At 44.5% G+C, this 121,896-nt stretch overlaps 1 protein-coding gene, 1 long non-coding RNA gene and 1 pseudogene across 2 annotated transcripts; all 3 read right to left on the reverse strand.

The window, feature by feature from the left end:
• Positions 1 to 10,690: 10,690 nt before the first annotated feature.
• LOC113190582 (eukaryotic translation initiation factor 1 pseudogene) lies at positions 10,691 to 11,028 on the reverse strand (annotated as a pseudogene).
• Positions 11,029 to 29,755: 18,727 nt separating this feature from the next.
• Positions 29,756 to 32,973, reverse strand: LOC113190583 (uncharacterized). Its single transcript, XR_003301794.2, has 3 exons — positions 32,889 to 32,973; positions 31,244 to 31,357; positions 29,756 to 30,000 (listed from the first exon to the last, which is right to left on the reverse strand). It is a non-coding gene; the product is annotated as an uncharacterized LOC113190583 (long non-coding RNA).
• Positions 32,974 to 37,786: 4,813 nt separating this feature from the next.
• Ppp1r14c (protein phosphatase 1 regulatory inhibitor subunit 14C) lies at positions 37,787 to 120,490 on the reverse strand. The gene is made up of 4 exons (XM_026399941.2): positions 120,019 to 120,490; positions 59,853 to 59,936; positions 58,188 to 58,220; positions 37,787 to 39,364 (listed from the first exon to the last, which is right to left on the reverse strand). Exons 1-4 carry the CDS (start codon positions 120,322 to 120,324, stop codon positions 39,290 to 39,292), a joined length of 498 nt encoding a protein of 165 aa, XP_026255726.1. The 5' UTR covers positions 120,325 to 120,490; the 3' UTR covers positions 37,787 to 39,289.
• Positions 120,491 to 121,896: the final 1,406 nt, after the last annotated feature.

The raw sequence follows: 121,896 nt of genomic DNA on the forward strand, positions 1-121,896 counted from the left end.
ACTGCTATTTTTATGTATTTCATTTCTTGGCTTTGCTGTCATAGATGCCAAGAGAGTTTTAAAGTATTCATAATAAGTATATTTTAAAATGTGGCAATAACAAGATTACAATATTGCTACTTATATTCCAACAGGCTGAGGCCCATATGTGCCTCTGTTCCCCCACCTGCATGGACCATGACCCTGATGAATCCCCTACACACTTAAAAATGCTAGTCTAATAGGTTATCAGGATTAAACTTTTGTCTTTTATGTAGTTATCTTTTGCTCATTTTCCCTAGAAAATAATCTTTAATATTGTGAGATAATTTTAAAAGACCAACTTTTAGTTTTTATAAGAAAATGAGTTAGTTCTTTATAAGCATCAGTTTTCATAAATATGGAGTTGGTGCTGTCAGTGTTTTTGAGAACATGCCAAAAGAGCATGTGTCACACAAGTCATCTGCACATGTTTTTGTGAAGTTCCTGACAGAATGACCAGAGAGCACTTCAGAAAAGCTATTCCCAAACTCGCAAAATTGACATCCAACACTGCCACCGTCCCCAAAGAAAAGAAAACAGCAAACTGGAGGAATCCTTGATTCTCATCAGAATGAACAAAGACAAGGATCTGGCTCACTGACTCTCATCAGAACGAACAAAGACAAGGATGTGGCTCAGTGGCCAGAGGCTGCAGTCTGCCCTGCTGAGCCCAGCATTCCTGCACAAGGCTGGCCTGCCCCAGGGTAAGGGAGGCATCTCTGCCTCTACTCTAGCTTCATTTGGAACAGACCTTATACAGGCTCAGAACCCAGAGTTGCAATTAAAAGATAAATGCTCCTTTTTTCTTTGAATGGTGCAGACTGGGAAAGAAGAAAAAATGGTAACTTAAAATCAGAGGGAACAAAAGACAAAAAATTTTAAAGTTCTGGATCAACTGGTAGGAACACAGACAAGCAGACTTGACGCAAGAGTCCCCAGCACCATCAGGTCTTCCCTGCAAGCTCACAGACTCGGCTCCAAGCCAGGCACTTCCTGCAGGGCCGCCTTCCATTGCTTCCATTTGGGCAGGAAACGCTCCATAGTCAGCAGTAATGCTTCCTTTTCCAGAAAGTTCTGCGCTTCTCCCCAGTCCAAAAACTCAAGGCCTTGGGGAATTGAAGAACATCTCCTCTCCATAAAATGATCCTGCAACTATCTGACCTGACACACGAGACACATGGCTCTTTCCATGTCACTGGAGGTCGCCAGGAATATTGAATCCCCTTTGGCACCTTCAGTTTTCCTCATGGCAGAAATGCTCTGGGACAAGTGTAGCTATGTCCCTCAGAGTACAAAAGCACACACATGCAGTGATCTCAGCTCCTCCAATTTCATCATAACACTTTATAGCATAACCCAGGCAGTTTCTATGAAGATGTGACTTTCAATCCTTTCTTCTGGGCATCGCCCTTTCTTTTAATATCCAAGCAAAATGGTGAGATGGGATGGGAAAGGCCAGGTATAAAGCAGCCCAGTAGAAACAAAAGTGTTTCACTTGCCTCGACAATATGAACATTTTTGGAGCATCTAACATATTTTAAAAATGTATTGCTGAGGTACCTGCCAAGTACAGAGAGACGTGAAGTGGTGATCCCATCCTCAAGAGCCTCTAATCCGGTGGGTTTTCTTTCACCCTCTTGCCACATCTCTGAACAGCACCAAAGGTGGCTGGGAGTTGATTTCCTATAGAAGTTGGGAGTGCCAAGATCCAAAGAAACAAAGTGACGGCAGACAGCCAGGCGTGACTATTGGAAGGGAAGCCAGTGGCTGATTCTCTAACGCATCAGGATGGCCTGCAGTGGGAATGGTAATGCAAATCTATCAATTAATTCTCTGCTGTTTCTGCAGGCATTCAGGGCATGCGACTGTCCTTCTCCTAGCTGTGAACCTTTGTCATCACATTTGCCCACAGCAGAAGTTGGCAAGCCTGGAGGTATGACCAGATGCTTCAGAGGAATGGGATCTAGCTCACTGGGGCCCGTTTTCTTGTGAGAAAAGATCTCTCTTTAACCAGCATTCTTATGTGGCTGCAAAAAAAAAACAAAAACAAAAACAATTCACACTGGGTTCCAACAAATTCTAGGTGAAATCAAACAAAAATTTAAGTTTCAGGTAAGAAAAAAAAAGAAGGGGAAGTATATTATATTCTTGATGAGGGCAAAGGAAAGAGACTGACTGCTGTTGCCTGGCAACACCCCACAGCTTCCGGTTGGGGCCCTGACTATGGAAATGACTTCCTTTGTCCTCACATGTGCCTGCCTGGCTGCTAAGCATCCTCTGGCTGCTGAGATCACCCCCCGTGCGTGAGACCAGAATATCTACCCACATTTACGTTACCCTAGAAATGGCCTACTTCTGAGCTTCTTTCATTCCCAGGAATCCAAAGCCCTTCTGTGCATAATGTGGATATTATATAATCTATATGCAAACAGTATATAGGTACACATAGGCTGCTGGAGCCAGTTCTTTGGAACGACTCTATTCCTTCCCTGTCAGCTGCCAAATCTGGCAGGCCAGCCAACACCCAGCTAGGCCATGTTATTCATCACCGTACAAAACCAGGGTTTGGCCCCTCTCTTTCTAAGAATCACAGAACACAAAAGCTGGGAAGGGCTGGGGGATCCCTCACTTCTCCCTTGACAACCCGGACCCCTTCCTGGGGTTTAGATTAAGCATTTGGCCCCAGCTATTGTGAGCCTGTCTTCCTGGTGATGGAGCACTTGTGGCTTTATTCTTTGGAGAGCGCAGAAACCCAGTCTAAGGAACAGCTGGATGTTCGAGAGGGAGGGCAGTCGCAGCCTCTGGGGAGAATCCCATCGACCGACCGAGGCTCCAAGTAGCAGGAATGTCTGTGGCATGAACTCTTTCATTTCATAGCGACTGTATGATGTAATCCAAGTGTCTGCCATCGGGATGACAATTCTCACGTCTTTCTCCTGGAGCTCACCCTCGCCTTCACAGCTAAGAACAGGAGCTTGAATCGCTTCCATGTTCATTCTGAAGCTCAGTGCCCCACGTCTCCTGGGAGTCTCAGAAGAATTAGATTCCTCTCGGTGTTCTCTCTCTCTCTCTCTTCTCCTTTTCCCTAGAATTCTCCATCCTGGGGCCTCATCGTGTTACCCTGTGCTGTTCCTCTTCCTTCATTCCTGAAGCACCACCAACACAAGACTAGTGTGCATAGAAGGCGTTTTAGTGAAAGTTCAAGAATGGAGAAGGTGATAACACACCGCGGAGCATGTACAAGCCAGAACAGCCCAAAACGCCTGTTTCCCTACTGCTCTCTCAACACTCCACACAGAGCAATTCGTGACCAGGTGTGTGGTTTTTCTCCAAGCCGAACAACTCTCCAACACCAACTGGGCATCCTGTAATTCCATTAAATTCTGACACTGGAGTTAGAGGCGGATCCTACAGTTAAGGGCTCGGTTCCATGAGATGGCTTCTTGACTTTGGATGCCAGTGGGTACTACTGATAAACTGGTATAAATGGGGAGTCCCCACACTTCCTCCTTGAGCAGATACAACTCAAGAATAGCCACATGAAAGAGAAGCATAGAGTGATGTAGATCAGCCATCTGAAGCTCTCTGAACCCTGTCTTGTGGGTTTTTCTGGAAGCTTCTTTACATAGGCATGATGGATTGGATCACTGGCCATGAATCAATTCAACTTTCAGCCTCTCTCTCCTTCTAGAAGACAAGGTGGGAAAAGAAGGTGGAAATCAAAGTTCTAACCGTCTAGTCATAAATTTGGTTTCCCTGACATTCAGCCCTCATACTGGGCCAGGAACCTGGCCCATCGTTCACTTCATGAGCCAACAAAGACATTCACCTCTTTCAAAATTCCCATGGTTTTAGGAACTGCCTACCAGGAAGTGGGGGCCAAATAGATATTTCTTATTAGAAATCAGTTTCACAGCATGAGACACCAGTCGGGCATTTCCTGGCTGCCTCACCAGAGACTTTCTCGTGGGCATTCCTTCCTCCCAGGGCTCCGCCTGGTGATATCTACAGGGATTCTGGGTCTTTTACTACCAATCATCTCCTCTCTTTCAGATTATGAGCCCCTAACCCCAAATTCCTGCTATGTATAGCGCAGAGTTAGTCCTTGCACCCAGGCAAGTAAACTATTTGCTTCTGAATTAAAAATAATCTAACCATTCTTTACCCAATCAAACAATGAGATGTATTTTTCATGTCTACCTATAAGCATTGTTAGAAAAGCCTCTTTAAAATACTATCAAGATATATTTCAAAATAACTGGAGGAGTCCAAAGGGTCCCAGCAACATAGAAATAATAAATGTTTAAGGAGATAGAAATGCCAGTGACTCCATTTGGTCATTACACATTGTATGTGTGTATCAAATTACCCTAATTAATTAGTATCCCATAAATGTGTGCAAATGTTATGAGCCATAATAGTAAAAATTAACTAATTCATGAAATGAAAACTATGAAATCACTTGCACATTTAGAAGGCCTCACTTTTCTTGTTTGAAAAGCTTCACTGGCCAAAAGATAAATGACACAGTTCCCTTAGAATGGAGATTTGCAGCAATCAATGTTTCGTAGCTGTTTTTACTAACATGTAATTTCCAGCTACGTTGTTCTCAGACTCCTGGAATAACCCACCCTCCATGAAAGAATATCATTCATGGCTCATGGAGTAGGGATCCTCTCATCTGAAAAATGAGGGCACCTGGACCAGATCACCTCTGGTTTCTTCTCGAAGCCCGTGCTCCCTGGATCTATAAGTGCACCCGTGTCTCTCTCCCTGCACTTGGAGATGGAGGTGAAGGGGAGGTGAATGGGTGTGGAGTAAGACCAGTGGTTTCTGATGTCCTTGCTAGTATCAATGGGCTGGGATGATTCTAAAAGCATTCACTGAACAGTTTGTTCATTTAAGAAATTACAGATCCCCAAGTTCTACCTCTGGGAGGTTCTAATTTGAGATATCAGGCAAGAGATCTAGTATCTATATTCTTAAAAAGTAAAATAAATAACTCTACAGGAAATTTTGGTTTTATACACAAAAATGTTTATAAACCATTGGATTTTTACGACAATCACCTATGATAACCCAAACTGCAGGTTAAAACAATCAATCTGAATGATCAAGAAGGAAAAAATATATTAATCTCCTTAAATAGATTCAGGGGGTATCTCAAGTATGAGACTATACAAGCTGATTTGGTTTTGACATAATAAAATTGAGAGCCTAAGTGAAGTAAGCCAATCCCCAAAACCAAAGGCAAAATGGTTTCTCTGATACAAGGATGTTAATTCATAATGGGGATGGGGAGGTCAGTGTGGAAGGAATAGACGAACTTTAGATAGGGCAAAGGGGAGGGAGGGGAAGAGAGGGGGAATGGGGGTAGGAAAGATGGTGGAATGAGATGGACATCATTACCCTAAGTACATGTATGAAGACATGAATGGTGTGACTCTGCTTTGTGTACAGAGACATGAAAAATTGTGCTCTATACGTGTAATATGAATTGAATCACATTCTGCTGTCATGTATAACAGATTAGAATAAATAAATTTTTTTTAAAAAATCAAGAGCCTTTCCAAAGGAATGTTTTCATCAAATAGTCATAAAAAGGTAGAGTAGCAACCAGGGCTTGGAAGGGTCTCTTTAATATTTAAAAGTAGTGTAACAAAGCTCTTTAGTTAGTACTTCCCAATCTAAGCCATTCAGGAGTGATTCAGAATATCTTTGCAAGTAAGGTATTCCTTCTAAATTAAAAATAATCTGACCAAGACTTTCTCGTTCTAAAAACTAAATCACAACAAAATGTTGTTTTAGTTGACTTTTCATTACTGTGACAAAATACCTGAAATAATCAACTTATAAGAAGAAAGGGTTTATTTTGGCTCACGATTCAGAGGTTTCAATTCATAATTGCTTGGCATGTTGTTTTGGGCCTGTGGCAGCACACTATGACAGGAACCTGTGATAGAAGAAGTCTGCTCACCTCATGGCAGCCAGCTAACAAAATAAAGAGAGAGAGAGAGAGAGAGAGAGAGAGAGAGAGAGAGAGAGAGAGAGAGAGAGGGGAAGGGGCTGGCATTCCAATATCTCCTTCAAGGGTCCACCTCCAGTGACGTACTTTCCTTCCACTAGACCTCTCCTCCTAAAGGTTCCACCACCTCCCAATACCACCACAGGCTGCAGACCAAGCATTCAATACCTGGACCTTTTTTTGTGTGTGTGGGGGGGGGCAGCGGTGAGGACATACTCCAGATCCAAACTATAGCAAAAGTGACACAGTCTGTTCCTACTTATTTAGACAGAAAAATGTCCTCAATGAAAAAGTAAAGTTCAAAGCATATATTAAGCATAATGCATAAGGCATGAAATTCCTTGCAAATGTAGACAGAGAAAATCTTTATAGTTTCTTTAACTCTTAGTTGAAAACAATAAATATTTCCCCATTAAATGTGGAGAAGAGATCATTCTAAAGGAACTAAAAACTCCTTTACAAAACATAAGTAAAACTTTTTGTTTCAAAATATGTTTTTCCTTGCTTTTATATTAGTTGTCACTGCTGTATAACAAATGACACCAAACTTCCTTGACTTAAAAAACAATAAACCTTGTCAAATTCATAGTTTCTGAAATCTGAAGTCTGGGAGTGCCTTAGCTGGGTGGTCTGGCTCAGGATCTCTCATGAGGTGGCGTCCAGATGTTGGCCTGGGCTGCCTCCTCTGCGTGATGGCATGGGGTGAGGGAGCTGCCTTCACGTTGACTCATTCCCGCGCCGGGGCAAGTTGGTGCTGGCTGTTGGCAGACGGTCTTCACGCCTTTCAACATGGACTCTCCATTGGACGCTGATGTTTCCTGATGACACAGCAACTGGTTTCTTCCAAAGTGAGAGATCCAAAAAAGAACAAGAGAGCAGCAACCAGGTCTTCGATGACACAGCACTGGAAACCCCGTGGTGACTTTGCACAATACCCTATTCATTCACAGGTCAACCTCACTCAGTAATGGAGGGGACTCACAAGGGCATGGATATGGGGAGGGAGCAATCACTGGGGCCATCTTGGACACTGGCTAGCACACTGCTTGAAACTAAAATCAGACCTCATTATTAGGCCTAAAATACCATTAACTACAAAACACCTTCATTTCATTTTACAATAAGGAAGGAAAAAATTGGCCAGTGTTGGGAGACTCTCCAAATAGTCCTGGACTACCAAAGGGTATCCCTTCAGTGTAGGGGTAAATGAGAAATCCATTCTTCAAAAGTAAGCAGAATTCTTACAAATCTCACTGGCAGTGATGAAGGTGGAGAAAAGGTTCCCTGGAAAAAGGTTCCCTGAAGACGAAGAGGTAGGGCCACCCACTGAAGAGACATTTTAATAGAACTATCTGAAAATGCTCTTCTAAGAAACTTGATTTGAAGCCAGTCTGCATACAATTGTAAGACAAATTCCAATTTTAGAGAATGATAAAACGTGGGAAAATCTGCCTCTTAAAAAATCACAAAAATACAGTCAGTCATATCAGCGAAGGCTTAGGGGAAAATGTCCAGAAATAGATTCGAGTCAGCATTCCTCAGGGCAAGATTATGAAAATGGAGTCTTGTGAAAAAAGAACAGAGCCTCGGCCCATCTGCTGTGTTCTACTGGCCAATACCGTGTCCTTTCTCATGTCATTTTCTTAGACTCAGCTAATTGCAGAAGCAGAAAGAGAGGAAAAGTAGAAAACTGATCAAGGGAATCGTGTAGAATCATAGAAGTGGAATAAAATTTAAAGTAGACCCACTTATGTCCAAGTCTTTAATTGCTGTGTTATCTTAAGCAAATTGCTTGAGCTCTTAGGCCTCTAGTCAGTAATATGACCTCAGGTAAGGTCAAGGCAATGGCTTACCTGCAGAGTAAGAGCTGAGTATCACGTATATGGAAAAACCCAGCATAGCGCCTACAATTCCAGCAAGACTCCATCCTGAGGAGGGAAGCAACCTTCCCCTTTGGAATAAGTGGCTCTTTGTTCTACAAATCTTTAGCAAGTATCTGCTAAGTTCCAGACTCAGGACCAGGTTGCAGCGGCACAGAGAGTAACAGAGCATGGTCAGTGAGTGCCCTTGAGAAGCTGGCCATCTGGTGGAAGAAAGAGTGGAGAGAATGAAATCATGAGAGCCAAGCGCAAAGTCCCACAAGAGAGGTAGAAAGAGGTGTGTGTGGGGGGGACCTGGGGACACGTGCGGACTCCACCTGGAGAGATCAGGGAAGGCTACGCCATGAAGGATACCCAGGGTTTTCCAAGGTAGATGACATCATCTGAGATTCAATATGTGACATTCGTTTGTTTCTCCCCATCACAAGCCTGGAATCAGTTCAGATGTAAGACACAAGAGACCAATGGAGGTCAGAACGTCAGCTTGATTGCTGAGAAAGTCCATTGGAGAACCTGATTTTTATGGCCAAAAGAACATGCCAAGAGGAGGAACCCAACGATCACTACCTGTTAGGTGATCAGGGCCAAGGTCGACAGTCGTAAACGATGCTGACAGCAGGTGCCCTGGATGAGATACGATGGGAATGGCACTTTACTTCTGTGTCCTCCTCCCCAAAACCTATCCCCCACCTCCCCACTCATGGGACTTTCTACCAAGCTCCTGGCCAGCACTCCTCGAAACTGTCAAGGTCATCAAAAAGAAGGCAGGCCTGGGAAACTGCCCCTGTCGAGGGGAGTCGGAGGAGTGAGGAGGAAGGAAGGTGCAGCCGTATCCTGGGGGGACCCTGAAACAGAAGGAAGGTGGGAGGTGAGATCTGAGGACTCTGAACCAGCTGTGGACTTCAGTTAGTCATAACGCCTCAGTACCGACTCCATTGATTGCAACGAGCTCATCACACTAACGTAAGATGTCATTAATAGGGAAAGCCCAGAGTAGGTCATGCTCCTGTAATTTTGAAAGTGTTCTAAAAATAAATAACTCAAGATGATGCTATGGTTCGGATGTGATTCATCCCTGCCAAAATTCATGTTGGTATGCAGTTGCCGCTGGGGTGAGAGGCAGTGGGACTTTTAAGACATGTTCAGGTCATGAGGACTCTGCCTTCATGAGTGGATTAATGGAGTTATCGTGGGACTGAGTTAATTTTCACAGGAGTGGGTTGTTATAAAGCAAGGTTGCCCCAGGTGTTTCACCCTACTTGCCCGTCCAATTTCCAGAAGAAGCATGAAGCCCTCACCAGAAATTAGGAAGACGATCACATCCTGCTCTCAGACTTCTGAGCTTCCAGGACCAATAGCCATGTAAACCTCTTTTCCTTATAAGTCACCAAGACTCGGGTATTCTGTTATAGCCACCAAAAATGGACTAAGCATTAGAAAGAAAAAAACTAGGGGAATGCCACATGCCCCAGTGCCCCACCTCCAGCCCATGCACACATAGACCTTACTGCAACTATGTGGGAACAGGAGCGCAGTTTCTCTGACCCAGGATTTCTGCCCAGAACAGCAGGGAGAAACTGGATTCCAGGATTTGAAGGCACTGACTGGCCCAACCATGGGCCACTGACTGTGACCTGCCATCAGGTTACTAAGGCAGCCTCCACAGAGGGTCAGAGAAAAGGTGCAGAGGCCATGTGTATTTCCAGAGAGTCCCCACAGCAAAGCAGACATGGTGTGGCTGCTGGAGCTCAGCCTCATGAACCCAAAGCTTGGGTTAGCTGCTTTTTACCTATGCGACCTTGGCAGGCTGTTTGACCTGAATGCATCTCAGTTTTGTGATCTGTAAGAGTAATATCAACCTCAACAGGCTGGGAGAAGATCAGAGACTACAAGTGGCTGGAAATAGTCACTTTACATGCAAGCTGTTACTGTGGTTCACATGAGAACATAAACTCAGGGGAATGATCAGGATGGCAGAGGATCCTGGGGGCGGGTTGGAAGCAGCCCCTGCCAAGGAGGAGCCTCCTGGGAACCTGTGGACCCTGCTGTGGCTACAGCCCAGGGCACATTCCAGGACAGGGGGTAGATCTGACTGGAGCAGAAGAGACAGGTTCCATCATGACAGACAATGAGCAGGGCTCTCAATCTTTCCAGGGGCAGAGGGGAACATGTTAGGCTAGAACAGCAGACTTTTTCTGGAAAAAAAGACCAGACAGTAAATGTTGTAAGTTTTGTGGGAAAAATCAAATGTCTCATGTAGGTACTTACCGAGGAAAATTTTCCCCAAGTGAAAGTGCATTTCCTAAAAACTATCTGGGATAGGTACGCCTGCACACCAGCTAGAGACTTGAGGACAACGGTTGAGTGAGTCCAACCCTGTTGTGTAGCTCCATGGTCACCTCTCTGGATCCCCAACACATACACTTTATTCAAAGCATGGCTTAAAAACTGAGAGCAAAGCAGCCAAGGTCATTTGAGGAACTCTGGGGTCTCTATTTGTTAGCAAAATGCTCAGCACTCACCCAGGTGGGGGACAGTGCCTCAGACTTGCTCCCTTCTACCCTGTCTTGGGAGTGTGACTTTTTTTTTTTTTTGGCATGGCTCTTTTCAGTTAATTGCATGAAGGACTTACACTAGTCCGAGTTAAAAGCGGACCCCAACGTTATACAAGCTGTGAGGTTTTCAAACTTGTGACAAGGGACAGAAGGGAGATTCTACTCATTGCAAGGAAATCCTCACTGAAGCTTCAGTGAGCCACAAGCACTTAAAACCCATGAACCTCCAGCTGATCGTCCTTACCAGTCCAGTCTCTACCAGGAACTGGCATAGGTTCTTGCGCTGGTCACCCTGTAGCTGAATTGCTTCTCCATATTCTGGATGCTCAATTACAGAACCATTGCAAGTGTCTTCTTAAACACCTTCACTAGGTTCTTGTTATTGTAATCATCAGCGATCCCTTGGACAGTAGTAAGGGTCTTCCTGCCGTTTCTCTGTTGAATTCTTATATGGATATAATCCTCAGTGTCAGCAGGAAGCTAGGTCAGCACCCTTACTTGCATCAGCAAAGGGGTCGAAAGAGTGGAGGTTCTCGATAGCGGACATACGATAGGATTCCTTTTCCTCCGTAGAAACGGCCTGTGGAAGGTGGCTGCAGGAGAAGGCGGGAGACGGGGTCGGAGCATTGGGAAGCGAAGGGGCTAGAGGGGGAGACTGCTGAGTCCTCAGTGGCGGCTCAGTGACTGGGGCCGGGAATGTGACATTTTTAATGAAAATAAGATGAAATGTCCCAGTCCTGATCCTCTGGTAGCAGATGTGCACTTCAGACACTGGGGAGCTATCGCTGCATCGCCCTGATTTATACGGCTCCAAGCAGCATGCCCCCTTTCTGTTCCAAAAAACCTCGACAAGTTAAGGAACAATGAGAACCTGCCTGGGCTGAAAGGTCTAGGTAAATATTACCCGGAAGGACACTGGCTTTCTCTTACGCACACTGGGAACAGGGACAAGTCAGTGTTACCTGTTGAAAGCCACTTTCTTGCATGTACACTGGAGCAGTTGCTGGTCAGAAAAACAAAATGCTGACGATGTCACTGCACCTGCAGTCTAACATAAAACCCCTCCCTGAGTGGGGACAGGCACAGAACTGAGGACACTGTGGAAGGAGCATGTCACTCATTCAGCTGGTTGCCTCTGGACAAAACACCATGAGGGAGAGGAGGCACTGCTTGGAAGGCCCTGTACTAGATGGGGGTGCTGTTGTTGGCCCCTGGCCCCTGAGCTCTTCCTGAGCGGTCACTGATCTCTTGCAAGCTTTCCCCAGTAAACCATGCCTGCGGTGCTGTCTCTGGGCCTCCCAGCAGCCTCTCCCACTGCCCTGGAACAATTGGCTCATGGACATGACAGAAGCCCACTTCTGAGATAACACACTCCCTCCCTTGATGAGGCCATTCATCTCCCATTCATGCACCGGGGAACCTCATACACCATTCACCTCTTAAGCATCCCGCCTCTTGATCCTGTTAACAATGCAACCAAATATCAACATGATGTTTCCAGGGACACTCAAACCTTAGCAAGGGTCAGCTCATGTCACAGAGACAAGACCAGAGAAGCCAGTTGTTGTCCAAGATCCACACTAAGTGTTGGTAGATGAGGCTGGACCCTCAGGGTCCCCAGACTGTGAAGGACATGGTGGAGGCACCTGTCTCTTATCAGGCTGGCTGAATCCACAGGATGAATCTCCTTTATACCAGCAGTCTCAGGTCCTGCTCCTCAGGAAGTGAACATTACGTTGGGTGCCCAGGACAGTGTGGTGTATATATTCCACCTCCAGCATCCTTTCCCTCACCACAGTGACTGTTTTGAACCATCCATGGTCACCCTGGTATCTGGCCTGTTGGAAGGGGTGAAGAAATTAAGGTGGCAGACATGACCATGACCATCTGTCAGGCCTCTCCAAGACTCCAGGTTCCGGCTGGAAGGTTTAAAAACCTCTTAATGACATACTTGTTTTCTTCTTGCAGCTGTTACCATCAGCACCAGCCTGGTTCAAAAGGCCTTTCAACCCTGCGGTGATTTTCTCCATGCACAGAGGGCCCAGCGCTGCTTTTCACCCCGTCAGCCCAGGAGCAGCTGCAGGGCAAGCGCAGATCCACCTTCAGCACGACTGTACCTGCCCCTCGGAACAGCCCAGGGACCTGGTCACAATCCAGAGCCGCAACACCAACGATTTGGAAAATCCTCCCTCCTCAAGAAGACGACTTTGTAGCCAGCTGCCCTTTGGGACGCAGAAGGATTCGAAGTGTTTACTTGGTATTGAAAAACAAGGACCCAAGTCTGGAAGGAGGACTTGCCCAGCAGGCTCTGAGTGTGGCCCTGAGCATCCTGACCGTCAGTGAATGCATGAATACAGGTGGCGCAGGGAGTCTGTCTTGAGAGCTTTTTCCTGGGTGGGCTTGGACCCCTTGCAGACAGGGGGGTGCAGTCAGATTCCTGATGGGCACCTGAGGTGAGTCCCCTGCCAGGGTCCCAGGCCGTCCCCGCACACACCACCCATTGAAGAGCCCGATTCAGAGACACTCTGGCCGCTTTTCCCTTTGTGTCTTTTCCTCGGCCTTGTGCTTGCTTAATGGGCTTCTTCCTAGAGCTAAAGGTGAGATCCCCGGAGAGAGATTTAGATTAATGAAAGAATGAATCAGCCAATCAATCAATCAGAGCAGGGCAGAGGGGACCAAGGAAGGCAGGAGCCAATTACAGGGGCTTCGATCCCGTGAGGGGTTTTGAGCTGCGTGGCGCCAACACCTCCTCTTCGCTCCCCAGGGAAATACAGAGTATCCGGGCTCCCAGGATTCAGAATGTCGCCCTGCGCTGTCCTGGCGGCTTCCAGGCCTGGTCTTTCCGTGGCCTCGCCTGCAGCTTGCAGCTCTGCCCATTTACTCCAGGGCACCTTCCTTCTCTTTTTCTATGCACACCATGATAGAAAAAAAAAATCCAAAGAAACAACCGGACTGAGAAACCCTGGAATTATTCCACCGCACCCCTATCTTCCAGCTTGTCTTTATCTGGTTGATTTGGGGAGAAAGTGCTTTCAATCCACTTTGCCATTGAGGGGGACAAGGCTCTCATATTCATGTGTTTTTTATCAAAACCAAGAAGTCACTATGGACTGATGGATGCCAGCTCGGGAACAGGGAGGAAGGTGGCTGAGTGGCTCCCTGGTCACTTCTCTTTGTGTCCCCAGCAGCTAAAACGTGCCATGCTAATCTGTTCCCAGACCTTCAGTCTCCGCCCCTCCCATGTCCCCTGGTTTCTTTCCTTTGGTGGACGCTTCTCCCGGGCTGGCTGTCTCCCCATCAACCTCCTCCTCCTGCTCACTGCAGGATTCATTGTCCCCGGCTGACTGGACAGCTTGAGGACAGAGAATGGAAGTGGTTCCCCCCTGATAGATTCATTGTAAGACTCCTCTGCGCTTCGAAGTGTCCCAGTGTGACCCCGGGAGCTGCTTGGGGCTATGTTGAACCTCAGGCCTAAGCCCACAGGCAGCGACTGCAGTTGCTGAGCCGAGAGAGGCCAGTCAGCCTGCTGCTCTGACCGGTGAGGGTCAAGCCAGGCCAGCTGGGAGCCCCCCATAACAATATCTACGGGCAGCGATGCCTCCAGCACTCCTTTTCCCAGAGCAGCAGCCACAGCGGTTAACCAGGCCTGCTGGGCCAGCGGCTTTCCTCTGGGAGAGAGAGGGGCGGCCATATGCTCAGCTTTTGTGTGCCTAACTAGCGGAGTCAGAGCCTATGTGGAGGCAGCCCTGGGGACGCTGTCCACTTAGACAGCTTTGTCCGCACAGTTAATTGGGAGCAGGAAGCCCTCATTCCATTCAGTGCACTCCCGCACCCCCCTGTGCCAGCCAGCCCCTTGACTTGGCCAGCAGCATCTTTGTTGTCTAAAGGAGGTTCTGGGCCTTCCCCCAAAGCTTCCGGACGGGGAAGGCCAAACGTAACCGACTAAGAAGATGGGCTCACACCACCGCGCCAGTTTTGTCATGGAAAAAAAGTATCCCCCGACAGAGTGATGAATACTCAGTAGAAACTGGTGTGACGCCCGAGGATTCGTCTTTAGGAGACCCGGCTACCTGCAAGGGAGGCCCTGACTCCCTGGAGCCTAGTGGATGCTTAGATGGACCAACTCGCTCTTGGGTTGCTTTTAGAATCCTACGATTTTAAGGGGAAACAGCAACAACAACAAAAAGAAGGCAAAGTGCCAAAATGTAACAGTTATAATAGAATTTTAGGTGCGTTTTTTCTTTCCACCTACTGGATACATTCTCCAGTGTTCTAGGGCCAGCACTTACTACCATTATAATCAGACAGAAGACACCGTGTCCTAACACTGGGTGTGCCTGAGTCGACACCACGCAAATGAACGAACTCAGTGGCAGGATCTTGTCAGGTGGGATCGGGCGGAGGGGGACAGGCATCCTGGTAAAGATCTTTCTTTTAAAAAGAACTCAGTGGAAATGTTTATAAAAAGAAAAAGAAAGACTTCACACACCTGGCTGTGGTGGTGCTCGCCTGTAATCCCAGCAGCTCAGAAGGCTGAGGCAGGAGGATCACAAGTTCAAAGTGAGCCTTCACAATTTAGGGAGACCCTGTATCAAATTAAAATATTAAAAGGGCTGGGGATGTGGTTTAGCGGTTAAGTGCCCCTGGGTTTAATCCCTGGCACATACACGTGCGAGCGCCTGAGCACTTGTACACACACACAAGCACACACACACAAGCACACACACACAAGCACACACACACACGCGCGCACACACACACACACAGTGGGGAGGGGGAGAAAGAGAGAAAGTCTGTACATGCAGGAGCTGTGCACCTCAGAACACACCTCCACCCACCGCAGCAGGCTCTTAGAAGCAGAGACTGGTGAGGAGCCACCAGCACATCATAAATCCAGTTCAGAAACCTCCTTAGAAACTTGGGTACTTAATTCCATGGAGATCTGTCCTCACCACCACCCAAGCAGGGAGCACAACTGGAAGAGAAGAAAAGTGGAAGGGGCTTCCTCTGGCCCACTTGATTCAGGGTCTCTGGCCTGGAAAAGTGGTCAGTGTCAGCAATGTTTTGGGGACTTGCCCCAGTCTGGGTTAGCTAATCAGTTTGTTAAACTGAGGCTGCTCTGAGTACAGATTGGGAGTAGGGGAGAGGGGAACTTTGTAGGTAAATATATGACCGGGCATGCTTAAAATAGGAACACACAGGTGCTGGGGCCCTAGTGCTGAGGAAGCTAATGAGAAGTCACCCTCTTGCCAGTTTCCAGCATTGACCTCTCAGGGTATATACTAGACAAAAGAATATCCAGGTACTTATTCCACTCAGCATATATTATACACAAATTTATCTCTTTATTCCAACCTTCTCCTAGGGGCTTTCTTATATTGCAAATTAAATATCCCAGATTCTCTTGTGACTAGTGTTTCCTATACAGTCAAGAATTCCACCTACAGGCCCTTATGAAGCCTTGATAGGAACTGGGTTAAGTGGGGGTGAGGCAGGGCTCACAGGTGGGTTTGTAACCAGCAGGCTGGGTGGTGGCTTTTGATCCCTGGATTGTAGCTGGAACACTATGTCCCTGCAATCACCATTTGCAATGGCTACTTCCTGCTCTTTGGAGTACAGTGGAGGGGGGATCCTGGAGCCCTGTAGCTGGCAGAGCTGGTTCCCCATCTGTAGGGGAAGCTCCTGTCCATCACAGTGCTGAGAAAACAAATCTTCCCTTCTTCCTTTAGTGAGCTCAAAAAATAAAGCACTTCTCCTGGGAGCATGCTGGGCTTTGGAAGACTTTATTTAATCTATGATATCTACTTTGTAATATTTATCTAGTCTATTAAATCCATATCATTTATTCATCTGGATGCTCCCAAGAGAACTTTGCTCTTAGATTAAATGAAAATTGCAGATCTTCACGTTTCTCCATATAGAGTAGTGTTTTGACCAGTGAAGACATCTTGTCAGCAGTAAGCCAGGTATGGATAAATATCAAATCAGCTCAGGGGACACGTGGCTCTTAAGTGAATCGAGGCTTTTAAACCTGGGGCTCAACTGGCCTTGCTTTTAAAATACACCCTCCACTCAGTGTACCTCTGGGTCCCTCCGGGGACTCTTCCTAGATACCACTTATTCATCTGGATGATCCCAAGACAGAAATCGCTCCCTTGATGCCTGGCTCTTGAAAGCATCATAACTCTGAGGCCACTCGACCTGCATCATATTCTGCCAACTGAATATGATGTGTAGCTGTCCCTGTGCCAGAGGGCAACCTCCGAGGGCTCACGGGGCCCCAAGACCTGTCCCTTTAGATTCCCTTCCCGTGGAATTCTCAAGCTGCCAGAGGCAGATATTTCCATTCATCTCCTGATGATGCAAAGAAACAAACACAACCACCACAACAAAATTCAAATCCAGGCAGAGTTAAATAACCTCAGCCCAGGTCCAGAATCTTTAAATTCCTCAGTGGCTCCCACTTCCCTCAGGATAAAGTCTCTGTGGCTTAATACGAAGGAAAAGACCTCCATCCAGCCTCACCCCACCACCACCTCTCCTGCAGGCTCCAACCCTGCAGAGCCCTGCACTTTGCTGTACCTGGTGTTGAGGATACAGCAATGGATGAGCAGACCCAGTCCTGCCTGCCCAGAGCTTACGGCTCAGCGAGGCAGCGAAGAAACACGTTTAAACAGGCCGGAATCGATGCTATGACAGGTGAGGTGACAGAATAAGAACAGAGGGTGTCAGGACCTGATAACATCAGAGTTCTCCTGAGAAACAGAACCATTAGGATGTTTGTGTGTCTATCTATAAATAGATTTATTATAAGAAATTGGCTCACATAGTTATGGAGGTGGGCAGGTCCCAGGGTCTACAGGGTGAGTCCACCAGCTAGGAGAGGGAGAGGAGATATTCTGCTTCCAGTCTGAGGTGGGAAAACCTGGTATCCCAGTCTGAAGGTTGTCAGCTGGAGGACTTCTCTTAGCTCAGGAGGGTCCGTATTGTGTTCCATTCTATCTTTCAACCACGGGACTGAGGCCCACCCACATTAAAGAGAGCAATCTGCTTTATTCTGTCTACTCAGTAAGTGTAACTCTCATTCAAAACACCCTCCCAGGAACACTCAGAATGATGTTTGACCAAATATCTGGGTACCCTGTGGCCAAGTCAAGTTGACATATAAAATTAGCCGTCTCAGGGTCCAAGAGGACACTTAGATAGAACCCCAACTCTAGAAAGGCTCCATGACCCCCTGCCTCCATGAGACTGCATGCAGCGTCCTGCTCTCTGTTCCTACAGCCTCCATCACGGTCCATGTCAGAAGTTGTTGTCATGTCACGTGATGTCATGCCAGAATCCCTGATGACTTCTTGTCCTATCTGCTGGACTGTAACCTCCTTGTCGTCTTTACAGAGCTCTTAAGCCCTGGCTCTGGAGTCAGACCAACTAGGCCAACATCCTGGCTCTCCTACTTCTAGCTGGACACATGAACACCTTTCTTCATGACCCCTAGCCTCAGCTTACTTATGTGTCAAAGGAGACAGCAGCACTACCTCGGCCTCACAGGAATGCTGTGAGAATTAAATAAGTCACCTCAGGGGTCCTCAGAAAATAGAAGCCACTATTCTCATTCCTGGTGGAACTCTATCCCCAGCACACTCTCCTGCACATGACAGGCTCCTGGTTGGCTCACAGGGCACAACGCTGACTCCCAATTCCTGTTCTACCAGTAACTGAATGTGTCTGTGCCCCATGTCCCATGGCAGCCCAAGATCCATTCTTATAGAACCTGCTAGCACTGCCCAGCTCCCTACAGACAGGATCAGTGGGAAGGAAGTGCCTGATCATGTCTCCAGAAACAGCACGAGAGTGTGGCAGCTGAGCAGAGCGTGTGGGGGCTTCAAGGAGCTGGTCCAGCAGCCGTTCCCAGTCCGCACTGAACACTCCGTCTTTAGTGACCTGCACTGTCTGCCTTGCTCTTTGGTTAAGAGCAGGACTTAATTCCATCAGGCAATTGATTTCTGGCCAATCACTTTAAAAAGGAGGCCACAGGACAGGTCATTATCTAGCATTTGTTTTCCACTTCAAAGAGAAACAGCACTCAGTGGAATGAATCAGGTGGGCAATTTCATCTTTTCCCATCATTAAGGAGTTTTCTGAGAACTTTGGAGCCCTTCCTTTCCTTGTCTAATCTGAACTCAGAGGTGTACATACGTGAAGGGTTTCTTGTTCTCCAACTACACAGGGGCATGGAGCAAACCCCAGAATGGGAGTTATGTTCCGTGCTTGCGTCTCTCACTAGTCTCTGTCTCACTTGTCATGCCCACTGTAGGTAGGCACCATCACCACCCTACATAACATACAAAACGATATGTACACCGACTAGGTGATCCTCGTGACAATGTGTGGGGCAGGGTACAACACAGCACAGTACTGCTGGTAGCTAACATGGGAAGGATTCAGCCCAAGACCTTGCAGAAGCCAAGCTCATTTCTACACGGACATAAACGTGAAGTGGGGAAACAACTTCTCAGAGCCTGTGAATCAACGACCACATAATGCTGCTCTTTAAGAGATGATTTTGGCATCATCTCTGATATTCCCTGGAGCTGCTTCTGCTCTGAAGTTAATAACATGGTGATCACAGGATTTGGCCTCCATTGTATTTTTTAATTTCTGATTTTCATTCCAATCCATTTTTTTTTTTAGCATGAGCACCACCAACTAAATGAAAGCTCATTGCCGCACATTTAAAAAGATGTTGAAAGACAGCAGCAGTGAATGTTAAATTAACAGCCCCTAGCTGCCACCGGTACTCTGGCCGGGGGTTTCTCTGCATGCAATCACAGTGCACTTTGAACTGGGTATTTGCTCCTCAGATAAAAGGACCAGAGCAAAGGCCCAGTTTATGATTCATTGAGCCACTGTGCAAGTTGGGTGTTATGGGTTGAACAGTGTCCCCCTCCCCCAAAATGTTGAAGTTCTAACTCCCAGCAACTGTGAATACGACCTTATCTGAGTCTTTGCAGATGATGAAGTTTTGAGGCCAGAAGGGTGAGCCTTAATCTGATTTGATTGACGTCTTCATAAGAGGTGGAGATTTGAATACAGGAACAGACACCTGCAGAGGGAGGGTGTCGTGGGGACACAAGAAGAACACCATCTTCAAACCATGGGACCCTGAAGCTTCTGGAAGCTCAGGAAGAACCATGAACATCTTCCTCAGGAGGAACCAGCCCTGCCAACACCCTGAGCTTGGCCTTCTGGTTCCCCCAAACTCTAAGACAATGCATTTCTATTGTTTCAGCCACCAATCTATTATACTTCATCATGGCAGCTGCAAACGGATATCCTAGGCTACTCCTGATTATTTTAATTTGGAGGGATTAATCCCCTTAAGGTAATATCATTTATTTAAATATCCTGCTTCCAAGGCACACAATTAGCCACGGTAACTTGGATATCTAGGAAATGTTTGGGGAAGAAGAATCTGTAGCAATCTGGAGTTCCTACAAGTGAAGGCGGCAAAACAATTTAGGAATATGTATAAATAACTGACATGGTAGCTAGCATCCATTGACTATCTTGTTAAGCCATTCTCATGCATTGATTCATTTAACTCGCTCAACTCTACATCACAGATAAAATCATCACCCAAATGGAGCCCAGAGAAGTTTGGTTACTTGCTTGAAGTGGCACAGCAAGAAAGTGGGGATGTCATAGTTTTATCATAGGCAATCTGACCGCATGGCATATCTCTTATGGCTAGAAAGGCCTGCCAGTTAACAATTCTATAAGTTACGGTTAATTCATGATCAGCATCTATGAGATGATAAGGCAGGTTTGTTAACTACTTCTTCAGCATATACTTACCATGGTGTACCATGGCAGGCATTGTGCTGGGCGCTGGGGATTCAAAGCTGAAAACCCTGCAGACCTACTGTTATGGTATGGATGTGAGGTGGCCCCCAAAGCTCATGTGTGAGATAATGCAAGTAGGTTCAGAGGAGAAATGATCAGATGATGAGAGCCTTGATCCAATCTGTGAATTGATCCCCTGATGGGATTCACTGATGGTAACTGAAGGTGGGTAGGGTGTGGCTGGAAGAGGTGGGTCATTGGGGTGTGCCCTTGGGGTACATATTGGTGAGCTGAGCTTCGTCTTTCTTCTGTGCTTGGTCATCATGTGAGCTACTCCCTCTGCCACAGTCTCTGCCATGATGTTCTGCCCCACCTCAAACACCAAGGAATGGAGCCTGCCGTCAACAGACTGAGGTCTTTGAAACCATGAGCCCCCAAAGAAACTTTTCCTCCTCGATAATTGTTCTGATCAGGTGTTTTAGTCATAGCAGCAAAAAAGCTAAAACAAAATACCTTCAAAGAACACACGTCCATGGAGTACAGACCGTGGCATGAATCTTTGGTTTCACTTTTATGTGATTATTCTTAGTACTTCCTACCACAAAATTGAGACTCATACTAGGAGAAAGATTTCTATAATATTCTAGCGGTGGGTAGGCTGTGGTTACTCAATCCAGCACTTCTCAGTATTGCTGAGAAGTATGTGGTTAACATCTACAGTTATTGGACTCTAAGGAAAAGAGATTATACCTCAGGACACGGGCTGGTCTCATTCAGCCCATGAAAGATTTTGCTGTGGTTTGGATCTAGAAAGTCCCCTGAAGTCCCCATGTGCTCAGAGTTGTGGCTTTGGGAAGTGATTGGATAGGGAGGGCCTGGCCTCATCAGTGGATTAATCCATTTATGACTGAATGAACTACTTGGAAAGTGAGTCCTGGTTGGAGGAAGTAGGTCACTGGTGTACCATGGCAGGGTTGATCTTCTCTCTGTCCCTTCCTCTCTCTCTGCTTCCTAACAACCATGAGATAAGCAGCTTTCCTCCACTATATCCTTCTACCATGATGTGCCTGCCATGTGTCTGCCATGGAGCCCACCATAGACTGAGAACATGAGCCAAAATAAATCTTTCCTAAGTTGTTCTTGTCAGGTGTTTTGGTTACAGCAATAAAAAACTGACTAATACAAGGCCTAAGAGAAAAATTGAACCTTTCCAGAGAAGAGAAATTTCTTTTTTCTCAAAATTGCTGCTTTAACTTCTGCCTGAGTTTCCAGATTTTAAACTAGCCAACCTTCACAAGCACATGAGCCAATTCCTTAAAATAATTAATTACATGTGTATAAACGTACAGGCACATAAATACACATATTTGTGTATATACACACACATAAATACACATATATGCAAATGTGTGTTTGTATGTGTCCTATTTCTGTCTTCAAAAAACCCTGACTGAAACAATCAATAGTCTAATTTTGAAAAATTATAGAACCATATACCAGCTCTGGGACCTTCAGAAAATTCTAGAAGCCCTTAGAATTCTTTTCAGAAATTCTTTTTAAGTTTTAAATTCTTCATCTTCAAAATGACAATAAAAATGTTTCTGAATAACAATACTTGTGTTCACAGAGATGAAAGTCCTTTTATACAATAAAATGTCACACTAATAGTTATTAAATGCCAAGAGTATATTTCTTACAGATGATAACCAATTATTTCTTCTTAATTCAGAGTTTGCAAAACAGGCCTCTGAGTAAGACATTAAAAAGGGGATGCTCCATCTCAGATGGAAATAATACACACAAAAGCAGACTGGGGGTCCCCAGGAGCCAGTCAAGGAGGTATTCAATAGGTTGTCCTGCATGGGCTAGCCCCGCCCCAGGCAAGAACTGGGGAAGACAGACTCAGAGACCAGTTCCAGTCAGCTCCTCTTGGGCATGGAGACAGAGGAAAGAAGGCAGTTCCCATCTGTTCTGCAGTCTCCCTAAGAGATTTGTGGTCAGGAAATTGGACAGGCACAGTGGCTACCCCTCAGCTTTGTGGGTGAAACTGCTGTCGCCGTAACATGGCTTTGCAGAGCTTGTGTTGAGGCTATCCCTAAGTATAGCCTGAGCAGAGTACTTGACGGTATGATTTGGGAGCCAGGGAGGAAACCTATGACAGACCCCCAAACAGTCACAAAATTAAAGCTTTGGTTTTAAGACCGTCTGGGGAACACAGAATGCTGGTGAAGTCACAGCACCATGGAGGAATGTGAGCATGGCACCTCGTGCATGCAACACCTGTGCCTGCTGCACCCTGTGCCTGGGGCCCCAGTGTGTGGGTATAGAAGGGCAGGAAGGAAGGGGTAAGTGTGGGTAGACCAACTGCAAAACTATCAGGCAGCTGTGGTTGGGACTTGCTCTTATTGTCTCTGTGTGAAAAACCCAGACAGACCTGCGGACGAGACTATCCACATGGGAGAGTGCTGCTGAGTTCCTCTGGCAATCTGGTGGTGACTTCCGCACTTGCTCCCTTCCCCAGGCAGTACAGGGAGCTTTGAAGTACCATTTCTCAGGTCTGTGGACAGCAGCCTTCAGTCCCTTCCTTCTCTTTACGCATCCTTAACAAAGACAATGACATCCGTAGGGTCACAGGGCCACACAGCATTTCCCTGGTCTTCCAGAATGCCATGCTTTATTCAAGCCAACAAATTAATTTTGAGAACAAGATGTTTTTTCTTTAATTCAAACAACCAACCCTTTGCTCTCATATTATTATCCTTCTAACTAAAAAATGGCTACGGTGGCGGGCCTGAGACTGATGGAGGCCTGGCTGTGTCTGGCCTGGGATTCCTCCTTACTATACATTTTCCATAACAAATATCGATGTTATACTCATCCCCTGGAGACTCGGCACACTTTATTTTGGTTATTTTCAAAATCCTTTATGATTTTCTTAATTTTCCAGAATCCTTTATTACCCCTTCCCCAAGATGACCATGACAATCAGTTTTAATGAATATATTTCACAATTATGGCAATAAATCATACTTGAATTTTATGTATAGCTATGTATTCAATGAAAACTGCCTGTCATACTTGTTCCATACGGTGTCTGTTTGGGAGCTGAAAGTCCCATCGACAGCACAGAGCTTTTTGTATATGGCATGTTGCTCCTCAAACAAAATCAGTAAATATCTGAGGTCAAGTAAGAAGTCCCTGTGGTCCCAAGAAAGGATCAAGTGCTTGTGCTATGAAGAAATAATGCATTTTGCAAGTTTCATGGCAGAGAGAGACACAGAGCGGGTGGGGGGAGAGGTGGTCATGGACTACCAGGGAGAATGGGGAGGTGATAGGGTTTGTGGCTTTCTACTATCACCTCAGAGTATTTGGTACCTCAAATAAATTCAGAGATGTAGAGAGTCCCAGCCCAGGGACACCCAGGGCAGGGCCAGTGCTCCAAGCTGGTGGCCAAATCCCCCAGCAGGCTGTTCCTATATGGCCCATCAGTCAGGGCCATGAAGAAGGGAACTGGGAGGAGCAACCAAGCCTGCACGTGGCCTGCAAAACTTAAAATGTGCATGTGGCCCTTTATAGAGAAGAAGTGCCCTAGAGCGTCCCAGACTTGCCTGATCACCTGAAGGCTCGCCTGTGGTGTCACACACACAGATACAGCTGGTGGGGCTTCTGGCGCAGAGTGGGCTCAGAGGTCTGTATTTTCAACAATGCCCCCAGGGGTCCCAGGATCAGAGAGTTTGGGAAGGATTGCCTGAAGCCAATTCTGACTTCTGTGGACAAGGAGGGACCTGGAAGGACCACCACAGAGCTACTCCTAATCACTGCAAATCGGGATCACCTGCACATCCATCCAGGGGACACAGGACATGGCCCTTAGCATAAATGAGATGGCCATAATTATTAATGGAAGAAATCCTCACCTGTGAAAATTAAATTGCAGAGAGATCCTCCAAATAGGATACCATTAAATGAAGTTTTTACTGCATACGAATGGATTCTACACACGGCAAATGCTCAAAGCCAAGCATCGGAAGGACAAACACCAACCTCAGGGTGGTAGTTACTCTGTGGAGGGAGAGGAAAGGGGCAGAGAGGAGTACAATCAGGCTTCCATTTTATCTATAATGTTTCATTTCTTAATGTCATGTCACTAAACATGATGCAGGAGATGATATATGGAGATCAATAATATTCCCTGGATTTTTCTAGATACCAGAGATATTTTATTCTAATAATTTTTAAAATAACTGCGGAGTAATTTTTAGCTCTTAATTCCAGGAAACCAAAGTCTTTTAGGGTCATATGTGGATCACATGAAAGAAGCTTCACATTTTCTTGTGCCTTTTTTTTAAAAAAATAATATTTTTAGTTGTAGATGGACACAATACCTTTATTTTATTTACTTTATGTGGTGCTGAAGATTGAAAGCAGTGCCTCACATGTGCTAGGCCAGTGCTCTACCACTGAGCTACAGCCCCAGCCCTTCTGTGCCTTTTCTAGTGATCAATTTATTGAGTGATAAAGATTTTTTTTTTAAATCAACTGGCTTTTATCAATCAGTTTAGGGAGAAGGAATAGTAGGGAGATGCTAGACCAAGAACTTGCCTCAACCTTTTTTCCTAGAAGGCCCTTTATATTTCAGTTCTTTTAGCTGAAAGAAGGAACATCGCTTCCAGAAGCTTCTCTCAGCAGCATGCTATGATTTGGATCTTAAATGTCCTCAAAAGGCCCGTGAGCTAACGCCTTGGTCATCAACTTATGGTGCCAATTGAGAGGTGGTGGACCGTTTAGGAGGTGGGGCCTAGTGGAGGTAAGAGAAGTCACTGGGGGTGTGGCCTTGAAGGGGACATGGGGACCCTGCTCCTCCCACCCCCGGCTGTCACACAGTGAACAGATCTCCTCCACTATGTGCCCCCACTGTCATGCTGTATACTGAGTCACTACCGCAGGCCCAAAGCTTCCAGGCCAGGTGACCATGGAATGCTGAAACCCAGAGCCAGGATAGACCATTCCTCCTTTGAGTTGATTTTCCCAGATATTTTGTGGCAGCAATGGAAAACGGACTAACCTATAGCAGGGAATGCTGGCCAACATCTTTATTAAAACACTATAGGCAGATGTAGACATGGGGCAAGGTGGGATAGCTGACGGGGTGGTGACCAGCAGGCCTGGTGGTTTAAGAGAGAGTGGGCCTGCCCTCAGCAGCGTTTTCAACAAAGACACTCGGGGAGAGAAAAGGATGCAACCTGAGACCGCAGGGGAGAAGCTGCACAGCAGATGCTTCCAGAGAGGCTCAAACGGATCACAGCTACCAGACAATGGTGAGAGCTGCACATAGAGCCTGCAGGCCAGGAGGAGAGATTCTGCTAATTGGAGTACATAATTCAAGAGGTGAACACAGCACAAACTCCCCGCAGGGACTGACTGCAGGTTTAATTAAAGATGATCTTCCATAACCTTGTCCTGATTTAAAAAACACTGGCCCTGAGAAACGCTCAGGAAACGTGCACGCCTCATTTGTAAGTTTCTTGTTCTTCGAATCTTAGATATTGAGGGCTATTTTCCCATCTGTAATTCGGCCTCTGGGATGGCTGTTGGATTTAGGATTCTTTCTCAAAGGCTATCTCCACCCCCCGGCCAAATACAATATCACGAGGGAGAAGTGAAACAAACACATTTCAGTATTAAAAAGGACAAAGCGTAACACAGAGATAATAGAGACTTTTTAAAATCCACCTTCCTTCCTTCCTTGTCCCTCCTGTCGTCCCTCCCCCCCCTTCCCCCCTCCCCCTCTCCCTCTCCCTCTCTCTCTCTCTCTCTTCCCGCTTCTCCAAGAGAGCTAGAGCATTCTGAGGTAGAGACCTGAAGGTCAGGTGCTCCAGCTCTGCTTCTAGAAACATCAAATCATAGCCTGGCAGACCAGGGGAGCAGCCAGCTTCACTGAAAACCCCTGTTCCCCACCGTGGCTGAGCAGAATCAGATGAATGATGGGCACAGTCCCAGGAGGAAGTCAGAGGAGAAGAAGCAAGGGCTTTGGGTGGTCATTGCTTTTAATAATCAAGTATCCGTGTAAGGGTCCAGGCAGGGTCTTCCTGCTCACAGGAGACTGGCAACAGAGGTGTGGCAAGGTGCTCTCTGTGTATAAATGCTGTACGTGTGGTCCCCAACCTGTGATGGTTCTACCTGGAATTTTTCAATTTTTCAACCTCACAATGGTGTGAAAGTGATAGGTATTTAGTAGAAATCAGACTTTGAATTTTGGATTTGGATCTTTCCCTGGGCAGCAGCAGCTGCAGCCATAGCCCCATCACGAGGGGAAACAAGCAAGACTCCACGGAAGACTGTGCTGTCGGCAATTTGGGGGATATTTATGTTTGGTTTTCACATCCCGTCACATCTTTAAAAGTTACAGGAGGTATTCGACACTTTTATCAGAAGATGGGCTTTGTGTTCGATGATTTTGTCCACCAAAAGCTAATGGACGAGTTCTGAACATTTTTAAGGTGAATTGGCCAATAATGGTGTTGGGTAGCGTGTATTGAATTTTTGACTTATGACACTTCAGTTTACTATGGTCTTACAGGGACGTACCCCATCCCAAGCCAAGGACCCTCTGGTACATGCACGATCGTCCTGTTGGCGTTCCATTTTATAGATGAAGGAAGCAAGGTGCACACGCCAGGCTGCACTGGGAACCACGCAGTGGTAGGGTGGTGGGTTGATGGGTTGGCTGGCACCAGGTCTTTGCAACTGCTGGAGCATCCAAGCTAATGAACACGCGTCTTATGCCTGCAGATGTTTACACTGTGCCAAAGCTTTTCTTGTTAATTGCTCCTGTGAGACTTTCTACCCCGTGGGAGCATTGCGGCACATTTGTTTCTGAGTTTACAGATAAGAAGATCTGAGTCCAGACAGGTGAAATCACTTGCCTAGACACCAGGCTGGGTGCTGACAGACCCAAGTATTCTTTCCTCTCCATCAGCCTCCCATGGTCCACAGAAAAATCACAACAGAGACCATATACACAAACCCCTGTTCCCTTGCGAGGCCTTGTTGTGAGCAAGACCTTTCCCTACAATATTTACATTGCATGAAGCACTCTGTGGGTGAAGGAAATACCCAGATCAATGTACCGGACTCACAGGTCTGCAGCACGTGACCTTGGACCTGCCTCAATGCATCCACATAACACAAGACGGAGCCATACAACGTAATCGCCCGTGCTTCTCTATTGCAGGTAACTGCTCTACACGGTTCGACAGAGTTAGCTTTGCAGACAGACTGCCTGCCTTGAAGCCGAAGCTTTCTCATCCCCTGACCTCAGAACAGAACTGGTCTTCCAGTTCTGGGAGCTCCACACCCATGGACTCAACTAGCTAGGGAGCAGTAGAATTCATTTTGATACAATTATACATGCATGGAATATATCTTATTCTAATTGGGACCCGTCTTTGTGTGTGGTCACGAAGGTGGGATTCACCTGGATGTTTTCATATGTATACACACAAAAATTATGTTAGATTTATTCTTCTGTCAATATTTTTTAAATTGTGTCTGTACTGAATTGCTGAGGGCCATAGCCAAGTAGGAATGACGCATGGCATTTTTGGTTGAAAGGTGACCCTGCTCAGGGATTAGGGTGGCTCCAGGTTTAGGGTGGATCCTGCTGGGAACAGGGCGTATCCTGCTGCCTCAGGCGCCTGCTCCTTGACTTCCCGTGGAGTTCTCGCGGGGTTCTGAGAGAATTGGTACGCAGAGCCCAGGTGGAGGGAGTGTATTTTTCCCAGAACGTGCGTGTAGAGGGCCCGTGAGAGTTCGGGAATAAAGAGTTGCTGTTTGAATCTACAAGGCTTTTGTGGTGGCTCGGTTATTTTGTGCCCAGCCAGACTGCGGCACTGAATATGTATACATTTTTTCCTTGTCATATTCCCTAAACAATACTGAATAGCAAGCATTTTCAAAGCATTTAAATTGTATCAAGTATTGTAAGTACCTAGAAATGATTAAAATACAATATATGGTACACACTGGAATATTACTTAGCCTTAAACAAGACTGAAATTATGGTATTTGCCAGAAAAGGGAGCTGAAAAATATAATGCTAAGTGAAATGAGCCAATCCCAAAGAACCAAAGGCAGAATGTTCTCTCTGATATGCAGATGCTAATTCACAATAAGGGTGGGGGGCTAAGGAAGAACAGAGATACTTTGAATTAGACAGAGGGAAGTGGAAGGATGGAAGGGGGTATAGGGGTAGGAAGAATAGTAGAATGAATTGAACATTATTACCCTATGTTCACATATGATTGCATGACTGGTGGAATTGTACACCATGCACAGCCAGAAGAATGAGAAGTTGTACTCTATTTATGTATGATGTGTCAAAATGCATTCTACTGTCATGTATAACTAATTAGAACAAATAAAACAAATACAATATATGGGAGGATGTATGTAGGTTATATGCAAATATTATGCCATTTTATACAAGAAACTTGAGCATATCTTCAGTTTGTTCTCCTTGGAGGCAGGTCCCAGAATGAATGCCCTGTGGATGCAGACGGATGAGTATATTTAATCTCTCCAAGCATCAGTGTCCTTATCTATATTAAGGGGAATATCTTTGGCCTCCTGGGGCAGGTGTAACTTGAGGGTCTCTGGACAATGCAGCCAACTACACAGCAGCTGGCACAGGGCACACTCAATAGGAGGGAGCCAGTCGTCTCTGCTTGTGTTTGCTGATTGACAGCTGTTTTAAGTGGTTGGGCTTGGAAAGCAATTCCTCACGAATTCTGTGGGTAGTCATGGTCGCTGGACAGGCAGAAAAGGCAGAGGCTGGAGGACAGTGCCAGGGGTTTTCCAAAACTAAAAGAAAAAAGGCTCATTCTGGGCTATTCTGGACACAGCTGCTTTGTATCATTATGAAGAGAAAAGAACCTGTCCCCCTTGTCAGTGGGTCACCTAAGGAGGCCGAGCCCACCCAGCCCCAGCTTCTTCAACTACCTGTATGGATCTACGTACCTGCTGCCCTTCTGAGGCCTGCCCAGCCCTTCCTGCTGGAGTTGGCTCGTGCTTTGTTCTGCCCTTTCACCGTCTGCACAGCTGCTCTGTGAATCAGCAGGGCTGAGGGTGGGCCAGACCTCTGGCTGCCCCTTCCCTCAGGTCCCACTAGAAACATGTCCAATGCACTACAGTCACAGCGGCCCAGACACACAGCCAGCTCTTGATGACCACCCTCAGCCTGGACGTACATGTAGTTCAGAGGCCCCAGCACAGAGCACATGGGTGGGGCATCGCTCCATAGCTTGGCAATCTTTGGCAAAGCTGCCCTATTTTTCAAATTTTGTTAACATTCAATCTGCTCCTGTAAGTTCTTTTTTTCTCTTCATCATTCCCCATGTTGATACCACATAATGTTCTATTGCTGGGCATGGGTTGTTCCCATTTTTCTCTAATATAATAACAACCCTTTTACATGTATATGTGCACAAGGATTAGGTACATTTCTAGAGGTAGAACTACTGGATCAAGGGGTATTTGCTTGTTATATTTTAATATTTATTTCCAAATTGCCTTCCAAAAATATGGTTCCAGTTTGCATACCTACTGCCCTGTCACTGGGCAGCTTGGCTGCTATTTGTACATTCAGGCCGGCTGCTGCTCACACTGTCAGGCTCTAGAAGAGGAAGCAGAATGCATTTGGTCAGCAGCCTCACAACATCCAAACAACAGCCACAGTGGTTCTCTGCCCCCACCTTTAACTAGCCCTTCACAGCCCGCATGCCCAGACTCTTCCCCTCAATAAAGAATTTGATAAAGAATCATTGACTTACAACCCCCCAGGAGTATGTGCAGGTTTGGTTGAAGGAGAACAAACATTGACTATGGGACCTCTCACTCTAACATGGAAGGCCAGTGACATGCAAGGGACTCTCTGTGGCTGCTCCAACCTCCTCTGAGCAGGTGCTTGCCAACTCCACAAATCCAACGCGGATTTGCTGCTTTTGTGTCCTTTTCTTTCCAAACCCATGGTGCTGTAGCTTGGCCTCAGGACCATAATTTAAAATGGGGTGGGGAGGATGGCGTGGTTTTAAAAACCTGAAGTGTGATACAGAGGCCAAGCTCATCCACTTCCTTGAGGAAGGCTTTTCTAAAGCCTTGAGTGGAAAAACAAGGAGACTTCCAAACTCAGGCAATGCGACATGCAGCTGAGCAATTAGTCATAAAACATTCTTTCCAAACCAAAACAGACATTAGTGCTTACTTTCCCAGTGACCAATGAATAACCTCCAAGAACTTCCCTAAACTGACAACCCAGAAAGAATTACATTCTTAGTATAAAGTGAGATTCAGAGGAAGGTGATGGGTTTGGGGGAGTTATGATCTTAAAGCCCCTTCATTTATGCTTGGTTTTCCCTGGATAATCATTGAGAGAACAGTATTTGAAATTTGTTGCTGGCAACAAAATGGGAATTTCAGCTATTACAGAGTTTCTGCCTTCAGGGTCTGAGGTTCATCAATAGTATGGCTCTGTAAGGTTCATTATGCGATTGAGTCATTCTTAATCTCAGGTGGTGGACGGCTGAGCAAATACTTCACCAGGGCAGTTTATTTCTAACATTGAACGTGTGACCTACTTTCTCTGTACAATGGCACTCAGAAGTACCTTTAGGGTTTCCTCCACATAAAAATCATGAATTAAGGAGCGGTGCTTTGGATTAAATGAGACTCATGATAAAATATAAGCAAAAAGAGCAATGAAGGGCTCGCCTCCTCCTAGCAGGTATAAAATATTTTGCAGAATTTTAATTCCCAGCTCAAATATAATGCAATAGCTTTGTTTCTTTGCACAGTTATAAAACAACAAAAGAATGAACACAAGAGAAGTGTTTTGTCAAGGGACACAGCATCGTTCTTACCCTTTCAGTTCTCATTTTTTTCCAGGGACAAGATGACAAAGTGCAACTTCCTTGCATCCCTTGTTGTGTAATGTCCACCAATGCTCACTCATTTGTCTTAATTGGTCTGATAACCTAAACACAATGAGGATAATGGAAGGATCTGGGAGTAGGTTAGGGTGCTGGCTGTGGAGGCAGGCTGGAGGTGAATCTACACCGGGGGCCTGTGAGCACGAGAACCCCAAGGCAGAAGGCATCATGGGAAGCAGAAAGGCAGGAGATACCTGGAACCCTCCTGAGCGGCCAGTGTGTGCTCCTGAGCCGGGGAGGGACCCAGGTGTTTTAGTCAGCTTTTTTTTTTTTTGCTGCTGTGATTAAAAGACTGAATAAGAACAATTTTAGGGGAGGAAAAGTTAAATTGAGGGCACACGGATTCAGAGATCTCAGTTCATAGACAGCCAGCTCCATTCCTTGGGATTCAGGGTGAGGCAGAACATCATGGCGGAAGAGTGTGGAGAAAGAAGCAGTTCCCATGATGATTGGCAAGCAGAGAGAGAGAGAGAGACTCCTCTGGCCAGATACAAATACACACCCCAAGGGCACGCTGCCAATGACCCACCTCCTCCAGCCACACCCTACCCACCATTGGTTACCACTCAGTTAATCTCATCAGGGGTTAATTCACAAATGGGGGAAGGCTTCCATAACCAATCATTTCTCCTCTAAACCTTGTTGCAACACCAGGCAAAGCTTCCCTGTAAAACAGGTGGTACTTCTTCCTCAGCCAGCATTAGGGGGAGATGTTGCCATCCTGGGAAGGAACTCAGCAGAGTGACCATCTGGGGAGGAGACCTGCAGGAGAGTCCAGGAAATCCAACCAGGGTGGGGGCTGAGGTCGGGACAGGAGGTGTAGCTTGACACCAGCTATGCCCGGCACACCCAAGTGGGTGTGGCTGTGGTTCTTCACCTGTTCTAGGTATGGACATCCTGAGGATCCATTGTCAGCGTGGGCCCTCTCCTCCTACTACATCCATGTCTCTCTGTCACTCTGTCAATCTTTCTGGCTCTCTGTCTTTGGCTCATGGTCTCAGTTGCTCTGTGTGGCTCTGCCTCCATCTGTCTCCCCCTCACCCTCTGTAAATTCCATCTGACTGCAGTGTTACCCACATGGTGGTAGAGGTTGTGAGGACCCCACAGGCCCACATGAACTGTGGCTTTAGGAACTCCTAACATGAAGACACAGGGGGAGGGTGGCCCAGCTCTAAGAGGAACACAAATGTTTAAACAGAAATTAAGATTAAGGAAAAAGAAATTGTGCTAGGTTTTTTTTTTTTTTTTTGGATCCATTTGAGAGGTTTTCTTTGAATTCTTGCCCATTACCAATTAAGTGAAGAACCGATTTGCTAAGGTTCTGGTGCTGTATGTGGAGCAACAGTACAGGCTGACTGTACGTATTATTACCATTTTGAGATTGCAGGCCAAAGGGCAAGGTACTGCCCTAAGTGCTATAAAAAAACACTTTAAAAAGGACAAATAATCTGTCATTTCTCCATAAGTTACCAACAGAGAGGTTTAAGTCAGTGATATTCCTTCAAAATATCAAATCAGCACCAAAGGAAAAATTTCCTGCTACTAACAATGGAAAACAAAATAGCAAATCACTTACCTTCAAGCAACTTGTGATCCAGAGGGTGGGTTGGGTTACACTTTATAGACCACTTAGTGACCTCACAGAACCAATCTGGTAGAACCAGATCTTCCCTGAGCTCAGTTTCTATTTTTGGTTTCAGTAATCACTGGGTGGACCATGACACTGCAAAACTGCTCCTAGAGTTGAGTTTGGGAACTTCAAAAGAGCAAGTGATGACATACTCTTCATATAGTTCAGACACATACATATTTATTAACCTTTACTAACTGTACATATCAATGGGATTCAGTATGGTATTTGCATCCATGTAAAAGAATGCCTCATCAAATCTAACCACCATCCATGCCCTTCCCAATTCCTAGTAGAATCCGATTCTGCTTTTAGGTCAATATGTTTTAACATATGAGAGAGAACATGTGGTGTGTGTTTTTCTGTGTCTAGCCTACTTTATTAACATAATGCCTTCCAGTTCCATATAATTTGCTACAAATTACAAGATTTCATTTTTCTTTATGGCTAAATAATATAATACTCCATTGTGTATGCATATCACATTTTCTTTAACTCTTCATCTGTTTGATGAGCATCTAGGCTGATACCATGTCTTAGCTATGGTGAACAGTGATGCAATAAACATGGGTTTGTATGTGTTTCTTCATGTGGATTGTACTTCCTTTAGGTAGATTCCAAGAAATGGGATAATTGGATCATATGATAGATCTATTTTTTTGTTCTTTACATTAAAGAGGAAGATTTGAGGCAAGAACTCCTCTTGGCTTGTCTTCTCTACCTCACTGTAAAAGGTCCTTTTACTAAATTCCTCAGACATTGTCTCTTGTCTATCGGTGTCTCTTTCCCTGATAGTGTTTACTTTGTGTTGCTAACAAGGAGGGAGAAAGAAGGTGCCTTTGTGAAAGTAAATTTTGACCCCAGGCCAACTAGTTCTAGGCATGAAATCACTTTAAAGGAAAACATATGATGCTGTGTAGTTGAAAATGACTAATCAAGCTAAGCAAGGTATCTACTAATTACAGGAATAATACACGTCATATTGAAAGAGACCTAGAAGACGGACCATTGTTAAGACTTGTTTAGGGTCTGAGATTTTACTGTACTATTAGCTTACAAATTGGTGTGCCACAGTTCATAGATGCTGGCAAAAGACCCAAAACCCCTGGATCCAAAGGAAGGACAGTTTATTACTCTCAGAAACAGCAGTAGCCAGAGTAACAGCACTTTTGAGTATCAATTTGTATGTTTTTTTTTTTTTTTTTTTTTTTTTTTTGTGTGTGTGTGTGTGTGTGGTACCAGGTATTAAACCCAGGGGTGTTTTATACGCCCAACCATTTTTATTTTGAGACAGGGTCATTAAGTTGCCAAGGCTGTCCTTGAACTTGCAATCCTCTTGATTCAGTCTCCCAAGTAGCTGGAATTACAGAATGAACGGCCATTCTGAGATTGGAGTCCATTTTTAATGTTAATTTCTTTGAAGTCCCAATTTCCATAAAGTGTTGCAAAGAAGTACAGATGACAACTGCACATGTAGTGGGTTGTTTTCCCGCAGATGGTACTCTGAATTTAGGGAACCCAAATCTTTTATAATGGGCAATAAGATACCTACCCATTACTTTGATCTGGAAGGAAGCATTATTGCTAACTTCCAAGGCTATCTGCTGCACATTCAAATATTCTTGAAAAGATGGTCTGATATAAAGCAGTCTGTGCTCAAAAAAAACATGCACAAGTATGGGGGGGGCCATATAAAATTGTCTTCTAATAACTGCAATATGAAATTAAGAACTTTCATTTGAAGAAGATCAAGCAATTCCCTTCAAATACAACTCCCCTCACCCCACATTCTTGCTAGGACCACCTACTTCTAGAGTCCACCAGAACAAGATGAGCCCAAAGAAGGCCACCCAGTCAGTTTCTTTTAACACCCACCAAGGAGCTCAAACATGGAAGGGAACACATACCAAAGACAAATATGGCCTTCATGGTTGACCCGGTAGAATTAACAGAAAAGCAAGTGTCTAGGACCTAATTTGCAGATGTTTTAATATCAGTGCCCTTTTGAGAGGTCTGTCTGGTGTGGTGTAGTAGGGAATACAATACACACATATAGTAGGGAATACAATACGTTCTTGAAGAAACTTTGTCAGTCATCCCCAGGCAACTTACACCAGTCAACAAGTGAGGACTATTCAGTGTTCATGAAAGACAGTAACAGAATGCTTTAAAAAAAAAAAAAAAGAAAGAAAGAAAAACAAAAAAACCTCTTGCAGCATTATTTCTGAGTGGGGGCTGGAGGGAATTCCATGGAGCCTGGACAGCTCTTTCTCACTTGTAGGAGGCTGGGAGAAGGCATTCAGTTTTTTTCAAAGACAAGATACACACCATAAATTATTCTCCAAATCCCAAAGGAAACGAAGCTAGTTCTTAGTAATACCTCTCTAGGATCATGTGGGTTAAAATGAATTCAAGAGAAAACGGTGGGGGAAAATACAGGTATATCTGTCTGTGTCCAATTTTAAAACGGCTTCCAGAGAGTTCCAGATGTGAGGTTTATTTTTTAGATGGACCACAGACAAAGACAGCACTTCCCACTGTGTCCTGTTAGGACATGCAGTACAATTGAAGGCTCCCGAGTCCAGTACTCTAGGACAGGAATCAAAGGAGGAAGGTGACAGGGAGGTAGGGCAGCCCTCCCAATGTGGCTGGATCCCAGGAAGGTTTCCAAGAAGCAGAGGGAATCCCCAGGTTCTTGAGGACTCAGATGTGAAAAGGGGGCTGTGTGGCCGGTCCTTCTCTTGTTAAACAGTAGACGTGTTGAAAAGGGCTCCTGTTCCCAACTGCTGTGCCTTGTTAGAAAGACCCAGATATAGCCACAAGCTCATCTATTGTTGCTAAGCTGATTCTGCACAGCATGCAATACTTTATGGGGACTTTAGGTGACAAATAATAACCCAATATCAGTATGTTCCAGGAATTAAAAAGTACCCAGAGCTTCTCTTGCCCCAGAGTTGCCTTCTCAGGAAATAGATGGATGGATACTTCATTCTCAGCTACTGAGCCCAAGTCCAGGGCCTTCACATCAGGGAAAAGACCAAACCTGGACACAGGCCAGCAGCCCAGGGAAGGGGAGGGGCAGGGAGCCCCCTGTTCTCAGGAGTGAGGAAGAGCTGCAGGTGGTCGAAGTCCTCCTTTATCCACAAAGCCTTCACCCGCATCCACCAGCTCAGGGCCTGGCTCAATTTAGAGGCAATTCCTGGGTTTCACTCCTGTCTGTCAGAGAGTAGCTAGAGATATAAAAGTCCAGTGGTTATGGGGCTTTGGAGTCAAATAGGCTTGGGTTTGAATCTCAGCTCTGGAACTGTGTGACCTCAGGTAAGCCAATCAACCTCTCTGAGTTTATTTTCTCATATGTAAACAAGAAGACAATCTACCTCAGAAGACTAAGATCAGGATTAAATGAGATAAGTCATGTAAGCACTTAGTGTTGTGCTTTTATTATGATTGTTATAAATGGAAGCCACTCCATAAAGCTTAAACAGATTTCCCAATGTTCAAGTGAGCACTGATATAGAATTGGATACTTTTAGCCCATTTCCCCCAGTATGAGGAAGAACGTGTCTGACGTCATCACTGCCACCTTCTGTAGCAGTACAAATACGGAAGGCTGAGCTCAAACCAACACATCACATGACATCAGCATGCCTCTATGGTCCTAGAGATTCTGATTTCATTGGTCAGAACTGACTGAAGCCTAGGCATCATTTTTTTTCCCTAAAGCTTTCCAGGTGATTCAGAGGGAAATTCAGATCTAAGAACCATCACCCTAGCTAGGAAGGAAACTTCTTGAAGAACCTTTGTCACATTCATTCAATCAGCAAACATGCATTGGTCTCTTTGATGGTCCAAGCACAGGACCAGATACTGGGTTAAGTACCAGTCCCAACCTCCAGGATGTCGGAGGCTGACAGAAGAGGCCTCAGGCGGGCAGGCAGAGTGATACTGTGGTGCATGTTACGGGGGTGATGCTGGAGCTGCGAGGAAGGGAATCCAGCTCTGTGAACACTGCTGCTGGGGAGGGTATTCTGGGCCAAGGCAACAGATCTTACAGAGCCTCAGAGGAGGAAAGACATGGAATATTCCAGAAACCTCCAGGAATTCAGCGGGACTGGATATGGGCTAAGAAGTGGGAGAGGCAGGAGCCAGCACCTCTGAAGGCAGACCCAGGAGGTGAGGTTTGAGCAGGGAGCAGGATGATCATTCTTGCCACTGGTGGAGAACAGCAGAGAGAGAGAGAGAGGGAAGGAAGGACGTGGAGAAGCCAGTGTAGAGGGCCGCCTGAGAGGTATTGGCAGAGGACAAGACAGGTGAGTGGGGTGTGTGGGGAGGGTGGGGAGTTAGGGCAGGGGGTAGCTTCTAGCAGGGGCACTCTGGGGAGCAGTAATGCTGGTGGCCTGAGCAAGTGAAGGGAGTAAGGTGGTGGTGCATGGGGGCACCAGAGTCCATTCTTGCTTCACTGGAAGACCATAATCTGGGCTGTCAAGCTTAACAGAAACCCTGCAATTTTTTTATACCACCCATGGCATTATGACAATATTTGGAATATGTTTTTTCAATTTGAAATCTTCTTGAGGATTTTTCTGAGATGACAAAGGGAAGTTTTCATAAAATGAACAGGGTCTGGCCTAGGTGAGTGCTGGAGCAGAAGGCTGCCAGGCTAAGAGTGTGTCTGGGTCCTTTGTTTCCACCCCTGATCTGAAGAGGCCCCAGGAATAAGCTAGGATTACCTGCCCGCAAATACGGCTCAAAACTTAAAGCTAGATATATAGACAGTAGGTGCCCTCATCTGCAGAGAACCGGACAAAGTGAAATCACCATGTTAATAAATTCTGCAAGGCATATGAGGTTTGTAAGCAGCTCCATTTATTTGAGTAAATAGCTTGTAAATAAATCATTGGTAAACATTACAAAATTAAATACATTTTCAAAAGCTTGCCAGTATACGTAGAATTCACAAACATTGTTCTTTTTAAAAAATAAAATATGTTCAGAGCACCCTTGATATAAAATGCCTGGTCCCTGTCCTCAGACAGGGCTACCTGGAGACATTTTACAGCAGGTGGGGTTTCATGGGGAGGCCGCAGGGGCCTCCTGGAGGGAAGGGTTTCTACTGTCACCTTTTACCCCACCCACATCCCCTATGAATTATAATTCTACTCCAATGAGCTGGTAAGTAACTGAAGGGGCAGGGCAGGTGCTCAGGTCTAGCTCCAGGCTTGAGATCCAGGTCATTCTTAGGGCCAGGAGACTCCAGAGTTCTCGTCATGAGCCACTGAGTAAAGCCAAAAATGCAACTTTCTTGAGAGACGGTGAGGCCCTGCTGTCTCCACACTCCCTCAGCACTTTCTTAACCCACCTCTGGTCTGATGTTACAAGGCACAGAGGGACCCAGAGTTCATTTCTAGGGAGTTGGACAGCTCAATCTGCTAACTTCCTTTTGACCTGCTTTCCAGAAGAGGGAATCACACACAGTATTTGGTGGAAAGCAGAGAACTCATTGCTACACAGTGCTTCCTTTTTCCATTACAAAACACCACTCAGACAGCATGGGCATTTCTCTAGAAATCAGGTTAGCTCTTCAAATGAGGGGTTCATAAAACTTTAAACAACCACAAATGAGGCAATAAGCATATGACCTGGCAAAGCGTCCTGACCAATGAAATCATATAAAATCCACAAATTAAGCCCTTGACCAACTCCACGTTTTCATAGTGTAGCACATTAGAATAATGGATACACTAGATTCTTCCACTTTGGTGCAGAAAGTGAAGGTCGAAGGTCAACAGCACTCACATGAAGAATGCCCAATGGCCTCTTGGAAATACATGTGCTGTGACCTCCCATGAAAGGATGACCACAAGTTTGTTCCATCCATGTGAAATAAAACTCACATCTACATTTTAACTTAGTCGTGTGTAGATATATATACAAGTACAGGAAATTTGACATCTGAGTCACATGTACAACTTAAGAAAAAAACATTACCAAACTGGTTATAAGAAAGCCACCTTCCCTGCCTAGTAAAGTACTAAACATCTGAGTCCTTGAAGAAAACACTGCCTGTCCTGGCCCACCCTTGGAAGTCCCCCTGCTTTGAGGATCCTCAGTAGGGCTGCAGTCAAGAGTCATGATATCTTTGCTATTAAAATATTACACTAAAGAAAACCTTTAAAACAACAAGAACAAAAATGAACACTCTTGAATAAATGTCTAATAGATTCCCTCCCCACACACCAAAAAAAAAAAAAGTTGTTCATAAGGACAAATATTGTTTAATAAAAGTCTTCATGAAGTCCAAATCCCAGGACACTTTGTCTCTGAGACAGTTCTACCCTGTTCCAGAATCATATGCTCTTCTTCTGTGGAGGGCTGAGTTTCCTCATGCCTCTTATCCGGGAGAGCAGCTCTGCGATAAATTCCTAAAAGAGATCAAAGAAGTTCGCATGAGAGGTCGCACTATTAAAAAGTGTGTTTAAAAAGCTGCTGAATGTAGTTGGTGTTAACCGCAGTTCATTTAGTTGATCAATTTGGGGTGAACTCTAACTGTGTAGAACACAGTTATATTTTTAAACAAAGGAAGAGCACTTGAACTTCATGGAAGCCTTCTTTCTCCCTCTCTGCTCTCTTCCAGGAGGAAGGCAGGCTGTGTCCACTCACTGATGCTACCTGGGGCCTCGGGGAGCATGCGTGGTTTTGGTGTTCCTCGACTTCACTGGGTACATATGCTTCACCTGGGCGCCTTGTAGCTTTTGATTGAATAGGTGCAGGTTGGTGCCTCTGCATTTCTGACAAGCTCTCGAGTGATGCTGGCACTGCTGGGCCTAGGAACACCCTGAGAGCCACTGGTCTAGAACATAGGAAGAGTCCACTTTTTTGAATGCAAATCATAGGCAAACAAAAAAAAAAAAATCACATTTTAGGGCTGTGGGGTTGTGGCTTAGCAGTAAAGCGTTTGTGTAGTGTGTGAGAGGCCCTGGATTCGATCCTCAGCACCACCTAGACATAAATAAATAAAATATAGGTATTGTGTCCAAATACAACTAAAAAATATTAGGAGGAGGAGGAGGAGGAGGAGGAGGAAACAACAACCATTCAGTAACTACACATACCTGAGATTAAAATTTACGGAACTCGATATATGCAAGGCCTATTTTCTATTCTCTGATTTTTTTTTCTATTTTATTCTAATTTTATTTACAAAGGAATGCTGGATGAGCCACTAAGATGATTCCATAACCTACAAAGGGATCAGAGCCCAAAGAATGAAAAACCATCTAGAATGGTCCCACTTTATGACATCAGGAGTCTGTTACTGTTGCCTCGTGTTTTAAATAAGCTATTAAATAAGTCACATGTATTAGTTAATGATTCCCTCCTCTTCCTATTTTATATTTGTCAAAGACAGAGCTGACAGCCGGTGTCTGACTTTCTGATCAGCAAGTAACAGGTAGTGAACTGAGCTCACAGGGGCCCCCATTGAGAAACCCTGTGGTCCCTCCAGGCGCTCCAGACCCAGCTCCCAGCAATCTCCCTGCTCCAGTGCAGCCCGGCCATGAGCCCCGAGACCAAATGAGCCCTGCACTGCTCTCCAGCTCCAAGCCCCCATAAACTTAAGTAGTTAACATTTGTCTGACACAATTTGTTTTTAATAGTCTTTTTGCCATTATGAAAGTAATATGTGCTTTTTCTAAAAAACTTGGAAAATACAAATCAGCAATGATGTACTCCTTAGAATTAACCACTAGGAACAAGTTTTCCTCATGGATATTGTTTTTACTTCATTAAGATCATACTGTGTAACCACATCCTTTCTTCCCCCTTAGTGTTATGTCAGAAGCTTTTCCCCACAACATTAAACAGGCTCTCTCAAGGTTAGTGTTAGTGGTTATACAGTCTTTGTTGTAGGGACGTGGTTCAGTCTGCTTAATTCCCACCCTTGGAGCTCTGGATGGTTCCTGGCTTTTCATGAACAATGGTACAACTCACTTATGTGTGAGTCTTTGTCTGCAGGTGGACTTTCCCTTTGGAGAACTATCCTTTAATCCCCACCATCTCCAACCTTGAACAGACCAAAAAAAAAAAAAAAATATATATATATATATATATATATATATATATATATATATATATATAGTTATTTCAATTTTCTGAACCCTGCCTATCTAATTTAAAGGATTTTCATGGGTGAAATAATGTTATATTTTCCCATTTTTATTTTTTATGATATGGAGTTACACTGGTGATATATTCATATATGAACATAGGAATGTTATGTCAGATTCATTCTACTGTCTTTCCTATTCCCATTCCTCTTCTTTCCCTTCATTCCAATTTGTCTAATCCAATGAACTTCTGTTCTTCCTCTCCCTACCCTTCCTTGCTATGGGTTTGCATCCACATATCGGAGAGAACATTTGGCCTTTGGTTTTGGGGGACTGTCTTACTTCACTTAGCATAATAGTCTCCAGTTCTATCCATTTACCAGCAAGTGCCACAATTTCATTTTTCCTTATGGCTGAGTAATATTCCATTGTGTGAATACACCACATTTTCTTTATCCATTCATCTCTTAAAGGGCATCTATGTTGATCCCATAGCTTGACTATTGTGATATTTTCCCATTTTTTAAATATTTATTTTTTAGTTTTTTTTAGGTGGATACAATATCTTTATTTTTTATTTTTGTTTTTATGTGGTGTTGAGGATTGAACCCAGTGCCCCACACATACCAGGCAAGAGCGCTACCACTTGAGCCACATCCCCAGCCCTACTTTTAATTTTCATTTTGAAAAGTTAAAGTCTTCCTTATTATTTCCTTTACTATGTGATTTAACCAACTGATATACAATATCCTGAGTATATAATTTCAATTTTTTTTTGCTTTTAAAATGTGTTCTGCAAATGACTACTGCAAAGAGTTTCAGTAGTTAACTATAATTTCCTTTCTTTGTTTTTTGTTTGAGTTTTTTTTAAAAAACCAAGGTCAGAATCACAAGCCCTGTTATTTGTTTTATTAGCAACTCTGATAATTTTTTGCACTATTTTAATAACATGCTTTTCATAAAGTAGACACTAAAATCACATAAGGAATAATGTATTCAAACTATAGACATTCTCTTCAAGACGAAAGTGATTTGGTAATTTAAATCAAATTCAAATTTTCTTAAAAATTTGTCATGATATGCATAAATCTCAGAGGTTAAAAAGTTTAAATAAATGATAAGATCTGTCTTATGTTTATGATGTACTAATATTAATGGAAAACTCTCATTTAAATTTTATATCAATTAACTATATGTCTATATCTTAATATACTGCACTGCGCATGATGTGCATATTTATACTGTTCATTAAATTTGCACTTCTTGGTATTCAGCTGAATGAGTTAAAAAATACAAGACCAATACTTAGTCTCCATATAGAAACGTGACAACACCCCTAGCAGACAAGGTTACAGATGGTTACAGATGATGGTGTTGGTTACAGATGATGCTCAAGGAAGACTCAAGGATCTGTAATCAAAAATGGTTCATATTACTTGGTTCCTATCACTCAAAAGCACTCTCCATCACTGAAAAGCTGCAGGTGGCTTAGAGCACACTGATGGAAATCATGGGCAGGCTTGGTCCATGTTGGAGGTGGAACCAATGTGCCTTGCTGCTGGATGGAATGTTGGGGTACAGTGCAGTGGGGAAAGAGGACAGGAAAGACAGAAATGAAGGTGATTGTTCTTCAGCATTGGGATGGGAGGAGGGTGCAGTTTGCTGAAACTGGAGAGACAAAAGCAACAGGTTTACAGATTTGTGCTGAGATGACAAGAAGACAGGTAAATAGGATTTAGAGTCTCAGCCCGTGGCCAAAACATAAATATGGACATCACCAGCATCCAAGTCAGTGGCTTTCAAGTTAAAAACAAACAAACAAACAAACAAACAAACATACTACTTGTGATGCTTAGAGATTTCAAGACTGAAACAAGGGTTTCATGAAAAATTATAACTTTTCTTATTTTATTTTGGAAAAAAATACAGGTCAAGACCAGATAATGAGTTGCCACCTAGAGATTGTAAACACACATTAATCTAGACCTGGACTGTTTGCTACACTAACCTCATGTAGCTTTGAAACTGAAATTTTCAAATTCAGTAAAAATTAAAGTTCATTTTATTAGTCACACTAGCCACATACCAAGCATGTCATAGCCACAATAGCCACATTGGAAAAGGCAGATATAGAATACTTCCATTATCACAGAAAATTCTATTGGCCAGCCCAGATGATGATGATGGTTTAAATAGCAGGGCTAGGAGCAGCCTTGGAGATAAGTGTGAATGGAAAGGAAAAGAAGGCTGAAGATCAAGGCTCCAACTCCACCACCAGTTGTCACTCGTCACAGGGCCACCAGAAACAGCAGGCAAAAACAAAAAGAGTACTGTTAAGGCACAGGGAGAAGAAAATGTTTCTGGAAGGAAGAGGTGATCAACAGAGTCAAGTGCTGATGAGAGGTCAGGTAAACCAAGGGCAGAGACAAAGTCACGGGCTTGGGCCAGAAAGGGGCCACTGTGTCCTGGAAACAGAGGTTTTACTAGAAAGGATGGAAAGGAGCTCCCACCACTAAAGTGTCTTAGTGATTTTTTCTTATAAACAGCTTTATTAAGGTATAAATGACATGCCATTAAGTTGAACACATTAAAGTATAAAACAAGCCTGCTATAAATATAAATTATATATATATATATACTTGTGATATAAAGTATATCACAAGCATGCTACATGCATGATCAACATAATGGAATATCCCACTCTCTAGAAATTTCTTCATGCCCCTCTGCAGTCTTCCCTCTTTCCATCTCCAGGGCAACTCCGACTTGCTTTCTGTTACCATGCATTGGTTTTGGCAGCACAAAATGGTTTAAGACACCAAGCTACAAAAATTCAAATCGGGAACACACTATCGTGACTACATTAAGAAAACACAGCCCACCTCACCCCAGCCCTCGGGGGGAGTTTGACAAGGAAGGCAGATGAGAAGTGTGGTGCGCGACCCTCAGCGAGACCCTGGTGCTCAGGTCGGGGTGTGAACGTCCAGTTGTGAGTAGTATTTTTATTTCTTCCCTGGAAGCCATGAGCGGTTCCAGCCAAGCAAGTGTTTCTCCCTGTGTGTCTGCCAGTTTCCCGGGCTGCAGGCATGGAGGCCACCATTGCTAGGAAGCCACACCACCTCCTCATCCTGCCTGGTGGAGGGCCACAGTCCCTCCCGCATCTTCCCCATTGGGTTCCTGCCTTGGTCCTGCCCTTCTACAGCCTGAACAAGAGCCGACTACCAAATCAGCCACTTCAGAGCCACTTCAAGTGACAGTGTCACTTCCTCTCTCCAGGGGTTACAAATGAGTGTATTTGCTCTTCATATCATGAAGTGTTAGAAATGGACTTGAAAACATTCCTTTAGAAGCATTTCCCCAGCACCTACCCCCCATACACACACACACACACACACACACCGCACAAGCTCAATCTTACTAGAAGTTAGGAAAAGGTATATTAGAGAAATAGAGCAATAAGATGGCATCAAATTGTCAAAATCTTTAATGTTTGAGAATACCAAGTTAAAAGGATGTTCTAAAATTCTGTGGGTGAGCCAGTGTAAATATTAAGAGCAACACCATTTCCTGGTATATTCCTTGGAGAAACTTGTACATGAGGCAACAATAATTATTTTATTGCACCATCCTTTATAATAATATGAAACTGAGCATAGCCCAAGGGAGCATCAACAGAAGAATGGGAAACTATATGATAGTATATTAAAACAAAGAAATGCTATGCAGTAATGAAAAGTAAATGAACTCTACGACAGCCCCCTGTGTTAACACAGATAAGCTTCCAACATCTAAAGCTGGGCAAAAATAAGCAAGCTGAAAAAGGACACTTATAAAATGTTATCTTCACTGTGACAAAAGCACACAAGATAATCCACATGCATATTTTTTTCTCCACTTGGTTGCAAGAGTCTTACTCACTTTGTTTCCTAGCACACCACTTAATATGTAAGAGGTACTCAGCAAAGGTTTGCCAAGTGAAGAATTATATAAATGGACAAATTAATTCACACCGCTGTGGCATGGACGGAAAGAAAGGGGGAGGGGGAGCACTAGAATCTTTAATGTCCACTCAGTGATGGCGGAGACATACAAATTAGGCCTCCACAAATATGAAGGCTGTAAAGTGATTCTGCGTGTGTGTGTGTGTGTGTGTGTGTGTGTGTGTGTGTGTGTGTACATGGTACTGGGGACCAATTGAGGGCCTGCACACTGAGTTAGATTCTCAGTCTTTTTATTTTGAGATGTGTTCTCACAAAGTTGCCCAGACTGGCCTCAAACTTGAGATCCTCCTGCCTCAACCCTCAGAGTCTCTGGGATTACAGGTGTGCAGGTGTGCGATGATGCCACACTGACTAAAGGTACTTCTTTTTTGGGGGGAGTAATAGGGATTGAACTTAGGGCCACTGGACCACCTAGCTGCATTCCCAGACCTATTTTGTATTTTATTTAGAGACAGGGTCTTGCTGAGTTGCTTAGCGCCTTGCTTTTGCTGAGGCTGGCTTTGAACTCACTATCCTCCTGCCTCGGCCTCACCAGTTGCTGGGATTACAGGCATGACCACTGTGCCCAGCTAAAAGGTACTTCTCTTTAAGTACTGGTAAACTAAAAAGCCAGGGGAGTTAGGGAAGAGCTGAAAGAAGAGTGGAGCCTAGGATGTTCTTCACAATCTCTCTCTCTCTCTCTCTCTCTCTCTCTCTCTCTCTCTCTCTCTCTCTCTCTCTCTCTCTCACACACACACACACACACACACACACACACACACGTATCAAAGAAGCAATAGAAAGAAGAATAACATTTCCACGGAGTTTGAAAACGGGCTCTTTGCAGCCTGATCTGTGAGTCTTCTAAGAAAGAAGTCTAGACAGGTTCTGAGGGACCTGGCAGCAGCTGGAGAACAGAAGGTCCTTTCTCCCTCTGAAGCCTCTGCTGTGAGGCTCTGTCACAGGGGCACGGCAGTGGCACACTCTACTCTGAACTCTCTTCCTCCAGATCCCTCCTGGTCTCTGTGGCTTTCAACATCCACGGCCCCCTCCCTGTCACAAGCCTGCTCCAGCCCGTGCCAGAGGAGGCAGATGGACCCAGGATTTGTAATTATCACCAGAGCCAGGCATCTGGGAGCCCTCGTGGTCATTTAAAGTAATCTGTTACACTCCCTGGTAAGAATCGGCTGCTCTAAAGAAGACAGACCATTGGAAAAGAGGAAATGAAGGAACCACCATGTCACAAACCGCATTTGTGTCATTCTTTCAAACATTTTGAGCCATTTTAAAAGAAACAAGATAAACAGATATTATGCAATGTCCCTTTAATTACAAGTATTTGCCAACAATATAACTTTTAAAAGAAATGCTCAGAATCTCTGACCAGGGAATGGTGTCACCAACCACAATAACTGTGCCAGGCAATAAGGGGAGTCGAGAAGAACTCCAGATGCTCAACCCACTTTTCCAGAAAATACCACTTACTCTTTACTTAGGACTTGGTTACTCCTTAGAGAAACGTGTATATGAGGCAACAGGTCAATGGTAATTATTTTCTTGCACCATCCTTCATAATTATATAGTGAGCATAGCCCAAGGGAGTATCAACGGGAGAGGGAGAGAGAGGGAGAGAGAGAGAGAGAGAGAGAGAGAGAGAGAGAGAGAGAGAGAGAGAGAGAGAGAGAGAGAGAACGAACGAGCAGGGGAGGATTCCAAAGGTGGGGACCACATGGGTCTCAGGACCCACCTGTGTACCATCCCCTCTTTCTCCCCAAAGCCTCTGCCCTGCCCCCATTCTCACTCCAGCTTAGTGCAAGTCTAGTCAACTTGAGTACAAATTCTAAGTAGCTGCCTTACACTTCTTCCAAAAAGCCTGACGTTCAATAGCCAAGGTGGGAGTGTGCTGTTCTGCTTTGGATATGAAATGCTCCCCAAAGGTTCATGTGTTGAAGGTGTGGTCCCCAGAGCAGCAACACTTCAGAGGTGGGGCCTTTGGAAAGTGAATGGATCATAAGGGTTCTGATCTCAGCAGTGGATTGACCCACTGATGGTTCATAATCGAACAGGGAGGAGGTGGAAACTGTAGGACTTGGGGCCTAGTTAGAGGAAGCAGGTCACTCTAGTATACCCTGGAAGGGGAGGTCTGGTCCCCAGCCCCTTCAACACTCTCTCCCTCCTATCCACCAAGAGGTGAGCAGCTTTGCTCCATCACATTCTCTCCGTGTGATATTCTGCCTCATCTTGTGCCCAGAAGCAACAGAGCCGGGTGATCCTGGATTCTTTTGAAACTATGAGCTAAAAATCAGTCATTAATTCCTCTAATTTGATTTTATCAGGCATTTTGTCTAAAATTCTGACATACTTGGAAAGGTACGAATGGGATGGAAGCCGAGAAGAATTTCCAATCCACCAAAGTTTAGATGAGTGAAGAAAATTCCAGAAGGGTAGGATGTACCTCTTCAAAAAGATGAAGGTAACACCTGAAAACCATTCCAAATGGCAAAAGCTGTCACCCAAAGAACCAGAGAGGCACTGAAAAACCATGCTGTAAATTTTAGTCACCTTGACCCCTCAGGTCGCCCACGGGCCACAAAGTGAATCAGAACAGAGGAACCCTGCTTTGGGCGTGTAAGGACTGTGCCATAGCAAGCTCCACCCGTGTCACTCACCCCTGAGACATTCAGTTTCCCCTCTTCTTGGGGGGAGGAGAGGACGCCTCGTCTTTAGAGAGGCTCATTTGCTGACAGGGCACACCAGAACTGATTCTATTTTTTATTATCTGAAAAGAGGCTTATGATCCTGTTAGGATCCTAATGTAATGGCCTTTGCCAACACCACTTCCTGAAGGCCTTGGCTACATGCTGGCTTTTCCTTCCCTCCTTTAACTTAACGCCACTGATACTATATTATCCATTTATTTTCCTGACTATCTGCCTGTAAAGATGAATTTGTTCTGTTGTGAGAGCAGTCCCATTACTCTATCTTAGACATGCAGTCCACCACTCTTAATTTATTTTTTACCTAAATTCCAACCTTTAGTGGTGTGCCAGGGGTCGGGGGGGTGGGGAAGTCACCTGCAATCACCATTTTCAACCTTATGCTCTTAATTCTTTCCTTCCTTACTAACAGGTTTCTCAGAGTCTTTACATTTGCAATTCAGGCAACACAAAATAAAATTCCCCTAAGTAATCTTACCATAGAGAATAATTCATGCAGTAAGTTCAGCAAAATTATAATCTCTCACTGAGTTATTACTAAGGAAACTAAGTCATTTCACCTGGATTCCCATTATCCATGAAAGAGAATATTATTTCCCATCACATCCAAGGAGGTTATTATCTGTGAAGCAACAAAGCATTTATTTGTGGTCCTACAATTCCAACTTTGGAAGCACAGATTCCTGCAGAAACCAGAATGCACCCCATTAAGGAGGGATTCAGAGGGTGCTCTGAAAGAAAGAGAAGAAGTTAAGTGGATCACTCAGATGTTTATCACAGGATTGGGGGATCAACTGACTTCCAGCTCACTGGCTGCATTTTTTCTAGGAAAGAGATTGTTTTATACAATCCTCAGGATGTTCCTTCTCAGCAAATAACTTTTCCTGTGGCATGTCAGTAAGTCCACAGAGGTCACCACAGCACAGGATAGGGTCTGGGTCACAGAATGGTGTCCCTGTTGTAAACGTTTTCTCACAACTTCAAATACCTGAATCTTGTCTAAAGAAAGGAAATGCATTTTCAAAGACTTTTGGATTTGGTTTGATCCTATCTTTGTCAAAAATATAGAAAACCGAATATTATGTGTTAAATAATCTTTAATTCATGTTGTTATTTTTTCTGTCCAGATAAGTCTAAATATAGGGAGGGAGGGTAGATCTGTTTTTAATATAGGTATGACCTCTCTGAATTCAGTGTCAAAGAAAAGATCCTAAAATCATAATTGATCATTAGAAAATGTCATCCAGGTCCAGCTCCATATAAAATCTGTGCTTTGTCCACCACGTCTTTTAAAAATCGACATCATTAATTATTGGGGGCAGGGCCACCAAAAGCAAGACACACGTGGCTTTTCCCATAACAGTATGTTATCTTTCCTTATGTCACTGTTATTATCACCATCACCATAAGCAGGGTCATCCTGTGTCTAAAAAGCACGTGGTAAAGATCTTAGCCTTGTCAAAAAAGATAATCTGGTCTCTGCCCTCAGCTCCTGAGAAGTGAGCTTCAAACCCTTAGAACTTCTGCACTCTCCCCACCTCCAAAAAAGTTTTTGTTTCCCTGGGGGGATTGAGTCACACCAGATTGTCTAACAAGGTGATGGAGACTGGGTGCTTTGGGTTCTGTTGTATCAGCTACAGCTGCGAAAAGCCATGTGGGCAGTCAACCACGTTAATGTGACCAAACTCCAGACACCAGGGCTCAGAGCTTCCTGGTGGTTACTCTGCATGTACATAACTGCTGAGAAAATTAACTCTGTCATTCCATGGGGAGGAGACACCTGGGAGCTCCATTTGGGGGAATTTCCCTGACTTAAGCCTATGAGTCTCTTCCCTTGGCTGATTCTAATCTGTAACTTTTTACTGTAATCAACTAGGAATGTGATATTAACCAATCTCAGTGAGTTCTGTGCGCTCCTCTAGTGAATTATCAAATCTGAGGTTGATCTTGGGAACCCTTAAATTTGCAATTGGTGTCAGAAGTGAGGATAGTCTTGTGAACTATTCCCTAACTTTGCAAAAAGTGTTGAATAAAGATCAGGAAATAAGTGAAGAGTGTTTCTCATGACTGCACGCCTAGGGTGAGCTTACTTAATTCCAGGTTGGCTTCCCTGATGAAGACAATCCTATTACGTTTTATAAATATTCCCGAGTGAAGCTTGCGTTCCTCTCATGTGAACTCAGTGAAAGGCAATGGGAAGTAGACAGAGTAGAGGATTCAGGCTGAAATGTGGATCCAAATCCCAGCTCCAGCATGCACTAGGCTTTTGATCTGAGCAGAAGAGACATGGGAAATGAAGAGTCCAAAAGAAAGTGTGTGAGCAACTGGCAGACGAGGCCCAAGATGCTTTTGGCTACCAGGAAAAAACAGTATGTTTCTGGCTAGTAAGTCCCACTACTTTAACACCTAGCTGCCCAATTACACTAAAACATTGCAGGGCCTTCTCAGCCAAGGGCCACACCGCTAGAGAACAGTTTTCATCTGACTGTGGTCTTTTGCTGGAAGCACTCAATTCTCTCTCTGTTCAGAAACATTGTTCTGAAGGTCACAACTGCCCCTTTAAAAATATTCATATATTCATATGTTTACTGTGACACTTTTCACCAGTTTTTTTTTAACCAGGGATATGCAAAAAGTTATCTGAGGATTTTGGGAAGGGTGCCACCTTTTAAAAGGTGACATCTTTTTCACTCATTAATCTCTCACTCAAGCTCTTGTTCATCACCCCAGCCCCAAAGTGTAGTCTTTTTGGCAGGAGGCCAAGAAGGGGCCAGCTGGAAAGGGTCTGCCTTGAGGGAGGGGTACCCCTGCCTATGGACACTCAGACCCATTAAACTGAGTAACGTGGCTGCTCCTCCAGCAACAGCAGGTCCCGACAACCACATTCTGGCAAGCAATTTGGTTCCTGACTTAGAGGACCATTGAATGAGCTGAAAACCTGGCATTTGGGTCCTTTTATGCCTATCTTAATCGTCTTTGAGTGTTTAAATTCTCATTGAAGGTACCTGTGGCTTTCTAAGCCATGGTTTTAAATATGGATGCAGATAGTCACTTCCACGTCCTGGTCCTTAGATCAGAGACCCACAGATATTCCATGAACATTTGCTGAGCAAATGAATGAAGGGAATGTAGTGAACTTGTTGGTTTATGTGCGGTAAATAACACATTTAGATATTCTCACTCTCGTTAGCTCAGTGAAGGACTACTTCCATATATACAAAAAACAAACAATAATTTTAAGAGACAGATTAGGATGCTAAATGACTAGCCAACTGATGTGAACCAGATGAGTTGACCATGGCCCCTGGCAAAGTCCATCAGGGTAAAAGGCGGGTTTGCCTTCCTGCTACCAACACAGGCAGAACAGAGCAGGCCTGTCTTTCAGAAAACACTGGTCAATTTCTATTTATAAACCAGGATCACCCATACCATAGCACGGCCATGACATTTCCATGACCTACCAGATCACTGGAACTTGAAATGCCTCTTGCCACCTACTCCCAGACTGAGTCATCCTAGTGAACTCTGGGTGCATAGTTCAAAAAAGGAAATAAATGCACAGAAATAAAAACCTTCAACTACAAACAGAGACTTTTTTTTTTAAAAGTCCATTAATTGGCCTGACAACTCCACCAACAGATGATAAGACAGATGCCCTCCAGCCAAAAGCAAGGGTTCTTTCTGTTTGTCATCTTAGTACAAAGGAAGTACTCCTGTATGATCCCAAGAGTAGGAAACTATGCAAGTAAAGAGTAAGAAACAGGCAAAGAAGTTTCTCCCTGGCTTGGCAGTAGGTGCCCACCCCCGACCCCTAATATAAAACTTCTTTTCTTCCGCATCATATAGAAATATCCAAAATTGTATTTACTTAAGGGGAAAGTAATAAAACAAGTGTCCTTATTAATCAATCACTAACACCTTACTATGGTGACAACAATTATATTGCTGGGTTTTAATGTATCCAACTCAGAAAAAAATTATATGTTAAGAGTCCACAGTTTGAACATGAATCAAATGGAAAAATAGATGATCTTCCTCTATTAGCCTGTGACCTACACAGAAGAAAACCACAGACCCAAACTATATGACAGAAGGTGATGAACCAAACCAATATCACATCTAAGAAATTAGCAGATTCCTTAAAGTACAATCACCAAATTTAATAATTCAAGGATACCTTTTGGTGAATTGGGGCATTTTGTATCTTGAACATGTGGTAGAGAAGCATTACTTTAAACAGAATCAGGTTCAACTAACATGTTAAGGGCATACATGTTAGTTATGTTAGATAATTTCATATGTACCCTTACCAACTGTGTGACCTTGTGCAATTCTTCCATGCCCAACATTATTTAACTGATAGCAATTCTGTCCTTCTCATAGCTTTGACTTGAAGATTAAGTAAGACTTCCTCTTTCCATTCAGGCACACAAGAAGCTTAGATACCACCACTCCATCCTACCAAGCTGAACAAACTCAAAAATCAACAATATTTTTTAGATTCATAAGAGCAGTGAAGTCAGAGGGCACATAATGCTGTAGAGAGGCTGACAGGTGGACACAGAGAATCCCAGCTCACTGGAGCAGAAACCACAGGCAGCAACTTCTGTGGGAACCAGAGCCTGAGAAATTGCTAGAATCAGAGTGGACAAATCTGAGGGATTAAAACTCCAAGGAGACTCAGTTATGAGGGCTCCCCATATTTTGTGAGTTTACCTCTAAGATCTTTACATTGAACATCAGAGAAAAATTCCCTTGTGCTTCTGGCAGGAGAAGAAAAAAAAGAACAATATGAAATACACCAGAACATTTTATTCTTAACAAATACTGTACTTGGGAAAAACCAACCTGAGCCTACCCTGCAGGATTTTATCAGAGCCTGACTTAGAGAAAGGGAAATACCAACTCCTGCTGATTCTAGCCATCTGTCCCAACTAAAGGGAGTAGGGTGTATGGTATAGGGAGAGATGAGAAGCACTTGTGAAGTTCACAGTCCAGGGACGCAGGTTCAATGAAGATTAGGTCCTAAGCACAGGACTACAGAATGTTTCCTTCCCCAAACCTTAACTCCACATTACTAAAGGACTATTTTCAGCAGTTCATTTTACCCGATTCATCCTGTCCAGATAGCAAGAAAAATTACAAAAGTAAAAGGCAAAAATCAAAGAGAAAGAGCGATCATTACAACCAGACTCAGATATAGTGGGGATGTTGGAATTATCAACTTGGGAATCTAAAACAACTATGATTAGTGCTAAGGAATCCAATGAATAAAGGAGGCAGCTTGCAAAAACAGACAGCAATGCAAGCAGAGAAATGGGTGTTCTAAAACCAAAATGCAATTGCAAAGATCAAAAACAATGTAATAGAAATGAAAAATGCCCTTGATAGACTCAATAGTGGATTGGATGAAGCTAGAGAACAAATTTGATGAAGCTAGAGAACAAAAACAAAAAAAAAAAAAAAAAAAAAGTTTGAGGCTATCTCAATAGAAATGGGTGGAGAGATATTCCATGTTTGTGGACAGGAAGACTCAATATTATCAAGATGTGAGCACTTCTCAGCTTGACCTATAGATTAATGCACTCTCAGTCAAAATAAACTAATTCCAAAGTGTATATGGAGAGGTAAAAGATTCAGAAAAACCAATACAATATTGGAAGAGAAGAATAAATTCAGAGAACTGACACTAGTTAACTTCAAGACTTGCTATAAAGCTACAGTAATCAAAACAGTGTGGAACTGATGAAAGAAAAAACAAATTGATCTATGGAACATAATAGGCCCGCATGAATAAAATCAATTGATTTTTTTATGAAGGATCAAGAATATATACAAGAAAGCCACCCTCAACAAATGTTTCTGAGACAAGCAAATATCCACATGCATCATACATAGATCTAATTGTAAAAAGTAAGTCTATAAAACTCTTCAAAGATGTCATTGGAAAAAATACAGATGGTCTACTCTTTGGCAATTGGTTTTAGATACATCAAAGACAAGATTGACAAAAATGATAAGCTGGATTTAATCAAAATAAAATTTTTCTGCTCTATTAAATACATTGTCAAGAGAATAAAAAGAGAAGCTATAGACTGGGAGAAAATATTTGCACGAGATAAATGAGATAAAGAGCTGTTAGCCAAATATACAAAGGAAGTTTTTGGTGTGTGGTGCTGAAGATTGAATTCAGGGCCTTATACATGTTAGACTAGAGCCACACCCCCAGATTTTAATAATTCAATAATAAAAAGTAACCTGGTTAAAAAATGAACCAGAGACATTGACACCCCACCTAAAAAGACATACAGTTGAAAAACATGTAAATAGATGCTCCAAATTATACATCAGGGAAATGCAATTTAAAGCAATGATATTTCATTCAATGATATTTTATTCTTATTTCAAGTTACATTCCTAACTTGAAAATGATAGGAAAATGGTACAACAATATCATAAGAGTCTGATGGTTTCTTACAAAACTAAACATACTCGTCCCATACAACACGGCAACCGAAATTCCTTGAGATTTACACAAAGGACATTAAAACACTGCTACAAAAAACCTACATAAGAATGCTCATAGCAACTTTATTTATAATTCCCAATACTTGGAAGCAACCAAGATGTGCTTCAGTAGATGAATAAATAAACTATGATACATTCAGACAATGAAAAATTTTTTACATTCAGCACTAAAAAAGAAAAATGTGCTAACAAGCAATGAAAAGACACGGAGCAAATTTAAATGCATATTATAAGGAAAATACACCAGTTTGGAAAGGCTATATGCTATATGATTCGAATATGGCACTTTGAAAAATGTAAAACTATGGAGAGAGTAAAAAGATCTGTGGTTATCCGAGGTGAGAGGAAAGGAAGGATGAACAGGCAGAGCACAGAATTTTTAGGGTAATGAGAATTGCTCTGATGGATACTGCAATGGTGGACATGTGTGTCATTATATGTTTGTTAAAACCCATTAAAAAAGCAAAAGCCAAGAGTGAGCCCTGATGTGAACTATGCATTTTGGGTGATCATGATATGTCAGTGTGGGTTCATCAATAGTAACAAATGCACCACTCTGGTGGGAGATCTTGACAGTGGGGGAATGGCAGGGGTTGTACGGGTTGTGTATACGAAATCTCTACCTTCTGGTCAAGTTCACCATGTACCTACAACTGCTCTAAAATGAAATCTACTAAAACATCTTTAAAGTTATGGATGATTGAGTAAATGTTTGAAACTTTCATGAAAAAAAAAGATTAAATGAGTTAACATAAGATTAGATCAGTGCCTGGCATATTAAATGCTTAATAATTATAGTTCTTACTAAATAGTTCTTACTAAATAGCATATAGTTCTTACTAAATCCAACTGGTTTTAGATACATCAAAGACAAGATTGATGAAATCTCTGTTATGACTACCTCCATTTTACACATGAGGAAACTAGCTCAGAGAAGCTAAAAAAAAAAAATTGCTTATAGTCACACAGCTAGTACTGGCACTGCTGTGAATCTCTTGACTCAAAGTTTGGTGTTTTTTCTACCACCTACCCTACTTCCACAATGAAACTATAAATAAATATATCTGAGTCAGCAAAGACATCTTGCTTACATTCCTAACTTGAAAATGGTATACTAATTATATGTAAAATAATTTTGATCAAATATCACACCTCCAGAGACAGCGATTTTTAAGGATATCATCAATTGTTAAGCATTTAGTTCAGATAGGACAAGGTCCTTTAAAGTCCTAAATCTCTCATCGAGTTAAGTAGTTTAGGAAGACTGCAGACAGACAAAGCACAAGATCAGGTGTCAGAAACTCGGGGTGGAGTCCTGGTTTGCTTGCTCACTGCTCTGGCATCCTGGATAAGTTACTCAAACCCTCTTCACTTTAAGTGATCCTTGTGAGTCCAAAATAAGATAAAGGAAGTTAGTGCAAAGTGAACTACAGAACTCTGGAAAAATAGAAGGTATTACTCTTATCTCACAGTCCAGATGTCAGAAAGACCTATTTCTTATGAACATTGCCTCAAAGCAAAACTGCCCCCTGTCTTTCTGAAATGATCCTTTCATAAATAAACAAAATCAAATGAAATTTCTCAGCATTTCACAGCATTTCCATTCCTAGAAACCATGAGCTAAAAAAAGAACACAGAGATATTCACTTGGAAGCTCCAGCTTATTTTCCTCCTTTCTTCTTTCAAAACTCTGAAGAATATTCAAATGTTATATCCTTTCATCCTTAAGCCTCCACATCAAAACTAGCTGAGAAGATTTTTGTTCCAGGGGCAAACCCACCATCTTCCTTTAATTGCATGACTGTTAACCACTGTAAATATGTTGTTCCCTAGACACTGCAAAAACTGGGAGGTGGGGTGGGGAGGGAGAACAGGGCTCATTGAGAAACAGTGAGAAAATGGGGTGTCCACTGATGGCCGCCTGTGGAGCCAATCAGAAGAGAAATCTGCAAGTCCAAACCTTCTCACCTAAATAAACAAAAGGAACTTCTCCAGCTGGGTGAGTACTGAAGTAAAAAGGATAAGCAAATGAGTAAACACCATTTCTGCATCCAGTCCAGGTGCCCTGAGCAGCAACCTTTCCACCTCCACATCACCTGGTTACTCTGCATAATCCATCACTGTCTTGTCTACAGTCCTACCTGTCTCGTCTAACTCACCACAAAAGTTTAAAACCACTCTCCAAATAACCAATTGTTTTAGCTCATATTAACTCCCCAAATAACTGTAAATAAAGTTCTATTCCAGATTGTACAGATGCTCCAGAAAAAAAGTCTGGAGGTAGGAAGATGGCAATGAAGTGTTTAAGCACAGAGAAAATATATTACATGTTTGACAAAAACACTGGAGCAATAAAATAGCAATAGGTACTAGACAAAATAAAAGACAAGGCAGTTATCAACTCCAGGAAAAACAGAGCTATATAAGAGAGGAGTCATGGTCATATGTTATTGTGGGCTCAGTAACGAAAAAATACTTTTAAAATCGTAATATTATTATTCTCAACTACTAATTTAACAACATACTGTTATATAATTTTATTGTGGGATGGATGGAAAGAAATTGTGTGAAGAGTAAAAGTGCTATCATCTTTCCCCTTAAGTCAATAAACAAAGAAGAAATAGTAAATGCATGTTTAGGGTAAAAGAGCAAATAACAGGGAAGCAAAGGTGTTATTATATTTATACGTGATTTATATATATATATATATATATATATATATATATATATATATGTATATATGTGTATATATATATATAAAACACACATTTATACACATAAATGTGTGTATAAATATATATATATATATTTGTAAACATATATGTGTGTATGTGTGTGTGTGTGTGTATACACACACACATATCCATTTTTTCAGAGTTCTGTAGTTCACTTTGCACTAATATTCTTTATGGGGATATAACATCCATTACAGGGATGGATGGAGATATATATATATATATATATATATATATCTATATCCTATAAAGATGGAGCCAAGAAATGGAGAAACGCACTATTTTTTTTCTTTATGAGCCTTATAATATTTTTTGGTTTTCAAAAGTATGAATATGTATTACATTGACTAAAAGTATATATCTTAATAACTAAAATTTAAAATCTCTGTGACTACAAGATGTAATCAAAAGTGAAGGTTGTAGGAATACAACTCAAATAAGTAATTAGCCTCAAACCAAATAATCATAAACATCTTTATTGTTAAAATCTTACACACTCATAAAAATGTTTTCTTCTCTCTTTATAATATACCAATTCAAAAATCACAAGACTTACCACCAATTGCTTTGATGTTACGACAAATTCTAAAACATCTGATGAATCTTCCGATGCCTCTGATTTATCACAGGAATTAACCTAAAGTACTTCTTTTGCTAATATTTTCAGATTAATCTCTACCATGTTCTTGCTTTTAGTCATCAGAGTCTACATTAAATACCTTAATTTATTCCAACTAATGACAATTGTTTTTTATACTAATATTTACATATACTATAAATACCTAAACAAAGCATAACATTTTTCTCTCAGTAAAGGTAATTCTTTTGAAAAAACAGAATCAGCTTTAAGCTTTTTAAAAATATATGCCTACAAACTGAAAGGATATATTCTCCAGTAATAAATCTAAAATTTTGCAATGATTATATACCATTTCACAATTTTCTTTGAAGTTTGGTTTTTATCTAAAGCAAGCAACACACCCCATTCCATTAGCTTTAAGTCTTCCTGAACTAGACATTTTAAGCTTAGAAATAATGAAGTTGTACTGTGAAACATACGCATTCATAGATAATAACAGTCGATTAGCATTCATCTACTGTGATTTAGCATTAAAAACAGACAAATTGTTTTAATAAAAACCAATTCAAACATCGAATTTAGGAAAAGTGATTTGTTTACCTCTGTTGGATTGTAGCAGTCTACAAGAGCTTCCTAGAATTAAACACATGGAAAATCAGTTTTATTATTTTAAAATTCAATGCCACTTTTAAAATGCAATTAAAATCATTTTGTCTCTATACTATTATTTTTACAATGATAAATCAAGACTTCATATTGGTTATCCACAATCAAACTTTATGTCAACACTAGCTGGTCATTTGAACATATTAAAATATGCAAGGATGCACATACATGCATGCACACCTTTACTTTAGAAAGTTTTGAAATAGAAAAAGACAGTGTTTTAATGCTCTTATAGCATTGAAAAAAAAACCCAACCACTGACTAGACTACGAGCACCACTGAGGAGAAGGACTTACTTTAAAAAGTCAGGGGGAAATGAAAGTGACCATCAGGTTCTAGTCTGCAGAGAGATGCATACTGACTCTGAAGCTCAACCCAGGATGGCCCTTAACAGGAAGTGAATGTCCCACTGCATTGTTCTTGCATTAACTGAACCAGAGGGATCCTCTAACCCACCTACCTTGGTGCATGTCCACCTTTCCTTTGGGCTGTATACTTTGTTAATATTAAACTGTATAAACTTGAAGTTGAGATCACCTGTGCAAGAGGATGGTGATCACAGTGGACCTGGAGAGGAAGCTTGGTCATAATTCAGCCACAAGACAGCTTAGGACCCAATCTCTTCAGGTTCCATGTCTCAGCTGGGAATCAAGGTGGGGAAATGACAGCTGAGAAAGCCCCTTTCAAGTTCTTGATTTTAAAACAACCTTTTAATGTCACTCTACTTCCTATAGAACTGGGATCTACCTTATCTTTTTTTTTTTTTAACTTTTATAACTAGGATGCTGTTGTCTTCCAACTAAATCTACCCACAAGAAATAATCATTACAACTGAAGCTGTCCACCACTTGAGGGACACTAGTAATTACTAATACATTAAACATATCAATGCATTAAAATGTGCCCTTTGATTTGCTTTATGACCATTCATCCTTGGTGATAACCATTAACAGTAATTATCAGTGGACATTAAGAACAATGGCAGGTTAAAGGTTAATTAGTTTTAGAAACTTCCAAATGCAATTTTTAAATGATAGATTTAGCCTCCCGTGGGAAAGACTACACCTATTTTATTGCTTTCCACTAGGGAAACAGACGTTGGCACCTTGATTAATTTGCTAGAATGCTGTCAGGTGAGATCTGTTAAAAGATATCTTACTAAATAGAATTACGCCATAAGCAAACTAATCCAGAAATTAATGTCAAGCATGATACAATCCACCTCTGGGCTTGGACAGTCCCAGTTCCACTCAGTTCATCTCCCTCTTATATGCTCGTGGGCACCACTATCCTCCCTGGAAAAATTATCTCTGGAGGTGAAACCAGCCCTCTTCCAATAAAATGAAGCTGGAGAAAGTCACACCCAAAAGGTGTTAGAGAGCAGACTACAGTCAAGAGCTGATTTATCATCAGAGATGCAGCTTATGAGAGTGAAGACCCAACAGTGAAGACCCTGCACTTTCCTCTCTGCAAAATGCCCCCCACCCAAGCCCTGGTACCAATGCCCCCACAGGGCAGATTCAGCTCTGGCAAAGCCTTGGAGACCAATTGGATTCAAACCTCCGTGGCTAGAAGGTCTATATCTCGAGAGCTGCCCACCTGTAGTTTTAATGCTCTCTCTTCCTCACTGTCTGCATCAAGAAGGTCGTCGATGTCGATTTCCACGTCTGGCATTTCTTCTTCCTGTGGGCAAAAATGAAGGCGTTTTATTTATGGGGCAATGTATATTGTGCCAAATCAATTTAATTGAGTTAAATAAATGACTAGATTATCTACGGAAAGGGGATGAGGGCTAAGAAGGGGAAGGAGATACTTCAGGGAGGAGGAGGGGAATGGGAGAGGATAAGAAAGGGGAAGAGGGGATGGGGGAGGAGGGGAAAGAGAAAAGGGGAAAAGGAGGGAAGGGAGAAAACACAGAGGGACGGAGGAAGGGAGGGAGTCAAGAGCTTTAAAAGTCACAAAACAAAAAAGTGCTATTCAGAAATGACAATTTTCTACTTGCTAACAGATCACACCTGTGTGTACAATGGCGGGCAGGCAGACCACAGACCGGGTGGGAAGAGTCGCAGTTCCCCACCCAGCATCGACCCCTCTCTGCCTACTCAGTCTTCATGCAGTGACCCACATGTCCCTTCCGAGCTCGGGGTCTGGGAAAACCCCAAGACCCCGCGAGGCCACCACAGGTTCTGGGGCATTAGCAATGCCCCAGCCATTTCTGATCTGAAGAGGATGTGTGATCCAACTCAGACCCAGGGAGACTCTGGGAAAGAAGCTCTTCCTCCAAGGGCACCCCCCCCAACACACACACACACACACACACACACACACACACACACACACTCCCTGTGAACTGAGCATGGGTTGAGGAAGCACATAGCCCTGGAAGCCACGAAGAGAGGCTGGTTCAGGATGAGGCGGAATCCATGCTGCAAAAAGAAGGGAGAAACAACCCAAAAAAGCAGGTTCTGGATAAAATTACTAAGACATCAGGTCAAACCATGTCTGAGTAGGTGAACAAACCCTGCATGTGGCTTTAGCCAGTATGGGTTGAGCAACCTAAGATATCCAGTCCAGAAAAGAGGGCTTTAGAGAGGTGAAAGACTTGGCTAACTTGGAATCTGAACTTATTTTTTCTCTTTTTAATTTGTTCTAATTAGTTATACATGATGTAAAATTCATTTTGACACATCATACATAAATGGAGTATAACTTCTCATTCTCTGTTGTACACGATGTAGGATCACACTGGTTGTGTAGTCAGACATGCACATAGTGTAATAATGATCGATTCATTCTACTGTCCTTCTGTTAATGGTTTGGATGTGAGGTGTCCCCTCAAAAGTTTACATGTGGAACAATTCAAGAAAGTTTGGAGGAGAATGATTGGATCATGGCCTTCACCTAATCAGTGAATTGATCCCTAATGAGATTAACTGAGTGGTAACCTGGAGGCAGGTGGGGCGTGGCTGGAGGAAGTGGTTCATTGGGGGTGTGGCTATGGGGTATATATTTTGTATTTGGAGAATAGTCAGTCAGTCTCAGTCCCCCCACCCTCTCCCCCCTAATCTCTATATTAGCTGCTTCCATTTGCCACACTCTTCCACCATGTTGTTCAGCCTCTCTTCCAGCCCTGAGGAATCGATCCAGCCTTCTCTGAAACCTTGAGCCCTCAAACTTTTGCTCCTCTACAGTTATGCTGGTGGGGTCATTTAGTCACAGTGGTGAAAAAGCTAACTAAAACAATTTCCTACCTCCATACTTCCTCCCCTCCCTTCACTCCCCTCCGCTATTCCAAAATACCTCTATTAGAATCTGAACTTCTAACACAAGTAGACCTGGGCTCCTTCTCATCTCTTCTGTTACCTAAACCACCTCTATACCTCCCAGATCTTAAAATGTCAAAATAAAGTAGCATGTAAGAGAGACCTGTAATTTTGCATTTCATTTTCTCTGTGCAGTCACCTGCAGCCCAACTCCTCCCAGCCACCCGGATGGCGGAGCACTATCCTCAGGAGCTGGAGAGAAAGCTGCACACTAGGACACCTGGGAGGCCCCCCACCTGGCTTAGCTACTCTGTGTAAGCTATCTCCTCTTGACTTCTGGGGCAAGGCTGACTTTCTGAATACTTCTTTTCTAGGAAAATGAACTTAGCACTCGACCTGTTATGTGTTTGGTTCCAATATAAAACAAGGACCCAAGTACATTGGAGAAACAGGAATATGACCCCCTACCTCTAGTAACACTAGATTCCAAGGGCAGACCCTTAATGGGCAGGAAAATTCCAGAAACAATCCTTCATTTGAGCCACTAGTGACTTATCCCTGGTCCCATGGAGAATTTCTGTTTAGAGATTTTGTTCAGATATTAAGAATTAACCCACTTGGACACAGTATTGATTATGGATGTGAACACTTTAGATCTCACCTGCAAGGCTTTACCTTTGTATTTTCATATCTGCACTTAATGATAATTTACCTATTAGCGGAAACTGGTGATCTAGCAGTAGGAAGCTTCAATGTTTTGACAAAAGTCAGCCTGCAAGGTGACCTTTCTCTTGTTAGGACATGGATTCTGGGAGTCTGGCAGCTGGGTCAAACCAGTTGTGACTCTGGGGCACATTATTCTGTATATAAATGATAATTAATGAATATAAATGATGTATGAAATGCCAACTATCTTTGATGCATGGATTAAATTAGTTAATTGACATGAAGCCATCAGAATAGTACCTGACACACAGATAAGACAACCAGAGCACTGGTGATTATTTCTAAGGTATTATAAAATAAATTTAAAACACAATCACCTGGTTTCCCAGGATATCAAGGTGAGGGGTATGAATATGACTTTGAGAATTGCTGAGGGTACCTTCCTTGTCCTGGGAACTTCATCTGTATGAGCCAATGAATACAGGCATCCCTGGCCTCTGAATGGACGCTGCTGGGCTGCTGTGACTTTTCCATCCTTCCCTGGATCCAGCCATCTCACACTCGCATCCAGCCAGTCAACCTCTCAGACTAATACAAAGCAGCTGTTTCCAATGAGATGTCATGTTTAACCTCTCCTCAGGGAGAGGAAAGTGGGTACTAGTGTGCCTCCATCAGGGAAGAGGATGCTGGAAGGATCTCAGAACACCGGAAACCCACCCAGGACACCGGTATTGCTTTGCTCTGCAGGTGCCAGCCTCCTTGGCACCACCACTGGCCCTCCACCATGTTGTTGTTCTCTTGTCCAGGTGTTCTTGGGTCCAGCCATCTAATTTTGTGTATATTTGGAATCATGTTTGAAAGGAACACTGGTAGGAGAAGAAGAGGAACTTTTAGGAGGACCTCAAATAGAGAGCAGCCATACAACTTGAAAGTACAGCTTGATAAAAGCAGCAGAGCTTTCAAAGGTTGGCCAGAATTTCCAGGGAAAGGACCACTGGGGACACAAACACCAACAAAGAAACTCACTAGATTACAGAAGAACTGACAACCCAGGAACACAGATTGCTGGTGGCAGGCCCCAGCACAGATGAATCACCCTCAGAACGGCCCAGTCCAGTGGAGGGCAAAGGCCATCATGAATCAGACCCTGAAGAAGAGCTGAGTAAATGCTGCATTTGTGTTTTGGAAAGTGCAGCTCAAGATGAATTCAGTTACGTCCACGATGCCAGGTAGCTTTAGTAACTACCATACAAGGCCAGAACGGCCCAGCCGGTCTCAGCCAACTCCATTCAAGAAAAGCCAAACAAAACAGATGAATCGGCAAGTCCCAATCTGTGTGACAGTCTACAGAACCTCCTCCTACCTTTTCCTGCTCTTCCCCTCAACCAGTCCCTTGGTTCCGTATTTATATTCTGTAGACACAAAGCACACATTATGTCATGGCTTAATGAAATCAGGCAAAGGAAGCTGGATATAAAACCTGTTGAAGGGACTGCAGCCAAGAGGAGCTTGGTGTCTACCATTCTTAAAGGGAGTGAAGGAATAGTACGTTCCCAGTGCTCTCCTCAGAACAGCACAGCCACACGGTTCCTGCAAACTTTACTGACACACTTTTGATGACACTTGGTCAAATGGCTTTCACTGTGAGTCAGCCAGATGTCCCTTCATTAGGACTGCACAGGGCTCTCTGTTAGGTACTGTGTTTGACCTATCTCCCCCACCCTGGAGATCTGGGCTGTCCCTATGGCAACCACATGTGGTACTTAAATTCATAACAATGATGACTTCCATTCTCACTCACACCAGCCACATGCACCAAACAGCTACTGCACTAAAAAGCACAGACTCACAACACTTTTTGTCATCATAGAAGGTTCCATTGGACAGCGCTGACCTGCAGTCCACTAGCTCTCTGGCCTAGAATTAAGAAGCAAAGCCCCTTTCCCCTCTCTAAAGGCAAGGAACCTGGTATCTCAAGGTCACTCCTACCACCCAAGGGCGTGTGGCTGGGAAACCCTGGGCAAGCTGAAGCAAGCAGAGTGCTCATGGAGTAATCATGGCCCTCATTAGGCATCAACACTTTCCACCCATCTGTGAGTCTCTCCTTTCCCAATCAGATTCTTCAGGCCTGGGAGGAGAAAGAGCTCAGCGTGCTTGCCAGGAGCACAGAGCAGAGTGTTCCCGCTGCTGGAGAGTCTGCATTCAGGGAGAGTCTGCATTCAGGGAGAGTCTCCTCAGCCCTGTGTTCCAAGTATTAATGCTGGAGCAGTAGGACGGAAAGACCTCAGTGACAGGCCAAACCCTTACAAGGGGGTGAAGACACCCACAGCCACAGTGTACCAGGGTTTGGTTGCATGTGGATATTTGCCTCACATTAAAGATGTCTCCCCAAACAGTGGCTGCGGTGACAAGAAGCGAAAGTCAGGGGCCCTCCTGGTGACACTGATGAATCCCCATTGGGAAGCAGCGGCAGAGGGGCGGCCTGCGCAAACTGGAGTGTGGGCTGTGGGCACCAGCGGCTGGCGGCTGGCGTGGGCCGGAAGCCTGGTAAGCCAGAGCTGAGGTGAACCAGCGGGGGGGGCCCCACCCCCACCCTGACTGGTGAGTGTGAGGAGACGGAAGTGGGGGCAGATCCTGACAGAGATTGAAGGGAAGTTCAGACTGGGCTAACCAAAACCACTGGCACTTTCTGAGTCCTAGTGAGCATAAATTTGAACCCACAGCATGCTGGTACTTTTCCAGAACCTGATTAGCAAAATATGAACAATAGCATTGACCCAAGAGCAATATAAACCCCTAAACTTACACATTCAAGTGGCAACCCCTATAAGGTCCCTTATGTGAGAACTCTCTCTCTCTTCTTCCCACTTGAATAAATTCTACTCTTTTACACTCACTCTTCCTGGTCTGAGAATTTCATTCTCCAAATTCAGGAGATAAGAACCTGGAAAGAAGAAATGGGCAGTCTGAGCTGCTGGGGTCTGCGGTGACCCTGGAGGACACAGCCTGCCATTGCCAGCTGTAAGGACGCTCAGAGCTGAGGCTGGCAGGCTGTGATCAGCTGCTAGCACTAGAACGGGTTTTCCCTGCGGCAAAAGCCTGTAACTTACGCAGACCCCATTTGGCAGCAGAAGTGGAGAGCCCAGTTTCATCTCAGCTCCAGCCTCACTGCAACACGAGGCCTGTGATCATCTCCGTCATCTACCTGGTCCTGCCTCCCTTGAGAACCCGCTCTGCCTCAGGCATCGGGTGTGAGACACTGTGAGGCCCTGGGCCTGGGGTACAGGCAGTAGAAGCAGAAACTCCAAAAAACAAAATCACAAACAATGGCACCAAAAGCCACTGAGCTTTCGTGATTCAGGGAGAGAGAAGACTTCCACCTGGGGCAGGCAGGGAGGATTCATGGGGGAAGTGGGGAGGTGGGTCAGCTTGTGGAATGACAGACTTAGAGGGGGAAGGAGCATATACACAAGAGGCAAATGGTGCACAGGCAGCCAAAATACAAGGTTTATTCTGAGTATTGAGTATAGAAAGGTCCACAAGCTAATATTAATGTATGGAGTCCAGACAGATGACACGAATGGGCCACCTGGGGGTGATATAAGGAGTGATGGAGAGTGTGGCACGATGGAGAGTGTGGCACGCTGGAGAAACATGGCCCAAGGAAAGGCGGTGGGGAACACTTCACTCCCACCTTCTGTTGCCTTTTGGGGATGTGTGCTCAGTACTGCCAGATTTTCCAAGCTCTCAGGGAAGGCCCGAAATAGATATTTTTAGTATAAAAAAAAAATCTCCATTTTTAAAAACTGGCTAACAATTCCTTAAAAGATTGTGTAGGACAAACAAAATGCATCAGCTTACAGGCTGCCAGTTTCCCCCATCCTGTAGGGATTGTAGTCACTGAGCTCCGGAAGGAAAGGACAGAGCAAAGAGCTGGCCTTGACACAGGCCCAAGGTGAGAGGCAGAGGGGGCCGAGATGCAGCCACCAGGCCACAGCACGAGCCATGGCAAGAATGAGCAGAAGATTTTAAAACAGCGATAAACAGGGAGGGAAAAACAGGTGCAAAGTGGGGATAACCTGGATGTTGGATGAAGAGAAGGAAAAAGTAAAGAGAAGATGCAGGTTCTGAGCCTGAGAGGTGTTGGAGAAAATGGCAATGACAAGGACACGGGACCTGGTGGACATTCACAAGCCAACCAACAGTTCAGAAGTCAGCCACTCCCAGCCCCACCCCAAATCCTAGGCAGAAGCAGGGTTCCCACGCTGCCCTGCACAGGGACACACTGCAGCGCTGAGTGCCAGGTGCACAGCCTGGGCAGGCAGAGCAGATCAGGCCCCGGAACTGAGGCAGAGTCCCCAACACAGCTGGCCTGCAGTGGAGACGCACATCTGCACACCCACCACCATACATGACTCCCGCTACACCATGCACACACTCACACACACTTCCATCTAACCAGAAGATCAACACTGAGCCCTGGCAGGTGTCATGTGAACTTTTACAAAATGAAACACTCAGCCCGGTCTCGAGGTGAGCGGTGGGCAGGACTACTCAGGCTGAAACTCAGCTTGAAAATGGATCATGTCTTTCAAGCCCCATCAACACAGCTTAACAGCAGTTCTCAACAGTGGTCTCAAACTAGGGATGGTAGAGCACCGTGGGATTCCACTGCTGTGCAGGTGGCAGCTGGCAAAGGGGCAGCAGGAGGAGGCAATGATGGGGAGTGGCATGCACTGGCTCCTATGGTCTGTCCAAACATTCTCCAAGAATAGCCAAAGCCTCTGCTGGCTCACCTTTCTCTAAGCCTGCCAGGAGAAAGCAGGCAGAGGAAGCCTGAAATAAGAACTGAACCCTTATATGAGCTCACTGTGATAATATTGACACTTGGTGTTTCATTTTAATGACAATTCCTAAAAATTCCTGTACACAAACATATTCTCAGAATGCTCTGTGTGGGCATCCTACGACCAACTCTGGCTGGGCCCACTCTGTGTCTACACATTCACATGAAGCAGAATTATGTCAGTTGTCATGAGCTAATGAGAAAAAGGCCACAGGGCAGATTTAATATATAAATGTAATATATATAAGTGACTCATTCATACCATCGAAGCCAGAAGTTGTCCTTCAAAAGACACTGAGCTGCAAGCAATCTGTACTTAATCCCTGTTACAAAAGGAATAAAGTCAGCTATCACAGTAAATTAATGGTGTGCATTTCAGTCTCATGGATTGTATTTTGCATTTAATTTGCAATCCTGATGTGATTTTATAGTTGGAAGAACCATAAACATAAGGTTTATACCTGGCTTTAAGTGATACATATTCAAATAATATTATAATATTAAACATAGAAATCAGCCCTGGAATCTGCAATAAATTATCTCCACTTAAAAAGAGGCCGAACCTACTTATGGCACATCATGGCAGAATATCAGAACATCAGGGGTGGAGGCAAGATCATGGAAGCTCTCAGGAGAAAAGCAGGTCACACACAGAAGGATAGAATTCAGGACAGAATTGAGCCCCAAGGCTTCCCAACAGCAACATCAAGTGCTCAAAGCCAGGAACAATGTCTTAGTCTGTTTTCTGTTGCTATGACAAATTGTATGAGGCTGAATGGTTTGCAAAGAAAAGAGGTGTATTTAGCTCACAGTTCTGAAGGCATAAGAGCATGGCACCAGCAGGCCCTGGTAAGGATCCTATTGAGGCCTCATTGTGATGGCATCCCATGGTGAGATGTGTGTGAGAGGTCTCATTGCAAGATAGAAAGCAAGAGGCCAGGGAGGGACCAGGCTCCCTCTTTTGTAGCAAGTTGTTCTCTCAGGAACTGATCACTCCTGTGAGACCCAACCCACTTTGCAAGCCTGATATTAATCTGTTCATGAGGGTGGAACCCCAGTGACATAATTATATTCCACCCCTTAAAGGGTCTACCACCTCAACAGTGACACGCTGGGGACCCAGCTGCCAGCTCATAAACCTTGAGGGATAAGCCACATCCAATCCATAGCAAGCAATGATTCCAGAATCCTAAAGAGAAATGGTTTCCAGCCCTGATGTCTACTTCCTCCTGAACTGTAAGAATGAAAATGGCCAAATTTTGTGTTGTGTATGTGTGCATAAATCATAATGAATCCCACTATTATGTAGAACTAAATGCAACAATTTATAAAAGTAAGAAGAAAAACCATAGACATTTTGGCACACTGGGTCTTCTGTCTTCATAATTTATCTCCAATTTTGGGAAGAAGCACTCCAGCAAAACAAAGAAACCAAGGCACTCACCTGGACTGTGGCTCATGTGGAACAGAGGGTGCTTAATGAAATCAAGACTGAGGCTTGGAGAGCCAGCAGCTAAACAGGAAGGGTGTGGAGGAGCCTGATGTGGGCACAGAGGCCAGCGCCTGGCGGGCACACATCTGCACAGGCAGCCCAGCCACCTAGGGCCCAGGGCAGGAAGGCCTAACAGAACTAACCTGGGTGAACAAGTGTACATTGTCTCAGTTTGAAGCCACGTGACCAGTACTCCCCTAATACATGCTTGTTTTAAAATTAAATAACCCACAATGGCTGAAACTTACTCTGAGCCAAAGAGCAAAATTCCCCAACTCCTCCTTTGAAAATATCAGAACAGCCCAACTGAACTTCACTCTGTAGTAAAGCAAAAGGATGTTTTCAATAATATTCCAGGAATTGCAGTTCTTGCTACTCAGGAGACAGGTCTTGGCCCACCTTCATCCCCTGCACCCCACAGCTCGGGGTCACTGCCAGAGCATTCGAGGCATACACAAGTGACCACTGCAGCAGAAAGGAGAAGCAGCATGGGCACATGCCATCCAGCACCTGGTGCAGAACGCCTCCCTTCCCTCCTGCCCGAGACACAGTAGGACACAGTGAGCAAGAGCAGGCTTATTGTTCAAACACACTGGAATGTGTTCTAAGTTTCTGAGGGTTCACAGGCTTTATTTAGCACTTCCAGTATTATTAACCAATGACTTGTGACACACCTGCATGTCACCCGTGGTCTCAAATGGCTCATGAGGCCACTTCGTTGTGGGGTAGAAGGACCCCAGAGAGTCCACCTGAACAAAGCACAGCATGAGTGCCAACTGACCAAACCTCAGTCTTCCCTTCCAGCAGAGGTGAGGCCCCTCCAGTCAGGGTCAGGTAGGGTGTGCCCCGAGCATGGGGTATGGAGAGAGCCAGGCCCAGGTGTCTGCCACCTCCAACCTGTGTGAGCTGGGGTGAGCTCTCCTGTTCATCTAATGCTCGGGGCTGGATGAGGAGCTGGCATGATCCTGCCCAGTCACACAGTGCAAATGTAACACATGCCAATACGACCCTAGCAGGTACCAAGTTGAATGGGCTCCTCTGATTAGCTGATTCTTCTTATAAAACAATAAATAAAGGGGATTTGGGTTGTGGCTCAGTGGCAGAGCATTTGTCTCACACATGAAGACAATGGTTTCCATCCTCACTGCCACATTAAAATAAATAAAGATTTTGTGTCCATGTATAATTAATTTTTTTAAAATTTTTTAAATAAAATAAAGGAAGATAATGAATGTCAACACAAGTGTCTCTTCCAGAGAATCTTTCACTGCTGATGTCTGAAAATTGCAAGTAAAGACCTAAGACATTTCCAACTTATTCAAAACCACAGGATTAAAAGGAAAAAATGAGCGAGAGAAGAAAATGTAAGCAAAAATCCCCAGGTGCAGAGCTTTTCTGGAAACAATAACACTTGTCTTTGCCTAGGAACACTAAATGTGCACAGCTGGTCGTCATTAACAATGCCAAAGTGACAAGGACATCAGGAAGTTGTTCCATATAAGGTCTTTGAGAATAAGTTTTAGCTAAGACAGTTCGGCAAGGACAATGAGAGCATCCAATGGCTCTGGATACAGGGGACAGAAGGCCACCATCCTCATGCCCACTGTGCCTGCCCTCAGGACCCCAGCTCTCCACGGCAGCACTTATATGGGAATACCCGAGGGACACAGGCAGCTCAGGGACACAGATATCAAGACACACATCCTGAAAAGACAGCACCCTCCCCCCCACTCAGGAGGCGCTGGACAAAGACAAGCCACCAGTAGCTTAAACTGGTGTCAGGCCACAGTCAATGGAAAAGGACATGGGGGAAATAAAGACATGTTCCAAACCAAAGGCTGGTGTCAGCCAAGGAGAGAATGAGGCAGCGACAGCCTTTCCTGTCCCTGGGAAGGCACATCTCCTGCACTGGAAGCTCTGTCCTGCTTCCCAGTGATTTAGGGACAGGGCTTGAACTGAAAGAAGATGACCCCTAGCCACTTCTTAGTGAAAGTACATAAGGGCAGGCCAGGATTCTCTTAGGCTAGGAACCCTCAAATGACCCCACTGTGACTCAGAGGCAATGGGAAGAAGCCTGTTACAGCCCACTCCTTAGAGAGAGAAGATGGCTTCTTATTCTACCAAACCTATGGCCACAAGGGTGCCAGGGCCAATATATACTCTGATCCTGGTGGTCCTGGCACCAAGCATGATCCCCTCTTTCTCCTCCCTCCCATGTGGTATGAGGCAGTTAAAGAAAGGAACTTTCCAGCAATTCCTCATGCTCATGTAGAACAGCCCAAGGCTGTGGAACAGAGAGAACTAAGCCATCCAACGGCGCTTCTGCCGTGTTGGGTTTCCTAACACCAAACACTAAATCCAGTGATTGGCAGGTGCACAGAGGAGTTAAGGCTGAGAAGATTATGGGGAAAAGCCATTTGGAGGAGACTGAAAGGAACTGAACCCCATCCAGAGGTTCCAGGTGGCAAGGAGACACCCTGCACTTTCCAGTTTTAAATGACTATTGTCAAAATGAACTTTCAAGCTGCAAAAAGCCTCAGAGGAACCTTAATTGCAAATCTGGAACGGCTCCTCTGTCTGGTGGCAACTACAAGACCTTCTGGAAAGGGCAAGGCTGAGGAAGTCATCAAAAGACCATCACAGTGGTTGCCAGGGGCTGGTGGGGCAGGAGAGCATGGGATGTATGCTGGGTGATCTTGTAGGGAGACGCTAGTCATCGTACACCTGTCAAACCAACCAGAGGGTCACACACACACTCAGAGAATGTATAAGACCAATGGTGAACTCAAGGGAAACCTTACACCTCAGCTGATAATGTGGGTCAAGATTGGTTCCTCCATGCAACAAGTGCCCCTAATGCAAGGTGTTCAGAAAAGGGGACCCTGGAGGGGCGTGGAGTGGGAACGAGTAGATGAGAATTCTCTGTACTTCCTGCTCGATGTTTCTGTAAACTTAAAACATCTAAAAAATCAAGTTTGTTAATTGGGAAAAAAAAAAAACATGACTCCAGGGATGGTGACAACACATGGGAACAGGGGTTGCCAATTCCGCTGGGCAGCTTGTTATAATACCTGGATGTGTAAAAGGTCTCAGGTGATTCGGACAATGACATTCAGTCAAGAAGCCGACCTAGCCCTCCTCACCATGTTCAGCTGTCCCTCCAAACCACAGCAAGTTGTGGGAGGTGCCATGGGGCACTGCATTAGTGAGGAAGGAGTCACTGAGCCACCCAGAGTCTGCTCTGCCAAAAGGGGGACCCCACTCGATGCTGAGAGAAGTCAGGGTCACAGCCAGCAAGACAAGAGCCTGGCCAAACCTCAGAACAGAGGGGGTTTTGAAGGAGGCAGACAAGGCCAAGTCAGGAGAGCATGGAGCAGGGAGGTGGGCTCCATCTAGAAGAGCTGCCAGGGTCAGGCTCTGCTCTTCTGTGCCTGTGTGGCAGTCGGGCCTAGGGGAGGGACAGAGGGAGGAACGCAGACTTCATGCTGGCAAGCCTTAGGCCGTTCTGCATGAGCATGAGGAACTGATGGAAAGTTCCTCTCTTTACCGCCCTCACACCACATGGCAGGGAGGGAAAAGGGACTCATGCTTGGTGCCAGGACCACCAGAATCAGAGTATGGGGCCCTGGCCCTTTAGCCCACTGCCTTGGGTCAAATTCCATTGTTAAAGTGAGAGGGTGACACCTGGATGTGAAATGAGCAGATGGAGGGGCACGCTCATTGTAAATAACTGGCATGGCCATTTCAAGGTCACAAGCGTGCCCTACACAGGCAGTGGTATGTGGAGGCCTAGGTGGAGGCTGTGTCATGGGATAGTAAGGAGTGGCACTGAATGAAGAGGAGCCTTCTGCCTTCTGCCATGTGAGCATGCATCACATCAGAAGTGTGACTCTCCATAGCACCCCGACCCCTTCCACCATCTGATCAACACCATCAGTTCTAAATCTCAGTGTCCCCAAGTCTGTGCTTTTTACCACCTCCCCTGTCCCCAGGCTGAAGACAAACCACCCCCTGCCTAAGCTACTGCAGGGACCTCCTGACTAGCTCCTGTGCATCCACTCCCATTCCTCCTCCAACCCCATTTTCACTCTGTAACCAAAGTAGCACCTTCAAGAACACAAATCTGTCATTCTGCTGAGAACATTTGGATGGCCTCCCAGTGCTCCTAAGACCAAAATTCTAACCATCCTGTGCAAGGCCTAGGGTGTTGGGTTTCCGGGCTCCTTTCCATTCAGTGCCACTCCTTCCTATCCCATGACACAGCCCCCACCTAGGCCTCCACATACCACGTGGCAGGCAGGGGAAAGAGGGGCTCATGCTTGGCACCAGGGTGGAATGCTGTTCTCATTATCTACCTCAGCTATCAGCAAAACGTCCCTGGTCATCCTGGTGACAAGGTCAGCCTCCCACCCCTTGAAGCTTGCTCCACAGCACTGTGTCCCTCATTGCACTTACTGCGCGGTTACAATTTGACATTGTCTTGTCCCCTCTCTGTACTGTTAGCCCACAGAGCAGTGCTCTGCACGGTGCCAGGCACACAGCCAGCCCTTGGCAGCCATTGTTTGAATGAAAGGACAAGCAGCTCCCTGAGGTGGACATTGCCATCATCTCTACTCATAGACAGGAGGTCTGAAAGTGTTGTCCCCTGGGGCTGACAGCTTGGTTTCACACCTAGACAACCTGACCCCAAAATGGATAGCCCTGGCGGCTCGTGCCATGACCATTCAGGGTGCGGCGCATCGCAGCTGAGGAAAAGCGTCCTCCTCTCTGACTTCAGGGACCTTCGAAGCAGCAAGAGGAAACAGCAGAGCCTTTCCAGCAGGGCAGCCTGCAGCCCAAGAGGCCTCCGGGCCACGCTGCGGCTCCAGCCCCCGTGTGTGGGAAGTGGGGAGACACCCTCAGACACCTAGAACCTGGGGCCTCCATGGAGACCTGGAGGATGACAACCCTTTTGAGACATTCAAGGTTCCACAGCCCCTTGGAAGACATGAACAGACGCGGGGTCAGCGGAGACCTGGGAGAAGTGCAAGTGAGGAAGGGCTGATCATCTCTGCAACATGAGAACCCGCGGCTGAAGGCCCAGGCTTAGCCTGTTACGAATACAGCAGAGGAGGTGGCTCTGGATGTTGTTGTGCTCTGGGCCTGTCACCGGGGAGGCCACATCTGCACCTCAGAGGAGTGCCTAAAGGGAAGGGCAGCCAGAGGCTGGGCTGAGAGACGAGTCAGAGGGTGACCTCACTACCTCGGCTCAGAGAGGAAAGGGAGCACTCCCGGAGTGCCACCCGGGCCTGGGGAGGCTGACTTAGTGAGAAGAGTGACCCTCAATCTGCAGACTTGGTGACAGCGTTCAGTGAAGATTATCGGGAAGGAAGAGGCAATGGCCCCATAGAGGCAAGTAACGAAGGCCCTGTCCCCACAGGGGTAGCCATGACAACTGCCAGCCTCTGGGGGACAAGAGAGTTAATTTAAGATCACAGGATCTTAAATTAGATACTTAATGTTAAATACTTAAATACTTTAGAAACTTAATTGGCTTTTAATTGTTTATCTGTAGTAATATTTATTTATATGTTTGTTTGTTTTGGTTCTCCTGTAAAAGTACTCCACTGGTATTTACCATGTTGCTGAAAGTTTGAAATTGACCTCAAGATAATTGTACAGTGTAACTGGTGGACTAAATAAAGCAGCCCAAAAGAAATCAAAGTGTGGAAAATCTCAACTCAAAGATAAAAGAGGTGAAAATGAGCCACTTGAAAAATATCTTCCCGGAGCACATCTGTCTTTGTCCATTTGTGCGGTTATAATGCAATACCACAGACTAATTGGTAAAGAATTTGTTCTCACGGTTCTGGAGGCTGAGAGGTCCAAGGCACTAAGGTGCTAGCAGGTTCAGCATCTGGTGAGGGCACCATCACACTGCCAAGGCGGCCCCCTGTGACGGTGCCCACCCCAGGGGAGGAGTGATGCATGCTCACATGGCAGAAGGGAAAGCAGGCCTAACACTGCACACTGCACGAAGCCCCTTTTATAAGAGCCTTGATCCCTTTCATGATGGAGGAGCCCCCGTGGCCCAAGCTCCTCTTAAAAATCCGCCTCTTAATCATATTTCATTGGCCATCCAGTCTCAACACCTGAATTTTAGAGAAACACATGGGAACCATACCAACACCTCAGCAGAGAGCCTGCAGTGCTCTTTTTCAAGTCATGACTCATGGAAAACCTGCCTCAGAATCCCCCTGTGAATGTTTAGAAATGCAGATTCCTGGGAACCCATCTCAAAGGCAATGAAACCCAAGATTTGGGGCAACCAAAGAGGCCACTATGAAGATCCACCGGCATTAGCATTTGAGAATGAGATGCTTTTAGTTCCTTTGAAATTAGAGAAACCATTCCATTGCAGATGATAACAAGGAAAAAAAGAGGGAAAGCCACCACTCCTGAATGGTCACTGATCTCCATGCCCCTTTTAGAGGAAATACTCATTTGCGCTATGCCAGTCTGCTCACTTCAGGCTGGGCACCGCGTAGGTGCTGGGGATTCAAAGATCAGCAAGATGCAAGACCCATGCCTACAGTTTGTGCAGGGTGGGGGCAAAAACACACTGAAAGCAAAGAGAGAGGCAGATGGCGGCTGCCTGAGGAAACCCTGCCCCTTGGCCAGGAAGCAAAGCTCAGTAGTGTGAGGGGCAGCAGGGCTGCCTGGTCTCCATGAGGGACATGCCACTCTGCCACTGCTAGTCTTGGCTTCTCCCGAGACCCTCTGTGAACAGATGGCATTGCTGAGGCCCCCTTGGTGTTTCTCAGCCCCCGTTGGCACCTCCATTTGGAAAATGAGTCAAGAAAAGCATCTTCCACAATTTTTCCAACCATGTAGGCCTTCACCCCAGCGCGAGGCAGGCTGGGTGAAATGTTGGCAAGAGGCTGTTCCAGCTGGGGGCCCACCCGTTCACACCCACACCCAGCAGGGTGCTCTCCTCTCCTCTCCTCTCCATGGGCAGGGATCACCTGACAACCACGCAGCCAGGGCAGGGGCATACAGGGTCAGGCCTCCTGGTCCTCCTCCTCCCTGACTGTGGCAGGTGGGGGACAGATGTCACACCAGATTGCCTCAACACTGGAAACACAAGCATCTTCTTTCACCCTGCTTCAGCCACCTGCATGCCCACCACCAGGCATCCTCTGACGGTATGGAAATCAGCAATTCTCCAGCCTCGAGCTCAGCGCATCAGCTTGTAGGCCTGATTCACGGACCTCAGGCAGGCAGTGAACATTCAGTTCAATTCATGTAAGACAAGGCCCCCTGGAGACAGCAGTTTGGGGCCATCTCTGGGAGTGACTGTTGGAGGTTAGAGGCCCATGGTTTAACTTCTAGACACCCAACAGAAGCTAGGAAGTCAGGCTGCTCCTGTGCGCTGGGCCTGTGGCAGGTAGTCTAGACTCCTAAGGCTGAGGCTGAGCCTCTCACACAGGGCTCCTCACCAGCTCTTTCCTCCCCCACAAGACTCCTTTATCTTCCACCCTCGAAGGCAGAGGAAGACAAGGGCAGCTGACAATCCTGTGACCCTTCCACAGCCCTCCAGGCATCCCCTGAGGTTGCATATCGGGTAGCTGAAGGGGTGAAGCAAGCAGCAGAAGGTCAAGCCTAAGTAGGTGAAGGGCAGAAGGTGAAGTCTATGGGGTAAGTGGGAGCATGAGGCCCCTCTTCAACACTGGGACACGCTCATCTTTCTTCCACAGGTGCTGCAGGAACTGATGAGACAGTTTCACCTTTGCAGCTTAGACTGCAGGCAACCAACCAACAATCACACTCCAATAATTTCAGAAACCACATTTTGTCCTTTGGATTCAGTCACAAAGTGAGTTTCGACTACAGAGGCAGTGAGTTTTCATCTCCCCCACATCTGCTCCTTTTGCTACCCAAACAGACACCCCAAGCAGACACGAGCAAAGGCAGATGGAAAGAGAGAAAGGGATGCCATGCTTTAATTTTAATAAACCAATGGACTCTGCGTTTATTTTACAAAGGAAAAAATGGTGGTAAAATTTAGGGGATAAAGTCTATGCTGATCTATGTTTTGATTCAGAGAAAGAGGGGTTACATGGTGAAATCTTTCCCTGGAGCTTTGTTTATTTTTCTCCTGGGCAGGGAACACTTTGGATTGATGACAAGTTCAAAACAACCTTGCTGATTAAAAAAAAAGGCTTGAAACAAAAATTAGATCCAAAAATCTGATGCTTTGCTGCTCCCACTCCTGCCAAATATTGACACAAATGAAAGGAGAAAACAAATGTCCCACGCCTGGTGGGTGCTCCATAATGATCTGTGGAGTGACTGACTGATTTACTTGAGTCCCATGGCTCTTCACACTAGCGAGCTTGCTCCATTGTCTCAAAGCAAGCAGTGCTCAAGATTTATGGCTGCCCAGTTGCCCCCATTGACCATAAATCCTTGCTCGCTTCTAGACTGTTCCAGGCGGCCCAGCTAGTAAATGAATGGGCGTAACCAGGGTCTACTGTCATGAGTCCTTCTAAGGAGAGTGTGTGTTCCTGCTTAGAAAGGGGAGGGGTCAATGAGGACCACAGTTCTCCCTGTCACAGGAAAGGTGTACCCTAGTTCTGTACTCTCTGAGACACGTTCGTCAGCCTATATAGAGAGTGGCCAGGCTGAAAAGCCTTGGATCTTTGATCCTTAGGTCCTTCGTGAGGACTCCCAGAGGCCATTCACCATCGGGAGATGGGGTGAAGGCCATTCAGGATGATCACTGCCCATGACCATGACCTGACACTAGGTCAACACCAGGAATTTCTGTTCCTATAGTCTCCACAGCTCTGTGGTCATTTGCATGTTCAAACGCATCTTAAATGGGTCTGGTGTTCCAATTTGGGGGGATGAGAAAGTTCTGGGGATAGGTGATGGGGATGGTTGCACTAAAATGTGAATGTGCCGAGCACATATTTTAAATGATATGAATACTTAAAAATGGCTAACATGGTGGCTATGGTGTGCACACTTGTGATCCCTGTGACTCCGGAGCATGGCAAGATGGAGGCCAGCCTCTACAACTTGGCAAGATCCTATCTCAAAATAAAAAAAAATAAATAAAAGAGGTAGTAGGATTGTAGCTCAGTGGCAAAGCAACCCTGGGTTCAATCCCCACTATACAAGCATACACACAAAAAGACTAAAACAGTACATTTTATGTTATGTGTATTTTAGAACAATAAAAATAAAAACAAAACTACAAGATATATGAAAATTGTCTCAATCAGCAATAAGAACAATCTTCAAGGGCAGGGACTGTCTCATCTATTTTTGAAACTCTCACACCTAGCACAGTAGCCAGGCCCCTCCCTAGCATAATTTTTGTTCTGATTAAAAAAAAAATAAAGCTCTCTCTCAAGTAGGATGCTTAGGCCTGAAAATTCCATTGAACATCTTTTCTGGAATGTTCAAGTTAAGAAAGAGTGTGACCCATAGAATTACATGGGTACTTCACTTCTTCTAGAAATTGGCCCAGAATTGGAGACAAGCTGATCACACAGTTGATAAAAGGGGCGGGGAGAAGGGAATAACTAGTAACCAATCTAAATATGTAAGTAAAGAAAGTATACTAGGAAAGTGGACATACATTGTTTTTATCACTCCTGGCTTTTTAATGGACTCACCCAGACAGAGAGACTTCAGGATTAACTGTCATATTTATGAGCTGGCTCCATCTGACCTTTAAAATGTGTCAATAACTGTATCCAACATGTGTATATTAAAGAAGCAGACTTCCCCTGCACTCTCTGAGATGCTAGACAAATAGCAAACATCCACCCCAGGCAATTCAAATAAACAAGACAGAAGCTTTAACTATGTAACAAATTTTAAGAGCCTCTTACTTTTACAGCAGGCCAAGGAGGCATTTTATCAGGTCCATGAAGGACAGAGTTGCTGGTGCCAAAGACAAGAGGAAGGTAGCAGGAGGCCAAGGTGGTGGGGAAAATTGTAAAATATTTTAAATGAAACACTATTTCATCATTGTAAAGGAACATTTTAAAAACATCCTAGATGATAACTGTTTGGTTAGTAAACAATCAAAGAGTTATTCCTTTAATTAATGGAAAAGAACAACTTATAATTGACCCACAAATCATAGCAGAACATAATTTGGTTCTCTCCACTAAATTACACACACCACTTGAAGCCCATCTTGCTTACAGTGTCATTTTGAATGCACTCTCCAGAGAGAAACAGGAGTTTGCTCTACGAAGAGAATTCTTGGCTCAATCTGTTTCCAAGTCCTCAAAATGGTTCTGAATTAGTTGAACAGTCATTTCTATGGGGGATGTAATAGAAAAGGGACATGGATTTTGAGATTAAAAAAAAAAAAAGCCCTCATCAGGCATTCGGTAATGTCTCCTGAAGAAACAGATGCGAGCCAGGGGAAGGAGGCTGCTCTGGAACCTCATGGCAGTGAAAGGAAATGGGGAAGGAGGTGTTGCCAGGAACAGCTGTTCAAAATCCAGAGGGAGGGCCTGGCAAGGACATCCCAGATGCTGTGAGCACCCCTGCAAAGCTGGTGGAGCGCCACTGCCCCAGATGCACATCTCTCTCATCCTCCCTCCCGAGCTCTCCTGACAGCATGTGAGTCCTTCTAACCTTTTCACCTCCTATCTCTTGACCTTGATTCTCTGCATTCTTCACCTTCCTAACCTCCCACCAGTACCTGAAAATCCTTTTGAAAATGTAGACTTTGTTAAGACAGCTTCTCCAATTCTAATAAAACAAGGGTACTTTTTTCTTTCTTTTTTGTTTTCTTACTTTTCCGAATAGCTCGGCATTTGGAGACCACTGACATAGCCAGCCTTCTGCCCGGAACAGTCATCTCTGAGACTTCCCCACGTTCTGAGACACTTTTCCTTTGTAAACACGGATGCTTGGGTCCACTCTCTGGAGATGAGGATAAAAGCCTGGAGTACCTGTTAAGACTCCTGGACCATTCCCATCAGCAGCAGCTTTGGGGACACTAGACCTGGTACCTCTGAGCTGCTTCTTTCTGTGAATCACAGCCTGGCCCATATCTGCCAGGGGAAGGCTATAGAAATGGTTTTTGCTTTGTAACCAAACAAGAGATTAAGATGAAAACTGAAAAAGAGAGGGAGAGAGAGGGAGAGAGAGAGAGAGAGAGAGAGAGAGAGAGAGAGAGAGAGAGAGAGAGAGAGGGAGGGAGGGAGGGAGGGAGCGAGCGAGCGCTGATCACTCAGAATATTCTAGAGTCAATCTCCCTTCAAGCAGCTGACGACCAGTATACAACTGTGCTCTGGTTGTTCATCCTCAAGTACAGTAAAGTCGTCTGGCCAGGACTAGGAGATGAGGAATATCTGCTTGAACTGCCAGCAGCAGGTCAAGTCCACAAATCTGCAGCAGCCAAACCTCTACTATGGAATTTCTATGCTTTGTGAGGACCCCCAGAGGCCATCCAATAGCACCCTTCTAGGGAGATTCTGTACTTCAAGAAGACTTGGAAACAAACAAATCCAAGGTGTTCATTCCCCATGCTGAGTCTGAAGGCTCCAGTCTCCGGGTATCTGGTCATCTCTGCATGTGATCTTCCCCAGCCCTCTACGCCTCAAAGCTCAGCTCAGAGACCTCCCTGGTGCCTGAGTCCATTTCTTTCCTGAATAGTCAACAGGGTAATGTTTCTTTCAGTGTCTCACCTTTCTGTGTCAATGATTATACACAATGTGGATGAGTACTCAAACAAGCAACTCCCCTCTATATCAGTGAGATGCTAAAAAGGGCAAACAAGTATCAACAAGTAGTTCAAATAAACAAAACAGGGTCTACCATACTGAAATAATGATCATGAAGTAGGGATCATGCACTCATCTTTGCTCTCCACTGTGAACTCTCAGAGCATTATACACGGCTGGTTTACTTTTGCGTCTCTCTCAATTCTGAGCACCGTTCTTTGTACACAATGAATAAATAAGCATTTGGGGGATACACTCATTCCTCAGACGTTAAACGTGCGCCCATAATGTGCCATGAAGTGCTCTAGGGCTAGGAATAAAGACCAAAACAGACATGATCCTTGCCCACCTGATGTTCAGATATGCAAACTCTCCTATGAGGATAAGTGCTACAGGGAAAAGGAAAGCAGGAAAGGGACATGGGCAGTGTAGAGGGGGGACAATTTCAAAATCAACTGATCCTAGAAGGGTCACAGGAAGTTGACCTATGAGAAAAGCCCCAGGGAGAGAGCCACACAGAAATCTAGCAAGCTGCAAAGCCCTTAGAAGGAACATTTTTGCATGTTCCAGAAAAGAGGGGAACAATGTGGTGGGGGGGGCGGGTAGGGGTGGGCAGAGAGAGCAAAGGGGAAAGAGTAGAATATCAAAGAGGTAACAGGCAGGAGGGGTGGGGACTTGGATTGCACCGGCTGCACAGATCAGCATGAAGACAGTATGTAAGGGGACTGACATCAATAGGATGGCTGTGGTATCTGTGTTGAGATTAGAGTAAAGGGTAGGGAGGAGAGAGGAAGCAGAGGCAGCAGGTAGAAGGGGCAAGATGATTCAAGCAAGAGAAGTTGCAAAGGGCCCGGGGTAGAGGAGGTCAGATTTGGTGTGTGTTTTAAAGGCAGAGTGAATGGGATTTGCCTACCATGGGATAGATATGGGGAAAGAGAGGGTGGTCTGCCTTGCGCAACTGCTAGACAGAGTCACCATTCTTGCAATGGGCAGGAAAAGTGGCTAAGAGCTGCTAAGGGAGGGACAGGGATCAGGTTCAGGAGCTCGACCTTGAACATAAGCAGGTTGAGCTTCCTGCTAAAATGAAGACTTCAACGATACAGCAGATGTAACAGAATGAAGTTTGGTGGAGGGGTCCAGGCTAGAGAGATAAATGTGGGACTCACCTGTATACAGATGTCACTGTAGGTCGCATGACTAACTAACTAAGAACTCCAGAAGATAATATAGAAAGATCAGATAAGAAGGCTCAGGCCTCCTCTGTGTGACATTGGGAAGCTGTGGGAGAACCAGCAAAAGGATTGGGAAGAGTCTGGAAGAGTCTGGTGCCTGGGAAACCAGATGAAACAGCACATTTCTTAGGAAGAAGCGTGATCAGCCACCAAACCCTGCAATGAGATGCAGACTGAGGATGATGGGATATTAGGTTGAGCAACCTGGAAGTGACCAACTCCCTAACAAGAACAGCTTTGGTATCATGTTGAGGTAAAACCCAGAGCCGGTTCAAGACACAAAGGACCACAGAAAACTTTCTCAAGAAGTTTTGTTTTGAAGAAGAGGAAAGAGAGTGCTAACTAGGGAGAAGGGCTCAAGAAAATATTTTTCTTGATCCATCAGTCTTCATGAATTTAAAGTGAACCATGGCCAAATAGTAAAAATGAATGAGTATATGGACATATCTTTTGGAAGAAATGAACAAACCAAAACCTGCAGACAAAAGGAAATTTGGCTCAGTCTCTTTTCCCCTCCAAACAAGTAACAGCAACGTTGGGGATGTTAGGCAATGGAACATGTTGAAATGGAATCTTGTTTTTAGTAGACCACACATGATCTTGTGCACTCCTGACACTCAATTAAATATCTGCTCCCAGAGGAACATTTTTTCAAAAGCAACGCCAAGCAGTAATGATAATTAAAGTAGGACTAATGATTTAAGAGCACAGAATTTAGAGTCACAAGATCAGGACTAGCTGCGTGTCTAACTTCTTTGCATCTCAGCTTCCTCATCCAGAAAATGGGAATATCTAACAACAGTAACAACAGTACCTGCACATTGTGCTGATTCAAAGATTAAACAATATGTTGTTTGCTTGACACTATGCTTGTCTTATTACCAGTGTGACTTTTTTTTTTTTTTTTTGTTACTGAAGATTGAATTTCAGACGTGGTGGGGCTTAATCACTAAGCTACATCCCAGTCCTTCTAATTTTTTATTTTGAGACAGGGACTTGCTAAGTTGCTTAGGGCCTCATAAACTGCTGAGGCTGGCCCCAAACTTACAATCTCCCTGCCTTGGCCCCCTAGTCACTGGGATTATAGGTATGTCCCACCACGCCTAAATGCTCATTGGGTAGTTTCTGAGAGTTTCTGGCCTCTGTCCAGAACACTCCTTAACAATGATTTGTACCCTCTAAGGAGCAGTAAAGTCTTCAAGACTATCATGTTCATTGATTAACAATAAAAGGCGAATTCCTAAACCATAAGTCTGTGGCTTAGAGTCTACATGTTTATTTTCTTTGGAAACGTGTATGAGATGTAAACTATCACAAAACACTGTCCTGGGTCTTGTCACAAAGTGCAAAACTGAATAAGGCAGACCCTTGTTTTCAGAATAAAAAGAGCTAAGCACTATGTAATAACTTTTATAAATGAGTTTGATTACTTCTCACATCAACTCTAGTAGTGGCTACTATTGCTATACATGAAGAAGACTTACAGACATGATGTGATTTGCCCTGGGCACCAGCTTGAAGGGGTGTGACAAAAACCATTATTTTCTTCCTGCAAATGGGAGTCAAGTCTCAGCTAAGAGTCTGGAAGGCTGTCCTGGACTTCACCTTCCTGTAGATTCCTGGGTATTCTGTGTTTGTAGAGGGTGGGGCAGGGGTTGTTACAACCCAGGTCAGATCTGTGCTATTCCATTCAAAAGAACAGGAGGAAGGAGCAGAAGATGCTGATTTCTTGCTAGAACTAGCCACGGTCGGTCAGGATTCCCAAGCATGGCAGTTGGCCTCAAGGTATCTACAGCTTGCAAACTTCATCCAGAGGCATGCTGAAGAACAAGGCATTTTGTGTCAGTCTGAGGAGAGGTTTGAAGAGTTCCAAATGGGGGTGGCCCTAAAATACAAGGTCAAAAAATGTTCCTGCTGAAAGAAAAGCTAAAATAATCACTACTGAAATGATGAGGTTCACCATCACCAGAAATTCCTCCAACAGGAAAGATGGTTTGATTATGCATGGCACATGAGAGAAGAATATATTCCCAACCATCCACCAGGAGATCAGAATGTTTCCAGACCCAGCCAAGGATGCCCAACTGTTTCCTCATCCAATCAAGAGACCAGAGTCACCTGAAATCCCTTAACAGTCACCATGAAGAATGGGACCAGCATGTAAACTCAGTCACCAAAGACCATTGAAATCTGCTCTACTGCAAGTGACTTCTCTCTCTGTACTGTGTCAACAGAAAGAAATAATAAAGAAATGCATGAAGTGGGGTGGGGTAGTACCAAAGGCTCAATGTGCATCACTGCCACCTGGCACTTCTGAAGAAAACGGGTTGCACTGACCCTCAAGGATTGACCTCGGGGACGTACAGGAAAAAAAAACTTATAAGACGTAAATGAGTGAACATGGGTTAATTAAAATGTCCCATAAGAAGGTAACCCTTTGTTCTGTCCCCCACCAGACAACCTTCTGAGTTTCCATCTCAATTTCTAAGTGGAATTTGCTATACAAAATTAATGAATGTTACAAATCAATGTTATTAAATATTTAAATTTTTCAGTTTTGATTTCTTATATGATAAATAACAATAGCTAAAACTCACATTAAACGTGTTCTATGGAGTCTTCAAAAAAGAAAAAAAAAATCTTAATGCAACTACAGACAAATATATGTATATATATATTTTTCTGAACATTTTCAAATTAACTGTAAATTCTCAATGGCCTACATATTTGTTTAATAATACACATCCATAAAATTTTTAGCTTTACTTTTATAAGGCCAAATTTCAATGTGGGGTTTTAATATAAATGTATTCTGTAAAGCTACATTGAGAAAGTATGAAAGTAAACAAGGGATTTTATCAATAACAACAAAAAAAAATTTCTAAGTGGACCTGCCCTCCAGGCCAGGGTGCCCTGAGCAAACAGCCACTGCCTGCAGAGCACCTGCATCCACCTGTCACTCCCGGTCCCTGTGGCCAATGTGACCACCTTTCACTCTCCTGCGAGGCCACCCAGCTCTGTCCTGACCTGCAGAACTGCCCATTTCAGGCTATTTTCCACAGGGCAGCAGGGTCTTTTTAGCATTCGAATCTGCCTGTGATCACTTAAGAACAAAATTTATGGTTTTAGAATGTGTAGCAAAAACGTGTCTGGCCATTTAATCAAGCTATTAGCAAAAGAAGAAAGATTCAAATACAAAGGTTATCCCACCGAAAACCAACAAACCCAGAAGTAGATTAATCTGCTTAAATTAGGAACTCTCAAGGCCTTCAGCACATAAACACAAAGTTCAATTTTGAAAAAAAAAATTGACAACAAACAATAGCAATCACCTAATGAAATAAGAAACCATCATAAGAAACAGATCTTTCTCATAAGTGATGAAAACTGATAGGACATAACATTTCACTCCTTTTTTTAAATTGTTGAACTTTCTGTGTGAGTGAAAAATATTGAAAAGAATCACCTTTAAATGCGTTATGGTTATTTAGCATAAAATACACCTTTAGGGTTAACATCAATACTGCAGAAAGGAATCAGCTGTGGGAATATAAATCATCCAAAAAGTCAAGCACAGAAAAAGTAAAAAAATGAATAAATATGATTTAAAATATTCAAACCTGACCACCTCACTCCCTATGTTGATGATTCATTTGGACTTCCTCCCGTGGCCCACAAGGTTTTTATGGTCTGACCCCATCAACTTTCCCAGCTTCATCTCATGCAGTGAAGCTCAGCCAATGTCCATAAGATAATTAACTGAAAGGTTTTTCCTGTAAAACCCTCCCCCTTTGAGGCCTAGCTCTGGATCATGCAGGACATTTGCTGTTCGGTTCGTAGAATTGTACCCTACAAAATAGATGGGAAATGGCTCCTGAAGGCTTTAAAGACCTTCTCAAAAAAGCAAAGCCTTTGTTAAGCTTCCTGTAATATCTTCTCCCCTTGACTCCATAAAGTAACTAGTTAAGATGAGGGTGGAGTGTGGCAAGAACAATCCCCGGGGGGAGTGCTACCAACAATGAGGGAGCCCTCTGCCTATTAGCAGAGTCCCCCTCTGGTCACAGCAGCCACTGGGGCTACACCCAAATATTCTGGTGGCCTCCTTCCTGGCACAAGGTAGGTCGGTGCTCTGAAGGTTGGCTCCAAGGGTTGTGTCATTTGCTTTGGCCAATGAACTCCAAGGCAGAAGCAATGTGAGGACTTCCTGCTGGGAACCGTAGGAGCAGCTGGGTGCTTTGCATGACCACTGTGAAACTGGTCAGAATAAAAATGAGGTTACTTATGTCAAACCCTAATAAAACAGAGTCAGTTTGTTCCTCATGCACACTTTGCCCGATATCAGGAACTTGTGCAAGAGATCCCATCAAACATCCGCATACAGGAAGCCAGACCCTTGCACAAAGGTCACCTCTACAGGGATATCTGCTCAGGAATTGCCTATTAAACCCCGGACTGGTACCGCCCTTGTTACTAATCCTTGTAGCCCAGCACAATTGTTTCAAAACAATTTATATAATCCTCCTCATTTTACCTTTGTAAACCCATCTTCCTTTCGTACCCCAGATCTGCCTATAACCAATCCATCACAGCGACATATCCTACATATGCAAATTCCCAGCTCGTTCCTGAATAAATTCAGTTTCCTTCACTTTGCTCTCTCTCTGAGTCTAGATGGAGCGCCAACAGCTTGGGTCGCTGAGTGGCAGTGGAGGCAGATCCCACACCAGCCAGCATGAGCTGCCCAGCATGAGTGAGAAAAGCAACTTGGTTGTTAAGCCACTAAAACTTGGGGTGGCTCTGGACTGTGACACAATCTAGCCTATGTTAACTGACACACTGAGTGGACTTGTCACTGACAGGATTATCAGTGATCACTGGGTTCTCACTGCAGACGAGGAAGCTGCAGAACCATTGTGCAGTTGTAGCCGTCACAATGCAAAGCCCTGAGTCCCACGCCCAGCAGCAGGGTTGGGCAGGCAACCCCAGAACCTTCCAATCAATGATTATTTATTGATGCACTGTTTGCCAGATGTTGGGCTAGAAGCCAGGGGCATCAGAGGACTATGCTGGACATTCTGTGGTTAGTGTGTGGAGGGTCCTTGGCAAGATGAGCAAAGTTGGCCAGGGTAAATTAGAGGCAGCAGGGTCTCAGGAGGAGCTGCTATGTGTGTGTGGAGACCCCACACATACGGTTGGAGCTGACAGCATTACCCCCTCATCCTCACAGCCATCCTGTAAGACAGGCAGCCTCAGTGAGATAAGGAAAGGGAAATCAAAAGAAGTTGAACACTTGCCCAAAGCAACCCAGCCAAGCTGAAAAGCACGGACTCGGGAACACTACAGCAGAAATTGGGTATGACTAAGGTTAATCTGGAATCAAGAAAGACCCTGCTGTGCTTTGGACAGACCCAAGCTTGGCCCTCAGTAAGGTCTTGTAGGAAGTGATTGATCCTTTTAAGCAGTGGTGCTGGGTGCAGGTAATTAGGTCATGGGAACACGGCCCTCAGAAGGGGTCGACGGTTTTCCTGAGATCCCAGTTAGTTCCCCCGGAGTGAGTTGTTATAAAAACTGAGTCAGTCCCCTGAATCTCTGGCTTCCTATCATTCCATGCGATCTCTTCTCTCTTCACCTCGTGTTCCTGCCACCGTGATATCATCCATTACCATATGGCCCTCACCAGAGGCTGAGCACATGCAGCCACCCAATCTTGGCCTTTCATCCTCTGAAACTAAGTTAAATAAACCTATTTTCCCTGTCACATACCCTGTCACAAATTATGACATAGGCAAGAGTCCACAACAGATGCTATTTTGGGCTAAGAAGAGATCCTGGCTGCAACCACCGGCACGAAGGGTATGGAAGGGGAATTCGTTGATCCCACCCTCAATGGATGTAGAAAGACGAGGCCCAATGGTCAAGAATATCTCAGCCAGGCTGTGTGGCTACCCATGTGTGCAGTTTGCTCCAAGACATAAAACCAATCACTTGTTAACTCATTCACAGATTGGGGGAGGGGGGCACTTGCTATGTGAAAGGTACTGTCTTACACTCTGGGATGCAACCGTAAACAAACTGATGGAGAGGCTGCTCCCGAGGGGCCTTTACCTGGTGCAGAAAAAAGACATAAACTGGGGGTGAGGGCCCATAGGGGCAAAACACAGGTCACTTATCCTCACCTCTGGCTCAAAGTACACTCTCCCCCAAACATGACTAATGGCAAAACCCATCATGTGGCCATAAAAAGATGGGGTAGGAGAGAAGGCAAAAGGATTGGCAGCCATGTTTCCCAGAATGGCTGGATGTGTCAGCTCAGGGACATCAGGCTTGCCTGGAAGCAGGGCAGGAGACAGCCCTCTACTGCATTTGAGAACCACCTCAGGGGCTGGGCTGTGGCTCAGCGGTAAAAGCATTCACCCAGCATTTGCGAGGCCCTGGGTTTGATCCTCAGCACCACATAAGAGTGAATAAAATAAAGGTATTGTGTTCAACTACAACTAAAAAAATAAAAGGACCACCTCAGCCCAAAGACATGATCGGCCACAGCTGAGTCCTCCACGTTCACATTATGTACTACCCAGAATGCCTGCCCAGCAGGTACACGAGGACAAATGGCCATTCCCACCAATGAGTTACTAAGCTGTCCACATATTAACTTCGAGGTGACATCTGACCTGCTCCAGTTAGCTCACCAGGTGTTCATATCTAACTAATCCTTCTTCAAAATCCAAAAGAGCCACTTAAATGTCTTCAAAAGGGACAACTCAAAGCTTGGGAAATGTACGAACTATCAAAAAGTAAGCATCACACCCTAGCAAGTCACTGCTGTTTTTCTTAGATGCTGAAAATAAATATGCTTATAAATGTGCCACCACAAGATTATGCATATATCACTGAAACTTTTCTGGGGCACTTACTTACTTTAAGAGCTATCACAGTTTGGTGACTCAGATAGAACCCACATTCAGAGATAAGCAGTAGATTCATCATAACTCTCCATGAACCACGACATTTGAAAGACTTTTTCTCAACACTAAATTTCCCTGAATTTCTAAGAGAACATACATTTATTTTTTATTATACTTCTTTTCCATAGTGGTAGAGAGATAAAGTTGAATTTATAAATACATCTTAAACAACTCATTTTCTTTTAATCCAGTGCTAACTGTACTACAGAAAGTTCAAGTAAAGTTCAAGGCTAACATCAGCCAGAATTGCTTGTTAATAGTCCAAGATAACTCATTAAAATAAAAAAAAAATCACTCCCTTTCAAGTGCAAAAAATCTAATGCACCATGGTAATCATGAAATGATAATCTGCAACCTTGTGGAACATTTGTGTTTTAAATGAGTACTTATGGATTTCTATCATACGTGGTGCTTACTTAGTGACAGGCACCTTACATATATTATCTCATGGAGCCCTCAGAATGACACTCTAAAATGGGTTCATGCCTTTATTATCCTCATTTTATAGTTGAGCAAAAAGGATGCTATGGACTAAATGCCTACATCCTCCGAAACTCATACTGAAGCCCTAATGCCCAACATAACATGATGCTATCTGGAGGAAGGGTTTTGGGGAGGTAATTAGGTCATGAGGGTGGAGCCCATGTGAACGGGGTTAGTGCCTTATGAGAGAAGGAAAGAGACGATCTCACTCCATCATGTGAGGACACAATGAGAAGACAGCCATCTGCAAACTAGGAAGCAGGTCCTCACAAGACACAAAACCTACTGGCACCTTGGTATGGACTTTTGGGCTCCCAGAACCATAAGAAATAAATGAATGCTACTTAAGCTATCCAGTCTGTAGTATCTTGTTATTCATTGCCTGGGCAGATAAAAACAGAGAGGTTGAATAATTTACCCCAAGATATCTGGACACAGCAGGTCCAGATGTACAGTATGCCCTTAGACATTATGCTAACCAAAATTGTTATATTGCTGACCATAAGCTGAAGATCTACATATACACACAACAATTTGATGAAGATGCCTGAATTTAGTCAAATGATAAGACTAGGTTTTAAGTTTCTTTAATATCTTTGACACCCAAGCTAGTTAACTATGTAGCCAATTTGACACCCAGCATTTCCAGAAAAAACTCATTCTTATTCCACCCCTGAATCCTATTTCCCACTTCAACTGGCAACTGCTATGGAAGAAGCAGGAGAAAATAAACATACTGCAAACCATTTACTGCAGAAAGCAATTCTATTTCAAGTCAAATTAGAGAAGCAATGAAAAGGAAAGTCTGTCACAGCCCCAAATCACAAATAAATCAAGCCACAGTTAATGAAAGATTTTAACAAAGATACACGAAAGGTTTGCTCTGTTTGTCAGAAAGATGGCTCACACAGACCCAAAATGAACCTGGCTCAGCTCTCCAGCAAGGGACAAGCAGCAAAGGGACAAACCATCGTACTGTGCTTGGAAACAAGGCTAGACTCACAAGTGACATGTTTCCTAATCAAGACATAAGATGCACACACACACACACACACACACACACACACACACACGGAGCCATGTTTTGATTGTAGAAGTGGATCACCTGGGGGACAAGAAATACAGTAAAAGGCCAGCACAGGAGCACATGCCTGTACTCTCAGCACCTCGGGAGGCTGAGGCAGGAGCTCAAGTTCGAAGCCAGCCTCAGCAACTTAGTGAGGCCCTAAGCAACTCAGTGAGACCCTGTCTCTAAATAAAATACAAAAGGGGGCTGGGGATGTGGCTCAGTAGTTAAGCACCCCCCGGGGTTCAATCCCCAGTACCAAAAAAAAAAAAAAAGAAATATAGTAAAAGTGGAGAGATAAGAGAACTGAAAAGAACATCTAGAACTAACAGTTAAATATGTTTTTCTACATTACTAAAATGTCTTCTCTAAAGCCAATCTGAATTCAAAAGTAGAAAGGAAGGGGGAAATACCCACCAGGGCCCCACTTCCTGAAAAGCATTTATGAGTAATAATAACCTCCAGGTTGGAGCCAGAGCAGGCAATCCCTTCAATTACACACCTTCACACACCTCAAGTGGTCAGCTACTGCCCTTCCAAAGAAAGAGCTGCCAAATTTCACTCCTCAAAAAAATATATCAGCCAGCTACTAAATGTAAATGTGAACTTTAGTCCCTAAGAGAGGAACAGTGTCTCTTGCTCTCCCCTAGCAAACCTCAACTTTGACAATCTGTCCCTATTTTGGATGCACCAGTCAAGTGAACAAGGACACCGATGCATTTTTCTAGTGATGCAGACTCACATCCAGGGTCCTTCTTAGAACCCCTGATCTAGTCCTTGTTGGGCAATAAAAATACAGCACTCCAAACAGCTCAGCAGACTGCTTCCTTCATTTTGTAGGTGCAGCTGAGGCTCAGACAGGGAGGCTTAGGTATTTGCTCTCTGTTCCACAGCTAGAGGCCAAGCCAAGACTTGTGCCAATGTGTGCTATTCTGTCTCAATTGCAATAATCACAGGCACTCAGTGACCACTTCTATCTACTAGATACTGTGCTAAAGTCTTCATGACGTGAATCATGTCAGCTAAGTCTCACAGCTTCCCTTTTATTACCACCCCTCAAACCACACACCAAGTTTATAGATGAGAGAACCAACGAACAAAGAGGCTGAGAGACTTCAGCAAGGTCACACTGTCATATTGTGTGACTTAAGTTGGGACTTAGGCCCTGGTCTTTCTTACATACTATGTTTGTATTTTATTCTTCAGTTTTGCCACAGCCACACTTTGATGAAAAAGTTGTTCCATCTTACACTGGATATCACCAATGTTTTTTAATAGCCCAGGAAACCAATGGCAGAGATTTAGCACAAGACAGAATGTTGGGAATCGAGATCCTGATGAAGGGCAAATCTGCAGTTAGTTTCCTTTTCAGAAGACCCTGTGGCCAAGTCAAGGGATGAGACGCCATCTGGCTCTCTGACGTGGGCCATCCTCTGCGGCCCTCACTGTGAGGGTGCAGGCTCCACAGGCAGGCCCTTCCCTCCCCACAGGTTCTCATCCAGGACCAGTAGACTCCACAGGCCTCCCTTCTTTCCAGGAGAAAGTAGGTTGTGGGGTATCTGGTCAAGTAGACCCAAGCTTTGAAAAGTACTTCTCTGCTCCCAGTGACAGCTTTAACCCCAACTGCACAGCTGCCTGGCTCCGCCTCCACAGCGCACTCACCTCGGTACCTGCTCACTCAGGGGCTCACCCAAGGGGTGCACGCATGCACCTCCTTCCCTTTCCTATGGATGAAGAAATTTGCCTCCTGGGAGATTTGAAAATTTGAATGTTGGAGAGTCACCTAGATGCTTCCTGGTCAGAGACCATTCCAGGAAAGCCCAATCAATCAATCAATCAATCAATCAACCTCTCCCCCTCTGTCTTTCTCTCCCCTACATCATCACTGCTATTCACAGTAATGACTAAACAGTGGCCTACAGACCCCTGTTAGTGTTTCTGACACAGTGTTTTGTATCCTTTGACAACTCTGAAAGCTAAGACTGATTTTATTCCTAATGATCCCACAAAAATCTCAGCATAGCAGCTGGGAGATAGCAGACATCCCTCTGCTGAGACTCACAGTAGGTCTGCAGGCCAGCTGTGTCAACTTTGCCCAGGTGAAAGAACTGAGCTCCGGGTTCGACAGAGCAGCACAACCAATCCTTCGCTGCACCACCTTCTCCCCTTCAGTCTCTCCCCAGAGACTCTCCTCAGTCGGCCCACACAGGCAGCTTCCACTGTCCCTGCTGTCCCTTGAGGGGCCCCTCTGCCTACACTTGTCCAGCCTCCAACACAAGCCAGACCAGCTGGACCTGCATCTAGACCTCCCTCCACAGCTCTCCAGTGGGCCCAGGAAACGTGGCAGTGGGCTCATGTGACCAGTGAGCACAGGATGCAGATTTACCAGGAGGATGCAAATGGCAAGAGCGAGCCTCTGTACAACAACCCACAGTGTCTGGGGGAGTATGGGGGCCAGAGGCTGCATCTGGAACCAGGGGACACTCACCCAAGCCCCCTAAGAAACTGCAGTCCTATACATCTGAGAAAAGGACATCTGAGAAAAGCCCTTTCCCAGGCAAGGGAAGACACTAGCCAACGAGAAATTGGACAGTACACTACCGTGAACAGGGCAAACGGCACCTTAATGAGGAAAAACAGATGAAACAAACCACGTTTGTTTAAACGACCCAGAGTCGTTTAAAAGATGGCACCCTGGCCTACTGGTTGAGAGAGTCATTGTTGTAGATTTGGTCCCTGGGGTTCGGTTACAGGTCCAATTAATCCAGTTAAAATAACTCCCCCACCCACTTTCTACCTCTCCATCACAGGGTGCCAGGACAAACTGGAATCCAAGAAGCACACAGAATTGGGAATCTGGGGGCGGCAAGGAGGGACAGGTGCTCATGTATGTGCACCTCACACATTGTGTAGGCCCAACCCTGCTGGGCAGAGAAAGATGGGAAGGGCAGGCAAGGCATGGCTAACAATGACATCAACATGTCCTCACAGAAGCTCCAGGGCCCCCAAGGCCAGTCCTAGGACTCTGCACACACCCCCTGCTTGTTCCCTGTGTGTTGACAGACAGGTTCCAGGCCTTGGGCACCCTCTGAAGAATTTCCACTTATCTACCAAAATAGTTCTCTTCCCAATATAGACCTGGCCCTGATGCTCACTCCATGGAGCAAGACCCATATACGGGCCCAAACTATCACTTCGTTTTCCCTCTTTTCCCCAGACCCTTTCACACAAGCAGCCACTGCAGGTAGAGAAGCAGTGTGTTTCAGTTCCTGTGGAATCCTGAGTGCATCTCTCCTGTCACACGGATGTGCAGTTAGGAGGACCCAGGCCCTTTCTGCTGACTGCGAAGATGGCTTAGAGTCAAGATCATCCACACAGCTGCTCAGCAGGGCATCCTTGAGAGTGAGGGTCAGGTTTGCAGGCTGGGAAACATGGACATGAGGATTTCTGGTAAAAGGGAGGCAGCAAACAGGACATGGGTCAGGAGCACAGGAAACAGGAGGAGAGAGAGTGAAGGCCAAGTCAGAACACAGGGGAAGGTGGGGTCACTCGTCCGTACAGAACTGGCTTTTCCTAGTGGCCTCTCATCCTACTTTCCTGAGTGGTCTCTCTGTAGCAAACCCACCTCCCTGTCTCAGCATCCTCACACAACAAACAGGATTCTCCTATTGAAGACACTCCTTCAAGTCCTCTGCCAAACTCAGGCCCAGGTAGCAAAGGCAGGGCCCTGCCCCTACTCAGACCTCCCTCCTGAGAGCTTAAAGAAAATCCCTACCTCTGTGAGTTGCCAGGGATTTGCTGGAATGTGGACTGTTTGAAGATGATGAGAAAACTCCACTGGACCCAGAAATACCAAGTACTTATCTACCCAAATATCAGTAGAAAGATGCAGAACATTAATTAGGCTAAACAATTCCTTCAGATAAACTGAGGACAGTCTCGCATTTCTTAAGCCCTGAACTTAGGTGGTATTTTGGATGAGACAGCATAGATGGAAACAGGATGCTGTTCTTGTGTTGCTAAGACAGTCAATCAAGGGGAAAGTTCAGCTTAATTGGAAGGATATTAAAGCCATGATGCAGGAAACGAGGCAAGGGGCAGCTTCCAAGGAAGCCAGACACTCTGCACCATGGCATCCTGTCCAGAGTTTTGTTTTTAGAAGTCATTCCAAGCTAGAGAGCTCAAGGAGGCCATGGGCACCCTTGTGGAAAGGGAGGAGCCTGGCCAGTAGGGTGTGTCAAGGGTGCCAACCCACACTCCCTCACCTCGTGGTGCCAACAAGGTCCCTCCCTTTCACCCCAATCCTAAGAACCCAGAACCCCTAAGAAACAGGTAATTAAGGAATCACCCCACAGGACAGGGAGTCTTAGGAACACCAGACCATGCCAGGCCAGGGTTCTCAATAGCCCCTGTGGAGTTTTGAACCCTTCTTGGGTAGAGTAGCTTCTAACTAAGGAATGGCAGGTGTAGAGAGCCTACCACCAGAGAATCTCAGAAATCCTGGGCCTGCTGTAACAAATAGGGCTGCCCAGCTGCACAGGACTTTGAAACACCACAGGTATGCTGTGTCGGCAGTTTAAACTGCATGTTCCAAAACAGACCAGGAAATGCATCCTGGTTTTATTTTAACTGATTCTGCTGAGGAAAACAGCCCTAAATCCAGCACAGTCAAAAGCCATGGGTTAGCCGAGCATGGTGGTCCATGCCTGTAATCCCAGCAGCTCAAGAGGCAAAGGCAAGAGGATCACAAGTTCAAAGCCAGCCTCAGCAAAAGCAAGGGACTAAGCAACTCAGTGAGACCCTGTCTCTAAATAAAATAGAAAATAGGGCTGGGGATGTGGCTCAGTGGTCAAGTGCCCTGAGTTTGATCCCCAGTCCCCCCGCCACCTCCCAAGAAAAAGCCATGTGCTATGTACTCAATACCACCCAGGTAGGTGCTGTGAAACAATTACTCATTGGCTCAGGGAAAGCAGACAAAGCAAGACCTTCTGGAGGTTACCAACCTCCCACACGTGGGCTGACCAGGCCACCACTGGGGAAATGTCAAAGGAACTTTCTTGCATTTAGAAAGGAGTCCTCAGGAGCTTGCTAGTACTTTTTATTGATGAAAGAATATTTTGCAAAGGAAATGACTAGCCAGTCATAAGCAGCAAGGAGTTCAATATGTATAAAGGCTCACAGTATTAAAAAGACTCACTTTCCCAAAAATGTATTCGACATATCAAAGCTTTGTATCCTCAGTACACGACCCCTGTGACTTTCCAAAAACAAACAAATAAAAAGGCACATTCTAGGTCCTTCTGAAACCTCTGTGGGCAAATACCCCACCAAGGAAGATCAGAAGACACAGCCCATAGTGGAAACTTCGGCTCTGTCACCAACTCAGCAGCTCTCAGAAAGTTACTGAACCTCCATCTTCAAAATGAGGCTAGTCACACAGAAGACAGAGGACAAGTTCTGAGACTCAGTGGATTCCTGAAATGGCCGATAGTCCCAAACCCTACATATTTTGTGTTTTTTCCTTTGTGCCTTTTCATCTTTGCCACAGGGCACCAGAGTTGATCTTTCCATGTTTCTGCCTGGTGCCTCCTTTGCATCACCACTCTTCTGCTTCGGAGTCATTATTAAGTAAAACAAGGGTTCCCTGAAAATAGTACTGTACAACTGTGACAGTCAACCCGATAATCATGACGGCTACAAAGTGACTAACAATATGGCTCAATGGGTAACAGGTAGCAAATACAGTATGGATATGCTGTACAAGGGACGATTCACCTTCCAGGTGGGACAGAGCAAGATTTCATGACACTTCTCAGAAAGACACACACTTTAAACTGTCTGAGTTATTTCTGGGATTTTCCATTTACTATTTTTGGACCACAATTGACCGCAGGTAACTCAAACTGTGGGAGGTGAAACCAAGGGTAGGGAGGATTTCTGTAGCCTCCACTTCACAGGTGGATGACATAAGTTGACACAGAAAGGCCTTGCAGAACAGAGCCCCACACATCACAAATGCTGAGCTATTCGTGTTATTGTTGTTTTAGGTTTTATTATTTGCTCAACAGAGAGTAAATGTCATTACAACAACTTAATCCATACTGAAACCAATGTTTCAAAAAGAATAAAACCAAAAAAGAAACATTCTTGTCACCATGTATTGGCAAATGGTCTTCCAGGGCATCGTACATATTTAAAACATATATACTGAACACGGAATATTTGCCAGGCTTTGGGAGGACATACTATATTATTAAACAAAGTTCCTACTCTGTAAGAACTTATAGTTAAATTGAGAAGATAAGCGACACAGATGGAAGAAGCTCCACCACAGGCCGCAGACGGCAAGTGCCAGCCCAATGGACTGCGGCATTTCTTTATAAATACTATCATTTCTTTATAAATATTAAAATAGTAAGTGTTCTCACCACAAAACAGTAGGTCTGTAAGGTGATGGACGTTGCTAGTTACCTTAATTGCATCATTTTACACCATATGTAGACAGATGAAAGCATCCCATTGTACACTGTGAATACATATAATTTCTATTTGTCCACTATGCATTAAGGAAGCTGTGGTGGGAAGAGAAGTTCTAAATAAGCAAACTAATTCCAGTCTATTATGAAAGAACCGTGGCAATGGAGTGTGAATTCAGAAAACAGGCAGGATTCTGAGAGAAAGGAAGGTTTGAGGAAAGGGGGTTCTGGAAATGGTGTGAGTGGATATTATGAGACTATTTCAAATTTGCAATGAGATACTGGGGTGCTGAGAGCGTGAGGTCTGAGGTCAGAAATACTCCAATCCTTAACCTCCTGCTAGCTGGCGACTGTGAGCCAGTTACTAACCCTCCCTCAGGTCTCCAGCTGCTGTCCCTCATGGGTACGAAAGACTAAAGGAGACAAAATACGTGAGGAGCTCATGCTAAGAACAGGGCATGTTAGGAACTGAGCAGTGTCAAGGAGATCCACCTTCCGCAGAAGAGGGCTGGAGTCCGGAGTGGTGCAGGATGCAGTTGGAAGTTCGTTCAGGGATAGTTTGAGCCACGTGAGAAGAGCTCTTCTGTGCAGGTTCACCCTGCGCTCTGGGAAGCTCCCAGTGGGAGAATCTGGAGACAGGAGCCCAGAGACAATGTGCAGGAGTGTACATGTGGGAGGTAAGGGGCTGGGCCCAGGCACTAGGCAGACTAGACAAGAAGGGTGGGAACAAGGGACCAGACTAGGAGGTTCAAAGGTGAGCAGAATATGGGAGGAAGACACACAAAACCCACGAAATGCAATGTGCTGCCTGGACCACTGCTGATTTCTCAGTTTGGACAAATGTACAAAGTTATAGAAAATGTTAACATTAGAGGAAGCTGGGCAAAGTGCACATAGGGAAATTATGCACCACCTTTGCAAATTTTCTTTAAATCTGAAATTACTTCAAAGCACAAAACCCTGCAATCTTTTTGTGTGATCCATGAGGCAAGCCCCACCAGCTTGGAATCCAGGTGATGAGTTGACTGACGGGCATACAAAGCAACACGGCAGAGCTTGATTGTGAGCCTGACCTTGTAACCTGCATGCAGCCGGCCATGGGACTAATCCCTCCAGTTAAATCTGGCCTCAGGGATGTGGAGCGCTGACTGTCCTCTCAGGTTACTGGGCTTACATTCTGTTCTTTGTCACAAGCTATCTCCCCACCCAATAAGACACCCCACACACTCTGCTTCCTGGTACAGCAACTGCCCACCAGGAGCGGGGTCAGATAGCATTTTCAAAGAACTTTATCTTCAGGAGAAGAAGCTTCTATTTTAAGGCCCATAATAAACCAAAGCTTCATTAAAGAGTGTGTGTGTGTGTGTGTGTGTGTGTGTGTATACATACTGTGAGCCTGACCTTGTAACCTGCATATGTGTGTGTGAGTGTGTGTGTGTGTATATGTATGTATGTATGTATGTGTATATATGTATGTGTCATATATGACATCAGTTCTCAAGAGTCTAAATGAAGAATAATCACCCACCTAGTGAGCAGCAGACCTGCAGTCTGGACTTGGCCCTGCTTGTTGGGTGTGCTTCTAGGGTAACCCAGTGCCTCACACAGCAGGCTATGAAGGGTCTAGAAACACATGCATGCAAAAATGCAGCTCTATAGAGGAACTTCATCTTGTCACAAAAGTACCAAAACCTAGGGCTAAAGAGATCTAATATAAAGCTGCCTGGTCCCATCAGCCCCAGGGAATCAAATATTTCCTATGTATAATAACTTGAACCCTTAGTCCTTTAATAAATAAATAAATGTGCTACATATATTATATATACTTTATATATATATATAATATAATCATATATACATAAATATAGATTAGTTAGCATATATATGTTATAATATATATAATATGTTAGACAACATATATAATGAATGCCTTTATAGATGGTTGTTGAATGAACAAAATAAATTCTTCACGGGAGAAGACGACAGAAATCCTGACCACGTACCACCTAAGAAGCATGAATAAACAATGGTTGATATTACTTAATTAAATTAATCCCTACGTAAATATATCTTGTTCTACAAAATGAAATTGGGAATATGGTTGTTTTCATGAGAATAAAATTAGAGAGGAACAAGAGGAAGGAATTAAATTCCAGCCTTGGTTCATGGCCTGAAGAAGGTCCCCTAACTTTCAAATGCGTACGTCAATCATGAATTCTGCGTGGGGACATGCGAAATCTGAGCAGCGGTAGCCTGGGAGATCCTTTTACCAGACTGTGGATGGAATCTATGTGTCAGCCAGAAAGGTCAGAAGCGACCATTGCAAGGGTCTCTTAAACTCTGAGCTCCTGGGATTCTCTTATAGAGTTTAGATTGTTGAGCTCAAATAAAATCACAAAGCCTCCCTCAGCTATCGGATATTACACATGTGTGGCGGTGTGCAGGGGCTGAGAAATGGTGTGTGGTGGAGGCAAATATTAAATTTTTAGAAAGTTTACAATTTGACAGTTAAACGCAGTAATCAGAGAATCTATTGGGCAGTGAAGCTATCCTGTACAATACCATAATGGTGGATACATGTCATTATTCATTTGTCCAAAGCCACATTTGTACAATGCCAAGAGTAAACCCTAATGTAAAATATGAAGTGTGGGTGATAAAAGTTTATCAATATAGGTTCATTGATTGTAACAAATGTACTGTTCTGTGGGGGGTTGGGGGGTTGCTAGTGGGGGAGCATGGGGGTAGAAGGTGAGTGGGAAATTTACCTTCCCTTCAACTTTCCTGTGTATCTAAAACTGCTCGAAAAAGAAAATTTTAAAAAAATTTAAATGTACTTTAAAAAAATATGCTAAATAAAAGTGAACCATACAGCAATAAAAATAATAAGATCATATCACTTCCTTGCAGAAAAAGACATCATACTTGCACACCAAATTCAAATTCCCTATCATGAAAAAAAAATTTGTTTCCATGACCTCCAAGGCTCTGTCTTTCTAACCTCTCATTTCACTAGAACATAAACCCATAGGAAGGAAATTGACTTTTTTGTCTCATTTTGCTCACTTTGGTGTCACAGGAGCTTCAAAAGGTGCCTAGCACATGGCAAAAGTGCAAAGAATATTTGTTGAATTCAGTTCTCGTCACCCATATTTTTTCCTTCTCAGGTGGCAGATTATATTTCCCAGATTGGCTTCGACACTACTTCCCTTTCCACTTCCCTTTCCCACTGCCAGGGACTCCACCTTCCTCCCATCAGAAGGTGAGCTGCAATGTCTCCTTTCCCTGAATTGTGGACAGAGCTGGACTAGAACCTAAGGGACGCCACCTGGCCTCCAAGGCCAAGTTATTGTAAATGATACAACAAATTCTCCCTGATTTTATTTAAATGTTCACTTAGAGCCCAGTCACTTACTGCAATGAAACTGAAGTAGCACATAGAAAAGCCTATATGTTGAGGAACTGGCACAGTGGCCACAGCCCCAAGTTCCCCGAGTACGTGAGTGAGGCCTCTGGACAGTGGACATTCCAGCCTCAGTTGGTCACCTGGCTGATTCCTCATGAGTCACCCCCTACTAAATGCTACCCAAAACGCACACTTGTACACAGAATGTTTTGCCACTAGGATTTGAGAATGTCTGATATGTAGAATTAGCAACTTATAACTTAAAAGGAATTCTACTTTCAATTTCTTCATAAACAGGTTTTTGCACTTTTGCTTTTGTCTACCAAGAATTTTCTCCACTCAGAACACACTTGTCCTGTGCCCTCAGCATATGCAGGAGTCTGGTCACAGGACATCTTCTCTGTTAGGGATGGTTTACTGTGGCTAACAGTAACACTTTCTCCATTTCACCACAGGATCGCTGACCCAAGTTAACTGTATTCAAAAGTATTCCATGTATCCTAACCTTGCACCAAGGACAGTTTAGTAGTAAATGGTTGTTAGTAATAATGGCACAATTTTTAAAAAATCTTCACATAATGGTCACACCCCACTTTGTTTGTAAAAAAAAAAAAGGAATAAAATCTGTAAAATCTGGTGGAATATAGTTCTTAACAGCTGTTACAGAACCAAATAGGGCTTTTTGCTTCCATATGTGGAGAATTCCAAGGGAGTTGGATATTGGCATTTGTTCAACAGTTCAAAGATGCCACAGATGAACCTTCTTAGTTGTTTTTGTTTTTAACTATCCTGTCCCCTTCTACTTACATATCAGGAAGTCAGGGCAAGGACTAAAGTTCCCATGTCAACAGAATCAGCTACCATTAAATTTTTATGCAGAAGCTCCATAAAATGAATTCCATTTTCATCTCATTGGTCCAAATGTGTCACAATATCACCCTTAACTACCATGGAAGATTATGTCATTTGAAAAGAGCATAAAGTCTTATTAATGATTTTATGTTGATTGCATATTAAAATGGTAATGCTTGGATATATTGAGTTAAATAAGGTATAATACTAAAAATGTGAACATTAAACCACAAAAACATACAAGTCAATCAATTATATTTAAAAACAAAGTTGTAAAGTACTCAAAAACCCATCACTTTCTAATTATTTTGTTCCATTTGACCACGATCTGGGATATTGAGGTTACTCTGATCCATCCTGTCTGTGTGGAGGAAATATCTGCTCCCCAGCCACATTCAGCAGCTTCACAGCTGGAGCCTGAAATCAACCCTGGAGAGAGCTCTTACATGAGGAGATCTGTACAAGCTGTGAATCGGGGGCCTTTTCTGAGAGCCAGTGGTTAAACATTTACCCGCAACCCACTGACGGTATGTGAACTTCAAAGACAAGAAAAAATGGGAAACCGTATTGTGTTGGGGAAGGGCAGGAGTCAGGTGGAGGGGCAGAGAGAAAGTGAAAGGGAGAAGAAAAGCTGTAGGGGAGACAGCCATGCGGGGAGGGGATGAAGGAGGGAGAAGAGAGCCATCAGGGACAGAGGAAGGAGGAAAAGGAAGGGAGACAAAGGAAACAGGAAGAATGATTTTATTTATTTAGTACCCGAGGCAAAGAGTGGTTCCACAAAAGAAAAGCATTTCATGTACCCAACATGGAAACTCTATCTCTGAGAATCTCTACAAATGGGTTAGAAGAGACCCATGAGGTTGGGGTGTCCTTAATGACTTGACCCCATGATCAGGCACCCACTGTGCCGCCTGGCAGGGAGAGCTTTATATAAAATGGCTCCAGTCTCCTGAGCTTTTTATAGATTCTGTCTCCTCCCTTGCTGACAGGCTGTCAGCTGTCACTTCGAGATGTTCTCCCAGGGCTTACATCTAGGAGCCTTGTGCTTCCAAACCCCAGTGACTGAGAAACCAGAAAACCACACTTGTTAGGATTTGTCTAAAGAAAGCGTAAACAAGCTCTAAGTGACAGCCCACAGCTCCGTCCAATAAATAAGGAGCCCAGTTCTAGGATCCCACTGCGTCCCCAAAGTTCCTCCTGCTTCCTTGCAGGTTCTCCATCTGTGCCAGATAACTGAGGACACAGAATTAGTGGCTTCAGGGATAGGTGAGGTTTCCCTAGCTACATAAAATATTCAATGGAAAGAAACTGAAAATTAAAGAAAACTGAGATGACATTGACTAAATAAGAAAGAGAATCCAAGTCCTGTCAAGCAGGTCATAGTCCATAGCATCCGACACCCTGTTCCCTTAGTAATCTATTTCCTTTTCCAGGGGCAGACCCAGCTCCACGGCATCCTTTCCCGTGTCCACAAAAGGCTCTGGAGCTGCCGACACTGGCAACCAGCAACAGGCAGAGGGAGGCGAGAAGTGCTGGTGGAGGCGACCGCCACTTCCAACAATTGAGGCCTGGGGATGGCACCAGCCAGGGCCTCTGCCCACTCCCTGCCACTCCTAGTTCACAGTCCTCTAAGGAGCAAGGAGCAGAGAGGCCCTATGACACGAACCAGGCCCTGGAAGAACCCAGCAAGATGGCAGCCACAGGAGCAGCCTCCTTGTCCCTTACCCCAGACAGTTCACCAGGAGCAAGAGCAGCACTTTCCATCCAATCTGAAATAAGGACACGCTGGCATATCCCATGTCCATGCTAACTGCCCACAAATGCTCCTCCCTCCACCCCCCTCTCTTCTTTGTCAAGGGTCTGGCATTAAGTTCTGAAAGTGAGAAGAGTATTATGCTGCTTAATGAATTTGCTATATGAAATACCATACTTTTAAAAACAAATCTCTTTTCTTTTGCAGGGTGTTTGTTTTAAAATAGTTTGATAGCAACATAAAAGCTCTAATTACTAGGCTCGTTGCCTATTTACCCAGACTATCATACACACAAAAAAATTTTAAATAACTATAATAGAACAAAGCTATCCCAGAAATAAAACTCCCAAAATTCTCCCTGTGCTGAGTGTTTAATTTATAAAGGAAGAAATAACAAATATTCTAAAATTAAAAATAGAAACTCAAGAAAGAATTTCACTATTTCAGTTCTACCTTTAGCTTGGCACATAGGAGACCCATAATACATATTTATCAGGTGACTAGACAGTTAAATAAATACAGTACAACCAACTGGATATTCTGGTCTTCCCTAGGACTTTGGCCAGCAGGACAGGTCCAAATATGGTTTTGGAGAAATAAAATTAACTAACCAAGTAAATTGTTCTCAAAATGAAATATGAGTATCTTTTCTGAGCCTAGTCCTCTGGCAAAGGGCTCATATGCTACAGGTAATTTCAGACCTATCAACCAGCTGATATCTATGGACCATCTACAGAACCAGGGCCAGGGTGCCACAGAGACAGAGTCTACTGAGCAAGACAGGAAGGCCCCACTCACTGGAATCGAACTGGACACACACATGAAAGGTCTCATGCCTCAGTTCAGACTGCTCTAACAAGTACATTGACCAGGGGGCTTAAACAATAGAATATATAACTGACCAGCAGCAGAGTGCAAGATCAAGGTGCCAGCAGATCCCATGTTGGTGAGACCAGCTTCCTGGTTCTTAGGGTGCCCATTTGTATCCTCATATGGCAGAGAACTGAGAGGGAGAAGACTTTCTGTGTCTTTTATAAAGACACTGATGCCACTCATGAGTGCTCCACCCTCATGACCTAAGCATCTTCCCAAGGTCCCATCCTAGCACCATCACACTGGGAGTGATGATTCAAACACATGAATTTGAGGGAGACACAAACGTTTGGTATCCCCCAAATTCATACATTGAATAGCATCCATAGTACTATGTGACTACTGTGAACCGGAGAGGGTGGTCTTTTCAATAGAAGGTGCTGGATCAACTGAATAGACAAGTGGGAAAAATGAACTTTAATCCATAGCATGCCTCTAATCCCAGCCACCTGGGAGACTAAGGCAGGGGGACCCCAAGTTCAAGGCCAGCCTGGGCAACTTAGGGAGACCCTGCCTCAAAATAAAAAGAGTTGGGGATGTAGCTGAGTGGTAGAGCACTCCTGGGTTCAATCCCTAGTATGGGGGTGGAGGGAACATAGGAGAAAATTGTCATGACCTTGGAGAAGACAAGGGTTTTTTAATCAAGATACAAAATGAGTCAACCAACTATACAGGAAAAATGCACAATATTCAGATTAAGAACTTCTGATCACCAAAAGACACCATTAAGAGAGTGAAAGAGGCAACTCACAAAGCAGAAGAAAATACCGACAGCACATGTTTCTGACAAAGGATTTGTACCCAGGTGTACAGAATCAGTCCAGGATATAGGTCAGACAACCAAACGGAAAATTGCTTTGCTCTCCCTTTCTTTCCCTTTGCTTTCTTTTCTTTTCCTTTTCGTGGGCACTTCACAAAGAGGATACTCAAAGGGCCAAAACACACACAAAGGGGCTGAGCTCCAAGGTAGAAAAAATCCCTGTGAGCAGGTGGAAGGGGCCAGGCCCCTAGTGAAGGGCAGGGGTGACCTGACCTCCCGTCTAACTTTCCTTCTGTCCAGGGATGGGGACACCATCCCTTACCAAAAATAGTCTTTTTACCCCCCTCCCCAAAATGAAAAGGTCTTAACTTCCCAAATTGGCACAATTGCTTATTCTGAAAATGTAAAGAGTGAATGTGAACAAATGCTGGCTTCTTTTTTTCCATTGTTTCTTACAATTTTTAAAAGTGTGAATGCCAGCCTTCCTCAGAAGGAGAAAACGCGAGACTCCATAGGAGCTGCTGTCAACACTGGAAAGCCCAGTGCAGGACAGGACCTACCCACCCCCCGCAACCACCCCAGGGCCCCTCCACAACTCATGAGATTTCTCTGCCACAGTAAGCACGCAGCAGGCCTTGAAGAGATGCAGAGGTCGGGCAGAACCCTTGTGGACAGACGGAGGCCCTCACAGAGGAGTGGGTCAGTGACGGAGGGAGTGGGCTTCTCCCGACAAGGACTAACTAGGTCTGGCTGCTTAACTTCGGAGACAAGACTGAGCTGTTTGGGGGGCTATGGCTGCAGAAGTTGGGAGTTTGGCCCAGTTCTTTGCCTCCGTCCTGGGCAGGCTCATTTGCTCTTCCACCAAGTCAGGACACAGCACAAAGGCTCTTTCAAGGTGCCAGCACCTGGTCTTGGATGTCCCAGCCTCCAGAACTGTGAGCCAAATAAACTTCTATTGCTTAGAAAGTACCCAGTCCTCAAGGTATCTGTCACAGTAGCACAAAAAAAGACTTAAAACATGTCCTACTCTTACCCATGACTGTAAGAAGAGTGGGATATTCACGCCCACCTCTTTCTAAAAATAACTTCAGGGTTCTTCTCTTATAAAAGAAATGCATGTTTATTGCATACAACATAAATAAAATAAAAATATCCATAATGACACTAAAAAAGCACTGTTAATATTTATTATGAATTGTCCCTTATCTTTTCTGGGCACACATACAAGATACCCTAGGAAAAACAAGATTTTTACCCAGAATGTATGTTTTCCATTGTTATTTGCTTAACTCAAATATGATATATAGATGGTGTTGCAAGAAGGTAATTTTCTTGAAGCAAACCAAAAGATTTTTTTTCATTCTGAGGCTCTGATTAGATTATCTTATATTCCTGAAACATGGTATGTAACCAACATTTGAAATGAAGGCAGAAACTCTACCCAAAAATTTAGAAACCAAAAAAAAAAAAAAAAAAAAACACCATGGGCCTCCACCCCCTTTCTGGTTGTAGAACACACCTTTAATTTGAATATATGTATTAACAAGGTAGAATTAATTTTGATAAAAGAATACTAGTTATCACTAACGTTGCTTTCAGAAATATCCTGGGCTTATCTTGGAGTGATTTTCAATACTATTAATTCTTAGACCATCTCTGAGAGGCCTGGATCATTTAAAGGGGGAAATTAAAGCTAGCTAAGGACAGCATATGACAACTATTCTAGGAAGAGTAGTGGATGGGGGTAGGTGGCCACTCCATCCTTCTGGGCAGACCCAATTCCCCCAAGGAAATGGGAGGGACAATCTTAGAAGGTAATGACCTCTCACTGGGTGTAAAGAACTGTTGTGGTAACCAAGAGGGACCTCTGAAACCAGACCAACCATTCATACCTCCCATGAGAAACCACACGTAGGAACTTTCCAGTTGTGATTTTGTAAAGCAGGCCAGAGGGAGGAGGATACAGCCCTGTTTCTGGAGAGGAAGCTGATTCCTGCCTTCTACCCCTGGACTCCAGGTGGGGGCATTAGCCTTATTCAGAATGACCAGCATGACAATTTCAATTCCACTATATCAAATGTTTTATCTGGTATCTCTGTCTTGAGCTTTTCCCTCCTTTGCAGCTTATAGTAAGGTGTCAGGGATAAACTAGCTCCTCACTTTCTTCTTCTTTAGAGTTGCTAGGTAATTCAACTTCGGGATGGTTCACTCGTTGGCTACAGCCCACCATCCATCCCCTCAAGTTTAACAAGGGACCCCTCAGACCTTTGAGGCATGGCCAGCAGATAAATGTGTTCTGAGTCTCAGGGTAGAGTAGACGATGGCTTATTTATCTAAATGCAGACAGGTGTTAATTAGTTAAGCATATATCCATCTTATCTGGTATAAGATTACTAAATGCTGAACCTTCTGGGGTTTGATGAAGAAATGGAAAATTTTAGCTTAACAAAAGGCACTTGTCTTCCAGAGAGAGTCCGTGTTGTTTTTTTTTTTTTTTTTAGTTTTAATATTTGGAGGGTGTTTTCATTATAGCAAGCATAATCATGTTTTACCACCAAATCAATGAGTCATTTGCTTTCGACTTGTTGGGGAGCTGCCACACCCTACTGCACACATGAGAAAAGCCAGTTGACTAATGTATTGGGAGAGTCTGAGCTCCCAAGAACGAGGCAGAGAAGCAGCCATCTTTGCCAATGTGAAAACTCAACACCTTCCCTCCTTAGCCTGAAACAGATTCGAGTCTATTAGAATTAGCAGAAATGACTGAAGTAGTTCTGGCAGCTGCACTACCAACACGTAAAATAAAAGAGAAAGAGATTAACAGATCGTCAACCACTGTGCTGAGGGCTGGAGCAAAAGCCTCTGTTAGCATAACCCAAACAAGTTGTTCAGGGGTTTTCACAACATACTTACTTGTATCATGTCAAAAGTAATATCTGCTCTTTTTAAATACACACACTGTATCCCGTAATTTTTTTTTAAGTGACCTTCTAAGGTCTGGGGGTATAGCTCAGTGGTAGAGAGCGTGCTTAGCATGCACAAGACACTGGGTACCACCTGCCACATCACAGAAAAATAAACAGAGCATCTTTTAACCTCAAAAGAGATTGAACATGGAGCCAATTCCACCTAAATGGATAGCTAGAGAACATAAGGACTCCTTACTAACCGCTTGTGCAACTTGGCAATCAAAGAAATAAACAACCCACTCATTGAGATGTATACTTGAAAGCTAATGGATCTGAATTTTTTCTAAAGAAATGGCTGCAATGGTTTGTCTAAGAAAGAACAAAATCCTGTAAAGGGTTCAACTAAGATGAAACATATTGGAAAATGTATCAAATTAATTATAAAAGACTTGCCCAGAGGACGGGGTCAAACATGCTCGAATACATGGAACTGATCAGGGCCTAAGGTGAGATTGGTGCTCACAGTTTGGGGGGACGGCTCCCCGTCTCCTGCTCTTGTCTCTGGCAGTTTAAACCCAGGCATGTTAGGCAAAGTTCCTCTGAGCTTCCGTTTTCTCATTTGAAAATGGGATAACTAGTTAGTTACATCACCAAGCTTTTGTGGGGGTTGAATGGGATTATCTGATGATGCTTCACGATTCTATCATTCTACAAAATAAACAAATATTATAAAGAGTAATAAATTTTGCTTTCCATTTCCTTCCAGGACTGCCCACGAGAAATCTCAATTTCTTTTTGTTAACTAGAACATGACATTCCGGTGAAATTTAATTTGCTTAATATGGATATATTCAGACTGTTATTCAGACTGATCTGTAATTTCACCTTTTTAAATTTTATCCCTTAAAACTGCTGTGGTTTTCCCTCTCTGGTATTCATTTTATATCTCAACTCAAACCTCCCCAAGTTAAAATAAACACCACCATTAGCTCATTAGGAGCTGCCAAGACAAAGAACAAATAATGAGAACAGAGAACCCATGTTATTAGTTATACGCCTAAAATTGTTATGTCAGATATGCCAGCTCCTCCTAAAGGTTAACCCAATTAAAGGCAAAAGAAATAAAAAGCAGACAAGGTGACTCTAAGCAACTACACTCTTAGATTTCAAATTTAACCCAAAAGCTGATAGTTAGGGGGAAGGGAAAAAGTAAGTTCTGAAAATGAATCTGATCCTTGCCTTCCTGGTCCCTACTCGAGCCCCATCACAAGAGAGATCACATCCAGTGAAGCGTGACGTCACTCCCACCCCAGCCAGGAGTCAGCCATGCCAGTTAGACTGTCCTACCGAGAAGTAGTCTAACTCTGGCCTCAGGTTTGCCTGGAAGGGGAAAGACATTTCTGTTTCTTGTGCTCTCAATATCACCCTCCCTTTAATCAAACTCCCTTTCTGCAATACACAGCCAGTTGTATCACAGTCTCTGAAGGTTAGAGCTGTAAAGCCCCAAGCCCCCCACCCATTTATTTTTTCACATGAGGAAAGAAAAGCTGAAATAAAGCACTACGGTGATGCTGACTTGCCAAGGCCACCCAGCGGGTAAACAGCAGCCAGGCGAGAGCAGAGCTGAGCAGGCCAGGGCCCCTCCCGAAGGATTTGATTTCACAGATGCCAACAGGGCTCTCGAAGCCCACAAATAATAATCCTGCCTTGGCTTACTCGCTGCTCAACTTCAGCAGGGGAGATCGCTTTCTCTTACTTAAGCCCTCACTCTTCCCGTTAAAATGAAAGATAATTAAATCGGTTTTAGTCCCTTCCTTTAAAATGTCAACTCATTTGTCACATCCTCTCCTGGAAACAGGCTTTGAGTTAAGGAAGTGCATGCACGGCTATCACACTCAAATGCACATGTAAAGACACACAAGTGGCCACAGGACACAGTTCCCCTCAAAGTCTTTCCAAAAAGAAAGGCTCTATTTGGATCATTTTTTCCCTCAATCATAAAATGATGCTTTAGAAACTCATCTACCCTCCGGTCTCTTCCTTTTTCCAAGCTTTTACTGTCCAAAATGCCAGTGCTGACTAAGAAAAACCTGGTGAGGATTTATTGGCCTGAACTGTCCACAGAGGCAGGAACCTGGGCTTTTTCATTCCTTGTTCTATGGAGACTTGTGCGAACCTGTCACTCTGAATCTTATCTGCGGATGGAAAAGCACTCAGCTCTTCTTAGTACAAGCAGCACTTCCACTCCCAGAGAAATGAATGATTCCTTGCAATAAAACAGTGTTCTTGTGCATGCTGAAAACTGAAAATTACAGAGAAGAATGGCAGTAGCCTGTGATTGCTTCCTTTGAAGACTCGTATCACCCCTGAATCTGGGCTTTATATCATGACAACTTCCTTTTAACTCCCAGGTTCAAAGGACTGTATCGTTATAATTCATAACCACGACAAAGGACTGTTAACTTCAAGTCGACAATGAAAGAGCGGTTTCGATGCAGGCAGAGCCAAATTACATTAGTGCACTTAATGTGGGGTGTGTATTTCTGGAATGCACAGTGAACTGCCCTAAAGGACCAGTTTCTGTCTTACTCACTCAGACAGTCAGATACGGGACAGTCTTGGTCCGCTTGGGCTGCTATGACAGAATTCTCAGACCAAGCGGAAACAGCATTTGTTTCTCACAGTACCAGAGGCTAAACCCAAGATTAGGGTGTGGGTGTGGCTGGGTTCTGGGTGAGGGCCCTCTTCTGGGCTGGATGGGGCTGCCTTCTTGCCATGTCCTCCCGTGGGAGGGAGAGTGCTCTAGTCCCTTCAGCTCCTGTTGATGACAGGGTCTCTACTCTTAGCACCTCATCTGGCACTAATCACCTCCCCCAAAGCCTCACCTCCCAATACCGTCGCAGTGGGGGTTATTTCAACCTATGAATTTTGAGGCAACATAGTCTACAGCAGGGACACCCAAGAGCAGTCAGAAGCATAAGAGTCACCCCGGGGCTACAAAGAGGTGAGATTCTGCCTCCAGGAAGTGCAGCGAGGTGGGAGATGGCATTGCAGAAAGGGGTCCTAGAAAGGCCGGTCAGCCAGCCTGCAGGGGGGCAGAGCGGAGGGGCTTCCTGGAGGAGACACCAGCCAGTGGCAGCCTGAAACCCAGGCAGGAGGCAGGTGCTGAGGTGGAGGGTGGGGACAGATGATTCTGGCCGAGGAGTGCCTGCTGATGCACGCTGGTGTCTGAATTGAGAGCTGAGGAGGCAGGCGGGGATTGAGCACAGGTGACTCTAGAGAAGACCCCTGATCCCTGGCAGTAAGCTAAGGTGCTCATGCCCTGCCTAAAGGCTGGGAGAGCAAGCTCCTACCTGGATCTCAGGAAGTTCTCGGGCAGCAGAGTGGGGTGGTGGCTACTCTGAACACCACAGCAAGGCTAAGCTGGAGGCTGGGCCCAGGAGGCCCACCCAGCCTCCCACCAGGGCCTGCAGCTCAAGCCCTCTGTGCCTCAGCTTCATCACCTGGTCTGCAGAGTTGCCATGAGGAAGGATGAGAGCTCTTGAAGGACAGAGCACGCTCTAAGAACTGAGCACTGTAGCTGTACGAAGCCAGAGCGGCATCGTGGCCAAGTGACTTTGGTGTCACTGTGACCTTAGACCAGGACAAGCGACAACCTCTCTGATCTCAGTCTCTTTAGCTATAAAAGAAGAGAATACCACTCACTTCACAGAGTGATCTCCAGGATTGGTGGCAAGAGAGGAAATGTGCGGCCCTCACCTGGGAGCTGAATTAGCAGCAGAAGCCGGAGCAGTAGTGGCAGCAGTAGAGGGTACTAGCAGTACTCGTAACCTGAAGGAAACTAGACTCAAGTGGCCATTCCTATAATACCAGTGAGAAACTACAAGGCGCTAGACTAAAGCTGTGATCGGGAGAAGCCAAGAAATTAGTTTCCAAGAATAGAAGTTCATTGGATTAGACAAAAGGAATGATGGAGGGGAGGAGATGGGAAATAGGAAAGACAGTAGAATGATCAGACAGAACCTTCCTGTGTTCATATAGGAATACAAGACCAGGGTAACTCCACATCATGTACAACCACAAGAATGGGAAGGTATACTCCGTGTATGTGTGATATGTCAAAATACACTCTACTGCCATGTATGCCTAAAAAGAACAAATAAAACTTTTTAAAAGAAATTAGTTTCTAGAGCTCTAAGAACAAGCATCAACAGGACTTCATGAGTGTTGATGTGACCGGCAGGGAGGGCAAGAGATAAGGATGCCACATGATATGTTACTGGGACAGCAGCACTGCCCTGCATGGAGAGAGTAAGGAAGAGGAGCAGGTGTGCAGAGGAAGATATCAAACTCCTCTCACACCATGGACCCCAGGTTCCCCTGGGGCACCCAGGGAGTGGTCCATTTCTAAGAACTCTGCATATGCCTGGCACTCGGAAAACAGATCGAGGACAAAAACACAGATTTGGAAGTTGTCAGCAGATGGACAGCAACTGACTGGGAATATACTCACCACCCAGGGAGAGCGTGAGGGAGCGAAGGAAGCGGAGAAGACAGTGAGCTGGGGGCCCAGAGACCAGCCCAGGAAAGAAAACCCAGAAAGGGGGCCGGGGCTGGGAGAGTAAAAGAATGAGACCTGGGAGACAGGCTTAGGAAGGAATGTGAGCAGCTCACTAGGTGGAAGGTCAAGTCAGAGAAGGACCCAACGAAACTCACAGGGTTGAGAGACAAGAAGGTTCTAGGGTAGCCATGGGGGGAGCTGGCATCAGATCATGGTAGACAGAGGAGGTGCGTGTCTTGGGTGGGGACAGAGCTTCTAGAAAAATGAACAGTCGGGAAGGAGCAGGGCAAGGTGGCAGCAGGGCCGTGAGACAGAGGAAGGGAAGCCATTCCTTCGGGTGGTGATCCAAGGGGCTGATGGAAATGGAAGATGACCAGAGGGCGGAGAAGAGCATGGTCATGGAAGGAAGTGCCTGGAGGACAGCAGGGCAGGCCTGGACAGGAAGAGGCTGCAGGACACCAGCTGAGAGAAGGGGCCATAACCAAAGGTGCCTTGAAAAGACAGGTGGAGGTTGAAAGAGTAGAGTGCAGGACCCAACCTAGGTGCCTTTCAACAGATAAATGGATAAGGAAAAGGTGGCATCTATACACAATGGAATATTACTCAGCCATAAAGAAGAAGAAAACCATGGCATTTGCCAGTAAATGGATGGAACTGGAGACTATCATGCTAAGTGAAATAAGCCAGTCCCCAAACACCACAGGCCGAATGTTCTCTCTGATATGTGGGTGCTAACCCACAATAACAGGGAAGAATAGAAGTTCATTGTATTAGACAAAGGGAAATGAAGGGAAGAGAGGGGAAATGGGCATAGAAAAGACAGTAGAATAAATCAGACATAACTTTCCTATGTTCACATATGAATACACAACCAGTGCAACTCCACATCATGTACAACCACAAAAATGGAATCCTAATTAGAATAATTTCTACTCTCTCTATATATAATATGTCGAAGTACCCTCTACTGTTTATATATATATATATATACACACACACACATATATACTGTGTTTTATATATATATATATATATAATGTATATATATATATATAATGTATATATATATATTTATAATCAATTTAAAAAGAGACAAGAAGAAACTACAAAATAAAATCACACGGACAAAGCACAGCTAGAAACACAATTCAGACCACATTCCTCCCACCAGGTAGGAAGAGAAGACTTCATGGAGGAGAGCTAGAGGGCGGGAAAGATTGTGTCCAGGCTGGGAGGAAGACAGAACACACCAGACGTGCACATGCAGCTGAGATGGCAGGCAGAGCATGTGTGTGTCTGCTGGAGCCTCAGAGCAAGGAAAAGAGCAGTCAGCGAATCAGGAAAGAAACAGTGAAATTTCCAAAGGCATTTTCTCAATCTAAATTTAAAAGCAAATGGCTACCATTACCACCTTTAAGTTCATGTTTGGGGCAAGTAAATCAATGAAAGTAAGTATATTTTCCAGCAATGCTGAAATAAAACAGTAATGGTGCAAGAGTATGGTGTGGGTTCTAGTAACAAAAGAATACATTGATTTTTTTCACCTCTCTGATTAAGAAACACCGACTGGAATGATGGGAAGGAAGCAGGAATGGGAAGAGGAAAGACAGGGGAATGAATCAGACAGATCTTTCCTATGTTCATATGGACTAGTGAACACACAACTAGTGAAACCTCACATCATGTACAACCCCAAGAATGGGAAGTTATACTCCATGTATGTATAATATGTCAAAATATATTCTACTGTCATATGTATCTAAAAAGAAAAAAATTAAAATTTAAAGAAACACCACCAACTAATTTCAATATAAAACATCAATGACTTTGAAAACATCTGGTGAAAATTCCTCTTTCATTCATTCAAACAAATCCTTCAAGCTTGAAGAACTACACACCACGAGGGATATATATGATGACAGTTAAAATGGCTCCTGCCTTCAAATTCTTAAATCCACCAAAACATTTAGGATGAGAAAGGCTCAAGGAAAGGAGGGAATAATTTCAAGTATATTTGCCAAGTTCAAGTTCAAGCACACAGTGACACCTCTGACTACAAAGTACCCACACATCACTTTCCTAAAAGTCTAGCACCCAATCTTTGAGAGTATCTTGTCCTTTCCCTGCCCCCTGCTCCCACTCTCCCTTCCCCACATCACAGAGGATATCCAACAGCTAGTCGCCAGTTATGGCCCCAATAACAACCCTAAGCCCACACCCACTGTGTTCCGGGTACTGTACTTGGTGTTTTCTATCCAGTCCTCTCCACAAGATGATCCCCTTAAACACATGAGAAAAGGGGGGCTCCAAAGGGTTGAGAAAACTGCCTGACCTCATACACTCAGGTTGGTCTAGCATACAGCATGAACTCCTACCCCACTGCCTGACACTAAAATCCCCTGCCCATGGCTTCAAGGGGAATTTAAAAGTGCAGTTTTCTTCCTTTGCAATTTAGACTTCTTTTATCAACGGATCCTTTACATTTAAGATACTCCTTAGTTCTTCATAGGCTGAGGTTATGGAGATCTTTTCCTCAAGCAGTTTTACTGAAAAGTCTGTTCCCAACTACTAAATCAGTGGGGATGCACCAAATAATCTACAAGCTGAGTTCTAAGCAGCAGTTTTACCTCCCAGCAGACATGCTAACAAAGCAGCAAAGCAGGCTGATCTGATGCTGTAGAGTGGGGAAACTACACACAAAGGAGGGACTTGAACTTAAAATGAGAGGCCTCATCCAGGCAGAAGAACAAACCCAGTGACACTGGTGTCCCTGAGGGCACTACCCAGCATATCAGAAGTCACCATAGCAGCCATGGGGGGGGCAGGCAATTAGGGGTGCACAGAGGGGCCAGCTCTCATTTCCTGGCCACCCCCCTGCTCTGCCACAACTCATCTGATGGCCCTGGGATAACTTCACTGCCCTGTGCCTTAGTTTCCACATCCACAAAAGGGTGACATAAGAGGTTGTTAGTAGGATAACATGAACCTTGCATACGCAGAGAAAGTATCCATCAATGTCAGCCAAATCTATCACTTATGAATACGCCTTTCCATTTCTCAAACAACATTTTTAAAAATTTTTCTTTGCTATTTTTCTTTTTTATTTATTTATTTGAATTAGGTATATATGACAACAAAATGCATTTTGATTCACTGTACACAACTGCAGCACAACTTTTCATTTCTCTGGTTGTACATGATGTAGCGTCACACCCTATGTGCAGTCTTACATGTACCTAGGATAACGATGTCCATCTCATTCCACCATCTTTCCTGTCCCCGTGCCCCCTGCCCACCCTCTCTCCCCTTTGCCCAAAGTTCCTCCATTTTTCCCATGCCTCCCCCTTCCCCATTATGGATCAGCATCCACTTCTCAGAGAGAAATTCTGCCTTTGGTTTTTGGGGATTGGCTAATTTAGCATGATATTCTCCAACTCCATCCATTTACCTGCAAATGCCAGGATTTTATTCTCTTTTATCACTGAGTAATATTCCATTGTGTATATATACTATCGTTTCTTTATCCATTCATCTATTGAAGGACACCTAGGTCGGTTCCACAGTTTAGCTATTGTGAATTGGGCTGCTATGAACATCGATGTGGCTGCATTACTACAGGATGCTGATTTTAAGTCCTTTGGGTATAGACCAAGGAGTGGGACAGCTGGGTCAAATGGTGGTTCCATTTCAAGTTTTCTAAGGAATCTCTATACTGCTTTCCAGATTGGTTGCACTAATTTACAGTCCCACAAGCAATGTATGAGTGTGCCTTTCCCCGCCATATCCATATCCCCATATACTCCCATATCCTCACCAACATTTATTGTTGTCTGTATTCTTGATAACTGCCATTCTGACTGGTGTGAAATGAGTAGTTTTGATTTGCATTTCTCTAATTACTAGAGATGTTGAACTTTTTTCATATACTTGTTGATCAATTGTATGTTTTCTTCTGAGAAGTGTCTGCTCAGCTCCTTAGCCCATTTACTGATTGGGTTGTTTGGTTTTTTGGTGTTAATGTTTTTGAGTTCTTTATATATCCTGGAGATTAGTGTTTTGATGTGTGTGTGTGTGTGTGTGTGTGTGTGGCAAAAATTTGTTCCCAAAATGTAGGCTCTCTGTTCACCTCATTGATTGTTTTCAAGTAAGATTTTTTTTTAAATTGCAGGTCACAACTCACAACTGTGTTAGGAAATCAATTGGGGGTCTCAACCAGCACTTACAGAAAATAAAACAGAATAGAAAGTTGCATTTATTTTTTTGTAAATATAGGGGGATTTTTGTAGAATGATGCATTTAAACATTAACAAAATCATGGTTTAGATGACTCATAATTTTTCTTTAGTACATGGAGTAAGATTAACTGGTGCCTAGTGAAACTCTTTTTCTATATATCTATGTGTCTGTGTATGTATCTGGCAGCAAGCTACCGGGTATTTCTTTCTGTGTCACCATTGAAAACTCAAAAAACACTCTTTTATAGGATGAGGATTTTAGAGTCAGGGAAGATGAAAAAAAATGTAATAAGCTAGAGGCCCCTTTTAAAAAGGCAGATGCCTGAAGCAAAAGGAAGACCCCAAATGGACAGTCAGAATAGCACAGCAATTACCCCAGCACACAGATTGTTCATGGCTAGGCAGCTACTGGCATTTCAATAATTTGAGCTTAGCAACTTACTTTCTTTTCCAAAGCAGAGCAAACTGCAAAACTGGAAGTACAGATGTTATCTTGACTGAAAAAAAAAAATCGATGACTTATCCAGTAATTCATCTTGCAACACTTGTCAGAGTAGACAGTATGCCAGATTTCAAATGCTCTTAAAAACAGTCAGGGTTTGGAAGAGATATGAAAATGTCTTAAAATAGACATCCTTACATATGGGTGTAGATTTAACCTAACAGTTCCATTACAACCAAATTCCTAACTAAAAAAAAATTAACTCTCTGTACAAGCTTTCCCACAAGAAGATGAAATGAAAAAGAACTATAAACACATAGCTAATCATTTTAGAATTTAATAAAAAACATCCATCTATGTATACAAACTGTATGATTCCTTTCCATGAATGCTGTCGGACAATGTAGCCCTCAGACTGGGTAGGAGGGGTCACATCCCTGGGCTCTACTCCTGCCACACCCTACCTTCCTGGAGATATCCAAGGACTAAGTAGACCCACCTATCTGAAACCTGATTTTAAGCTGAACTTCAGGTCCCCAGAATTCTCTCACGTAATACCAAACAGCTTCCAGGGTATGCAGGGTGTCCTACCAGATCTGGGGTAAGCCAGAGGCATGCATGGTCAAGGGTGGCCAAAAATGCATACAAAGATTGGTCATGCAAATGGACACAAAAGCCTCACCAGGGGGGACTGTACCAGAGTGGGAACCAAAAGGGAACACACCCAGGCCAGGGGTTGATTGCCCCAACTGCATTCCTGCTCAGAGCTCGGGGAAGTGCAAGAAATCAAAATTCAAACCTAGCCTTCTAGGACATTCTGAAGATTACAAGTGTCAAGGTAGGGGAATAGAACAGATTTATATAAATATCTATGAGCTTTTTTCATTAAGGTTTAAGTATTGGGAAACATGCTATGTGGATTTCCTTGTGCTCATGCAAAGAACCCTGTAAAGTTATAGGCTGGCCTGGCAGGTGTGGGTGGCTCAGAGTCACAATGCCTGGCTTCCTACTCCTCAACCCCATTCCATTTCCCAGCTAGGTGAGCTTTGGAAAGCTTCTCAGCCTCACTCAAATCTCAGTTTCCTCATTTGTAAAACACTGTTAGTAAAAGCACCCTCATCAAAGGAGTTGCTGTGAAGACCAAATAAATTGGTGCATATGAAGGGCCTAGAACAGTACCCAATACTTCAGTACTCAACAAATACTGTTTATTGCATTTTTCTCCAAATAAAACTGATTGCCCACTATAAACTTTTAGGCAAAATCACAGTCAGGTCTGTGTACTTCTTTCCCATTTCTTTCTAATTTTAAGTATCTAGCTTTATGCCACTCTAAAAGAAAATGATTTTCTATCCTGAAAAGGACAAGTCATCTAACTGCTATCCTGTCTGATACCAAAGTTCTGAACTTAAACATCTATTTACCCTCTACCTCAACTCAGCAGTTAACTCAGGCCTTGGCTATAGTGAAGTTTGAAATCAGGCAATTTGGCCTTCTGTGTCAATTTCATGCAATAAACATTTTAAAATATTACCAGTTTTAAATATAAGAAGGCTACTTCCTAATCTTCCTAGTCAAGAGGATTCAGAGCTATAAGTCAGGATAGGTCCTTTTAGATCCAAAAACCAGAGGCTGAAATGCTTGCAATCAGCACAGAAAGGCAATCAGAGAAGAGAACCTAGAGCTAAAAATAGAGTCCCACCAGTGGAGAAATAGATGGGAAGTCATAATCCTTGATTTGGCTACTTTTTCGTCCACAGTGTTTCTTTATTATCAAATGAAGGTCTGCCACCATCATAGTAATGACAAATGACCAACTAGCCTTCTCAATGATATTTATCCCTTTGTCCTTTAATGACTGCATAAACAATTTGCAAAGAAATACTTGCCACATTTTAATGACATATACAGCATCTTGTATTGTAGTACTATAAAAGCCTCTCTTTCAAATATTAAGCTGTTTGCTACAAAATGAAACTCTAAAACCTGAGAAGAAAAGTATAAGGAAAAGATTCAAGGTCATATTTACTCTTTAAAATGCATACCTCACCAATATGGTCAATACAAAGTACATTTAACCCCCATCCCCCCCAATAATAAATAATAAAATATATAGTTTGTCAACCTACATAGTAAGTAGAACTCTTTCTAGTTTCCCAAACTACATCTATTGAAACACTGTTAATTTTAACAATAGTTTTTTTTAATTATTAACTCAAACCTCCTTAAAACTACTCCAAACCCAAAATGGAGTATAAAGACAGTAGGAAGTAAATGAAAATTAGATTCTACAGAGGCAAGACTGAGCACATCTATTTGTCCAATTGGAATTCCACCTAAATCAAACATAGTTTCTTTAAAGAGTTCCACCAACTTCCAATAAAAAAAAAAATCCCATGAACACTTCTTAATTTGGCCAGTTTTTATTTAGGCAATTAAATTGGCTTTTTGTAAGAGCTGGGATGGAGAAACAATATATTTTTACGAGCTCATTATACAGTCAAGCTTCATTATATCATAATCATTCATCAGTAGTCAGCAATGAGAACGCTGTTTCTTTGTGCAATAAGAATGTGAAAGAAAATATGTATTTGCAATAGGCCATAAAACGTGTGAAATACAGAATGCCCCCAAATCAGTGGTAAAGCCAGGGAGTTCATCTGGCTTTCATTTTTGCTGAAGAGTGTAACAGTTTTATGGACACAATCTAGCTTTAACTTAGAAGCCATATCCTTAATTATTAATTCCCTTCATGCTTCCACCTTTCCAAACTCCACTCCTGTAAGAGAGGTAGAATGCTTCATCTCTGTTGTTAAAGGACTCTCTTGGGAGATCATTTGGCTTCCGTCATTTTTCTAGCATATGTTTGTTACTATTTATTTTAAATATTTCTCCCCGTATCAAATGTGTACGTCAGACCCGTGGATAACCTTAGCTCCTGAACTGTGGGCAGCCACAATGTGATGTGGAGGGAAGCTGAGCGCCCCAACTGGCAGATCCTGGGCATCCCGCACACCACCCGTTTAGGCACTTTACGAGGTGGGCCCAAGGGTTTCCTTCTGCGCCCATCTGAGGGAATGAATAACTGAGCTTGAATAGCCCCCAAAGAAGCTTCTTCAACAAAGGCCAACGTGTGCAGCTTTGGAAATACAAGAACGAATGATGGGGAAACGCATAGGGTCTGGCTGGAAAAGGGAAAGCATTCATCTCATGGTTTTGATATCTGAGATCCCCAGAATCTTTCCTCTCTGTTACCCAGCTTAAGATTTCTTCCCTGTTCTCTCTCCATCAAAACCTGGGCTGCCCAGCTCCGGGTAGTGGGTGCTGTTCTCTCCTGCTGCGGTTTCCCCAACCCCTCTTGGACACAGCTGGGATGAGTCTCTCCGAGCCCCACTTCGTGTAGCTACTGTTGTAGCCCAGAAGCATCCGGATCTCGGAGAAAGAAAAAAAAAAAAAAATCGCTTCCCAAGACCCAGCACATAGACCTCCTCTACCGCCCCGCGCCATCAAGGGAGCCCGCAGGCTCTCCAGGCACCCAGCAGCTAAACTCGGCAGCGGCGTCCCAGCCGCAGCGTCCCGGCGCCAGAGGGCACCCGGGGGAGAGAGATCGCGCAGCTCCTGGGTCCCAGCGCTCAGTGCCCGGGAGCCAGGACTGTGCGCACCTGGGAGCTGGAGCCGAAGGGAATTCCTGCGCAAGCACAGAGGAGCCAGCGAGGTCCCAACCCTCCCGTCCCCTCGCCCAGGTACCTCGCAACCGTACAGCTGACCCAGCTGCTCCACGATCCACTCCTCCAGCACCAGCCGCTTCCGAAGCTCCTTTCTGTCGTATTTCACTGTCACTTTTCCTTGCTGGTGGCGCCGCTGCTGCTGTTGCTGCTGCTGTTGCTGCTGAACCTGCCCGGCAGTGGCCGCCGTGGCCACCGGCGCTGACTCCTCCCGGGAGGAGCCCGAGCTGCCGCTGGCACCGCCGCGGGGGCTCTGGAAGAAAACCCGCGCCCCACCGCCACCGGCCCCGCCGGCGGCCGCCTCGCTGCTGCCCGTCACCACCGACATTTCCTCGCGCGCCGGAGTCCGAGTGCGGCCCCGAGGAGGGGCGGGCGGAGCCCCCGGCGCCGCTACCACCGTCAGTCGGGCAACCTCATGCGAGGGGCTCGCCCGCACCTGCTCCGCGCGCAGCGCAGCGCACGCCCGGCTCCTCGGGGAGGGCGGGAGGAGAGGCGGCGCGAGCGAGGAGGCGGGCGGGAGGGCGGGGACCGCAGCCTTAAAGACACGGCCGCAGACCCTCTGGGTCCAGTCGCTGGAGGTGGGGTCTGGCGCCCGCGGGGGAGAGGGCCCCAGGCGTGGGAGTCGCCCGCGGGGGCGGGGATTTGTGAGCGTGGACACCGCGATCCGCGGTGTGCGGGCAGCGGAGGGCCCTGGCGCGGGTCTGGGTGGCAGCGGTGCAGAGCTCTCTCGAATTGGAGACGGAAATTGCCCTTCTCCCGCTGTCCCGAAGCTCACCAGACCGGTCACCTCCCGTGGCCTTTGGCCCAGGCTGCCCGGGCAGGGGCCCACCACTGAAGGGACAGGGAAGGTTCTGCTCGCCGCTGTGATTCCTCCGAGGGCGGAGTGTATCCCCCCGCCTCGGCCCCACCCAGAGACTCCAAACACGCATTCCTATTCAGGCCACGACGGATGCCGCTTCCTCTCTGGGATTGTGAGAAAAATTGATGAGGCGATGTTTGTGCAATCAGACAATTACCGCGCCTGAGCAATTATTTCCAGACCAGTTCTTTCCTTACCAGGCATCTGCTTAACCATAGGCAGGGCACTACGATAACTTTACATCTAAAGGGCCAGAAGGCTTGATCAGCGCTGGGGCGGAGGGGCTAGGGACATCCAGACACTAAGAATTTCTCTAAAGAGAGTCGTCGGTTGGGGCTTGCTGGGCTCACAGATTTTTAGTATTGCAATCCCTACTCAGCCAGCTTTCCTCTCTCTCAATGCCTTTCCAAACAACCTCTTTTTACCCAGGAAAACAGATGCATTGACTAACTCTATTTGAAAAACATCATGCAACTGAATAGAATTACGAATGAATGAGCTTATTATAAGGTTTAGTGCAAGGATGTGGGGAGGGAAATTATAAACCAAAAACTGCACGCGCATGTGTGTAAAATTACAGGGAGACACGCTAACATATTTCTGCTGTGCATAACAATCCATTTCTGTTTCAGCAACTGAAAGAAACCACAAAGATGTTCCAATACAAGTGAACAGTGAGTAGCTTTTATGAATCAAGAAAAGTTGGTAAGGGTTACTTGTAGCTATTCAAAGAAGTTTCCCTGAGGTAAAAGAGGCAACCGCATTACATGGAACACTGTCTATGGTGGAAACCATTGGGTGTGGGATTCTAGATTGACAGCTGGAAACGACACCAGAAATAAAAATAACTAGCTGGTGGGACTCTGATGTACAGAGTTGCTCTACTCAGATTCATGATCACCTTTGTTCCCTCAGTTTGGAACAAACAACAGTTTGAGCAAGAGACCAAATAGGGATTTTCCCAATGTTCCATGCCTGCAGTACATCATAAGGACACATCAGGCCTTGAAGAGTGATAGGGAAGGATCTAAGTGTGAAGTA

Source organism: Urocitellus parryii, chromosome 8, assembly GCF_045843805.1.
Source record: "Urocitellus parryii isolate mUroPar1 chromosome 8, mUroPar1.hap1, whole genome shotgun sequence".
Lineage (NCBI taxonomy): Eukaryota > Metazoa > Chordata > Mammalia > Rodentia > Sciuridae > Urocitellus > Urocitellus parryii.

What these genes read in the sequence shown, in the direction of transcription:
- Ppp1r14c (XM_026399941.2), bottom strand. Translation starts at nt 120,324, where the DNA reads ATGTCGGTGGTGACGGGCAGCAGCGAGGCGGCCGCCGGCGGGGCCGGT. An exon ending in AGAGAGCATTAAAACTACAG is followed by an intron (nt 58,221 to 59,852) that starts GTGGGCAGCTCT and finishes GTTTAATTCTAG; the next exon opens with GAAGCTCTTGTAGACTGCTA. An exon ending in ACTGCTACAATCCAACAGAG is followed by an intron (nt 39,365 to 58,187) that starts GTAAACAAATCA and finishes GATCTCTTTTAG; the next exon opens with GAATTTATCGCAGAGCTGCT.